The 114,456-nt window shown below is 38.9% G+C and overlaps 13 protein-coding genes and 1 long non-coding RNA gene across 21 annotated transcripts; 10 read left to right on the forward strand and 4 right to left on the reverse strand.

The window, feature by feature from the left end:
- The first annotated feature begins 1,425 nt into the window (after positions 1-1,425).
- Positions 1,426-2,036, forward strand: LOC143882516 (uncharacterized). Its single transcript, XM_077385997.1, has one exon. The coding sequence runs from the start codon at positions 1,614-1,616 to the stop codon at positions 1,899-1,901; it is 288 nt and encodes a 95-aa protein (XP_077242112.1). The 5' UTR covers positions 1,426-1,613; the 3' UTR covers positions 1,902-2,036.
- A 3,291-nt stretch (positions 2,037-5,327) lies between these two features.
- On the forward strand, positions 5,328-5,849 carry LOC143882517 (uncharacterized). The gene has a single exon (XM_077385999.1). The coding sequence runs from the start codon at positions 5,426-5,428 to the stop codon at positions 5,711-5,713; it is 288 nt and encodes a 95-aa protein (XP_077242114.1). The 5' UTR covers positions 5,328-5,425; the 3' UTR covers positions 5,714-5,849.
- Positions 5,850-8,545: 2,696 nt separating this feature from the next.
- Positions 8,546-9,490, forward strand: LOC143882518 (uncharacterized). Its single transcript, XM_077386000.1, has one exon. It carries the CDS (start codon positions 8,656-8,658, stop codon positions 8,941-8,943), a length of 288 nt encoding a protein of 95 aa, XP_077242115.1. The 5' UTR covers positions 8,546-8,655; the 3' UTR covers positions 8,944-9,490.
- A 2,464-nt stretch (positions 9,491-11,954) lies between these two features.
- LOC143883878 (uncharacterized) lies at positions 11,955-12,531 on the forward strand. The gene has a single exon (XM_077387195.1). The coding sequence runs from the start codon at positions 12,109-12,111 to the stop codon at positions 12,394-12,396; it is 288 nt and encodes a 95-aa protein (XP_077243310.1). The 5' UTR covers positions 11,955-12,108; the 3' UTR covers positions 12,397-12,531.
- Positions 12,532-12,734: 203 nt separating this feature from the next.
- LOC143883879 (uncharacterized) lies at positions 12,735-18,310 on the reverse strand. 5 transcript variants are annotated; one of them, XR_013252584.1, is made up of 7 exons: positions 18,239-18,310; positions 18,077-18,131; positions 17,795-17,884; positions 17,316-17,561; positions 17,029-17,199; positions 16,665-16,707; positions 12,735-16,027 (listed from the first exon to the last, which is right to left on the reverse strand). It is a non-coding gene; the product is annotated as an uncharacterized LOC143883879 (long non-coding RNA). The 5 variants fall into 5 exon arrangements; XR_013252581.1 differs by having other exon boundaries at positions 18,077-18,149; positions 18,239-18,293; XR_013252583.1 differs by lacking the exon at positions 18,239-18,310 and having other exon boundaries at positions 17,025-17,199; positions 18,077-18,221.
- Positions 18,311-21,611: 3,301 nt separating this feature from the next.
- LOC143882519 (uncharacterized) lies at positions 21,612-22,241 on the forward strand. Its single transcript, XM_077386001.1, has one exon. It carries the CDS (start codon positions 21,816-21,818, stop codon positions 22,104-22,106), a length of 291 nt encoding a protein of 96 aa, XP_077242116.1. The 5' UTR covers positions 21,612-21,815; the 3' UTR covers positions 22,107-22,241.
- Positions 22,242-25,004: 2,763 nt separating this feature from the next.
- LOC143883880 (uncharacterized) lies at positions 25,005-25,544 on the forward strand. The gene has a single exon (XM_077387197.1). The coding sequence runs from the start codon at positions 25,146-25,148 to the stop codon at positions 25,419-25,421; it is 276 nt and encodes a 91-aa protein (XP_077243312.1). The 5' UTR covers positions 25,005-25,145; the 3' UTR covers positions 25,422-25,544.
- Positions 25,545-28,959: 3,415 nt separating this feature from the next.
- LOC143882520 (uncharacterized) lies at positions 28,960-29,589 on the forward strand. Its single transcript, XM_077386002.1, has one exon. The coding sequence runs from the start codon at positions 29,167-29,169 to the stop codon at positions 29,452-29,454; it is 288 nt and encodes a 95-aa protein (XP_077242117.1). The 5' UTR covers positions 28,960-29,166; the 3' UTR covers positions 29,455-29,589.
- A 3,403-nt stretch (positions 29,590-32,992) lies between these two features.
- Positions 32,993-33,586, forward strand: LOC143882521 (uncharacterized). The gene has a single exon (XM_077386003.1). The coding sequence runs from the start codon at positions 33,184-33,186 to the stop codon at positions 33,469-33,471; it is 288 nt and encodes a 95-aa protein (XP_077242118.1). The 5' UTR covers positions 32,993-33,183; the 3' UTR covers positions 33,472-33,586.
- A 2,427-nt stretch (positions 33,587-36,013) lies between these two features.
- LOC143882522 (uncharacterized) lies at positions 36,014-36,528 on the reverse strand. Its single transcript, XM_077386004.1, has one exon. The coding sequence runs from the start codon at positions 36,430-36,432 to the stop codon at positions 36,145-36,147; it is 288 nt and encodes a 95-aa protein (XP_077242119.1). The 5' UTR covers positions 36,433-36,528; the 3' UTR covers positions 36,014-36,144.
- A 33,549-nt stretch (positions 36,529-70,077) lies between these two features.
- Positions 70,078-71,633, forward strand: LOC143882523 (RING/FYVE/PHD zinc finger superfamily protein). The gene is made up of 2 exons (XM_077386005.1): positions 70,078-71,071; positions 71,288-71,633. Exons 1-2 carry the CDS (start codon positions 70,199-70,201, stop codon positions 71,348-71,350), a joined length of 936 nt encoding a protein of 311 aa, XP_077242120.1. The 5' UTR covers positions 70,078-70,198; the 3' UTR covers positions 71,351-71,633.
- Positions 71,634-73,501: 1,868 nt separating this feature from the next.
- Positions 73,502-74,039, reverse strand: LOC143882525 (uncharacterized). The gene has a single exon (XM_077386006.1). It carries the CDS (start codon positions 73,934-73,936, stop codon positions 73,670-73,672), a length of 267 nt encoding a protein of 88 aa, XP_077242121.1. The 5' UTR covers positions 73,937-74,039; the 3' UTR covers positions 73,502-73,669.
- Positions 74,040-78,121: 4,082 nt separating this feature from the next.
- On the forward strand, positions 78,122-84,761 carry LOC143883881 (protein THYLAKOID FORMATION1, chloroplastic-like). The gene is made up of 5 exons (XM_077387198.1): positions 78,122-78,564; positions 78,766-79,033; positions 79,637-79,853; positions 83,509-83,624; positions 84,359-84,761. The coding sequence occupies exons 1-5, from the start codon at positions 78,366-78,368 to the stop codon at positions 84,450-84,452; spliced, it is 894 nt and encodes a 297-aa protein (XP_077243313.1). The 5' UTR covers positions 78,122-78,365; the 3' UTR covers positions 84,453-84,761.
- Positions 84,762-87,541: 2,780 nt separating this feature from the next.
- On the reverse strand, positions 87,542-113,330 carry LOC143883882 (diacylglycerol kinase 5-like). 4 transcript variants are annotated; one of them, XM_077387200.1, is made up of 13 exons: positions 113,083-113,330; positions 112,049-112,262; positions 109,614-109,733; positions 109,311-109,439; positions 106,822-106,907; positions 104,532-104,655; positions 103,902-103,950; positions 100,798-100,880; positions 97,479-97,546; positions 93,435-93,509; positions 88,592-88,679; positions 88,336-88,452; positions 87,542-88,093 (listed from the first exon to the last, which is right to left on the reverse strand). In XM_077387200.1, the coding sequence occupies exons 2-13, from the start codon at positions 112,247-112,249 to the stop codon at positions 87,770-87,772; spliced, it is 1,464 nt and encodes a 487-aa protein (XP_077243315.1). In that variant the 5' UTR covers positions 112,250-112,262; positions 113,083-113,330; the 3' UTR covers positions 87,542-87,769. The 4 variants fall into 4 exon arrangements, with proteins under 4 accessions (XP_077243315.1, XP_077243314.1, XP_077243316.1 ...); XM_077387199.1 differs by having other exon boundaries at positions 112,950-113,089; XM_077387201.1 differs by lacking the exon at positions 113,083-113,330 and adding an exon at positions 110,207-110,516 and having other exon boundaries at positions 112,049-112,189.
- Between the last annotated feature and the right edge of the window lie 1,126 nt (positions 113,331-114,456).

The following is a 114,456-nucleotide window of genomic DNA, read 5'->3' on the forward strand; positions in this document are numbered from 1 at the left end:
CCGGATTCTATATGGGCGTAGGATCTGGAAATGAATCCCACCGGTAAGAGATCTGAATAGACCATCGGGACTAAAACATAGGTGAATCTGATCCGATCTTGCTCCATTTTCATACCCCTAAATTTAAAATGACCAAATTAATCCTCAATTCTTGAAAATGGAAATTTCCATTGTACTTCTATCAACTAGGAATATATTATACCGGCGCGTTCCATTGTACTTCCACAGAAAGCAGTAGAACTCAATGATAGTAAAAACAAAAAAAACAAAGAAATCGTATTACAAAAGTCCTAAAGCCCTGTAAATGTATTAAGAGCGGTACCCCTACCGTATTGTTGTAAGGCCTTACACCGTATAAAAACTCCACAAATAAATAATAGACTCCAAAAACAGAAAAGAAAAGTACAAGAGCACAGTCTCTCAATTGGGTCCCCAGCAAATCAAGTGCATGACTGTCTCCGCCTTCTCTTCTTCACGTTTCCGTTTATGGTCTTCCTTTTTACTCTTGGTGAGAGCCAAACACCCCGAAAACCGCCTCATTTGGTCAGACTTTTCGGAATCCTCCACCGTGCTTTTTTGCATGTATTTGAAGGTCGACTCCCATCTACACTCCCGTGTACTGCCCATTTCTCTGAAGAATCAGGACAAGTGTCAGGGATTAATGGCTAATGGCTAATGGCTAATGGCTAACTAATGTTTTTTCTGCGAATGCAATGGAGAATATAAGAGGCTATATAAATAGATGTGGTAAAACACAGGCTGAGAAAAGCGGATTTTCATCTTGGAAGGTAGTGGTTTTGTGAAACCAAGGGAAAAGAGTGGGATTCCGCTCCCAGAAACGTGGCAGCGGTTTTCTTCGAAAAGAGTCCACGGGAATGCATTAGTCTGACACCCAATGTAAGACGAGTTTTTAATTATTATGATTTTTAGGGAAATGATATCACCGCTACCGTATTTTGATGATCGCACTCCTCACATTATTAAAAAGTACGGATGGCCGCACAATAGGATGATCGAAAACGTCCATTAGATGGGTCACAGCCTAAATAGGTTGATCCTAACCATCGGATCTATAGACGGTTAGGATCAACCCTCTAATATTCAGTTCCTGATCGGAGTGTGACATTCAAAATACTGTAGTACCATTTACAAGGGTATTGCTATTGGCACTACCACCTTTTAATAATTGCACTTTGGGTTGTCATTTCTTTTTTAATGGGCTTCTGACGCTTTTTGGCAGCATCTGATAGACTGATAGCTCTTTAAAGTATAAAAGACAAGATATGTTAGTGCAATTATCAAAATATGGTCGTGGTAATATTATTTCAGTTTTACAATGGGCCAGAACAAACACAGCTGTTCCTTGTACGCATGGAAATCAAAGTAGCAGCTGGTTTGTTAGAACAAAAAGGTTTCTGTTTTTTTTTTAAAAAACCAGCAACTCTCCCACAAAAAACCGCCCCCGGTTTTTGCTTCCTTTTCTCTCTTTATATTAAGACTTTCTACAAGTCCGTTTTCATTTCGTAAACACACAAACCACTTCTGTATCTACTGAAAATCCCCTTTTCAATACCACAAAATCAGAAGAGAAATTAATAAGTTAGAAAAGAAAGATGAGTTCTACGAGCAGAGCATGGATTGTGGCTGCGAGTGTTGGAGCTGTAGAGGCGTTGAAAGATCAAGGGTTCTGTAGGTGGAATTACGCTATCAGATCATTACAACAGCAGGCAAAGAAGAATATGGGGTCATATAGGCAAGCACAGGGTCTCTCTCGCTCACTCGATTCTTCCTCCTCTTCTACTTTGGTATCTTCCAACAGAAGAAATGGAGACGAGAAACTCAAGCGGTCAGAAGAGTCATTGAGGAAAGTGATGTATTTGAGTTGTTGGGGACCCAACTGAACAAAACCCAGATGGGATTTTGGAAGAAGAAAAAGGGAATTTCGGAGGGAAATCCCTCAAACCAAAAAATTGTACAGTACATGTTTGATAAATGAAACGTATTTATGGAAGATCCGTTCCGATTTTGTTTTCTTACATGAGCTTTTCCTGATTTTTCCTACGAAATTCTAAGGTAGCTTGCAATTGCGAATGAAAATTCATCATTCTTTAATCTTCATACATATTGATTTAATTTGTCTTATCCCTGTTTGTTTTGATGCTTCTCCTGATTATTCACGGCATATTGGCATATTTGTAAACTTGCACTTAATGTTACAAATAGGGTTGCAAGTCGGGTCGGGCTGGGTCTGGTTTTCCTGAACCCTACCCTTCCTGAGAAATTATATCTGGTTGGGTCCATCTTTTGAACCCGAGATTCATAAACCAGACCTATCAGTGATAGTTTCTTGCGTTGGGATGTCTAGATTAGGATAGTGACTTATTTCAAAGATTGCAGACAACAATGAATATTCACACCAAACTTCTTTAAATTTAAGTTGTCAACTGGTTAAATTTAATAAGAAAGCTAATTTTCACATTAAAAACTTGATCACCTCATGACAGACAATTGTATCAATATATTAAAAAATAATTTGTCCCAAGAGATATTTAAGAAATTTAAAGTACTCCTGCAAGAGTCGGGTCGGGTTTCATGTGCTTTTTCTTTTAAAACATAACCTGAACTGAGATTGGTTTGGGTTGGGTTTTTCAAACTGAAAACCGATCCAACATAAGACCCTTTTATTTCAGAACCCAACCAAGTATATTTTCGGATCAGGTCGATTCAAGTCAGGTAAAACTCGACTCAAGTTACAACCTTAGTTATAATTGAATCAATAGAGATTTTGTATGGTGTAAGCAGGTATTGTCCAGTATTTTCGAAGGGCAATGATTTTTCCAAACCCCACCCCCCTTTTCTCTTAATGTGAATTGTGGGCAGACTTCACGCTTTTTTACGGCAAATTACGTTAACACCATAGGATGATCCAAACCGTACTGCTTACACCATAGGATGATCCAAACCGTCCATTTGATGGTCCACAATGTAAATATATAGGGTGTGCCATAAAAAATCATTTCCATAGGATGATCCCAAATTTCCTATCTATAGAGGTTTTTTGGGCACACCCTATTTACACTGTGGCCCATCGAATGAACGGTTTGGATCGTCCTATGGTGCAAGCCGTACATCACATTTTCAAAAAATACATGACTATTCGGGCTTACACCATATAAAAACTTGAATATATAATAGTCTAATGGGTTTACTTAATTTATACCTTAATTTCATGACTACACTATGAAAAGTCGTACAAATATTTAGTAGATTGTTTAATTCTATGGAATTAATTCTTTAGTTTACTCTTTAAGATTACATACTTTTCATCTCAATCACTTTAACCGCAAAACCTTCGCATGTATGTGTTCTTGTAAGTCTTCTAGGTCACAATTAAGAACTGTTTTCAATTGTTGTTTATTGACACAAATTTTTTATCTTTTTTGTTGTTGTTGTTGTTGTAAATCCCTTAGGCCCCGTTTCTTTCTACGTAAAAATTGGACATAAAATTTGTTTTTTTGTTGAACCTTGAAAGAAACGGAGCCTTAGTAATTTTTTTGTTAAGTGGTATATTCACCCCCTTTTCTTGCCGGGGCCACCCTTTCTAGTGTATCTATAACTGGTCTTAGGGTTGCAACTTGGGTCGGGTTTTACCCAGCCCGCATCAGCCCGGCCCGAAAAAAGCATGGGTCGGGTTCAAAGTGGCCGGGTAAGTTGTTGGGCCGGGTTTACTTTTCCAAAGCCCGAGTGATTCTCGGGTTGGGCCGGTTTTAAAGGTGGAAAATCCGGCCCGCCCGAAAACCCCCATTTATTCCTTTTTTAATATTATAAGTTATAAATAATAACATTGATATGAGTAATTTAGTATTTCTCATTTCTCATCTCACCAAGACAGTAAGAGTGTAAGACACGAACGAAAGAAGGTCTATTTCTCACATTTATGCCTCAATTGCCTATTGCTCTAATGGCCATCGAAGTCATAAGAAGGTCTATTTCTTGCATAAAATAATCTTTGTAGTTCTTTAATTTGTTTACAGTGGCATCTTTACTCATATTTGATTGTCCATTTTATTCATGCTTTCCATTCAAATACATGTTTGTAGGATACGTATCAGTATTTCACCACCACAAAAATAATTTTATGTCATTCTCTATAGGCAAACAAAGGCCATAACTGCATTCTTTTTTTATAGAACCTCAGAACCTGTGTTTTGCATAAATATTTAGTGAGTAGTGTTTAAAAGCTTACAGATCAGTCTGGCCACTAACGAGTTCATTGAGAATTAGAAAATGTTTAAATCATACTTTGTCTAATCATATCACTTATCAACATGTTTCAATCAACATGTTAAAATCAGGTTTAAAGTGGGTTTAGAGTAAATTAGGACAATTTGGAATAAAAATAAACGCATTGCATGAAGTTGGAGGCGGCAATGCGGAAAAACCCGACCCGACCCGACCCGAGAAATTATCTTGGGTAGGGATTTCTCGGGTCGGGTCGGGTTTAAGAATCACGGATTTTGCCCAAAAAAACCCGACCCGAGTTGCAACCCTAACTTGTCTGCTACTCTTTTTAGTTTTTACAATACAAAGTGGTGGCCCCGGGAAGAAAAGGGGGAGAATGTATCATTTCCCTATTTTTTTTGTATCTACATAGGCTAATGATATTGGCACTATTATGTTTTAATAATTTCACAAACTGTAATAAACTTGGACATCTGAAAAGATGAGTTAGTGCAATGATCAAAACATGGTACATGGTAGTGCCAACATCAGTAGCCCTTACATAATGTAGAACCTAAATTATAAATTTTCATAACAGTAGTCTAATCAAACTTAATGGATCATAGGCCTAAGATCATCTTATGAAGGTATAATCAGGGACATTTGGCTGGAATTGTGATATCCAATAGGATCAATGGACGTGATCGTGTAAAGGCCCTGTTTGTTTGAGATTATGATAACTGATTGTGAGTCCCAAACCAATTATTGTACTCAAATTTATGTTTAATTTTGATTCTAATAATTGGTCTGGGACCAACAACTTGTTGTTATAAACTTATAATCTGAAACAAACAGGGCCAAAGGCGGAAGAAGTGGAATTCAGATTAATGAATCTGATTATGTAAACATGGCAGAAGTGGAGCTAGGTATCTTGTAGAGAGGGCGAAAATGTGCCTCTCTTTTTTAACATTTTCGTGCAAAGAAGACAAAATAGCCGCTGGTATGTGGTAAAACCAGAACCCCGCTTTTTCAAAACCAGCAATCCCCCCGCTGAAAAACTCACCTGGTTTTTGAGTCATCGTCTCTTTATATATAACTTTCTCACACTCTGCTTTTATTCATCTAACGCAAACCAGTTCCTTATCTACTGAAAATCCCCTTCTTTTCAATACATAAATCCAGAGAAATAAGTTACAAAAGAAAAATGAGTTCTACAAGCAAAGCTTGGATCGTGGCTGCAAGTGTTGGAGCCATTGAGGCATTGAAAGATCAAGGTTTCTGCAGATGGAATTACACTATCAGATCTGTACACCAACAAGCAAAGAAGAGTATTGGGTCATATAGGCAAGCGCAGAGACTGTCTCGCTCCCTTGATTCCTCTCCTTCTGCTACTTTGGCATCTTCAAAGAGAAGAGATGGAGATGAGAAACTAAAGCAATCAGAAGAGTCGCTAAGGAAAGTGATGTATTTGAGCTGTTGGGGACCCAACTGAAGAAAACCCAAGATGGAAATTTAGAAGAAGAAAGAGAATTTGGGTGGGAAAATCCCAAAAACCAAAAATTTGTACAATTGTACGTTAGATAAATGAAACATATTTATGGAAGATCCGTTCCGATTTTGTTTTCTTATATGAGCTTTTCCTGATTTTTCCTACGAAATTCTGAGGTAGATTGCAATTGCGAATGAATAAAGAACGAAAATCCATCATTCTTTATACATATTGACGTAATTTGTCATTTCTCTGTTTGTTTTTATGGCTCTACGTACCTTTCATTTCAAAGAGTGAACCTACGATCATTTAGTTTTGTTCATCTTCTGAAACCCAAAAAATCTAGGTGTGAGTAGATTACCTTTATGCTTATTTGGGGTGTATTTGTGGGCATATTTGTTTTGTAGCTAGCATTCTTCATGGCATAATTGTAAACTTGCACTTAATAAACTCAACAACTCAACTCAACTAAGCCTCTCCCAAACTAGTTGGGTCGGCTAATGAATCATTTAGAAAATTTTCATGAAGAAGGTGGAAGGATCTGGCTGGCTCATATTGACTGAGTCTAATCCTAGCACTAGTTGGGTTCGTTTACATGGATCATTTTCTTCCATTTTATCCTATCCATGGTCATGTTCTCCTAGTCCTCTAGTCTTTCCTCAATGTTTCTACCGAAGTATTTTCGGTCTGTCCCTACCTCTTTTTACTCCATCAATATGGCACGAGTCACTTCTTCTCGCTGGAACGTCCAAAAGCCTACGTTGGATATGCCAAAACCATCTTAAGCGGGTTGCAACTCGGGTCGGATTTGTCTGGTTTTCCAGAACCCTACCCTACTTGAGGAATTATCTCTAGTCAATCGGGTCCATCTTTTGAATCCGAGATTCATAAACCGGACCAACAAGTAATAGTTTCTTGGGTCAGGGTGTCTACAATAGGATAGTGAGTTATTTCAAAGATTGCAGACAACAATGAATATTCACACCAAAATCCTTTAAATCTAAGTTATCAAGTGCTTAAACCGTCCATTTGATGGTCCACAACATAAATAGGGTGTGCCATAAAAAATTTCCAAAGGATGATCCCAACCCTCCGATCTATAGAGATTTTTTGGGCACAACCTATTTACGTTTTTACGTTGTGGCCCATCAAGTGGACAGTTTGGATCTTCCTATGGTGTAAGTCGTGCAGTATATTTTGAAAAATACATGACTATACGGACTACACCTAATAAGAACTGAAATATATAATAGTCTAATGGGTTTACTTAATTTATACCTTAATTTCATGACTACATTATGAAAAGTCATACAAATATTTACTAGATGGTTTAATTCTATGGAATTAATTCTTTAGTTTACTCTTTAAGTTTACGTACTTTTCATCTTGATCTCAAAACCTTCTCATGTATGTCTTCCAAGTTACAATTAAGAACTGTTTTCAATTGTTATTTATTGACACCGTTTTTTGTTGTTGTTGTTGTAAATCATCCGTTTGGTTGCCAGAATTTTTTTGGTTCTTTGGATTTCTGTGGAACAAAAAACTCCCTGGGAGGTTGGTGGAAAAAGAAACTCCCTGGAAGTATCCCGGTAAAATAAAAATCCCATGTTTGGTTGACCAGACTATGGTGAGAAATTTTTTTTGCTTTATTTGGTTGGTTGAACTGTTGGGAAGAAAAAAAAATCTTCTGCAAGCTTATTTTTAGTTCCTGGGAGTATTTTTTTTTTTCATGGTAGGGTTTCGTGCGGGGTTCTTTTGGTTCCTGGGATTATTTTGGGCCCAGCAACCAAACGTGGGTTTTCTGCGGAAATTCTACGAAAGTCCAAACAACCTAAAAAATTCTGGCAACCAAATGGAGAATAGGTTCTGTTTCATTCGACGTACAAATTGGACGTAAATTTTGTTTTTTTGTTGTAAAAATGAACATAAAACAAATTTTACATCCATTTTTACCTTGAAAGAAACGGAGCCTTAATAATATTTTTTTGAAGTGGTATATTCACCCACTTTTCTTCCCAGGGCCACCCCCTCATTGTATTATAAATTTATAACTGGTCGACTACTCTCTTTACAGTACAAAGTGGTGGCCCCGAGAAGAAAAGGGAGAGAATGTATCATTTCCCTATTGTTTTGTATTTACATAGGCTACTGATATTGGCACTATTATGTTTCAATAATATGACAAACTCACCTTGTCTTTTTGTTTCTTTTTTTTGGTCAGTGTCTTTTTCTTTCTTAATTGGCTTTTGAGTGGTTTTTGGGAACTGTTATAAGTAATAACCTTGTACAGCTGTTTAAATAATACCTAAATGAAAAGATGAGTTAGTGCAATTATCAAAACATGTTACTGCCAACATCAGCAGCCTTTACATAATGGAGCAACTAAGTTATAAATTTTCTGGGATTTCCTACCAACCATCGCAGAAGGCCATTTCGCGTGCCCAAAATGGCTTTCTGAGAAGGTGGGTAGCAAATCCCATATTTTCTTAACAGAGGTCTAAACAAGCTTAATGGATCATAGGCCTAAGATCAGGGTAGGCCTAAGATCAGGGTATTTTCAAAGACATTTGGCTGGAATTAGGACCTCCAATTGGATCAATGGACTTGATCATGTAAAGAAGTGGAATTCAGATATTATGTAAACGCGGAATAAGTGGAGCTAGGTGTCTTGTAGAGAAGACAAAAACGTTTCTCTCTCTTTTTTAGCATTTTCCTGCAAAGAAGACAAAAAAGGCGCTGGTATGTGGGAAAACCAGAATCCCGCTTTCTTAAAACCAGCAACTCACCCCCTGAAAAACTCATCCGGTTTTTGAGTCCACGTCTCTTTATATATAACTTTCTCCCACTCTGCTTTTATTCATCAAACTCAAACCAGTTCCTTATCTTCTGAGAAAATCCCTTCTTTTCAATACCACAAATCCTGAGAAATAAGTTACAAAAGAAAAATGAGTTCTACAAGCAGAGCTTGGATGGTGGCTGCAAGTGTTGGAGCCATTGAGGCATTGAAAGATCAAGGTTTCTGCAGATGGAATTACACTATCAGATCTGTACATCAACAAGCAAAGAAGAGTATTGGGTCATATAGGCAAGCGCAGAGACTATCTCGCTCCCTTGATTCCTCTCCTTCTGCTACTTTGGCATCTTCAAAGAGAAGAGATGGAGATGAGAAACTCAAGCAATCAGAAGAGTCGCTAAGGAAAGTGATGTATTTGAGCTGTTGGGGACCCAACTGAAGAAAAACCAAGATGGAATTTTAGAAGAAGAAAGGCTCTGTTCACTTGCGTTCCCGGGAAAGCAAATCCCTGGAAAACAGCCTCTTTTTTCCTTGACAAGACAGAATTCTGGTGTTCACTTGCTTTCCCGAGAAAGTAACAAGCTTAGGTGGAAAATGTCCAATAATGACATGTAAATTGCCAAAAATGATGTGGAAATGTCTCTTTTCTCACAAGTGTGGGAAATCAAATCCCACTAGATTTGCTTTCCCGGGAAAATTAGTGAAAAAAGGTGAGCAAGCAGTTTCTCGGGAAACCTTTTCCTGCACAGTTCCTGCGCACGTGAACAGGCACGGGAAACCTTTTCCTACACAGTTTCCCTGAATTTCTTTTCCTAATGCCACGTCAGATTCCCGGGTAACCTCTTCTTTTCCTTTCCTGGGAAAACAAGTGAACAGAGCCAAAGAGAATTTGGGTGGGAAAATCCCAAAAACCAAAAATTTATACAATTGTATGTTAGATAAATGAAACATATTTATGGAAGATCCGTTCCCATTTTGTTTTCTTATATGAGCTTTTCCTGATTTTTCCTACGAAATTCTGAGGTAAATTGCAATTGCGAATGAATAAAGAATGAAAATCTATCATTCTTTTTACGTACTGACTTAATTTGTCATTTCTCTGTTTGTTTTTATGCCTCTCACCTTTCATTTCAAAGAGTGAACCTACGATCATTTAGTTTTGTCCATCTTCTTAAACCCAAAAAATCTAGGGGTGAGTAGATACCTTTATGCTTATTTGGGGTGTATTTGTGGGCATTTGTTTTGTAGCTAGCATTCTTCATGGCATAATTGTAAACTTGCACTTAATAAACTCAACAACTCAACTCAACTAATCCTTTGTCCCAAACTAGTTGGGGTCAGCTAATGAATCCTTTAGAAAATCTTCATGAAGAAGGTGAAAGGATCTGCCTAGCTCATATTGACTAAGTCTAATCTTAACATTAGTTAGGTTCGTCAACATGGATCATTTTCTTCCATTTTATCCTATCCAATGTCATGTTCTCCTAGCCTTCAAGTCTTTCCTCAATGTTTCTACCGAAGTATTTTCGGTTTGTCCTTACCTCTTTTTACTCCATCAACTTGGCACGAGTCACTTCTTCTCACTGAAACGGCCAAAGGCCTATATTGGATATGCCAAAACCATCTTCAGCGGGTTGCAACTCGGGTCGGGCTTGTCTGGTTTTCCAGAACCCTACCCTACTTGAGGAATTATCTCTGGTCAGGTCCATCTTTTGAACCCGAGATTCATAAACCGGACCAACAAATGATAGTTTCTTGGGTCGGGATGTCTACATTAGGATAGTGACTTATTTCAAAGATTGCAGACAACAATGAGTATTCACACCAAAATCCTTTAAATTTGAGTTATCAAGTGCTTAAACCATCCATTTGATGGTCCACAACATAAATAGGGTGTGCCATAAAAAATTTCCAAAGGATGATCCCAACCCTCCGGTCTATAGAGATTTTTTGGGCACAACCTATTTACATTGTGGCCCATCAAGTGGACAGTTGGATCTTCCTATGGTGTATGTCGTGCAGTACATTTTGAAAAATACATGATTATACGGACTACACCTTATAAGAACTCGAATATATAATAGTCTAATGGGTTTACTTAATTTATACCTTAATTTCATGACTACATTATGAAAAGTCGTACAAATATTTACTAGATTGTTAAATTCTATGGAATTAATTCTTTAGTTTACTCTTTAAGTTTACGTACTTTTCATCTTGATCTCAAAACCTTCTCATGTATGTCTTCCAAGTCACAATTAAGAACTGTTTTCAATTGTTATTTATTGACAGTTTTTTTTTTTTTGTTGTAAATCATCCATTTGGTTGCCGGAATTGTTTTGGTTCTTTGGATTTCTGTGGAACAAAAAACTCACTGGGAGATTGGTGGGAAAAAAAAATCTCCCCTGGAAGTATCACGGTAAAATAAAAAACCCATGTTTGGTTGAACTGTTGGGAAGAAAAAAAAAATCCCTTTTTTTGGTTGAACTGTTGGGAAGAAAAAATAAAAATAAAAAAATCTTCTGCAACCTTATTTTTGGTTCCTGGGAATATTTTGGGCCCATCAACCAACGGATAGTCTGTTTCATTTGATGTAAAAATTGGACGTAAATTTTGTTTTTGTGTTGTAAAAACGAACATAAACAAATTTTACATCCATTTTTACCTTGAAAGAAACGGAGCCTTAGTAATATTTTTTTGAAGTGGTATATTCACCCCCTTTTCTTCCCAGGGCCACCCCCTCATTGTATTATAACTGGTCGACTACTCTATTTACAGTACAAAGTGGTGGCCCCGAGAAGAAAAGGGAGAGAATGTATCATTTGCCTATTGTTTTGTATTTACACAGGCTACTGTTATTGGCACTATTATGTTTTAATAATTTGACAAACTCACCTTGTCCTTTTATTTCTTTTTTTTTGGTCGGTGTCTTTTTCTTTCTTAATCGGCTTTTGAGTGGTTTTTGGGAACTGTAATAAGTAATAACCTTGTACAGCTGTTTAAATAATACCTAAATGAAAAGAAGAGTTAGTGCAATTATGAAAACATGTTAGTGCCAACATCAGCAGCCTTTACATGATGTAGGAACTAAGTTATAAATTTTCTGGGATTTCTTACCAGCCTTCGCATAAAGCCATTTTCGCGTGCCCAAAATGGCTTTCTGCGAAGGTGGGTGGCAAATCCTATATTTTCTTAACAGAGGTTTAAACAAGCTTAATGGATCATAGGCCTATGATCATCTGACCAACTTATATTCAAGGACATTTGGCTGGAATTGGGATCTCCAATTGGATCAATGGACTTGATCATGTAAAGAATGCAGAAGTGGAATTCAGATATTATGTAAACGTACCTACCAAGAAAAAGATATTATGTAAAGAAGACAAAAAAGGCGCTGGTATGTGGGAAAACCAGAATCCCGCTTTCTTAAAACCAGCAACTCACCCCCTGAAAAACTCATCCGGTTTTTGAGTCCACGTCTCTTTATATATAACTCTCTCCCACTCTGCTTGTATTCATCTAACTCAAACCAGTTTCTTATCTGCTGAGAAAATCCCCTTCTTTTCGATACCACAAATCCTGACAAATAATTTACATAAGAAAAATGAGTTCTACAAGCAGAGCTTGGATGGTGGCTGCAAGTGTTGGAGCCATTGAGGCATTGAAAGATCAAGGTTTCTGCAGATGGAATTACACTATCAGATCTGTACATCAACAAGCAAAGAAGAGTATTGGGTCATATAGGCAAGCGCAGAGACTGTCTCACTCCCTTGATTCCTCTCCTTCTGCTACGTTGTCATCTTCAAAGAGAAGAGATGGAGATGAAAAACTCAAGCAATCAGAAGAGTCGCTGAGGAAAGTGATGTATTTGAGCTGTTGGGGACCCAACTGAAGTAAACCCAGATGTAATTTTAGAAGAAGAAAGAGAATTTGGGAGAGAAAATCCCAAAAACCAAAAATTTGTAAAATTGTATGTTGGATAAATGAAACACATTTATGGAACATCCGTTCCGATTTTGTTTTCTTATATGAGCTTTTTCTGATTTTTCCTACCAAATTCTAAGCTAGCTTGCAATTGCAAATGAATAAAGAATGAAAATCCATCATTCTTTATACGTATTGACTTAATCTGCCAATTCTCTGTTTGTTTTGATGCCTCTACGTAGCTTTCATTTGAAAGAGTGAACTTACCATCATTTAGTTTTTTTTATTTTTATAGGCAAGCTGCGATTAGGCAGGACCCCTACCAGAATGTTATTAAGAATCAAAGAAATGGGAATTACAATCGGAGATGGCTAGAGCCATTGGCATCATTACAAATCATATCCATAAGAGGGAAGGGGGCAGAATAAAGATCAATATCCACTCCCCTTGATGGGGCGGTTTCTTTTGGATAAGAAGTCAGCAGGGCAATTTGCTTCTCTCCAACAATGAGAAATCTTCCATTCTTCTTTCTCTACAAGGAGGGACCTGATTCTCTCCATGGCGGGCTTTTTCCTCCCGGGACACTTAACTTCTCCTTTTATGATATGCACAGTATTCATGGAATCTGATTCTATCCACAGTTTAGTGGTGTTCTTTTCTTTAGAAAGGATGAGTCCTTACAGGATAGCCTCAAGTTCAAGGTCATGGATGGGACCGGGTTGAGATTGGAGGGAGAACAAGGCCACAGCATCACCATCATGATTCCTCAATCAACCACCAATCCCAGCACCTTCCTCAGTGAGAGAGGCATCAGTATTGAGTTTCGTCCACCCGGAGTCAGGTCTGATCCAGTAGCACTCCCCCTTATCCTTGCTTGGGTAAAACACTCCCCCTTATCATTGCTTGGCAGCAATGACTGTATTCCGATGGCTGAACTTGTCTTTGAGATTCAAATAGAGGCTCCTAGTTCTAACCAAGGCAAGAACATTCCTGAGAATGTATTGTTTATGGTTTGGCAACTTATCATGAATCCTTCCATTACGCTCCATCCAGATCATGTAAATAGTAGCACCAAATGCAATACGAATTGCCGTCGCTGCTTGGCCTCTCCCTGTGAAATTTGTTCTCATCCATTCCTCCTCCCCTTGAAGGGTAGGCTTTGGTTTTCTCCTATGCGTGAAACGCCACAGGACAGACCTCCATATCCAGGAGGAAAAGGAGCATGAGAAGAAGAGGTGGTTCACTGTTTCTGCTTCTGAGTTGCACAGGAGACAGCGGGTCTCCCTGTCCGGTCCGAGGAAGAACAGTCTGTCTCGAGTAGCCAGCTTCTGGTTCATAGCCAGCCAAGATGTAAATCCGTGTTTGGGAATATGGCCCTTGAACCAAACTGAAGAATGCCAAATGATTTTCTGGTACTTTGTTCACACTTGGTTCCATGCTGATTTCATTGTGAACAGACCATCAATACATGGCTTCCAAACAGGAGTATTAGCTCCTCCAGGAACAACAAGGGAGGAATCCAGGATAGTTTTCAGTTCCTTGAGCCATGGGTTATCAAATATATTATCCCATTTCCCATTAACAATGAACTGATCAACCGTTGAATTTAGGGGGGATAAATGAAATCACCGATTATGTAACAAATGTTCTCCTTTGCAATTTCCTTACTTCGAAAGATCCCCCTTCCCCCCAAGATAAGTTCTTCGGAGGTTTAATCACCCAGAAGTTACGGCCTCAGAGGTATTTCCGGTGGAACCACTCAACCCAAGGATTCTCAGACGTATTCAAGATCCTCCACAAGCACCGAAGCTGATTAGCACGATTTATATCATAGGGGGTTCGAATGCCCGTCCCACCTTCTTCTAGGTCGACAAAGGGTACCCCAAGCAATAGGATGATATATAGTTCTTTTGTAAACCAGGCCCACTCCAAACATTTGATTTTGTCCATCTTTTTAAACCCAAAAATCTAGGGGTGAGTAGATACCTTTATGCTTACTAGTAAAGACCCGCCGTGCGGTGCACGTCAAAACAAAGAACACTAAATGATTCATCAGAAAACATGGAGATAAAGAAAATGGAAAAAAAAAAACCAAAGCTTGAAGCTAACACAAAATAAAGATCCAATTCACTTCTTGTCCCCCTCAAATTTCAAGGATTTGATTGGTCTCGGGAGACTACAATTAGTCACTTGGACTTTGAGCCCTGCAGGTACAACAAAACTAAACAAAACATTGAACCCTTTTTTTTTAAAATAGAGTATTTTTAAAAAAGAAAAGAAAATAAAGAATAATCATTCATGAAAGATATAAATGGAAAAGTAAATTACTCATAAGATGCGCTAAAAACGTTTTAAAAAATGAATTCAATTTGTAAAAAAGATGCTAGACATGATGGTAAAAGTGATGATTTAAAACAAATGATGATGTAATTGTATGAGAAGAAGAAAAACAGAAAATCCCCATTATCGATTGTGCGGTGATAAAGAGAAATTGAAAAATCTACTGATAGTTTATCAAAGAAACATTAAGTATTTAGATGAACTATAATTACCACATTCGAATGCTTCTATATCAAGCATAATTAAAAGTAGGAGTGGAGCAGATTTATGTTGAAAGAAAGGATCCAATACGTCATAAAACATTAGAAAAAGATGGAAAAGGACCCGAAGAAGAGTCATGTAATATGAAGAACTTAATAGAAGAGCAATATAGGTATATAGAAATTTTCTTATTCTATGAAGAACTTAATAGAGGAGCAACATAGGTATATAGAAATTTTCTTATTCAATTAAGTCCTCTGTTTACATAACAGTTTAGGTTAAGAGATTGGTCACAAAATGAGGGAGAATAAAAATTAGTAACTGGAATGGTTGTAGTGAAATTTCAGAGTCACCATTGTAAAATAAAGTTGCTACGGCTCGACTTTGAGTCATCAAAAACTGAAGATAGATTCATTGTTTCAGCCTTCTAAAAGATATCACCATTGATTGCCAAATGGACAAACAACCATAACCATATTAAAAGACATGATATATAAGTAAAAACACTGCAAATTGTTTTCTAGTATTGCCTACCAATTTTCATCTCGACCACTGAAAACTCTCTTCACCTATTTCTTAGCGTTACATCTCCATGGCTGCTAAGAGTGACCGCAAAGGGTCAAACAAAAAGTACTATGCAGTATGCACGCATGAAACAAACATGCTTCACAATCTCCAATTGGAGGATGGGGTGGAATATTATTAAAGAACCTAAAAATTACAATCAAGAATCAATTGCCAAAGCAAAGAACACACTCTATAGTTTTATGAAGATTAAAACTCGTGTTCGTCAAAAGCTTCGAAATAAAAATGCCATTGCATAGCAAATCAACACTTTCATCTACAAATATAAATATGAAACAATTATCAAAACACCCATCCATTGTAAAAAAAAAGAACCCCAGCAAGGTAGTATGATTGAGGAATGTGTATGTACTCCAACAGTCCATCCTAACACTAATGAGATGCAACTTTTTGCGTAGAAGTGAGCAGGATCAAACCTCCAACATGTAGATTGTCACACACACAGCTCTTCTAAGTTGCTCAATTACGACGACCTGTGGATGACAAATGAAAGAATTACCATTTCATTCTTTTAAGTAATTTAATTCCTCAATTTTTGAAACAATGATACGTACCAATCTCAAATAGTTTACATATGCAGTGTATCTAGTGAATAAAAGGAAGAAGAGAGATTACCCTGATAAATAAAGTAGCATAAGATGCTAACACTGTAAATTATATACCATGCTTGAGAGGAATAAATAAAACAAAGAAGAGACAGTTGTTAGCTGTTAGCCCATTCAGGAGAGGACCCAGATAAATACAATTGCAGTAAAGGACATAAGGGGCTACACCCATGTCTAAAAGAGTGTTAGCCAAGCGGCCATAAGGGGTTATACATTGTTGGGAATACCAAAAAATCATGAAAACCTTAACATTAAAGACGACGCAATTTCGGCAGCTATATCTGCTGAAACAAATTAAATTTAGAGATTTATGGTTGTGGCATTCATTTGATGGCAAAATCATGCAGGGAAAGAAAAATGGGACCTAAATATCCAAATTTAAGAGAAAACCCCTGCAAACATGACTCAGATGCCACACTAAACCATTCACATCATAAGAAAGAAAATATTTGACCCATAGTGAAAAATTACAGATATGGAAAACACCTTCTGGGAAAATACTCACTAATTTTGTTCCCCCTTTTGCTCTCTTCAACAAAAGAGTATACCTACAAAAATTGAAACCCATCTCAAATAATTAAAAAGAAAACCTATAAAGAAAAGGAAATTCATGAAGTTACCACATGGCCAAATTTCATGTATGTAGAGATGATTTGATTCATTTGCTTAAAAATCAGTTCAATAGCAAGAATCACTTGAAACTTAAGTGAAATAATGAGTCTTAATAGGAAATACATGCAACTATAGAATCCTCTCTCATTTGATACAGAATAGGCAGAGCACTTGAAAGTTGGGAAAGGCCTCACTAAGAAATCCATGCAACTATAACAAACAATCACTTATGCATACAAAAAGAAAGCATTACCAACCATAGAATCCTCTCTCCTTTGATGGTATCATCTCTCCAGTCCTTTCTCCATCTCCCCAATGAATTTAGAAGCACCAAGAAATACACTAAGATTGCATGCTATTCTTTTATTCCTTTTCCCAAATATTAATGTCAACTTGAAGTTTTTTGTGATCGCTGTGAACATTATACACTGCAAATTTGAGCAACCAGAAATGGCCATGATGAGTCATCTCTCCCAAAATCTGATGAAGTCTGACAAAAATACTGAACCATAAGTGACTGGATGCATGGAGTGATTTGACTTACCTGCAAATTACTCTACCAAAAGCAGAGCCGTAGCAGCAAAGCCAAGACCAGGCTATCATGGTATGAGTCTATGAAATATTACCATGGAAAGCATCTTAAGTTGCGGTAAAAGCTTGGGAGGTAGTGTCCTAGTCTTACCAACCCATGTAAAAATTTTCGAACCACAAAGCACCAGAAATACACAAACTTCTTATCTCGTATTGAGACACCCAAAAAACTATTTTGTCCATTTCTACCAATGGAGATCTGAAGAAACAGGGAAAAAAGTTTCTTAGACATTGAATTACCATCTCTACCAATGAACTAAAAGGAATGGATTAACGGAGGATAGATGTTTTCAAAATGTCATTAGAGTTGAGAATTACCGATAAATGAAGAGCAAAAAACAATAAAAATAAATATATTTTTTTTGGCGAAGGAGAAAGTGCCAAAGCCTGATACAAAAAATGAAATGAAAAGAAAATATATAGCTTTATTACCTGATGCAAAATCCGTGGGCAAAAAAGAGAGCAAGAGGTTGTTGCTTACATCTTACACTCATGTCACTGTGATCCTTCCCCGATCTCATCCTGCATTGGAGGAAATTCCGAAGTAGATATTAGGGCTTCTATTCTTTCCTGATACAACCAAGTCAAATATGGGGATTTTTAATTACTTAAAAAGCACCCCAAATATCTTCTGTAGAGGAAATTTGAGTGAGATTTGGGGATGCTACAGAATTCTTTCATTCCACTCAATATTCGATCATTAGAAAAACCCACCGTTCCATCTTCGTCTGCAAGAGAGTGCCCACGGATCGAACTGCTCCATAGCTACCTACAGAAAAAACACCAACTAAAAACCCTAAAATAAAAAACTCATAGCAGTCCATCTACAGAAAAAACCCCAAAAAAAAGAGAAAAAGAAAAAGCTAAAAATAATACCCTTTACCAATCAATCAGTTCGTGACTCGTTACTATCGTCGGCCAAGCGACCTTGCGATCCACTTGATGTCGTGGGAATTTAAGGACATAGGAGGTATTTTTCACTCAAATGTTTGGAATTTTAGGGCATAAGAGGTATTTATGTGTTTGGGGGTGATGTGTAATTCTCATATAATTTTCAAAAAAATCAAAAAATTCACTTCTTTTCCTCCCAGCTTATAGTAGTAGATTTGGGGTGTATTTGTGGCCATTTGTTTTGTTGCTACCATTCTTCGTGGCATAATTGTAAAGTTGCACTTACTAAACTAAACAACTCTACTGAACTCAACTAAGCCTTACTTGGGGTCGGCTAATGAATCCTTTAGAAAATTTTCCAGAATAAGGTGAAAGGATCTACCTGGCTCATATTAACTAAGTCTAATTCTGACACTAGTTGGGTTCATCTGCATGGATCATTTTCTTCCATTCTATCATTTCGAAGGTATGTTCTCTGTTATGTTCCTAGCCCTCAAGTCTTTCCTTGGCCTCACTATTTCTACCGAAGTTGTTTTCAGTTTGGCCTTACCTCTTTGTACTCCAACAACTTGGCACGAGTCACTTTTTCTCACTGGAACATCGAAAGGCCTATGTTGGATATGCCTAAACCATCTTAAGCAGCTTGCAATTCGGTTCGGGCGGGTCTGGTTTTCCAAAACCCTACCCTACTTGAGAAATTAACCCTGGTCGGGTCCATCTTTTGAACCTGAAATTCACAAACCGGGCCAACAAGTGATAGTTTCTTGGGCTGGGATGTCTACATTGGGATAGTGACTTATTTCAAAGATTGAAGACAACAATGAATATTCACACCAAAATACTTTATATTTAAGTTATTAAGTGCTTAAACCGTCCATTTGATGGTCCACAACATAAATAGGGTGTTGCATAAAAAATTTCCATACGATGATCCCAACCCTCCGATCTATAGAGATTTTTTTGGGCCCAACCTTTTTATGGGGCCCTTCGAGTGGACAGTTTGGATCTTCCTATGGTGTAACTGGTGTAGTACATTTTGAAAAATACATGACTATACGGACCACACCATATAAGAACTCGAATATATAATAGTCTAATGGGTTTACTTAATTCATACCTTAACTTCATGACTAAATTATGAAAAGTCATACAATATTTAGTAAATTGTTTAATTCTATGGAATTAATTCTTTAGTTTACTCTTTAAGTTTACGTACTTTTCATCTTGATCTCAAAACCTTCTCATGTATATATGTGATCTTCTTTTAAGTCTTCTAAGTCACAATTAAGAACTGTTTTCAATTGTTATTTATTGACACCAAGTTTTTTTCTTCTTCTTCCGTAAATCACTTAGGCTCCGTTTCATTCTACGTAAAAATTGGACGTAAATTATGTTTTTTTTTGTCAAAATGAACATAAAACAAATTTTAAATCCATTTTTACCTCGAAAGAAACAGAGCCTAAGTAATATTTTGGTGAAGTGCTGTGCTATATTCACGCCCTTTTCTTCCCGGGCCCCCCCTCTAGGATATTTATAACTGGTCGACCACGCGTTTTACACTACAAAGTAATGGCCCCGAGAAGAAAAGGGGGAGAATGTATCATTTCCCTATTGTTTTGTATTTTCATAGGCTACTAATATTGGCACTATTAAGTTTTAATAATTTCACAAACTCATCTTGTCTTTTCCTTTTTTTAACTGGCTTTGAGAGTTTTTTGGGAACTGAAATAACCCTGGACAGCTGTTTAAATAATAAATGAAAAGATGAGTTAGTGCAATTATCAAAACATGGTAGTGCCAAAGTAGCCCTTACATAATGTAGAAATTAAATTATAAATTTTCATAACATGTCTAAACAAACTTAATGGATCATAGGCCTAAGATCATCTCATCAAGGTATATTGAAGGACATTTGGCTGGAACTGCGATTTCTAATTGGATTAATGGACTTGATCATGTAAAGGGGGCAGAAGTGGAATTCAGATCAAAAAATTCTTCCGCAAGCTTATTTTTGGTTCATGGGAATATTTTGGGCCCATCAACCAAACACGGGTTTCCTTCGGAAATTCCACAAAAGTCCCAATAACCAAAAAAAATCCGGCAACCAAACGGATAGTCTATTTCATTCGACGTAAAAATTGGACGTAAATTTTGTTTTTGTGTTGTAAAAACGAACATAAACAAATTGAGAGAACATTTCCTACACACTTGTGTACGTAAGTTACCTACACACTACCTTAAAATACAGTGGGGGCCCACATTGTTTGGGTGATCCAAACAATTTATTTGAATGGCCTCACATAGATAGGGTGTCCACAAAAAATCAGATCCATAGGATCATCCCAACCCTACGATTTGTGGAGGTAAAATGGACGTGTATAAACCTTCACAAATTAGTCTATTTTTTGCCTCCATAGTTTGAATGGTTAGGATGATCCTATGGATCTGATTTTTTGTGGACACCCTATCTATGTGAGGACCATTCAAATGAATTGTTTGGATCACCCAAACAATGTGGGCCCTCACTGTATTTTAAGGTAGTGTGTAGGTAACTTACCTACACAAGTGTGTAGGAAATGTTCTCTCAAACAAATTTTACATCCATTTTTACCTTAAAGAAACGGAGCCTTAGTAATATTTTTTTGAAGTGGTACATTCACCCCCTATTCTTCCCAGGGCCACCCCCTCATTGTATTATAAATTTATAACTGGTCGACTACTCTCTTTACAGTACAAAGTGGTGGCCCCGAGAAGAAAAGGGAGAGAATGTATAATTTCCCTATTGTTTTGTATTTACATAGGCTACTGATATTGGCACTATTATGTTTTAATAATTTGACAAACTCACCTTGTCTTTTTGTTTCTTTTTTTTTTGGTCGTTGTCTTTTTCTTTCTTAATCGGCTTTTGAGTGGTTTTTTGGGAACTGTAATAAGTAATAACCTTGTACTGCTGTTTAAATAATACCTAAATGAAAAAGAAGAGTTAGTGCAATTATCAAAACATGTTAGTGCCAAGTACCAACATCAGCAGCGTTACATAATGTAGCAACTTAGTTATAAATTTTCTGGGATTTGCTAGCCACCTTCGCAGAAAGCCATTTTCACGTGCCCAAAATGGCTTTCTGCGAAGGTGGGTAACAAATCCCATATTTTCTTAACAGAGGTCTAAACAAGCTTAATGGATCATAGGCCTATGATCATCTGACCAAGTTATATTCAAGGACATTTGGCTGGAATTGGGATCTCCAATTGGATCAATGGACTTGATCATGTAAAGAATGCAGAAGTGGAATTCAGATATTATGTAAACGTACCTACCAAGAAAAAGATATTATGTAAAGAAGACAGAAAAGGTAGTGGTATGTGGGAAAACCAGAATCCCGCTTTCTTAAAACCAGCAACTCCCCCCTGAAAAACTCATCCGGTTTTTTGAGTCCCCGTCTCTTTATATATAACTTTCTCCCACTCTGCTTGTATTCATCTAACTCAAACTAGTTCCGTATCTGCTGAGAAAATCCCCTTCTTTTACCACAAATCCTGAGAAATAATTTGCATAAGAAAAATGAGTTCTACAAGCAGAGCTTGGATGGTGGCTGCAAGTGTTGGAGCCATTGAGGCATTGAAAGATCAAGGTTTCTGTAGATGGAATTACACTATCAGATCTGTACATCAACAAGCAAAGAAGAGTATTGGGTCATATAGGCAAGCTCAGAGACTGTCTCAGTCCCTTGATTCCTCTCCTTCTGCTACTTTGGCATCCTCTTCAAAGAGAAGAGATGGAGATGAAAAACTCAAGCAATCAGAAGAGTCGCTGAGGAAAGTGATGTATTTGAGCTGTTGGGGACCCAACTGAAGTAAACCCAGATGCAATTTTAGAAGAAGAAAGAGAATTTGGGTGAGAAAATCCCAAAAACCAAAAATTTGTAAAATTGTATGTTGGATAAATGAAACACATTTATGGAACATCCGTTCCGATTTTGTTTTCTTATATGAGCTTTTTCTGATTATTCCTACGAAATTCTAAGCTAGCTTGCAATTGCAAATGAATAAAGAATGAAAATCCATCATTCTTTATGTTTGTTTTGAAGCCTCTACGTACCTTTCATTTCAAAGAGTGAACTTACAATCATTTAGTTTTTTTTTTTATAGGCAAGCTGGGTTTAGGTAGGACCCCTACCAGAATTATATTAAGAATCAAAGAAATGGGAATTACATTCGGGGGGATAGGTAGAGCCATTGGCATCCTTACAAATCATATCAATGCTGATTTCATTGTGAACAGACCATCAATACATGGCTTCCAAACAGGAGTATTAGCTCCTCCAGGAACAACGAGGGAAGAATCCAGGATAGTTTTCAGTTCCTCGAGCCATGGGTTATCAAATATATTATCCCATTTCCCATTAACAATGAACTGATCAACCGTTGAATTTAGGGGGGATAAATGAAATCACAGTCCCTAAGGATGTTTGAAAAGTTAAGGGTTCGTCAGGGGATATTTGAGAAGTTATGGGTCCATCAGGGTGCCAGGGCTGCGTCCAGAAATCAATTCCTTTCCCATTCCCGATTGTGTAACAAATGTTCTCCTTTGCAATTTCCCTACTTCGAAAGATCCCCCTTGCCCCCCAAGATAAGTTTTTCGGAGGTTTAATCACCCAGAAGTTACGGCCTCAGAGGTATTTTCAGTGGAACGACTCAACCCAAGGATTCTCAGACTTATTCAAGATACTCCACAAGCACCGAAGCTGATTAGCACGATTAATATCATAGGGGGTTCGAATGCCCGTCCCACGGTCGACAAAGGGTACCCCAAGCAATAGGATGATATATGGTTCTTTTGTAAATCAGGCCCACTCCAAGCATTTAATTTTGTCCGTCTTTCTAAACCCAAAAATCTAGGGGTGAGTAGATTTGGGGTGTATTTGTGGGCATTTGTTTTGTTGCTTCCATTCTTCATGGCATAATTGTAAACTTGCACTTAATAAACTCAACAACTCTACTCAACTCAACTAAGCCTTACTTGGGGTCAGCTAATGAATCCTTTAGAAAATTTTCCTAAAGAAGGTGAAAGGATCTACCTGGCTCATATTAACTAAGTCTAATCTTGACACTAGTTGGGTTCGTCTACATGGATCATTTTCTTCCATTCTATCATTTCGAATGTTATGTTCTCTGTTATGTTCCTAGCCCTCAAGTCTTTCCTTGGCCTCACTACTTCTACCGAAGTTGTTTTCAGTTTGGCCTACCTCTTTTTACTCCATCAACTTGGCACAAGTCACTTCTTCTCACTGGAACATCGAAAGGCCTACGTTGGATATGCCTAAACCATTTTAAGCAGCCTACAACTCGGGTCGGGTTTTCCAAAACCATACCCTACTTGAGAAATTATCTCTGGTCGGGCCCATCTTTTGAACCTGAAATTCATAAACCGGACCAACAAGTGATAGTTTTTTGGGCCGGGATGTCTACATTCGGATAGTGACTTCAAAGATTGAAGACAACAATGAATATTCACACCAAAATTCTTTAAATTTAAGTTATCAAGTGCTTAAACCGTCCATTTGATGGTCCACAACATAAATAGGGTGCTGCATAAAAAAATTCCATAGGATGATCCCAACCCTCCGATCTATGGAGATTTTTTGGGCACAACCTTGTTACGGGGCCCATCAAGTGGACAGTTTGGATCTTCCTATGGTGTAAGCGGTGCAGTACATTTTGACAAATACATGACTATACGGACTACACCATATACTTTATACCTTAACTTCATGACTAAATTATGAAAAGTCAAAAAATATTTAGTAAATTGTTTAATTCTATGGAATTAATTCTTTGGTTTACTCTTTAAGTTTACGTACTTTTCATCTTGATCTCAAAACCTTCTCATGTATATATGTCTTCTTTTAAGTCTTCTAAGTCACAATTAAGAACTGTTTTCAATTGTTATTTATTGACACCAAGTTTTTTTATTCTTCTTCCCTAAATCACTTAGGCTCCGTTTCATTCTACATAAAAATTGGACACAAATTTTGTTTTTTTTTTGTACAAATGAACATAAACCATATTTTACATCCATTTTTACCTCGAAAAAAACAGAGCCTTAGTAATATTTTGGTGAAGTGCTATATTCACCCCCTTCTTCCCGGGCCCCCCTCTAGGATATTTTAAACCGGTCGACCACTCTTTTTACACTACAAAGTAATGGCTCCGAGAAGAAAAGGGGGAGAATGTATCATTTCCCTATTGTTTTGTATTTACATAGGCTACTAATATTGGCACTATTAAGTTTTAATAATTTCACAAACTCAGCTTGTCTTTTAATTTTTTTAACTAGCTTTAAGAGTTTTTTGGGAACTGAAATAACCCTGGACAGCTGTTTAAATAATAAATGAAAAGATGAGTTAGTGCAATTATCAAACCATGGTAGTGAGCCCTTACATAGTGTAGAAATTAAATTATAATTTTTCATAACATGTCTAAACAAACTTAATGGATCATAGGCCTAAGATCATCTCATCAAGGTATATTGAAAGACATTTGGCTGGAACTGCGATTTCTAATTGGATTAATGGACTTGATCATGTAAAGGAGGCAGAAGTAGAAGTCAGATCAATGAATCTGATTATGTAAACGTGGCAGAAGTGGAGGTAGGTGTCTTGTAGAGAGGTCGAAAACGGAGCATCTCTGTTTTTAGCATTTTCCCCGCAAAGAAGACAAAAAAGCCGCTGGTATGTGGTAAAACCAGAACCCCGCTTTTTTAAAACCAGCTACTCATCCGGTTTTTGAGTCATCTCTCTTTATAAATAACAACGCAAACCTGTTCCTTACCTACTGAAAATCCCCTTCTTTTCATTACCATAAATCCAGAGAAACAATTTACATAGGAAAAATGAGTTCTACAAGCAGAGCTTGGATCGTGGCTGCAAGTGTTGGAGCCATTGAGGCATTGAAAGATCAAGGTTTCTGCAGATGGAATTACACTATCAGATCTGTACACCAACAAGCAAAGAAGAGTATTGGGTCATATAGGCAAGCGCAGAGACTGTCTCGCTCCCTTGATTCCTCTCCTTCTGCTACTTTGGCATCTTCAAAGAGAAGAGATGGAGATGAGAAACTCAAGCAATCAGAAGAGTCGCTGAGGAAAGTGATGTATTTGAGCTGTTGAGGACCCAACTGAAGAAAAACCAAGATGGAATTTTAGAAAAAGAAAGAGAATCTGGGTGGGAAAATCTCAAAAACCAAAATTTTGTACAATTGTTTGTTAGATAAATGAAATATATTTATGGAAGATCCGTTCCGATTTTGTTTTCTTATATGAGCTTTTTCTGATTTTTCCTAGGAAATTCTAAGCTAGCTTGCAATCGCAAATGAATAAAGAATGAAAATCCATCATTCTTTATACGTATTGACTTAATCTGCCAATTCTCTGTTTGTTTTGATGCCTCTACGTACCTTTCATTTCAAAGAGTGAACTTACCATCAATTAGTTTTGTCCATCGTTTTAAACCCAAAAATCTAGGGGTGAGTAGATACTTTTATGCTTATTTGGGTTGTATTTGTGGGCATTTGTTTTCTACTAGCATTCTTCATGGCATAATTGTAAACTTTTTATTTTTTGATGAGCAAAGTGGCGTAGGCAGACTCCTACCAGATATATTAAGGACAACATAAGAATGAATTATACTCTCGGTTATAGAGTGCCAGAGGCATCATTACAAAGAATGAGAGAAAAATCATCAAGGAAATTATCACATTGTTCACCTTTGATATTGTTCACCTTTAATAGGGCAATTCCATTTGGATAGGTAGTCTGCTGCCCCATTTCCTTCCCTCCAGGTATGAGATATCTTCCATGTTTCACATTTTGAAAGCTAATTTTTCATATTTTCTACCGTACTAGCTCTTTTCCAGGGGCAAGGGAAATGGCCTTCAACAGTCTTCACCACCATCATGGAGTTAGATTCGACCCATATTTTTTTGAGGTACTTGGATACTACCTGATGTAGCACATGATAGATGGCATCCAATTCTAACAAGTGGATGCTGTCTTTGTTAATACTATGAGAGATGGCTACAATTGCTGCTCCTTCCGGATCTCGAATGACACCCCCTATGCCCGCACCTTCTTCCATAACTGGGGCATCAGTGTTAAGCTTCATCCAACCATCATCTGGTTTCTGTCATTGAACTGTTTTAGTATGTTTCACCCTGTGGATAATAGGCAGATTCATGTTTTCAGCAATGAGTCTATTTCTGGTCATTGCGGAGTCCATTAGATTGTTGTGAAGAGTTCTTACTCAGACCTGGCTAAGGATGTTCCTTAGGATGGTGATTTTGTGGGTTGGGGTCCCCCCATATAACCTGTTATTTCTCTCCAGCCAAATGGCATATAGAGCACTCCCAAAGTCCTCCATAGCTTCCAAATCTACTGGTCCCTTGCCTTTTCCATTCCAAAGGAGACTCTAAATGAGATCGATGCCATCATCAGAAACTTCGTTTGGAGTGGACCTTCTCTGATTAAAAAGAACCACCTCATTGCTTGGAACATCCTTTGTAGGCCGAAGGAGGAAGGAGGGGTTGGAATGAGAATTCCCCAAGATCTGAACAAAGCAGCTCAAATAAAAAGCCTATGGAGGGTGCTCAATCCCTCTCTTTCCCCTGGACAGAATGGTTTAATCGAAAATATCAAAAGAAGGGAAGCCTATGGACCTCTAAAATCCCCTCAAATTGTTCAGGAGCATCTAGGGGAATTTTCAACTGCAGGAAAATAGCCACTGAAAACATCTGTTATAATATTGGAAATGGGAAGGGCATAGACTTTTGGAAGTACCCATGGCACCCAAACGGACCCATTCAGAACCAGACCTCCACTATACTCACCTCCTCCCCTCCGAGAATTATTGTGGACCATCTGTGTATAAATGAGAAATGAGATGCTATATTTGATAACCCTTGGCTATCATAACTCAAGATGATACTTCAGACAACATCATTTTCTGGTAAGAAAGAAAACACCCTTGTCTGGAAACCGTGCCCGGATGGCATCCTCACAATGAAATCACCATGGAACCAGGTTCGAAAGAAAATTTTGAAAGTTCCTTGGTACAGAACTGTTTGGTTCAAGGGACATATACCCAAACATGGGTTCAATTCATGCCTGGTGCTTAATTACAAGTTGGCAACAAAAGATAGACTCCAGCTCATTGGGATCCAAGTGGATACCAGATGTCTTCTCTGTAAAGCAGAACCAGAATCAATAAACCACCTGTTCTTTTCGTGCTCTTGTACAGCATGGATCTGGAGATCCATCCTATGGAGATTCAATCACAGAAGGAAACCAAAGCCCACTCTCACTGAGGAAGAAGAATGGATCAGATAGAATTTTACAGGTGGAAATTAGGGGGCATAATTGTAAACTTGCACTTAATAAACTCAACAACTCAACTAAGCCTCTGTCCCAAACTAGTTGGGGTCAGCTAATGAAAAGATCTAGCTGGCTCATATTGACTAAGTCTAATCCTGACACTAGTTGGCTTCGTCTACCTAGTTCACTTTCTTCCATTCTATCCTATTCAAGCTCATGTTTTCTGTTATGTTCCTAGCCCTCAAGTCTTTCCTCACTGTTTTTACTGAAGTTGTTTTCGGTCTGCCCCCACTTCTTTTTAATCCATCAACTTGGCACGAGTCACATCTTCTCACTGGAACATCTAAAGGCCTACGTTGGATATGCCTAAACCATCTTAAGCGGGATGCAACTTGGGTCGGGTCTGCTTTTCCAGAACCATACCATACTCAAGTAATTATCCCTGGCCGGGTCCATCTTTTGAACCCGAGATTCATAAACCGGACCGACAAGTGATAATTTCTAAGAACCTTCACATGTATGCCTTATTTTAAGTCTTGTAAGTCACAATTAAGAACTGTACAATTGTTATTTATTGACACAAAGTTTTTTTTTGCTGTTGTAAATCACTTAGGCTCCGTGTTTCATTCGACGTAAATTTTGTTTTTTGTTGTAAAAATGAACATAAAACAAATTTTACATCCATTTTTACCTCAGAAGAAATGGAGCCTTAGTAATATTTTTGTGAAGTGGTTTATTCAACCCCTTTTCTTCGCGGGGCCACACCTTTTAGTGTATTTAGAACTGGTCGACTACCTTTTTTTACACTACAAAATGATGGGCCCGAGAAGAAAAGGGAGAGAAGGTATCATTTCCCTAGTGTTTTGTATTTACATAGCCTACGGATATTGGCACTATTAAATTTTAATAATTTCACAAACTCAGCTTGTCTTTTTCTTCTTTTTTAATTGGCTTTTGAGTTTTTTGGACAGCTGTTTAAATAATAAATGAAAATATGAGATAGTGCAATTATCAAAACATGGTAGTGCCAACATCAGTAGCCCTTACATAATGTAGAGACTAAATTATAAATTTTCATAACATGTCTAAACAAACTTAATGGATCATAGGCCTAAGATTAAAACATAGTTGTGATCTTCAAGGACATTTGGCTGGAATTGTGATCTTTGATTGGATCAATGGACTTGATCACGTAAAGGAGGCTGAAGTGGAATTAAGATCAATAAATCTGATTATTCAAAAGTGGCAAAAGTGGAGCCAGCTAGGTGCCTTGTAGAGAGGACGAAAACGTGCCTCTCTATTTTAGCATTTTCCTGCAAAGAAGACAAAACAAGGCGCTGGTATGTGGGAAAACCAGAATCCCGCTTTCTTAAAACCATCAACTCCCCGCTGAAAAACTCATCCGGTTTTTGAGTCCCCGTCTCTTTATATATAACTTTCTCCCACTCTGCTTGTATTCATCTAACTCAAACCAGTTTCTTATCTGCTCAGAAAATCCCCTTCTTTTCAATACCACAAATCCTGACAAATAATTTACATAAGAAAAATGAGTTCTACAAGCAGAGCTTGGATCGTGGCTGCAAGTGTTGGAGCTATTGAGGCATTGAAAGATCAAGGTTTCTGCAGATGGAATTACACTATCAGATCTGTACACCAACAAGCAAAGAAGAGTATTGGGTCATATAGGCAAGCGCAGAGACTGTCTCGCTCCCTTGATTCCTCTCCTTCTGCTACTTTGGCATCTTCAACGAGAAGAGTTGGAGATGAGAAACTAAAGCAATCAGAAGAGTCGCTAAGGAAAGTGATGTATTTGAGCTGTTGGGGACCCAACTGAAGAAAAACCAAGATGGAATTTTAGAAAAAGAAAGAGAATTTGGGTGTGAAAATCCCAAAAACCAAAATTTTGTACAATTGTTTGTTAGATAAATGAAGATATTTATGGAAGATCCGTTCCGATTTTGTTTTCTTATATGAGCTTTTTTCTGATTTTTCCTAGGAAATTCTAAGCTAGCTTGCAATCGCAAATGAATAAAGAATGAAAATTCATCATTCTTTATACGTATTGACCTAATCTGCCAATTCTCTGTTTGTTTTGATGCCTCTACGTACCATTCATTTCAAAGAGTGAACTTACCATCAATTAGTTTTGTCCATCGTTTTAAACCCAAAAATCTAGGGGTGAGTAGATACCTTTATGCTTATTTGGGGTGTATTTGTGGGCATTTGTTTTCTACTTAGCATTCTTCATGGAATAATTGTGAACTTTTTTTCTTTTGATGAGCAAAGTGGGGTTAGGCAGACTCCTACCAGATATATTAAGAACAAAATAAGAATGAATTACACTCTCGGGTATAGAGTGTCAGAGGCATCATTACAAAGAATGGGAGAAAAATCATCAGGGAAATTATCACATTGTTCACCTTTAATAAGGCAATTCCATTTGGATAGGTAGTCTCCGTTTGGATAGGTAGTCTGCTGCCCCATTTCCTTCCCTCCAGATATGAGATATCTTACATGTTTCACATTTTGAAAGCTAATTTTTCATCTTTTCTACCGTACTAGCTCTTTTCCAGGGGCAAGGGAAATGGCCTTCAATAGTCTTCACCGCCATCATGGAGTCAGATTCAACCCATATTTTTTTGAGGTTCTTGGATACTACCTGATGTAGCACATGATAGATGGCATCCAATTCTAACAAGTGGATGCTGTCTTTGTTAATAATATGAGAGAAGGCTACAATTGCTGCTCCTTCCGGATCTCGAATGACAGCCCCTATGCCCGCACCTTCTTCCATAACTGAGGCATCAGTGTTAAGCTTCATCCAACCATCATCTGGTTTCTGTCATTGAACTGTTTTAGTATGTTTCACCCTGTGGATAATAGGCAGATTTATGTTTTCAGCAATGAGTCTATTTCTGGTCGTTGCGGAGTCCATTAGATTGTTGTGAAGAGTTCTTACTCAGACCTGGCTAAGGATGTTCCTTAGGATGGTGATTTTGTGGGTTGGGGTCCCCCCATATAACCTGTTATTTCTCTCCAGCCAAATGGCATATAGAGCACTCCCAAAGTCCTCCATAGCTTCCAAATCTACTGGTCCCTTGCCTTTTCCATTCCAAAGGAGACTCTAAATGAGATCGATGCCATCATCAGAAACTTTGTTTGGAGTGGACCTTCTCTGATTAAAAAGAACCACCTCATTGCTTGAAACATCCTTTGTAGGCCGAAGGAGGAAGGAGGGGTTGGAATGAGAATTCCCCAAAGATCTGAATAAAGCAGCTCAAATAAAAAGCCTATGGAGGGTGCTCAATCCCTCTCTTTCCCCTGGACAGAATGGTTTAATCGAAAATATCAAAAGAAGGGAAGCCTATGGACCTCTAAAATCCCCTCAAATTGTTCAGCAGCAGCTAGGGGAATTTTCAACTGCAGGAAAATAGCCACTGAAAACATCTGTTATAATATTGGAAATGGGAAGGCATAGACTTTTGGAAGGACCCATGGCACCCAAACGGACCTATTTAGTCCACTATACTCACCTCTTCCCCTCCGAGAATTTTTGTGGACCATCTGTGTATAAATGAGAAATGGGATGCTATATTTGATAACCCTTGGCTATCAGAACTCAAGAAGATACTTCAGACAACATCATTTTCTGGTAAGAAAGAAAACACCCTTGTCTAGAAACCGTGCCCGGATGGCATCCGCACAATGAAATCACCATGGAACCAGGTTCGAAAGAAAATTTTGAAAGTTCCTTGGTACAGAACTGTTTGGTTCAAGGGACATATACCCAAACATGGGTTCAATGCATGCCTGGTGCTTAATTACAAGTTGGCAACAAAAGATAGACTCTAGCTCATTGGGATCCAAGTGGATACCAGATGTCTTCTCTGTAAAGCAGAACCAGAATCAATAAACCACCTGTTATTTTCGTGCTCTTGTACAGCATGGATCTGGAGATCCATCCTATGGAGATTCAATCACAGAAGGAAACCAAAGCCCACTCTCACTGAGGAAGAAGAATTGATCAGATAGAATTTTACAGGTGGAAATCAGGGGGCATAATTGTAAACTTGCACTTAATAAACTCAACAACTCAACTAAGCCTCTGTCCCAAACTAGTTGGGGTCAGCTAATGAAAAGATCTAGCTGGCTCATATTGACTAAGTCTAATCCTGACACTAGTTGGCTTCGTCTACCTAGTTCACTTTCTTCCATTATATCCTATTCAAGCTCATGTTTTCTGTTATGTTCCTAGCCCTCAAGTCTTTCCTCACTGTTTTTACTGAAGTTGTTTTCGGTCTGCCCCCACTTCTTTTTAATCCATCAACTTGGCACGAGTCACATCTTCTCACTGGAACATCTAAAGGCCTACGTTGGATATGCCTAAACCATCTTAAGCGGGATGCAACTTGGGTCGGGTCTGCTTTTCCAGAACCATACCATACTCAAGTAATTATCCCTGGCCGGGTCCATCTTTTGAACCCGAGATTCATAAACCGGACCGACAAGTGATAATTTCTAAGAACCTTCACATGTATGCCTTATTTTAAGTCTTGTAAGTCACAATTAAGAACTGTACAATTGTTATTTATTGACACAAAGTTTTTTTTTGCTGTTGTAAATCACTTAGGCTCCGTGTTTCATTCGACGTAAATTTTGTTTTTTGTTGTAAAAATGAACATAAAACAAATTTTACATCCATTTTTACCTCAGAAGAAATGGAGCCTTAGTAATATTTTTGTGAAGTGGTTTATTCAACCCCTTTTCTTCGCGGGGCCACACCTTTTAGTGTATTTAGAACTGGTCGACTACCTTTTTTTACACTACAAAATGATGGGCCCGAGAAGAAAAGGGAGAGAAGGTATCATTTCCCTAGTGTTTTGTATTTACATAGCCTACGGATATTGGCACTATTAAATTTTAATAATTTCACAAACTCAGCTTGTCTTTTTCTTCTTTTTTAATTGGCTTTTGAGTTTTTTGGACAGCTGTTTAAATAATAAATGAAAATATGAGATAGTGCAATTATCAAAACATGGTAGTGCCAACATCAGTAGCCCTTACATAATGTAGAGACTAAATTATAAATTTTCATAACATGTCTAAACAAACTTAATGGATCATAGGCCTAAGATTAAAACATAGTTGTGATCTTCAAGGACATTTGGCTGGAATTGTGATCTTTGATTGGATCAATGGACTTGATCACGTAAAGGAGGCTGAAGTGGAATTAAGATCAATAAATCTGATTATTCAAAAGTGGCAAAAGTGGAGCCAGCTAGGTGCCTTGTAGAGAGGACGAAAACGTGCCTCTCTATTTTAGCATTTTCCTGCAAAGAAGACAAAACAAGGCGCTGGTATGTGGGAAAACCAGAATCCCGCTTTCTTAAAACCATCAACTCCCCGCTGAAAAACTCATCCGGTTTTTGAGTCCCCGTCTCTTTATATATAACTTTCTCCCACTCTGCTTGTATTCATCTAACTCAAACCAGTTTCTTATCTGCTCAGAAAATCCCCTTCTTTTCAATACCATAAATCCTGACAAATAATTTACATAAGAAAAATGAGTTCTACAAGCAGAGCTTGGATCGTGGCTGCAAGTGTTGGAGCTATTGAGGCATTGAAAGATCAAGGTTTCTGCAGATGGAATTACACTATCAGATCTGTACATCAACAAGCAAAGAAGAGTATTGGGTCATATAGGCAAGCGCAGAGACTGTCTCGCTCCCTTGATTCCTCTCCTTCTGCTACTTTGTCATCTTCAAAGAGAAGAGATGGAGATGAAAAACTCAAGCAATCAGAAGAATCGCTCGGAAAAGTGATGTATCTGAGCTGTTGGGGACCCAACTGAAGTATACCCATATGGGGTTTTGAAAGAAGACAGAGAATTTGGGGCGGAATATCCCTCAAAGCAAAAATTTGTACAGTTTTAGTTTGATAAATAAAAAATGAGCCAATTTTATTTACATAGATGAGTTTTCTCTGCTCTTTCGAAGAGGTTTTGTATATGTGAAGTATGTGAATCTTTTGGAGATTTCAATTGATGGTCTGATATGGTTTAATAAGATCCATGGACTTCAGGGATCTTATTAAACCATATCAATCACTTCTTTAATGACAAACCACAGAAGTTTTTTCAGGACTCTTTGGCCCAAGTGGTGGACCGTGGTAACCAAGTTTAGCACTCACACCTATAATCCATAGGTCCCCCAACTACATTTTGTGCAATTTTGTGTAAATGCACCGTAGAAAAGCCACCCTACTTGAGGGCTTAAGGCATAACCCAATATTTTGTGCAACTTTGTTTATTATTAGGAATGGGAGGCCCTTCTAATTTTCTAATCTGACTAGAAGTGGATTAGGACCATTAGGTATGTCTATGTTATTTTATTAGAACGACTAGAGATAGCCAGCTAGGATTCCTACTTTTTTTATAGGTGGCTGGGGTTTGGATTCCTACTTTTGATTAGAGTAAAGTTGATGCATCTCTTCCTGGTGATGAGATTCTTAGTTGGACTATGCCTACAAGGTAATACTCGTTCATCATACCTTATAGATGATGGAAGACACATGACACAAGGACAAGTGAGTTTTAGAGAGGGTTTCCTCTAGAATCTCAAGGGGAGAGGAAGGGATTGAGTTGCTTATTCAAGGTGAGGGAACGACAGTAATGCATGATACAAGATTGGGTATTCATGTTTTCATCTTGTATTATGTTTCACATAAAAGGCCCCGTTGGTTTGGATTGCAAGAATTTTCTTGAAAAGTTTGGAAAGGAAAAATATTTCTAAAAATTTCTTACTTTTTTTACACATGGAGAATAACTTGATCCAACCTATTCAATTTTTAGGTACAGCAACTAATAAACCTCTAAATTATTACTTCACTCTAAATCATAGCAAGAAAATTTTCCAAGAGAAAAATCTTTACCCAAAAATTTCGTTCTTGCAATCGAAACACGGCCACAGTGAACAATGGACATAGGCATATTTTCGAATCTCATTTTGTTTTAGACTTTTAAACTGGATACCCAAAGAGTTTTTTGGGAATTGAAATACCATTTGACAGCTGATTAAACTAGTAAAAAGTTGAGTTCGCCCTATTATTAAAACATAGTTGAGGGTAAGCTAGGTAACCGTAGCAGTGTAGCCTTTTTTTAAAACATAGCAGTGAAATACCATTCGCCCTATTATTGAACCGAGGAAGTGAAATACCATTTGACAGCTGATTAAACTAGTAAAAAGTTGAGTTCCCCCTATTATTAAAACAAAGTTGCGGGGACATCAGTAGCCTTTTATATATATATAGGTAAGCTAGGTAACCGTAGCAGTGTATTAATAAAAAAAAACAGAAAGATATTACAATCAAGAGCACAAATATCCATCCCTATTACCACAGCTCGCCCATCAAAAAAAAGAAGAAAAGATATCCATCCCTATCCTGAGCAAGGTTTTAAATTTCATCATAAATCCGAAATTTTGGACCGAAGTTTCGGATTTCGGTCAAGGCCAAAACTGAAATTGGTGAAACGTACCAATTTTGGTCGAAATTTCAGAAATTTCGGCCCAAAAATTCGAAAATTTGTGTCTTTATCGAGTTTCTGCCAAAATTTTGGGATTTCGGCTGAAATTTCAGTTTCGGCTAATCCCGAGATCATAACAACAGAAACAAACGATCTCAGGTGATCCCAATTCTTTTGAAGTAACCCTAGAGTATCATAACAAAAGTAACAAACGATCTAAGGTGATTCAAATTCTTCTCACTCTAAAGAGAGTAACTAGGGGGAATGGGAAAAACAATGGGTTTCGAATAATCCAATATATGTTGTGAATGTTGTCAATACTCAAAGGATGAGTCCTAGCTTGATGGGTACATGTTGGGATTTTTGGAAGTATTTTAGGCAAGGAACATGAGGGCTATTTCTTCTTTTTGGGTCCTTTTGCCATGGTTCACCTTCGGAGTTGATTTGGTTTGTCGATAATTCGTCTTCGAGGCATCTTTGAAGATGGGATCGATCCACTTAATTATCTCCCCCCTTCAGTAGCCTAATTTATAATCTTTCTCATTACTTTGCAAGTGATCGATGGAATCTGTTCTTGCCCGTCAAACTTTTCTATGTTAAACACACAACAAAATTTCTTTATCTTTTCTAAGAGAAGTTTCGCCATTGGTAGCCTGTATGGATTTGTAACAGCTAATCAGCCGAAATTGAAATTGTGGTATGAATTGTTTTTTCTTATTAAAACGACCTCCTCCTCTCGAGTCTCTATGTTGCTCCATTTTGCTTAATTTGCCAGTTTTATTTGAGCTAGTTTGTACCCTGAACAACTACCGGAACGCATTAGGACATATGACGGAAGAAATCATAAAGAAAGAGAAACATTTGCCTCATGTCACAAAGTGAAAGATAAACATTTGCCTCATGTCACAAAGTTAACATATTTGTGAACAAACAAGTAAATAATTTTGAGCAGCAGAAACAATTTGATATTTACAACCCAAATTCTTCATAAGCTTTGCTTCTTCAGTTGGGTCCCCAACAGCTCAAATACATCACTTTCCTCAGAGACTCTTCCGATTTCTTGAGTTTCTCATCTTCAACTCTTCTCTTTGAAGATACCAAAGTAGTAGAAGAAGAGGAATTGATGGAGTGAGAGAGCCTCTGTGTTTGAGTATAAGAGGCCATATTCTTCTTTGCCTGCTGATGTAAAGATCTAATAACGTAATTCCATCTGCAGAAGCCTTGATCTTTCAACGCCTCAACAATTCCTACACTGGCAGCGACCATCCAAGCTCTGCTTGTTGAACTCATCTCTCTGCAATTTTTCAGCTCGTCTTGATTTCAAAGGAAGGGTGATTTCAATAGAAAGAAGTGTAAGTTTTGTGTTGAGACTAAAGATGAGATATAGATGCTTATATATAAAGATTGTTATAGAGTGATATGGACGAGTGAGAGAAACCGGGGGCGGTCTTCTAGAGAGACCCACCAGTTTTCATGTAAAAACAAAAACCACTTGTCGCTTCTTTATTAGAAAAAACAAACGGCTGGCTCTGTTGGCTGGTAGGAAAGTTGTGATAGATGCGCCCCCTGTTTTAACGACGGCCACCACACCTTGGAAAATTTTTACTGGAATCTTTTTTACGATGGACTTTTTGACTTCTCATGCATATTAACGGTGGGGTCTACCCATTTTTTTTACAACTCAATGTTTTAACATGGTAGGGCACTAGGGCCTACCATCTCCACTCAAACCAATCCTTATGGGCCCACAATTTTACATAGATGAGCAGGCCTACCGTTAAGGGTGTCAATTTTGGCTCGGGCTCGGAAGCTCGCTCGAGCTCGGCTCGTTAAGAATTTAATATATTTAAATATATATATTATATATTAATATATACATTAAAAGGGTTGTCCATGGAGTGAAAGGGGGGGGGCAAAATATGTCACTTCATTTTTGGAACCCCATTTGTTACTAGGACCACCCCCCATAGTGTAAAAAAAGTAGTCAAATTACACTAGTAGGGCTGTCCAGGGAAGATGAGGGGTGTGAACATAATATAACCCGAGCTCAGTAAGGCTCGCGAGCCGCTCGCGAGCCTGACCGAGCCGAGCCTCACTTGTGAGCTTAACGAGCCGAGCCGAGCCGAGCCTGGCCAAGCTCAGCTCGGCTCGTTTACACCCCTACCTACCGTCTCCACCCAAATCTATGCATAAGGTGGTCCCACTATTTTACACCATGTTTTGGAGGGTGGGTCACATGTAGGGGTGTAAACGAGCCGAGCTTGGCCAGGCTCAGCTCGTTAAGCTCAAAAGCTCAGCTCGGGCTCGAACTAGGCTCGGGCTTAGCTCGGCTCGGCTCAGCCAGGCTCGCGAGCCTTATCGAGCTCGGGTTATATTAAATTCACACCCCTCATCTTCCCTGGACAGCCCTATCTAGTGAAATTTGACTACTCTTTTTACACTACGGGGGTGGTCCAAGTAACAAATGGGGTTCCAAAAAAGAAGTGACATATTTTGCCTCCCCCTTTCACCCGGAACAACCCTTTTAGTGTATATATTAATATATAATATATATATTTAAATATATTAAATTCTTAACGAGCTTTAACCAGCCGAGCCTGGCTTAACTCGGGTTCAGCTCGTTAAGCTTAACGAGCCTGGCCAGCCGGCTCGGCTCGGCTCATTAAGGATTCGAGCCGAGCTTCCGAGCCCGAGCCAAAATTGACACCCTTAGTCACATGAGTCACATCCAATCAAACACATGCATAGGATGGGGCTCATTATTTTACACCCATAGGCCATAGAGCATCGCCCAAAGCGACTTTATTATTTGGCAAAGTTTTACGTGGTACACACGCATCCACCTCAAATGTGGCTAGTTATATTTCCCAGAGTTCATAATGGGAAATGTTATCAGCACTAATGTCTTTTAATGAGGGCACTCCTCACTTTATTAAAAAATACGGTATGGCCCGCAACACAGGATGATCCCAACCGTCCATTAGATGGGCCGTAGGCTAAATAGGTTGTGCCCCAAAAATCATTTACATAGATTGATCCTAACCCTCCCCAAAAATCATTTAAATAGGTTGGGATCAACCCTCTATAGATCGGAGGGTTTGGATCAACCGATTGAAATGATTTTTGGGGCACAACCTATTTAGGCTGTGGCCCATCTAATGGACAGTTTGGATCATCTTATGGTGCAGGCCATACCGTACTTCTAATAAAGTGAGGAGTGCCCTCATCAAAATACAGTAGTGCTAATAACATTTCCCTTTATTATTTCCCTTGAATAATGGATGATCTAAACAATTCATTTTGGGCTCTGTCGTGGTTGAGCCATGACCAACTAACCATAAATGTCGCTAGTTAGATGATCCTAAAGCCTATGATTTGAGAAGTATTTATTATCGGAGGTAGGGGTGTAAATGGATATTCGGAAATTCGATTACCGTCCGCATCCGAATCCGTTTAAAGTGAATATTATCCGAATCTGTTTCAAGCGGATATTATCTGTGGACCCCGATCCGGAGAGGACGAGTGCGGCGAGGGACGCGAGGTCCCCACAGCAATCCTCTAAGATCTCCACAATGTGAAGGAGAGCTCTGCCAAGGAACTCTCGAAACGGATGCCACCCTCACTGCATAGCATGAGTGGCGATACAAAAAGAAAGAGATATATCTTGATCCGGAACCGAGGCTCGAAACCGAGATATATCTAAAAATAACTCAGAGTCGCCATCCATGGACAAGCCATGGAACCAAAACAAATGCTCTGTTTGCAATGGATAACCAGAGATACAAAGGGTCCGTGCCTGGTTACGAATGGGGAAGGGGTTAGGCGCCCCCAATTCGCCCGAGTGCGAACACTTGGTCTCTTATGCCATTTATTATTAACTCCAAAGAAGTTTGGGTAAAAATCATATGAAATGGGAACAATCATCAGGAATCGTCTACCTAAGCATGCATTTCCTGATGATAATATAATAAGCGCATAAAATGAAATGAAAGATGTGCCACCTAAGCATAGCTAGGTTATGAGTGACAAGCCTAATGGGTGTCTAAGTTCTGATGTGCAAACACATGCAAGCTATAGCTAAAGGTATAGGATCAGTACAAAAAGTAAGAAAACACATCAAAAGAAATACAATAACTACCCAACAAATCCTAAGACTCTAAATTATTAGCCCGAGTCCTCGGATGGTCTGGTATTCATCCAAAGAAGCCTACGTATCCCCGCCTCCACGAGAATCAAGGCAACGTAGTTCTTCGCACCTATTCTAAGCTAGGATGCCTAAGACACCTAGACCTCTATCCTAGACTCGATCTAAAAGACCGGACTAGTTATTAAAGTTTATTGTACGATTATTTAAATTCCAGTGAATTGTGAATTTTAGGACACCCTATATGTCCTAGCTAAATGCAGACTAGCCCTAGGCTAATGCAGGTGGTTCCTATAACCTACGTGTAACTAGGCTGTGTGCCCTAAGGAAAACAATAGGATTGCTAACGTATCCAAGACCTAGTCATCAGTCGGCGATGTGAATCGCCAACTAACCGGACGGAGGCACTCCTAGCTAGGACAAACCCCTAACTCTAAAACACAAACAAGCACACAACAGATCAAAGACGAAATCCTAATTCTAAAACTCTCTATCTAGGACCAAACTCCTAACTCTAGAGGAAGATTTTTGTTAAAAACAAGGTTTTAAAGTTGAAGGGTTAAAGCATTTTTTATTTACAAAGTTTGGCTGGACTTGAGATAAGAATCTCAAGCTGCACTACGTACCTCGTGGAAGAGGATCAAGCCAACGTAGTTCGAAACGAACTCTCAAACTACGCTTCTAAAAGAAACACTCAACACTTTAGATTTTTTTTAAGGTTTTTTATATTTTCAAATGTTTTTTGATATTTTTAAAGTTTTCAAATGTTTTTTTGGATTTTAAAGCTTTTCCAATGCTCAGAATCTTTAAATGTTTTCAATCTTAAAGGGAACACGCAAGAACAACCATAAACTAGGGCAAAGCCCTAAATCCAAAAGGGGAAACCCCGAATAAGCAACTAACGCCTCAAAGAGACGAACCACAACAAGAAAGATAGTGTCCCAAAAAGAGAGAAAACGATCCAAGATCCCAAGCAAGCAAAGCTCTAATAAGACTGAGTTAGTCTCCAATAAGAGCGAAGTAATCAACAACTCTAAAGGAGAAACTCCGAACTAACAACACTAAAGGGGGGGAACAAATGAGTCAGAGACTCTCTAATAACACTACCGAGTTAAAGACTCAACTCTAAAAGGGGAGGCCACTCTAACATGAGGCTAGGTAAGCCTCCTAAAGGGGAAACTCTCTATATGAGACGAGGCTTGTCTCCGAGACACAAATGACGTAAAAAGGAATAAGAGACCCTGTGCATATTTGGCAAAGGTAAAACACCCAGCCGGGCCGGACAGCTACCTAGCCCTAGGGTGCAACAAATGTGCAACCCAATACCCATAAGGGTAGGGGTATGAAGCCAAGCCGAGTAGGATGTTCTCCCAAAACCAAACGGCGCACAAAGAGGAGGTTTAACAAGAGAATGAGACCGGGCGGGTCTAAAAGGAATAAGAGACCTTGTGCATATTTAGCAAAGGTGAAACACCCAGCCGGGCCGGACAGCTACCTAGCCGTAGGGTGCAACAAATGTGCAACCCAATACCCATAAGGGTAGGGGTATGAAGCCAAGCCGAGTAGGGTGTTCCCCAAAACCAAACGGCACACAAAGAGGACTAACGAGAGAATGAGACCGGGCGGGTCTCCCAAACACACACAAAAATGGGCTCCAAGTAACCTTATCATTGCCCTTGCAAAGGGGGAAGCAAGGCTAAGACTCACCCTTATTTTAAATAAAATACCACTCTTCACTCAAATTTTTGAAAACCTTTGATCCAATGTCCGATCCGATCTGACAGTTATTTTACTCTATTCAAGTAGAACATCGTATTAAATTTTGGGACGAAACGGATTTGAAACACTCATGCAGATCGTGATTTTAAGCATACACATTTAATAATGAATTAAAATCATTTAAATGCTTAAAAATCATGCAAAAATCTAAAAAAAATGATGATGTTCTTTTTATCTCTTTGAATACAAGCGGGCTCCACATTAGCGGGTCCCACACCAGCGGGTCCCACACCAGCGGACCCCACACAAATGGGTCCCACATCAGCGGGCCCCACGCAAGCGGGTCCCACATAAACGGGTCCCACACACAGCGGGTCCCACATCAGCGGGCCCTACATAAACAGGTCCCACACAAACGGGTCCCACACAAACGGGTCCCACATCAGCGGACCCCACATCAGCGGGCCCCACACAAGCGGGTCCTACATAAACGGACCCCACATCAGCGGGCCCCACACAAAACGGGTCCCACATCAGCGGGCCCCACACAAGCGGGTCCCATATAAACGGGTCCCACATCAGCGGGCCCCACACCAGCGGGCCCCACACAAGCGGGTCCTACATAAACAGGTCCCACACAAAACAGGTCCCACATCAGCAGGCCCCACACAAGCGGGTCCTACATAAACGGGTCCCACACAAAACAGGTCCCACATCAGCAGGCCCCACACAAGCGGGTCCCACACAAGCGGGTCCCACATCAGCGGGCCCCACACCAGCGGGCCCCACACAAGCGGGCCACACACCAGCGGGCCCCACACCAGCGGGTCCTATATAAACGGGTCCCACACACAGCGGGTCCCACATCAGCGGGCCCCACACCAGCGGGTCCCACACAAACGGGCCCCACACAAACGGGCCCCCACACAAACGGGCCCCCATAACTAGGATTATTACAATCAAAATCTCAGAAAATCCAGCAAAGACTTCCTTTCACAGTAGTTTTTCTCTTATTATTATTTTTAACCAAATTGTTAGGAACATCCATTAAAACAACAAAACCAGATTCCTATTCAAATCTACTCAAATACAATCAACTGAAACATAAACTTTGTATATAAAAAAAAATAAAATAAAAAAAAAAATCACACAGGAAAAGCTAACATCCAGAGAAAACATGATTTAAATTTCCAGTTCTAAGCATAAGCATTGAAAGTATATAAAAATAAAATGAGAAGAATTATGAAGGGAAATACCTTCTTTTACAAAGATCGGAGAAGACGATCGGAGCTAAGGTTTGGATCGGAAATGAATCGGAGATGGATCGGAGAAGTATCAGAGAAGGATCTCAGATCGGAGCTTAGATCGGAAAAAATGAATCTCAGATTTGCAGAAAAGGCCGGAGGAAAATGGGGGAAGACGATCAGAACACGGCCGGAGAAAATGGAAGCCGTAGGATTGGAGGTGTAGAGGTTGCCGGAGAAGGCGGTGGTGGCGGCCGTTGAGGGAAGAGGAGATGAAGGTTGGATCTCCGGCGGATTTGCCGGAGATGATGAGCTCTCTCCCTCTGCAATTCTCTCTTTCTCTCCCTCTTTCTTTTTTTTCTTTTTTTTCTTTTCCTTGGTCTTTCTCTGGTTTTTTTCACTGTCCTCTCTCTCGTTCTCCCTTCTTTTCTTTTTCTTTTTTTTGGTTTCTTCTCCCTGGTTTTCTTCGCGAGAGAGATCAGAAGACCCATCATGAGTCATCATGATGGGAGAAAATGAGAATTTTTTGTCCCCCTCTTGTCCCCCCCAAATTCCCTTAAATTTTGCAAAAAAATAAATAAAAAAATAAAAAACAATTTTCAAATGGCATCGGATGCCATACGAAAACCAAAATTACTCATTACGCCCATTTTTAAAACCAAGAAAATGATGACTGTCCTTATTCTCTCTTTGACCACATAAGCGGGTCCCAAAACAGCGGGCCCCACACAAGCGGGCCCCACGCAAGCGGGCCCCACACAAGCGGGTCCCACACGAGCGGGCCCCACACGAGCGGATCCCACATCAGCGGGCCCCACACAAGCGGGTTCCACACAAGCGGGCCCCACACAATCGGGTCCCATATCAGCGGGCCCCACATTCATTCATTTTCCGCCTGACCTCGGGATTTCATTCGAATACGCGGGTTTAGGGTCCTGTCAAAATGGGGTGTCTACACTTAGCTCGTTCGCTAGGCAAACGTGGTCGGATCTTGACGAAATTTCACAGGGACCTTGGTGGGACCCTAAGCTAGCTCAGGGTGCAATTTGGGACCCTAACGCACTGATTTGGGAAAGTTAAGCATAAAACATGGAGGTGCAGGGCACGGTCAAAATGGGGTGTCTACAGATGCCCCTCTTTGGCAGAGTGTGCTTGTCACACGATTGGCAAAGCTGACAAGACAACACATTTTGGCCGACCCGATTGTCAAAACAAAATAATTTTTTTGGGTTTTGATTCTAAAATGGTATTCACAAAGGTAAAATATCAAAGTAACACTATGAAACTCAAAGACTAAAAGCAAAGGGGAGATAACTTCTCACTGACTCTTAACTCGGTGCTTGCATTGAAGAATGAAGATTTTGATTGACAATTTAAACCAAGAATCACTTGGCTAATTATCGGGTGCTAAAACGGGTAAAAAATATTTGAGAAGACTCAAATTATCAATACCGGAATACAAGACGGGTAGAGAATGTTTGAGAAGACTCAAACTTTCAATACCGGATTACAAGACGGGTAGAGAATATTTGAGAAGACTCACATTTTCAATACCGGATACATCGAGTTTTTATCCTGGAATCGAGAGCCAGATCATTCAAAACGGGTAAAGAAATATTTGAGAAGATTCAAACTTTCGATACCGGAATACAAAACGGGTAGAGAACGTTTGAGAAGACTCAAACTTTCAATACCGGAAGGATGATGATATATCGAGTTTTTATCCTGGAATCGAGAGCCAGATCATTCAAAACGGGTAAAGAATGTTTGAGAAGACTCAAACTTTCAATACCGGATTACAAGACGGGTAGAGAATATTTGAGAAGACTCACATTTTCAATACCGGATACATCGAGTTTTTATCCTGGAATCGAGAGCCAGATCATTCAAAACGGGTAAAGAAATATTTGAGAAGATTCAAACTTTCGATACCGGAATACAAAACGGGTAGAGAACGTTTGAGAAGACTCAAACTTTCAATACCGGAATACAAGACGGGTAAAGAATATTTGAGAAGACTCAAATTTTCAATACCGGATTTCAAAACGGGTAAAAAATGTTTGAGAAGACTCAAACTTTCAATACCGGAATACAAGACGGGTAGAGAATATTTGAGAAGACCCAAATTTTCAATACCGGATTTCAAAACGGGTAACGAATGTTTGAGAAGACTCAAACTTTCAATACCGGAATACAAGACGGGTAGAGAATATTTGAGAAGACCCAAATTTTCAATACCGGATTTCAAAACGGGTAAAGAATGTTTGAGAAGACTCAAACCTTCAATACCGAAATACAAGACGGGTAGAGAATATTTGAGAAGACTCAAATTTTCAATACCGGATTTCAAAACGGGTAAAGAATGTTTGAGAAGACTCAAACCTTCAATACCGAAATACAAGACGGGTAGAGAATATTTGAGAAGACTCAAATTTTCAATACCGGATTTCAAAACGGGTAAAGAATGTTTGAGAAGACTCAAACTTTCAATACCGGAATACAAGACGGGTAGAGAATATTTGAGAAGACCCAAATTTTCAATACCGGATTTCAAAACGGGTAACGAATGTTTGAGAAGACTCAAACTTTCAATACCGGAATACAAGACGGGTAGAGAATATTTGAGAAGACCCAAATTTTCAATACCGGATTTCAAAACGGGTAACGAATGTTTGAGAAGACTCAAACTTTCAATACCGGAATACAAGACGGGTAGAGAATATTTGAGAAGACCCAAATTTTCAATACCGGATTTCAAAACGGGTAAAGAATGTTTGAGAAGACTCAAACCTTCAATACCGAAATACAAGACGGGTAGAGAATATTTGAGAAGACTCAAATTTTCAATACCGGATTTCAAAACGGGTAAAGAATGTTTGAGAAGACTCAAACCTTCAATACCGAAATACAAGACGGGTAGAGAATATTTGAGAAGACTCAAATTTTCAATACCGGATTTCAAAACGGGTAAAGAATGTTTGAGAAGACTCAAACTTTCTTTACCGGATTACAAAACGGGTAAAGAATGTTTGAGGAGACTCAAACTTTCGATACCGGATGGGGTGATGATATCTCGAATTTTTTTATTCTGAAAATGACGGTCAGATCACTCCTAACATAACCTCCTAGAGGTCAGAGAGGATGAAAAATAGTTAAAACATAGCATAGCTAGAAGCGATTAGGAAAACATGACTTTTACCCAAAGTACAACTCAAAGAAATTTGATGAAATCTTGCGGGCACTGGCCCCTTTAAACAAGTAAACCAAAAACTCTGCCTATATTTTGAAAATTGCAAATCTGAATTCCAAATTCCAATGAGGATTTTATATTTTTTTTATTTTTTTATAATTGAAAAGAAACTGGAAATCGAGGGCCCAGAGTAATAACCATGAAAAGCCGCACAGGGAATATCAAAAGTCCGTGGCATTATGCCACGAAGAGCCAAGATGACAAAAATCGAGGGTCCACGGTAATAAACCATGAAGAGCCTAGCAATAAATCTGAGGTCCATGGTAATCAACCACAAAGAGCCCAGCTGGAAAGGAATCGGGGGTTCCCAACAATAAACCGTGGAGAGCCAAGCATTAAACCCGGGGTCCGCAGCGATGAGCGACAAAGAGCCCAATAGGAACAAAGATAAGCAATGGGAATGAATGGAATGATCATGGATAGTGGGTCCATGATATACCTTAAAGGATATATAACAAAGAGCCACTCATAGAGCAAGGGTCCATGGTGTACCTGACCGGTAGACCATGAAGAGCCAAGAATGAACAAGGATAATGACAAGCACTGGAGATGGATAGAATGAGTATGGATAGTGGGTCCATGATACAACTTGAAGGGCAGATCACGAAGAGCCACTCGGGAAGCAAGGGTCCATGGTATACTTGAATGGTAGACCACGAAGAGCCAAGAATGCATAAGACCTACACAGAAGACTTACTGATTGGAGAATTGATTTTTCTGGGATTAAACGTCTCTTGCTAAGAAAAATGGGAGTACGAGTTCCTTGCTGAGGATCGGACTTAAGTACTTGACGGGGCTTTCAGGTGTTTACCCTTCTTTAACAAGTGAAAAGCATTCTGCTAAGGTTTGACGATTGTGGGAGCAAATTCTAGATTCCGCTGGGGAAATTGATTTTCTTTAGAACTTGACTCTTTTAAGAAAGAGGGCTCATCTGAAGAGTTCAAAGATTTGGCTCAAGACGTGCTCGCATCTCTCTTACTTCAACTTGTTGTAAACACTGGCACTGATTGCCTTTGTATGCTTGATATCTTTTATGACGCAAGTCATAAAAGATGCCCCTAGTGTATTGTACTTCCATGACAAGAGTCTCAAGGAAAGTAGAACAAGGATAGATAAAGAAATTTTGGATTTGCATGGGTTCTTTCTTTGGAATAAAGATGGGATAATGGCTAAGCTCAAAGACTTCTCCTCTCATTGACCACTATGTGAGGTTCGCTCTTTCCCCTACCAACTGCATGAAACTTGACATATTCAGTCTGTCAGAGTAGGATACCTAAACCAGGATCTTTCATTTTGGAAGGTATACACCCCTTCCTTCCAGTGCCATACAACTTTTTAACCTTGAAAGAAAACAAATATGAATGAGGAATAGACTCCCAAGGACTCTATCAAAGAAGGTATAGATTATTCAAGGGACTCGACTACATTTTGATTCACTTTTAGATAAAATATGTTATTTTTTTATGGTAAGGCTAGCCACTCCTACAGTAATCTCGAAAACTATGTCAAGAGGCACTTCCTTCCGTCATCGGGATTTTCGTCATGGTTATTAACCCCTTCGGATTGCTCAGTCTTAATGCCCCTAGTTTAGAAAAGTATCAAAGCAAGTCTTGCCGACACTACTCGGATTCTGGGATCCTGCCTTGTTTGAGAATGCTTCTCCGTCTCCTTGATTTCTCTCTTCAAAAGAAGTCACTACTCAAACTTTGAAAATTCTGCACAACTGAAGAACTCCTTCGGTATCTCATCAATTTTCTCTTCATGGGAATTCTTCGCCTCTGACTAGATTGCCTCTTCAAAATTTCAATCCAGCAGACCGCTACCCTTACTTTGCATAAGCCAATCCCTTTGGTTAATGACTTAGCAAGCACATGATTTCATTTAGGCCGCCCTTTCGGGTTTTCAACCTAGTGGGTCTTCAGACTCTCGTTCTTTTTTCTGTTTTTGCTTTCATTTGCCTTGAACCTTTGCTTGTTTCACCAGAAGGACTTTCTAGGTGGGCTTGGGTTCAAAAGGGGTGGGATATTTAAAGTTCAAACGATTTGGACCGAATCTGGTCTTGCCAGACTACCTACGTACCCCAAAAATGGAGGATCAGATCCGCGTAGTTCGCTGTGGGATTTTTCAAAGAATGGTTTAGCATTTAGCTTCAAAATTTTGAAAGGGATTTTATCCCAAGGTTTGACCGAACCTGAATTAATCAAGTTGCCTACGTACCCCTGAAGAGATGGGGATCAGGTCCGACGTAGTTCGGGCGCATAAATGCCCCGGGTTTATAATGTGTTTGAAAAGAAGTATTGGCTTTAAATTGTTGGCCCAAAGGGTTCTCAAAAGGCTTTTAAAACGTTAGGATTTTGGCTATTAAGGCTCAAACGTCCAATGATGGCCTCCTGATATATTTGATGTACAAGCTCTTTTGCTTAAGGTTCAAAGACTTTGATTTTTTTTTTATTTTTTTTATTTTTTTCGAGGAGTCTGGCGGTTTTCTGGCAAAACTTCAACCACTGTGCTCCACTCCCTCTGAAAATCTTCTCTCAATATTTCATCAGCTCCACAGGATGTCTGACGCTTCACTTTCTAAAATTTTCACTTTCAACTTGATGTCTAAAGATGGTGGAGCCCTGTCTTGGATCACACCAGAGCATTCACCTGGTTTATCCTTGTAGGATCAAACAAGACTTCCTTGAACCCCTCTAAATAGGTTTATCAATTCCTCACGCTCCTCGGGAGATAACGTTTTGCCAATCCATCTTTCCCGAGTTTCGGATTTCGATACCACTATCGATAACTTCGATTTCTTCTTCAAGTGGCTATGCTAGACGCTCTTCCTCTCGTTTGACCTTTTCAGATCTCGAGGGGAATTTCGTCTGCAATCTCATCCAAGAGGGCGTCTTTAGTTGTTTAAACATTAGATCTAAAGAGTGAATCACAGAACATCGAAGACTTGAAACCAAACCAAAAACTTTATTGAATCGAAGACTCTTAAGTACATCAGTAACTCTCCTTTTTTTTCGACGTGCCTCAATGGGCTCTACATTGAACTTGACAAAGGATGAAAACAACAGACTATGAATGAACACGACTGACAAACATGACACACTTTTTTTTTTTTTTTTTTTTTTTTTTGACATTAACATAGTAAGACTTACCAACTTTGAGAGAAGAAAGTTGGTACAAACTTAATGAAAGACAAACCTTAACAACACAGGACATTTTTTTTTTTTTTTTTTTTTTTTTTTCGATAATGACGAACTGGAACTGAAAGTATATGAGTAGTACACCTTCTTCCATGATGTCAATGACTTGGGGTTCAACTCTGATATAAGTCCTGTTGACTTGATTAGGTGAAATGAAAGGAAACTGGTTTAACCAATGGGTGAGATCAATTAGGTCAGACTCCTGTCATAGAATTGACAAAAACTGATTTTAGTATGAGGCAATCTCATGAAAATGATATACACAAGTTGAAACAAGAGATAATACAAACACATCTCTCCCTTGAATAAAACTAACAGCAGAACTGTAAGAAGGATCATGGTAGGGTAAGCACATGACTTATCAATAATCCTAAAGGATAGCGATCATACTGAAAATGAGTTGAGTAAAATCCGGCAGCATGACGGCCCTAAAAGGATCGTGGTAGAGTAAACTCACGGCTTATCGATAACTCTGAAAAGATAGCGATCACGCTCAAGGTGTTTATACAAAATTCGGCAGCATGACGGCTATATAGGGTGATTCCCACAACTCAACATAAGGGTAAATGAATAGAAACTCAGTAATGTAGGACTCTCAGCAAGGATACTTGCACTCAAATAATGATGACAAGATAAGCACACAATCAACAAGCAGAATATGGTCACCACGGAGATATAATCACATGAAGGATTGACAATGAATGACGACGCTTGGTCATGGGTTGGATTTGCGACCAAAGATATATCATGGCTATAGAGACATCGGACAAGCCATCGACCAGATCTAAGACACAACAAAGAATGGATATACAATCAAAATGGCAGCAAGTAGACTGTGGCCATGATAGTGACAAGTACGGGCCACCCGTCAGGTGAATCCGAAAGAATGCACATATAATTGATTAAACCAGGAATCCCCACTAGAAATGGGTCCTAATCTAATCAACCGACATAATCGTATACACACAAGAGATATGTACAATCTGAGGACGAAATGACAGATTATGGTTTCAACAATGGCAAGGGAAATGACACCAACCAAATCAAGAGAATATAGATATGATGAATTAGACCAGGAATACCCACCGAAAATGGGTCCTAATCTAGACAATCAACTCAACAAATGGTGTAGGTACAAGAAGGTAACTAGAAATCGACTCAGCAAATAAGTTATGTACAAAGGAACGACACAACTAAACACTTGAGAGACAAAAGGCAGACCATAGTCAGAATAATGATAGAGGAAAATTACTGACCAGGTCCGAAGGCTGGGGAATGAAACAATGTGGCTAATGGATAAACCAGAAAACTTCATTAATAGACAGGCCCTGGTCTAACAGCTAGCAAGAAGAATGGATAACAAAGAATCAAGAAATGAACACAGGCTATAAAAGGTGGTGAACAAGAATCATCAGCCTGATCCAAGAAAGAAATAGTGAACAAACTCTAATCGGGGATAATAGACCAGAAAACCTCAGTGGAAAGTAGGCCCTGATCAGACAGCTGACAAAACAGATATAAATCCAAGATACAGGAATAATCATATGATAAAGATGACAGGGTAGACCGCGATCTGGATGATGACCAAGCAAGAGCAAGAATCATCGACCGAGTCTGAAAGGATGGTATGACTGAAATAGATAAGGAAACCTTATTCGAAAGGATAAGCCATAATCTAAGAATAATACACTATACACACATATATGTACACACATATATATATATATATATACACACCCTAACCAGGGGCACCAGCCCTAATCTAATCTAACGGAGTCGAGAAAATCTCGACTTGCGACAGACTAGTGAGTGTACCAGGACCGCGCTGTAGCTATGTAAAATGAGCTATCCTAGTCTACAAATGGGACAAGGCTCCTAACTCTAAGCTTCACATGTGTGAGCAACACATGTTCAACCCCATATGAATGCAATATACTTATATAAACACGGGTACCTCCTAGTTGGGTTTCACTAAGTCAGTACGTATATACATAATATATAAAACAAAATAGGGCTCCGGACTCAATCTAATGGGTACTATGCGTATGAAACATACTTAATATGTATAACAAAAGTACGCCCAATGTTATACATAGTATGCTTCATTGCTCATCGGCTGCTGTAAACACAAGTACGCCCAGTGTTTACGGCTGCAGCACCGGCGCATAGCTTGGAAATAGATTCAACAGTACCATCAGGGTGTAATAACATCCCAGTCGGGCACGCATTAAATCTATCCCGTGGAGCCAATAATGAAAAACAATAAAAAACAATGAAAGAAATAAAAAATATGATAATGCATGATGTGTAGTGTGTGAATCCCTTGTTTTAATTACGCACCTGTCTGGTGCCCCTGAATTCTAAGCGATAGAGTTCCCATTTAAAATAATTTTAGCTCAAATTTCTCCAAAGTTAGTAAAAATGGCATTTTATAGAGTTAGGCAATGTTCCAAGAAGTCCCCAGCAGAGTCGCCAGCCTGTGGACCCCGATCCGAGAGGACGAGTGCGGCGAGGGACGCGAGGTCCCCACAGCAATCCTCTAAGATCTCCACAATGTGAAGGAGAGCTCTGCCAAGGAACTCTCGAAACGGATGCCACCCTCACTGCATAGCATGAGTGGCGATACAAAAAGAAAGAGATATATCTTGATCCGGAACCGAGGCTCGAAACCGAGATATATCTAAAAATAACTCAGAGTCGCCATCCATGGACAAGCCATGGAACCAAAACAAATGCTCTGTTTGCAATGGATAACCAGAGATACAAAGGGTCCGTGCCTGGTTACGAATGGGGAAGGGGTTAGGCGCCCCCAATTCGCCCGAGTGCGAACACTTGGTCTCTTATGCCATTTATTATTAACTCCAAAGAAGTTTGGGTAAAAATCATATGAAATGGGAACAATCATCAGGAATCGTCTACCTAAGCATGCATTTCCTGATGATAATATAATAAGCGCATAAAATGAAATGAAAGATGTGCCACCTAAGCATAGCTAGGTTATGAGTGACAAGCCTAATGGGTGTCTAAGTTCTGATGTGCAAACACATGCAAGCTATAGCTAAAGGTATAGGATCAGTACAAAAAGTAAGAAAACACATCAAAAGAAATACAATAACTACCCAACAAATCCTAAGACTCTAAATTATTAGCCCGAGTCCTCGGATGGTCTGGTATTCATCCAAAGAAGCCTACGTATCCCCGCCTCCACGAGAATCAAGGCAACGTAGTTCTTCGCACCTATTCTAAGCTAGGATGCCTAAGACACCTAGACCTCTATCCTAGACTCGATCTAAAAGACCGGACTAGTTATTAAAGTTTATTGTACGATTATTTAAATTCCAGTGAATTGTGAATTTTAGGACACCCTATATGTCCTAGCTAAATGCAGACTAGCCCTAGGCTAATGCAGGTGGTTCCTATAACCTACGTGTAACTAGGCTGTGTGCCCTAAGGAAAACAATAGGATTGCTAACGTATCCAAGACCTAGTCATCAGTCGGCGATGTGAATCGCCAACTAACCGGACGGAGGCACTCCTAGCTAGGACAAACCCCTAACTCTAAAACACAAACAAGCACACAACAGATCAAAGACGAAATCCTAATTCTAAAACTCTCTATCTAGGACCAAACTCCTAACTCTAGAGGAAGATTTTTGTTAAAAACAAGGTTTTAAAGTTGAAGGGTTAAAGCATTTTTTATTTACAAAGTTTGGCTGGACTTGAGATAAGAATCTCAAGCTGCACTACGTACCTCGTGGAAGAGGATCAAGCCAACGTAGTTCGAAACGAACTCTCAAACTACGCTTCTAAAAGAAACACTCAACACTTTAGATTTTTTTTAAGGTTTTTTATATTTTCAAATGTTTTTTGATATTTTTAAAGTTTTCAAATGTTTTTTTGGATTTTAAAGCTTTTCCAATGCTCAGAATCTTTAAATGTTTTCAATCTTAAAGGGAACACGCAAGAACAACCATAAACTAGGGCAAAGCCCTAAATCCAAAAGGGGAAACCCCGAATAAGCAACTAACGCCTCAAAGAGACGAACCACAACAAGAAAGATAGTGTCCCAAAAAGAGAGAAAACGATCCAAGATCCCAAGCAAGCAAAGCTCTAATAAGACTGAGTTAGTCTCCAATAAGAGCGAAGTAATCAACAACTCTAAAGGAGAAACTCCGAACTAACAACACTAAAGGGGGGGAACAAATGAGTCAGAGACTCTCTAATAACACTACCGAGTTAAAGACTCAACTCTAAAAGGGGAGGCCACTCTAACATGAGGCTAGGTAAGCCTCCTAAAGGGGAAACTCTCTATATGAGACGAGGCTTGTCTCCGAGACACAAATGACGTAAAAAGGAATAAGAGACCCTGTGCATATTTGGCAAAGGTAAAACACCCAGCCGGGCCGGACAGCTACCTAGCCCTAGGGTGCAACAAATGTGCAACCCAATACCCATAAGGGTAGGGGTATGAAGCCAAGCCGAGTAGGATGTTCTCCCAAAACCAAACGGCGCACAAAGAGGAGGTTTAACAAGAGAATGAGACCGGGCGGGTCTAAAAGGAATAAGAGACCTTGTGCATATTTAGCAAAGGTGAAACACCCAGCCGGGCCGGACAGCTACCTAGCCGTAGGGTGCAACAAATGTGCAACCCAATACCCATAAGGGTAGGGGTATGAAGCCAAGCCGAGTAGGGTGTTCCCCAAAACCAAACGGCACACAAAGAGGACTAACGAGAGAATGAGACCGGGCGGGTCTCCCAAACACACACAAAAATGGGCTCCAAGTAACCTTATCATTGCCCTTGCAAAGGGGGAAGCAAGGCTAAGACTCACCCTTATTTTAAATAAAATACCACTCTTCACTCAAATTTTTGAAAACCTTTGATCCAATGTCCGATCCGATCTGACAGTTATTTTACTCTATTCAAGTAGAACATCGTATTAAATTTTGGGACGAAACGGATTTGAAACACTCATGCAGATCGTGATTTTAAGCATACACATTTAATAATGAATTAAAATCATTTAAATGCTTAAAAATCATGCAAAAATCTAAAAAAAATGATGATGTTCTTTTTATCTCTTTGAATACAAGCGGGCTCCACATTAGCGGGTCCCACACCAGCGGGTCCCACACCAGCGGACCCCACACAAATGGGTCCCACATCAGCGGGCCCCACGCAAGCGGGTCCCACATAAACGGGTCCCACACACAGCGGGTCCCACATCAGCGGGCCCTACATAAACAGGTCCCACACAAACGGGTCCCACACAAACGGGTCCCACATCAGCGGACCCCACATCAGCGGGCCCCACACAAGCGGGTCCTACATAAACGGACCCCACATCAGCGGGCCCCACACAAAACGGGTCCCACATCAGCGGGCCCCACACAAGCGGGTCCCATATAAACGGGTCCCACATCAGCGGGCCCCACACCAGCGGGCCCCACACAAGCGGGTCCTACATAAACAGGTCCCACACAAAACAGGTCCCACATCAGCAGGCCCCACACAAGCGGGTCCTACATAAACGGGTCCCACACAAAACAGGTCCCACATCAGCAGGCCCCACACAAGCGGGTCCCACACAAGCGGGTCCCACATCAGCGGGCCCCACACCAGCGGGCCCCACACAAGCGGGCCCCACATCAGCGGGCCCCACACCAGCGGGTCCTATATAAACGGGTCCCACACACAGCGGGTCCCACATCAGCGGGCCCCACACCAGCGGGTCCCACACAAACGGGCCCCACACAAACGGGCCCCCACACAAACGGGCCCCCATAACTAGGATTATTACAATCAAAATCTCAGAAAATCCAGCAAAGACTTCCTTTCACAGTAGTTTTTCTCTTATTATTATTTTTAACCAAATTGTTAGGAACATCCATTAAAACAACAAAACCAGATTCCTATTCAAATCTACTCAAATACAATCAACTGAAACATAAACTTTGTATATAAAAAAAAATAAAATAAAAAAAAAAATCACACAGGAAAAGCTAACATCCAGAGAAAACATGATTTAAATTTCCAGTTCTAAGCATAAGCATTGAAAGTATATAAAAATAAAATGAGAAGAATTATGAAGGGAAATACCTTCTTTTACAAAGATCGGAGAAGACGATCGGAGCTAAGGTTTGGATCGGAGATGGATCGGAGAAGTATCAGAGAAGGATCTCAGATCGGAGCTTAGATCGGAAAAAATGAATCTCAGATTTGCAGAAAAGGCCGGAGGAAAATGGGGGAAGACGATCAGAACACGGCCGGAGAAAATGGAAGCCGTAGGATTGGAGGTGTAGAGGTTGCCGGAGAAGGCGGTGGTGGCGGCCGTTGAGGGAAGAGGAGATGAAGGTTGGATCTCCGGCGGATTTGCCGGAGATGATGAGCTCTCTCCCTCTGCAATTCTCTCTTTCTCTCCCTCTTTCTTTTTTTTCTTTTTTTTCTTTTCCTTGGTCTTTCTCTGGTTTTTTTCACTGTCCTCTCTCTCGTTCTCCCTTCTTTTCTTTTTCTTTTTTTTGGTTTCTTCTCCCTGGTTTTCTTCGCGAGAGAGATCAGAAGACCCATCATGAGTCATCATGATGGGAGAAAATGAGAATTTTTTGTCCCCCTCTTGTCCCCCCCAAATTCCCTTAAATTTTGCAAAAAAATAAATAAAAAAATAAAAAAACAATTTTCAAATGGCATCGGATGCCATACGAAAACCAAAATTACTCATTACGCCCATTTTTAAAACCAAGAAAATGATGACTGTCCTTATTCTCTCTTTGACCACATAAGCGGGTCCCAAAACAGCGGGCCCCACACAAGCGGGCCCCACGCAAGCGGGCCCCACACAAGCGGGTCCCACACGAGCGGGCCCCACACGAGCGGATCCCACATCAGCGGGCCCCACACAAGCGGGTTCCACACAAGCGGGCCCCACACAATCGGGTCCCATATCAGCGGGCCCCACATTCATTCATTTTCCGCCTGACCTCGGGATTTCATTCGAATACGCGGGTTTAGGGTCCTGTCAAAATGGGGTGTCTACACTTAGCTCGTTCGCTAGGCAAACGTGGTCGGATCTTGACGAAATTTCACAGGGACCTTGGTGGGACCCTAAGCTAGCTCAGGGTGCAATTTGGGACCCTAACGCACTGATTTGGGAAAGTTAAGCATAAAACATGGAGGTGCAGGGCACGGTCAAAATGGGGTGTCTACATTATCCGAATTTGTTTATGAGATATCCGGCTCTTAGCGGATGCGAATCTGGTAAATGGTATATCCGATCCGTTTAACATCTGAATCCGAGAAGTAAATAATTTTTATTTATTATTGTGGACCCCGATCCGAGAGAGGCGGCGGTGACGGACGAGCCCCACGCGCTAAGGTCTCTATGGATCATCCACGTGAATGGAGAGCTCTACCAAGGAACTCTCGAAAGAAGAAATGCCTCTCACAGCATGAGTGGCGATACAAAGGGAGATACCTCTCGATTCGGGGACTAGCCCAGATTCGAGGCGTACCTTAAACAAAGAAGAGTCGACATCCAAGGAAGTGGGCCAAGGATCCCATACTATGCTCTGTTGCAACGGATAACCAGAGATATAAAAGGGGGTTCGTGCCTGGTTACGAATTCGGAAGGTCTAAAGAGCACCTCATCCGCCCAAGTGCAAACACTTGGTCTCTTATGCCATTTACTTAATAATTTTGAAGAGTTTTGGGCAAAAATCATATGAAATGGGAATGAATATCTCCAAGAAGACGTCTATCTAATCATGCATGTCTCGGAGATGAAATCAAAGGCACACAAGATAAAATAAAAGAAACATGTGTCACCTAAGCATAGCTAGGTTATAAGTGACATGCCTAATGGGTGTCTAAGTTCTGATGAACAAACACATGCATGACACACCAAAAAAATATAAGGTCTGCGCAATAAAGTAAGAAAACACTGCAAAACATAGAAAATGACTCGATACCATACAACCCTAAAACTCTAATCTATACCTAGGCCCGAGTCTTTAGATGATCTGATGTTCATCCAAAGAAGCCTACGTATCCCCGCCTCCACGAGAATCAAGGCAACGTAGTTCTTCGCACCTATTCTAAACTATGATGCCTAAGACATCTAGACCTGTATCCTAGACTCGATCTAAAAGATCGGACTAGTTCTTAAAGCTTCTTGTGTGATTATTTAAATTCCAATGGATTGTAGATTTTAGGACACCCTATATGCCCTAACTAAATGCAGGTTAGCCCTAAGCTAATGTAGGTGGTTCCTATAATCTATGTGTAGCTAGGCTGTATATCCTAAGAAAAACAGTATGATCTATCGCATCTTAGACCTAGTCATCAATTGGCGATGTGGATCGCCAACTGACCGGATGGAGGCGTAAAAACCCCTAGCTAGGACTCACTCCTAATTCTAACACAAACAAATAAAACACACAACAAACAAACAACGAATGAGGGAGCAACTCCCGACTCAAAAACTCTCTAACTAGGACAACCCCCTAACTCTAGAGGAAGATCCTTTCGAAAAAAACAATATTTTGAAAGATTTTTGTAATTTTGAAAGATTTAAAATGCTTATTTTTAAAGGTTTGGCTGGACTTGGGATGTGGATCCCAAGCTGCACTACGTACCCTGTTGAAAGGGATAAAGCCAACGTAGTTCGGAACAGATTTCCTAACTACTCCTAATGACTCAAGATTTTTAAGATTTTTGGTTTTTTAGATGTTTTTGTTGTTTTTAAGTGTTTTTGACTCAAGGGGGACAAATCCTATCATCATAAGGGGAGGACAGACTCCTGAATATCCCGTAAAGGTTGGACAGCATCCTATGCTTTGCGAGGAAAAAGAACAGAAACACAGCTCTGCGAGGGTTGGACAGCATCCTATACCTTGCAAGAGCGGATAGAAAAACACATGATTTGATAAGAGGTAGAATAGAATCCTAACCCCTATGATGATAGGACTGACTCCTTAGACTAAGGACGGATTCCTATGCTAGTGGACTATCAAACTAAAATAAAGCTGAACAAGTAATAAGGAAAAAGAGACCTTGTGCATATTTGGCAAAGGTAAAACACCCAGCCGGGCCGGACAGCTACCTAGCCCTAGGGTGCAACAAATGTGCAACCCAATACCCATAAGGGTAGGGGTATGATGCCAAGCCGAGTAGGATGTTCTCCCAAAACCAAAAGACGCACCAAAGAGGAGGTTTAGCAAGAAAATGAGACTGGGTAAGTCTCTTAGACACAGAGGTAGGATAGAGAAAAATGCTAACAAGGAAAAAGAGACCTTGTGCATATTTGGCAAAGGTAAAACACCCAGCCGGGCCGGACAGCTACCTAGCCCTAGGGTGCAACAAATGTGCAACCCAATACCCATAAGGGTAGGGGTATGATGCCAAGCCGAGTAAGGTGTTCTCTCAAAACCAGAAGACGCACAAAGAGGAGGTTTAGCAAGAAAATGAGATCGGATAAGTCTCTTAGACATAGAGGTAGGATAAAGAAAAATGCTAGCAAGACTGGGCAAGTCTCCTAGGCACAGAGATGAGATAGAGAAAAATGCTAGCAAGACTGGGCAAGTCTCCTAGGATGGGCTTGAGCTATCACCTTCATCGCCCTACAAGAAAAGGGGATTCTAATATCTAAAGAAAATTAACAGCAATCTATAAGACTATGTTAGTCTATCAAAGAGAGAAGAAAAAGCTGCCAGATAATTGCAAATTTCACTCTATTTTTATAAAAATAAATAAAATGCTAAGCAAAGAAGAATTTTCAATAAAAAAACAATACACAATCTAAAGCAATCATAAAATGATAAACAACATTAATTAGTCCAGACCAGCCGCTGGATAGCCTAATAAAGTAAAATAAAACAATATCAAACACTTCTATGCCCAACCACAAACACCACCCCAATATGGGGATGAAATCAGATGATGCTCAAGTAATCATCTGATTTCATATGCACATGATAATATTTCTATATCCCGCCTTGAGATCAGACAGTACTCATGTCGATAATATCGAATAGAGTAGTCATCTGATCTCCTTCTTCCTATTAAACAATTTATTTAAATAAAAAGGAATGAGCACATATATAGAAGAACAATTTAACATATAAACCTATCCCATATTAGCAACACATGTCTGAAGAATCATACTTAAAATGAATCTTCATAGGACCTTAAATTTCCATGACATCAAAATTAGGCATTATCGGGACCAAATAAAATTGTTATCAAAATATAAAAAAATCAGCACATTCATATAAACCAACAACATAGTCAGTTTAGGCTATTGACGAAATGAAAACTTAGAGTTAAATATATTCCAAGAACTTCTGAAATCATGATACAACGAAAATCAAATCCCTCTCTAACAACTACATTGATCAGACTCCTTAATTATGCAATCAAGTCTTTCCTCTATGCACTCCAGGCATATGCATAAAAGAAAATAAAGGGAATGAAACCCATGATCAGTTATGAATAAATGATGGACAGCAGCTACATGTTAATAAAAAATTAATTATGATTGTAATGTGCAAACCTCTAAGGAATCTATCAACAAGACCATGACAACTATGAAGAAGGTTGCTATATGAAATATAAAGGATGTTATTATGGGCTGAACTTATACAAAACAAGGGTTAGATTGTGAGCCAAATCAGTGCAGAAATATGCAGAAAATGAATTGACCCAGTGCCAAAACAGTGCAGAAAATATGCATGAAATTATGGGGATGTAGACACCCCAGTTTGACCGGACCCAAGTTCGCAATTAGTTGTGCGCAACCTCATCGAACCAGTGAGTTAGGGTCCCAAATTGCACCCTAAGCTAGGTTAGGATTCCCCATAAGTGCCTGTAAAATTTCATCGAGATCCGAGTATGTTTGATCAGTGAATGGATCAAAGCAGTGGTCGTAGTTCAAATCTGGAAGGGGGCTGATTGATCCGAAAGGGGGGTGTCCTTTTGAAAAATAGCCGAGGTTTTGCCTTCTGTCTAATAAGACAAAGCGGGAGAGGTGCGCTTAGTAATTCGCGCGCCTCATCAAGTGGTAGTGCCAATATCATTTCCCAAATTTTCTATAAAAACGAAAAATCAAAGCTTAAAAAAAAGAAAAAAAAAGAGGGAGAATCTTCGTTTAGAGAGAGAGAGTCTGAGAGAAAGCTTAGAGAGAGAGAGTAGATCTGGCTCATCTTCGTCTTCTCCGGTCGAACTCCGATGAGAATCCCGGTCAAAAGCTCTGGCTGAAATCATTTCCTTCTCCTCCTCTTCTTCTTCTTCTTTTTTTAGTTGACTTCCTCGGTTTTTTTTTTTTTTATCCTTGCTCAAAATCCGAGTATCTTCTTCTCCGGCTGTGTTCCGGTAAGTTCAATCTCCGGTCACGATTCCGACTCAAAACTCCAGCTGAGATCATTTCCTATTCCTCCTTTTCCTCTTCTTCTTCTTTTTCTTCTTCTATGATCTCCATTTTCCCCAAATCTTAAACCCTAGCCATTTCTTTCTTCTACTCCGGTCATCTTCTCCGACCAGATCCTTGAGATTCCGATTAATATTCCGATCAACTCCTTTCTTCTTCTTATCCGGTAAGTCCTTGCCGGATTCCGGTTAAACCTCCGGCCATGGCATCTCTTCCTTCTATTCTGAGTTTCTGTCTCTTTTATTTCTTCTCCTTAAAATCACAAACCCTAGCACAAGCGAGAGAGAGAGATAAAGCTGAGAAGAGAAAAGAGGAAAAGAGAGAAGAAGAAGTAGAAGAAGGAGCAAAAGATTAAATTGGATCTAAGGTATTTTGCAACTTTGATTTGGAATTCATCAATTGTCCAGGTATGATTTATTTAGTTTTTATTATGATTTATGTTTGCTATGGTGTGAAATACTCTCATCTATTAATTTTAGTGGTGAATCATTTCGATTTAGTCTTGATTTTGAATTTAATTTTTTTTTATCTATTACATTCGATCTTTATGAGATTCAGAGAATAGGATGTACAGATTTTATGTTCTTAAAATGGATTTTTGTTCAACTTTGGTAATGATAAAAGGAGATTTGATTGTAAAAAAAAAAAAAGCTTTGCGTGATCTTATTACAAGGCAAAAGAAACTTGTAAAGAAAAAAAGAAAGTTAGTTTTCTGTGTGATGTAGTGTAATGCAAAGCTAATATCGTGCAATGTAGTGTGAAAGAATGCATTTTGATATTGTGTCTATTTTTTTATTTTAAATTTCGATGGCTTATATTTGAAAAGTAGCTAAGGATTAGATACACAATTCCTCTTGGGGATGGAAAGTTTTTTTTTTTTGAGTGCTTAAAGTCAGACTTGAATTGGAATAAATGGCTGCCTTATTCATACTCCAATCTGTTTATTCTGTTTTCACATCTTCACTTCGTCTTTCCTACCCATTTCTTTTTAGCTATATGTCCAGGCCTTTTATAAATTTTCTTTTGATGAGTAAGCTGGGGTTGAGCATTGACCAGATATTGTTAAAAGAAGGAAAATTACAAAGATTAAGGAGGTTTAATAGCGTGGAAAACAGGGGGAGGTCTTTAGGCCCAGGATGGGAGTAGAACAATATTATTATTATGTTTTGCTGTTCTTATCTCATTCATTTGAATTTGTCATGAAGAAGTGACTTTTGCAGAGCTTTGCTATTTTTGGAGTTTTGAATTGTGTATTGGATGTATGAGTATAAAGACATTTTTATACTTACTTGATGATGTCAGTTATAATAAGCAGGTGATGTTACTTCTGTTATGTCATATTACTCGAACAACATATTGCATTAGTTGATACAAAAGCTGAATAGTCATTTGTCTCTCAAATTATAGGATATTTGTGAATTGGTGCATCCCCAATATCTTGAAGGAGAGGGCAATGACATTGGCCTTACCCTGTTTTATAATGGCACCAGCTATCTTGTCTTTTATCAAATTTCACCATGATTCTCTAAAACTGAAATATGCTTTGGTGCAATTATCAAAACGTGGTAGTGTCCTTGCCATTGGTTAATAGAGGCCTTCTTTGGGAATTTTCTATGTGAAACCTGCACAAGTTGATGCCCTGTTATGTATTAAAATTTGTACAGATTGAAAATATCATTTAATGTGTTTCTATAATTTGTTGAAAATTTAATACTTCTCTTTCATACTAAGCTTTGAGTTAGGGTTCGAAGACGGTAAAAAATGGATTGTTCAGGTGAGATTATCTCAAAGCTTATTATACTCATTCCTTTTTATTTAAATAAATTGTTAATAGGAAGAAGGAGATCAGATGACTACTCTATTCGATATTATCGACATGAGTACTATCTGATCTCAAGGCGGGATTAGAAATATTATCATGTGTATTTGATATCAGATGATTACTTTGGCATCATCTGATTTCATTGGAGTTCCCGTATTGGGGTTTGTGGTTGGTTTTGAAGTGTTTGATATTGTTTTTACTTTATTAGGCTATCCAGCGGCTGGTCTGGACTAATTAATGTTGTTTATCATTTTATAATTGCTATAGATCGTGTATTGTTTTATTGAAAATTTTTCTTTGTTTAGTACTTGATTTATTTTTATAAGAATAGAGTGGAATTTGCGATTATCTGGTAGCCTTTTCTTCTCTCTTTGATAGACTAACACAGTCTTATAGATTGCTGTTAATTTTCTTTAGATACTAGAATCCCTTTTCTTGTAGGGCTATGAAGGAGTCATCCTAAGCCCATCTCTAGGGGACTTGCACAGTCCAAATAGCATTCTATTTTCTCAAAAGACTTGCCTAGTCTTTTAGATCCAAATCTTTGGAGACAGGCATTGTCTCATTAATGAATCAACCTAAGTCAACTCCTAGGAGACTACCTCTAGTCTCACAGGTCTTAAACCCTCTTCTAGTCGAAGACCAACTTGGTCTGTCAGTTATCTCATTTTCTTATCATTGTTTAGGCGATGATAAGGTTACTTGAAGCCCATCCTAGGAGACTTTCCCAGTCTTGCTAGCATTTTTCTCTATCTCATCTCTGTGCCTAGGAGACTTGCCCAGTCTTGCTATGATGTTTCTTTATCCTACCTCTATGTCTAAGAGACTTATCCAGTCTCATTTTCTTCCTAAACCTCCTCTTTGTGCGTCTTTTGGTTTTGGGAGAACACCTTACTCGGCTTGGCATCATACCCCGACCCTTATGGGTATTGGGTTGCACATTAGTTGCACCCTAGGGCTAGGTAGCTGTCCGGCCCGGCTGGGTGTTTTACCTTTGCCAAATATGCACAAGGTCTCTTTTTCCTTGTTAAGATTTTTCTCTATCCTACCTATGTGTCTAAGAGACTTACCCAGTCTCATTCTCTTACTAAACCTCCTCTTTGTGCATCATTTGGTTTTGGGAGAACATCCTACTCGGCTTGGCATCATACCCTTACCCTTATGGGTATTGGGTTGCACATTAGTTGCACCCTAGGGCTAGGTAGCTGTCCGGCCCGGCTGGGTGTTTTACCTTTGCTAAATATGCACAAGGTCTCTTTTTCCTTATTACTTGTGAGCTTTATCTTAGTTTGATAGTCTACTAGCATAGGAATCCGTCCTTAGTCTAGAGAGTCAGTCCTCTTGTTCAGGAATCAAATTCTATCATCATAGGGGTTAGGATTCTTTCTAACCTCTCATCAAATCATGTGTTTTTCTATCCACTCTTGCAAGGTATAGGATGCTGTCCAACCCTTAAAGAGCTGTGTTTCTGTTCTTTTCCCCCGCAAAGCATAGGATGCTGTCCAACCTTTGCGGGATATCCGGAGTCTATCCTCCCCTTATGATGATAGGATTCAATCCTCTTGTGTCAAAAAAACTCAAAAAAAAACACTATAAAACAACCAAAATATCAAAAATATCTTAAAATCCAAAAATCTCAAAAATTTTGAGTCTTTCAGAGTAGTTAGGAAAGTCTGTTCCGAACTACGTTGGCTTGATCCCTTTCAACAGGGTACGTAGTGCAGCTTGGGATCCACATCCCAAGTCCAGCCAAACCTTTAAAAATAAGCATTTTAAATCTTTCAAAATTACAAAAATCTTTCAAAATATTGTTTTTTCGAAAGGATCTTCCTCTAGAGTTAGGAGGTTGTCCTAGTTAGAGAGTTTTTGAGTCGGGAGTTGCTCCCTTGTTCGTTGTTTGTTTGTTGTGTGTTTTATTTGTTTGTGTTAGAGTTAGGAATGAGTCCTAGCTAGAAGTTTTACGCCTCCGTCCGGTCAGTTGGCGATCCACATCGCCAATTGATGACTAGGTCTAAGATGCGATAGATCCTACTGTTTTTCTTAGGATATACAGCCTAGCTACACATAGATTATAGAAACCACCTGCATTAGCTTAGGGCTAACCTGCATTTAGTTAGGGTATATAGGGTGTCCTAAAATCTACAATCCATTGGAATTTAAATAATCACACAAGAAGCTTTAAGAACTAGTCCGGTCTTTTAGATCGAGTCTAGGATAGAGGTCTAGATGTCTTAGGCATCATAGCTTAGAATAGGTGCGAAGAACTACGTTGCCTTGATTCTCGTGGAGGCGGGGATACGTAGGCTTCTTTGGATGAACATCAGATCATCTAAAGACTCGGGCCTAGGTATAGATTAGAGTCTTAGGGTTGTATGGTATTGAGTCATTTTCTATGTTTTGCAGTGTTTTCTTACTTTATTGCGCAGACCTTATGCTTTTAGCTGTAGCATGCATGTGTTTGCACACCAGAACTTAGACACCAATTTAGGTTTGACATTCATAACCTAGTTATTCTCAGGTGACACTTTTATTTCTTTTATGTGTGTTTATTATTCCTCCGAGACATTGCATGATTAGATAGACGTCTTCTCGGAGATTTGTGTTCCCATTTCATATGATTTTCGTCCAAAACTCTTCAAAATTATTAAGTAAATGGCATAAGAGACCAGGTGTTTGCACTTGGGCGGATGAGGTGCTCTTTAGACCTTCCGAATTCGTAACCAGGCACGAACCTTATTTTATATCTCTGGTTATCCGTTGCAACAGAGCATAGTATGGGATCCAGGGCCCATTTGCCTTTTTCCTTGGATGGCGACTCTTCTTTGTTTAAGGTACGCCTCGAATCTGGGCTAGTCCTCGAATCGAGAGGTATCTCACCTTTTTATCGCCACTCATGCTGTGAGAAACATTCTTCTTTCGAGAGTTCCTTGGTAGAGCTCTCCATTCACGTGGATGATCCATAGAGACCTTAGCGCGTGGGGGCACGTCCTCCCGCCGCCTCTCTCTCGGATCGGGGTCCACAGGGGACATCAGATGTGTGCTTTCAAACCATTACACATTACGATTATAAAGTGCATACAACTGTGAGGACAACAGCTGTGCTTTTGAACCATGTGAAAATCACAATTGTAAGTACATAACCAGTGGGACAGCAATGGGACAACAGTGATGTGCTTTTGAACCATGTAAAAATCATAATTGTAAGTATTACTTCAAAGAGAGACTCAAAAATAAGCATCGCTTCACTATGATATGCACAGTAGTGATGATATTAACAAACCAAAACAATGGGAGATAATCAAGCTAGGCTAATATAATGTATGACTGTTATCATCCTTATTATCATTTAATATCTTGAACCTGTTGAGAAGAAAAAAAATGATTCATGGAAAACAGGGAATGATTTCTAGAACCGCACTTTGTGCAAAACAGTAGTTAATTCATGGGATTTTCTGCAAAACAGGGGCTGTTTTATGGGCAAAATTGTGCAAAAAAAAAAAAAACTGGGGCTAGACTATGGGACAGTTTTGTGCCAAAATCTGGGGCTGAGTCATGTGAGCAGAATTGTGTGAGATCAACATTATGTATAGGTAAAGGTGATGATAGTAGCCATATTCTATCACAATCCCTGTTGCTCAATGGATAAGCTCACATGTATACCTAATCATTCTCTCATAAACACCTAATCCATCAATATTTAACTAACTATATAGTATGGTTAATGAAATTGATCAATATGCCTTGCAATATGTTGGGCCTATCACAGCAAATATCACAGATCCAATTAAAAATCTTTTTTCTACTACTAATGAAAGCAAATCCCGCTTCTTCTTTTTTATCAAAATATATTAACTGAATCAGCTCTAGATCAAATTATATACCACATATTAAACTATAGTGAATTCACAGTATGTATTCAATCATCAAAATAGTTCCATCGATTTTCACAAAACATATTCTATGTAACAAATGATATTCTTAGGGAATATGCCTTATGAACACTTCACCATATGACAAATGCTATGACCTTATTCTCCGGACGCCTGACTGAAATTACAACATGACACTATCAATATATTTATAACTTTATGTTAACAATTATCCCAAGCCTTCACAAATTATATTGAAACCAACTCATTCAATCAAAACCTTCCAGATGAGAGTACTGAATCAAGGATCAACAAATAATCCTAAGTCTAAAATCTGAAATAATCAAGAATATAAATAATAAAAATAAATAAATAAAAAATGACCTCTCACTATTTATTTGTAACAATCATTTTATCTCTACTAGAATCATTTTGCTTCTTGAAGAGTTTTAGAGATTGGTTCAAACAATATGAAACACCTAATCTATGTAGTCATCATGCTTAAATCCTTTTTGAAGCCATTCAACAGACATTGTGTAGATATATCATACATACATTCGAGGATTATTTTCATAGACCTTCTAGGTATCCAATACTCTTATTTTCAATTGATTCCACAACTCAACCTAAGATTTAAGTATTAAGCAAATCATTTCCAGTAAAGAGCACATAAAAGGAACTATCTTGAAATTTTTTTATTTTATTTATTTATTTTTATTTTTTTTTGAAGCATTAATTAATGATACAAAGCAAACATAAAATCAATTCCATGCAATTTTCAGGTTGACAATACAAGTATCAGAACATAAAACATAAAAATAAAAATGAACACCTTTAGTTAATATATATACTCCAACCGATTTCATGTTTTAATTCTCATCACAGCCACAATCAATAAAAATCTCTTATAGTATACTCAAATAAAACATGATAATAACTTTAAACCTAAACTAATTTATAGAGAATTCAAAATCAAAAGATACAATAGAACCTGGAAATTTGAAGAAACACATCTTTTACATAATGATTCTAAGATTAAAATATAAAGAAACAGAAATCTAAAGATTTCACATCTAGAACCTTGCATGAACAGAACTAAAATTAAAACATAAATACACTAACTCAGCCATTGTATAATCAAAATCGGAATTTAAAAAAAAATCACTACAAGACCAAAAAAAAAAAAAAAAACCGAGCAACATCTTTTAATTAATGTATTCAACTTACCTTTCTTGTTGAGATGAAAACCTCAAAACAACAGGAGTTGATCGAAACGATTTACCCTCAGCGAAACTCCTTTGCTAACAAAAAAAAAATCCTCAGATTCCTCTTTGAAACACAGATTTAAGGTATTATTTTAAAGGATCAAAGTAGATCTAACAGTAATGAGGTGGAGGATAAGTAATTTCCGATATTCAACTGAAGATTGAAAAGTTAGGGTTAGGAATTAAGGAAATTAGAGATCTGATGCTTAAAAGGATGGCAATCAAGGAGATCTAAGGTTTCTTTGATCAGATCTGAGGTTTGGAGGGACAGATCTAGGTTTTGTATGAGAATAAAAGAAAAATGTAAGCGTTGGAAAGTAAAATGATCAAGAAGAAGTGTAGATCAGAGCTTTGCCGGGATCTGACCGGAGATCTGAAGGTGAAGAAAGAGAAAAAATAGGGTTTCAATGACAAGGAAAATGAACGAAAGAGATAAGGTGAAGATCTGCAAAGGTAATAGAAGTGAAGGAAGGTGGACCGGTGGTGCGAATTGACCGGTCGGAGCTCCGGTATATACGCCGGAGAAGATGAAGCTTGGATCGGGTTTGGGAAAAATCTCTCAAGCTCTTGGTTCCTCTCTCTATCTCTGCGAATCCTTTTTTTTCGAAAATGAACTTAAGTTCGTATTTATAGAAAAACTGAGTGTTGATATTGGCACCACCACTTGATGAGGCGCGCGAATTACTAGGCGCACCTCTCCCGCTTTGTCTTATCAGACAGAAGGCAAAACCTCGGCTATTTTTCAAAAGGACACCCCCTTTTCGGATCAATCAGCCCCCTTCCAGATTTGAACTACGACTACTGCTTTGATCCGTTCACTGATCAAACATACTCGGATCTCGATGAAATTATACAGGCACTTATGGGGAATCCTAACCTAGCTTAGGGTGCAATTTGGGACCCTAACTCACTGGTTTGATGAGGTTGCGCACAACTAATTGCGAACTTGGGTCCGGTCAAAATGGGGTGTCTACAATTATTAATAATATCATTAATATTTATTTTTAGTAATGACCCACTATCTTTTGTTTCTAAACGAAAAGTGAATTTTCTTTTTAGAAAAAAAAACAAAAAAAAAACAAAAAGTGTTTTGGGTAGGAAATGAAGTAATCTCTCATTTTAAGGGAATTCTTGGAGTTTGACATGACTTCTTTATGAAGCAACAAATGTGGGTTGTAGGATGAAAGAGACAAATGGATGATGGTGATTGAAAGAAGATGGCATAGCTTCAAGAGAATTCTAAAGCAAAAAGCCCATCTAGTTCATTAATGGTAAATGGACGGCTCAATTTTTCAACTTAGGGTTATAAAAAAACCCAAAATGCAATTAAAATAGGGGCCTTCTAAGGTTTGCAAATAGAAGCAAGCAAGAGAGAGGAGAAAGGAGGAGGCTGAGACACCTCTTCGGCATTCCTTGGTGCCTCCAGCCCCACCAAAATCCACCGCCGCCCCTCTCCACCTTTTCACAGCCACCTCCATCACCGCTAGTCACCTCCATCTATAACCCAATCCCCATCTCCATCCCCATTTCTCTTCATCTTCCACCATCAACACTCCCACTTCTCTTGTTCAAAATAGCCCAAACCCATTCCATCATATAAGGACACTCCAAAGATCAATGACTACTACCAACACCATCATCCATCCCCACCGCCTCTCTCTCTCTCTGACTTTGTTTTAAAAGGAAGAAGAGGATCTCATATATTTTTAGGGTTTGAGAGTTAATTTTGTGAAGAGAATGTAGATGTCTAGTTTTAGGGTTTGGAAAATTCATTCGAGGAGTAAGAAGGAGAAAAAAGATAAAGTGCTGCAATAAAATGTTCGAATTTACCGGATAAACGGATACGGATAATATCCGAATTCGAACAATATCCGGCGGATACGAATTCGGTAACAGATATTAAATATCCGTCAAATCCGAATCTGAATCCGAATTCGGATAGTGTATACTGTAATCGAATTCGAATATAGCCATATCCGCTCCGAATTCGATCCGTTTACACCCCTAATCGGAGGGATGCTAAACGCACATGCGCTCTTGCAGAAACCGGTTACAAGGGTGCCACCATTGGATCCAGTGGTAGTATGGGGGCCATGAATCAATGGTTAGGATCATCCAACGGGCACATGTGGATAGGGAGTGGTGTCCTTTACTGCTAGTGGTTTCAATCAGGAAATTTTGAGTTTTTATATGATGTGCCATGTGTGCATCTGAACCCCAATATTTTTGTTCAAAAACAACACTGGGCCCACTTCAAAGGATGATCCAAAGCATTCATTTGTTGGAACATAACTTAAACAGGTTGTACCCCAAAGATCATCTCCAAAGGATGATCCCAACCCGAAGGAATGCACATTATAGAAAGCTCTATAGATTGGGGGGTTATGGTCATCCTATGGAGACAGCTATTTCTGTCCTTGCCCAACAAATGAACGGTTTGGATCATCCTTTAAGGTGGAGCCCACTATACTATTCCAAAAAAATACTGGGACTTTACACGTTTCCCACAGCATACTTACTAGTGGGGCCTACTTGTTATACGATTCTAATCATTCATCTGTTAGGTGATGGGCATGTGTCAAAAATCCACTCTTATGGCTGAAAATTGGAGGGTTAGAAATTGGAATCGTTTGATGGGAGTGGATTTTGAATTTTTGATGCATGGCTCATCCCAAGCAAGCCTAACAGACGAATGGTTTGGATCATAGGAAAAATGGGCCCCACTTGTACATTTACCCGCTAATTCATGTATAAAATCCCCATAGTTGGCCCGTAGCAACGTTGCCCTTCTATAGTAGGGCCCGGGATCACGAAAAGATGGTCCGTTTACCACTAACGGAGCAGTGAATGGCCGTCCCAGAACTTGCGTTTCCCCGGGCGTCCTGCTAACAGTCCTTGAAAGTTAAAATTTCAAAAACAGACTCCCTTTCCCGTTCCCGGGTTTTAGTTTCCCACCATCTCTTTTAATCCCTCCCTCCCTCCTCTCTTTTCAATTATCCAAATTCAAATACAAGATTCATTGCCTTCCAATTTCAAATAGTAAGATTCATTACCTTCTCTGCTCTTCCTCCCACCACGTCCTCCTCTCTCTCTCTCTCTCTCTCTCTCTCTCTCTCTCTCTCTCAAATGGAAGGCCAGTTCCATGGCTTACCACCCCTCAAGAGATTCAAGCTTCTCCACCAAAACACAGAGAAATCCCAATCTCACCTCAAAGCCCACTGTCTTCCCGCCAAAAAGAGGATCGAACCCCGAAATCTCCCAACAACCACCACCTACTGCTTGCCCGCCAAGAAGCGAATATGGGCTCCACCACCTCTCCCCAACTCTTTTGACCCAGAAGAAGAAACCCCTAAAAAGAATTCCAAGTTCGACATAACACCCAATGAATCCAAAATAATCGATGAAGCAACAGGACAGAACGCACAAGAATTTTCCATTGAAGTTTCCGACGAAGATGGGATTATTTGCAACATTTGCCACAGCACAGATGGCGATCCGTTGGACCCCATCGTGTTCTGCGACGGCTGTGATCTCACTGTTCACGCATCCTGTTATGGTAATCCGCTAATCCGAGCCGTCCCCGAAGGAGACTGGTTCTGTTCGAGATGTATCTTTTTACAAAACAGGGGTGAGGTAAAACAGAGGATGGATTTCAACTGTTGCTTATGCCCAATTTTAGGGGGTGCTACGAAACCAACTGTGGACGGCCGGTGGGCCCACATCATGTGCGCGCTTTTAGTGCCTGAAGTTTTCTTCAAAGATCCTTATGGCAGAGAAGGAATAGATTGCTCGAGTGTTCCTTTGAGGAGATGGAAAGGGATTTGTTATGTGTGCAACTCTGCGAGAGGATGTGCGACTGAATGCTCTGAGCCCAAGTGCTCTTTGATGTTTCATGTTTCGTGCGGATTGAAGGAGGATCTTTGTATTGAGTACAATGAGGGGAAGACTGGAGGGATTGTCGCAGGGTTCTGCAACATTCATACCCAGCTTTGGAAGAAGGTGAGCTAATTTTTTCTTTTGTTGTCACTTTTTTGCTTATTTAGCAGCTTTTTAAATTGGAATTTAAGTGATAAGATTCAACAGTAAATTTTTTTTTGCTATGGGTGTTTGGTCTGCCTTGAATTATTTAGTTGGCTTGATATATGCCTGATCAATTTTAAATTCTTATAGTTTTCTATTTTTAAATAATAGTTTTTTTTTTCATTTATATTGCAGCAACAACAGACTGGGAAATTCAAAATTGTACCAAGGGAGAGTAAGAAAGAGAGTGGAAAATGAAAGGGTGATAGTTGCACGCCATCGCGGAAGGAGTTTTGATGTTGCCGTGGTGATATTCTGGTGGCTGAAGAAATAGTTCCTGTTGAAGTTATTTACTTTCATTTTACATTGCTTAATTTAGGCTTAGATCTTATGTTGTAAGCTGATTAAAGGTCAGTGTTGGAAATTTGTAGCTCTTAACTGAGGATAAGTGCCACTCTTCGCTTGTGACAAGATCTTGAGAAAAAAAGGGGAGATATCCTTTTCCACCATTTATAGATTTCGATTATCTGCTTTATTATTCTATTATCTCAATTCTACATACAATTGGGCCAATCAAGATTTGGCCATGGCGCCCAAACTTAACTCTATGAAAAATGGCTTGCTAATGGATGGCTTAAACAAAAATGGGGTGTCAATGGATCCACCTATGTCATAGTCACAAATCTCGATCCATTCATGTATCTTATGATCAGATTTGAAGTGTTCTTCGGATCCTACTTTGTGTGTCTCGGTGACGATATTTTTTCAAATCGGCCTAGCTGGTCCTACTTACATTTTACACAATTAAAATTCACAGAAGAGGGTCAAGGAGACAGTAAGCAGTAGCTGCAAGGGCGAGGAACATGGGCGGAGACACAATGGGCTAAGGACTTAGGGTCAATGTTAGAAAAGGAAGAAAATCGGGTGACTCGAGAAATGATTGCAAAAGAATAACGATGAGGTAACTGAGTTGAGAACTGAAAATGAAGAGAAATTATTAGATGAAAGTCCATATAAACACTATAATGGTAGTACGACCGAAGTACCACCCTTGATATTTGATTCAAGAGTAGCTCCTCAAAAAGTATGCTGCTGTTGGATCAAATATGAAGGATGGGAAGATGGATACATGTTTATACAGCCCTTCATCATACAATTTTTTGAAATTGAAATGCATGTCATCTATACTACAATACCCCTCAAGTAATAATTAGGCACCGTTGTTTGTCTAAGATTGTGACAACTGATTTTAGGCTTCCAACCAATTAGAGGACTTAATTGGTTGGAAGCCCACAATCTGTTGATGTAGAAATTTGGCTCCAAGATCAATGGCTCGTAGAGTTCCAATATATGATGGATCTGCGCTCATAGAAAACACATTAGGGGACCTAGAGTTGTGAGGAAGACCTCTTTGGCGCTCAAGTTAGAAATCGGCACCCACAATCACTTGCCTTAATGGGAGTCTTTCCTTAAGATAAGTTGCTATGCTTACCTTGATAAACACCAAGTTACCTTATAGGGGGGTTGCCGTGCTTGATACTTTGAAGCGCTTTCATCCTTGGAGAAATTGCTAAGGGAGAATCCTTCTTGTGCTCACTTTTTTAGGAGGCAAGTTCGATTTCCTATTTAGGTTCAATGCCACATATCAGGCATCTTGGGGAGGAGCTCATTTTACCCCAATGCAATCACGGACATGGTCTTAAAGTTACAAAAAATTTAGAGTCTACTTTCATAAAGCAGTATAATAAAATTGGATTTAGGACTCTCACTTGCTTTTGTTAATTGTCTCGGTCCAATTGGTAATAATTTTAGATCCTATGATTGGGTCATGAAACTTGTCCATGGATCCAGGTAATGTGTCTAGATCCCGTCTGTTTAAGTTCGGATTAGGATGGTCTACTAGACCCGTCTGGGTCCATGTCCATGGATTTGATGGCTAGGTTCATCCAATCGCTGCAATGCTTGTACTGTGACTCGCCAATGGGTTCCATCCTATTTCTCTTGTATTGCTTAGCTCTCTATTGTTAAAAGCAAACCTGTCTTATTGAAAGCTGTTTGTAGAGCTCAACACTTGCAAATCTGGCTATTCTCTGTTGCAAAAGTGTGCCCGCAAAATGGCTTTTGGTAAAATTGCCTTACATATATAATTTTTAGGCAATTTCACAGAGAGTCATTTTGCGACTCTTTTTTAGGAGAGAATAGCCATCCCATAGCTAAATTTGTCTTATAGTCACTCTTCCACGCAAATCTGTAAATTTCCACACAAAGTTATTAGATGTTCTTCAACCTTTTCTCAGTTGATTTTTCCATAGTTGTCAATTGACGGTTGAGATCATCAGTTTACCCTATATGTGACCCACATACAGAAGGTAGTCAAGGTGTAGAAATTGCATTACACACTGTAAACAATTGACTAATACTAATTTGCATTAATAAGAGCGCACAAAACCTACAAAACAAGATCTGTGAAACATCTCTCATAGGAAATAGTGGGAATTTTGGGGATAAGGTGAAAGAGCAAGGAATAAAGTAAATATCTTTCAATCTCTGCCGAAAAACCATTTGCCAATTACTCTCTCATTTGGGTCCCCAGCAGATCAAATGCATGACCGTCTCGGCTTTCTCCGCTTTCAATTTCTCGTTTCTACTACATCTTGCCTTTGCAGCAGAGCAATCGAGAGACGAAAATAGTCTCTTGGCTTGCGTATATGATCCGATTTTCTTCTTTGCTTGTTGATTTAAAGATCTGATGGCGTAATTCCATCTACAGAACCCTTGATCTTTCAACGCTTCAACGGCTCCAATGCTCGTTGCCACAATCCACGCCTTCCTCGCAGAACTCATCTTTCTCTTCTCTGCTATTAAAGGAAAGGGGGTTTTCAAGGGGATACAAATGGATTTTTTTTGGGACAACTTTAGACGAGTTAAACGAGTTAGAGCGGAGAAGGCATATATAGAGAGACGAGCACACAGAAACCCGAACCCAGTTTTCCAACAAACAAGCGGCTTTTTCCTCTGTTTTGCTTTTTTATTAAGCCGCGTGTGTTTCGAGATTTAGTTTCTGTAACGTGGGACAAGTTGCATTGTGTCATACTATGCAGTCTATGCCTGTTTATACGCGGCCCATGCACTGCATGTTGTAAAATGGGGGGCCCACGCTTGCATAGGCTTGGTTAAAGTGGTGGGGCCACCACGGGTAAAATGGTGGCCCCACCCTATGGATGGTTTTGGTAGAGATGATGGGTCACACGCATACCAGGTGTGAAATGGTTCACACCACCCATAAGCATGGTTATATATTATTGGTCCCCACCCATCATGCCATTAGGTTGTAAAATAGTGGGCCCCACCATAATGGTAATATTGAAAACGGGATGGAGAGGTGAAAGCCATTGAAACGTAGGACGGATTTTTCAATAACAGTTACACATTCTTGAAAAGAAAACGAAGGACACCTCATGCCCATGCTATACATTCTTGAAAAGAATAATTTTCTAATACTAGCATTGTCGGCCCATCTATGTGTAAAATAATGGGCCCACCCATCAAAACATGAGGTGTAAAATGGTAGGCCCAAACAATTACTCTAGATCGGCTCTAGGGTGACTGTTGGCTTTAGTAAAACATGCGTCCTCTAATCGACAATTTGTGACTATATTGCTCCTGATCGTCTTTCTAATGTTACCTGACGATCTGACGGTCCAGATGTCAATCGATCAAACACTAGCCGTTGGAGCACAGCTGAGCGTGGTCCTGTGGTCCAAATTACACCTGCTCAGCATGATCATCATCTAATCATACTAATCAACCATGATCGTGATCAACGGCTCAGATTCAATATAGAAACATTTAAGCGCTCCTATTGCTCCTTGTGACGATGCTACGTGTTAAGTGCCAAGTGTGCCACTAGCGCCCGACTGCCCACGCCACGTGCATCTGTGCAAAAGGTGCATCGAGTTGCTCCACCACTTGAAAAAATACATGGGTGTGATAGTTGACGATTTGGGGGGTTTGGAAAGGCAGACCAGGAAAAGAAGCTCTCTTGACTTCTCCATCTCGCATGTCTTTCTCTCTTAATGTTTAGTAAGATAGTGGTGTTGAGGGTCCAGCCCATGTAGGCCCCACACTCACTTATTAATATTCTAGTAGAATAGGAAACAAAGCCTCCTAATTGAAAAAGGTAAATGGGAGAGAGAATTTAGTGGGTGTGTTACGGTGGAGAAGGAATCCCACTCGTGGGTTTCTTTATTTTGACGAGTGAAAAATCGTCAGTAGCGAGAAAAAAAAAAGGGGGAGAGAGAGAGAAGTAGAAGAAGAAACAGGGATTGTCTTTGTGTGGTTAGGGTTTTAGCTTGGGATCAAAACCTAGAGCCTTTCTTGAGGTGTTCTTCCTGGAGATTTTCACACGCCGTTGGATCCTCTTGTTGCATGCACACTTTGTGAGGATTTGAGTTTCTTCGACTTGAAGATCGAAGTGGGTATTTTTTGGTGAAAAAGTGGGCTTTGTTGTTCACAACTAGATAACCCTTTTGACTCTATTATTTCTTGTATTGGCTCAAGTTTCGGGTGAAAACTTGAGAGAAAGACGTATTACTTATTTTGATTAGTGGATATTTCGTCGGATTCGCCCCGTGGTTTTTTCCTCTTCATTGGAGGGTTTTCCACATAAATCTTTTGTGTTCTCTTGTGTGATTGCTCTCTTGGTTGTTTGATTATTTAATCCGCACATATATTTGCTTCGTAAATTTTACCGGGTTTTCTTCGGCGAAAAACCCAACTAGTGGAGGATACATATGTAATTTTTCAAAATAAATTGAGGCCTGTTTTAGAAATTAATTTCTAAAAAAATTAACTATTTAAGTAATACATCCTAATCGCAAAGATTGTTTACAGATTAGACTTATTTGGAACAATATCTTGTCCATAATATAGTATAGATTCATAATTCACAAAAGTTTGGGGTAATGTCATGGTTTGTTCTCACATAAAGGTTAACAATATGACGTGGCATTGAGTGCCTGTGCAACACGTACTGGTTCGAGACCACCAGATGAATGGGTTAGATCAACCCACACAAAAATAGGACCCATGTTGATGAAATGGATTATGCTGCTCAGACGACATCTTGAGTGTCTGCAAAGGACTTGAGATAGAGATTGTTAATAAACTCCCAAAGGCAAACTAACAAATTTACACGAGGACCAGTAAGAAATTTGTCCTGTAAAATATTTCCACCATTTTTCTCAGGTTCAATTATGAATTGTTGCCGTTATTTATTATTTTTAAGCCAAACCAAACCAAACCGTAGAAGCTACTATGACTTCTGAAATATTCTGTAGAATTTTTTTGGCAGCTTTGAATCCTGCTTCTAAGAAGAATCAATCTGATATAAAGAGTAAGATTATGCCATAGAAACAAGAGGGGTGTAAAATCCTGTACAAAAATCGATTTATGATGTACATGGTAGATATAATTGAGATGACCTTGCAATTTTGGAGTCCATTCCATTACAACATGTGTAATTTATGTACAAAAGATACTTAGTAAACAGATTGGATTAACCCCATATTTGAATATTATGCTTTGACTCAATTAGGCCCCCAACAACTCAAATACATGACAGTCCGAAGCGATTCCTCTGCTTGTTTTCGTTTCTCATCGCCATTCACGGCCTTCAAGGAGGAGGAGGAGGAGGAATCAACAGCACCTAAGAACCGCTTAACCTGTTTAGAATTGTAAGAAGTAACGGCTTCTTTGAAAGATTGGATGTTAGTCTCGTTTTTGGGTGCTTGGTCTTTGATCCTCATGCTGGCCTACAACAAATCCGTGATCACGTATCTCAATCTCACCTCTTGAATTTGGAAGATGCGAAAAAAAATTAGAAACAGAAAATAAAAGAAAATATCAGAGGCGTTACGTAGCACTAGTGTTTCTTGTTTTTTCTTTTTTTGGAGTGGTGAGAGAAGAAGAATTTATAGATACTAAAGAGGGAAAATGCCGGTTGTATTCGATATTCGCCAACGGATTCTACAAAGAAAACCAGCGGCAATTCATGTCAGGTTCGATGATTCGCTGAGACGTGTCCTTTTCATCCGATACTGAGCAGCGTTAATTAGGCCGGATCTGGGCCCACCCGCATCAATGGGTTAACAGACGGTTTTTTTAGCATAGATGAGAACACCTTATTCGGATGATTATGGCTCTTGATCCATCACCCCTTGTTTAACATTCTGCCCAAAAAAGTTAAACCTTTTGATTTGTGTAGTCTTTTATATCTTATGCATGAGATGTTCATTCATCATGGGACCAATACCATGGCGGTCTCGGTCTCGGTCTCCTCCTGATGCTCTATTAGATCAACAATCTCAGCTGCACATACATTTTCCCGTGTGGTGCCTGTAGATCCCAACCATGACTGTCCGCACTAGTCGTTCTCAGCCGAATAAAAAGTTGATAAGAATGAATACAGAGAAAGCCATTTTCATGACCAACATGGGACCAAAGCCATGTTGGTCTCCTCATGATGCTCTATTAAATCAAGACCGTTGGTGACCCATATGATCTTTTTTTAGGTTGTTAACCTGGGATTGAACCTTGGACCTCCGAGTTGAAAAACAAAGCCTTGATCTTGATTCAATCCCGAATGGATATCTCATGCATAAGATAAACAACTACACAAATCAACATTAGTAGTTTAGCTTTTCTTGATGAAACATAAATAGGCTTGATGGATCAAGGGCCTAGGATTATCCCATTTACACTACAAGCTGGTGGCCCAAGGAAGAAAAAGGGGTGAACATGTCATTTCCCTGTTTTTATCGATTTATCTTACACATGAGTTTTCTCTTTCAGATGGGACCAAGACCATTTATGTTGAGCCATGATAGTTTACATGATCAACGGTCTTGATTTCACACATATGACCCCTTTAGGACCCCAAATTTGTCATCTGCATTAGAAATTTGGAATAAGGGATTAAGGGGTAAGATCTGTTGGAGGCTCGATCACCTATCACTTTGCCCTGCGGAAGAAGACCACTTGCGTCTCGTTAATTTGTCATAAACGTGTCAAATTTCTACCGGTGGATTGCTAACATTTCTTAAATTTCATATGCAGGATAAGCTTCTCTTTCTGACCTCCTCCTCCTCTGCGAAAAATGCGATTTTGCTCGTTTTCCCGTCGACGATGAGAAAGCAATAAAAACCCTAAAATCTTTCTTCTCCTCTTCAGATCTCTGTTTCGATCTCTCTTCTGCTGAAAATTCGTCTCTTTAATGGCGTCTATTTCTTCCTTGTCTTTCCCCTCATTAGGGCAAACAACGGAAATGAAAAGATCTGTCTCCGCTACTCGCTCTTTCGCTCCCACTTTCAACGGTTTTAGACCGCGAATTAAATTCCTTTCCGACTCGATCGCTGTTCGAACCTCGAATCCGAGCTCCCGCGTTGTTATTCAGTGCATGGCTACTCTATCAGGTATTTTGTTTTCTTACTAATTTTCTACCCTAATTTTGCTTTCTTCTTTTTTCTTCGATTTTTTGGTGTCCTGTTAGTTTTGCCTATGATCAAATTTTGAAATAATTGAACTTCTCAAAATAATAATAATCGAACTTCTCAAAAAAAAAAAATTTATTGAAATAATTGAAGAACTCTTCATGGGTTGGTAAATCTTTACAGATGTGCCAACGGTAGCCGAAACAAAGATGAATTTTCTCAAGGTGTACAAAAGGCCCATTCCTAGCGTATACAACACAGTATTGCAAGAACTACTAGTCCAGCAACATCTGATGAGGTACAAAAAGACGTACCAGTATGATGCTGTATTCGCTCTTGGGTTCGTCACTGTCTATGATCAGCTTATGGATGGGTACCCGAGCAATGAGGATCGAGATGCAATTTTTAAAACTTACATCCAAGCACTGAAGGAGGATCCTCAACAATACAGGTCTTCACTCTTCACCTTAACAATACAGTTTTACTGTTTTTGTCATTTCTGAATGGCTAGAAAATGATCTCAATTTTTTAATCAAATCGTTAGGAAATTCACTAACTGCCTTATTACACCTTTACTTGTTCTTCCTGAGCCTATAACCATGTGGTGTTGAGCCTTCTATGTTGGATGTTAGATGTGACAGTGTGGGGGTTGCAAAGTTGAGGTCATGGGTTTAATACCAGCTTGCTACAAAAATAATGGCTATAACATATACATTGCCTAGTTTTTTCTTCTTCTTCTTCTTCTTCTTCTTTTTTTTTTTTTTTTTTGAATGGTTATACATTTTGAACCATGTAAGTGTTGCCAATGTTTAAAAACTCCTAGAATCAAATCATCGGCTTGCCTAGTCGGTTACCCTTTACCTTAGTCTCAAAAGATTAGAAATTCTAATAGTATTGTTGAGAAATGAACTATATGTTCATAGGCCATTTTGATAACTTCAGTATATTCTGGAATAACCTTATGTGCTTTGTTTTATCAATTCTTTCAACGTTAAGTTAGGAAGTTTTGTCTAGAAGAATCTACATCCACCTTTCCTGATTGTATTTACTGCAGAATTGATGCACAAAAGTTGGAAGATTGGGCCCGTGTTCAGAATGCCACTTCATTAGTTGAGTTTCCATCTAAAGAAGGAGAAGTTGAGGAAATTTTAAAAGATATTTCTGAACGAGCTGGGGGCAAAGGGAATTTCAGCTACAGCCGTTTCTTTGCAATCGGGCTATTTCGTCTACTTGAGCTAGCGAATGCAACCGAGCCGACTGTCTTACAAAAGGTTAATCCTTTTGCCATGACTGAGTTCCTCTAGTCTTTATAAGAATTCAGTCATATTTTATGAAATTTCCATTTCATGTTTCATTAAGACGCGACCCTTTGTTTATTTTGCATTTGTTGGACTGTTTCTTTTGTGAGAGCTGCTGCTTTTTATGTTAATGTTGTCTGGTGCTGCAAGTATTTGTTCTCACTTTTGTCCCAATAACAGGAAGATATTCATTATGTTTTGTATTACATTTGCTCTATGAGCTCAAATTTCTGTGCCATCCCTACCATAACTAACTGAAACTAATTAGAAGGTATTGTTTTGGATTTAGTGTTATTTATGAATTTCTATAACACTGTAGCCATTCCTTTCTGGTGTTGAAGACATTTTTATTGTAATGAGACATTGAAGGTACTGGTTTTCACTGTACCTTAAATTCAGTTCCTATATTAGGTTAGTACTCAAGCTGTTGCATGACTGGCTCGAAAGTTTTATATTTCATAAAATTTATAGTTGGCAGAAATTATGAAGTTGTATTCTTAAGTGGAAACTCTTTCCAAGTGAAAAAGGTACTTCCCTTTTTTTTGAGAATGGCAGAAAATTTTCATTAAATAGAAAGAGAAAGATAGACCGATGAGTTCAAAAAAAAGAAGAAGCATAACTCACGAAGGGGCTACAAAACAACAATCCTATTCCTTTGACCGAGAAAGCGAAAAATAAAGATGAAAAGAAGTCAAGGGGATAGTTCCAAGCCCTTCTTAGACCCTCCACCCTTAGCTAATCTATCTGCATCATCATTAGCCGACCGCCTGATGTGTTGAAAAGAAATCCTAGAATCTCCCACCCGATCTTGAATCTCATCTAAGGAGTTGGTGAACCTCCACGGTGGAGGAAAGCAGAGAATGACATTAAGGGAATCCCCTTCCACCACCACGTTGTCCATAGCCTCCTTGATGTAGTCCAGGATCTTGCCCAAGATTTTGCAGATATGTATACCAAAATCTTGAGGATGAGAAACCTGCAAGATTTCAAGTTGGTGTTGCTAAGAATAGGCCAGTCTTTTGGAAACAATAATCTTCAAAATGGGAAAGATAAATGGCAAAGATTCTTTTCATGAAGCATGTCTTTATTGCACCGTTGAGTTGAGGTTGCTGTTGATGTTGCTATGGCAATTACACACTGCATACCAATTTGGCTTTAGATATTATTATAGATTAGTTTCTATAGTTGCTATTCTAGTTTGTCTTCTCTCTCATTGTGAGAGATTCTTAACTATTTTTATTTTGGTTATTTTTAGCAAGTATTTTGTTAGAACAGTTGAATAAAAGGTTGGCCTCACGGGTTGCAAGGGGAGCATTCGTGAGTTTTATTTTGTACACAATTCTTGTCTTTTGTGTTCTTGTTCTTGAATTGTGGTTGTTGGTTCTTGGGCTGCGCCACTCCTTCTCTAGTAATTTAATACCCTAGTCCACTGCACGCACTTCCACCTCGCTAGAATCTGTTACTCCAATAGGGCCCACAAAAGCCCATTGCACTGCCCTTGTCTCATCCCTTAGAACTCCCTCAATTCTTGCTGGACCTGGGTTCCCGATGCTAGACCCATCAAAATTGAGCTTCATGGTTCCAGGGCCATGAGGCTTCAACACCTGCACTATCGATGGCCTTTGCTCGGAATGGCTTGTGGAAGTTAGATGCAGTTTGCAAAACTACTTCAACTGGCAAGAGGATCATGCACATTACGAACTTTTCCGAAGTTTTGAGTGATTAGTTCAATTCAGAGAGGACAAATTTTGTGAGACATACAGTTTTCAACACACTGAAGTGTCACAAATAGTGCTAAAGGTATTATTCAAAAAAAAAAAAAAAAAAAAAACCACAACAAATAGTGCTAAAGGAAAAGAATGTAACCTTTTTTAAATTTGAACTACGGATCATCAAATGAATCAGCATGTCCACAATTGTTTAGCTAGTGGGTTGTTTCCTACTTGAAATTTTTTATAGTTTGGATACGACATAGTGGATTGAAATTTCTTAGAACATACTGCTTAGTAGGATAGGCTTTGGTAAGATGTTGCAGGTACCGCTCTCGTGGCCAGCACCGAAACACTGCTTTACCTCCGCTTTAAAACGGCACATCCTTGCTTATGCTTCGAGGTACTCTTCAGCAGGTCTTCGGTAGGTAAGTAAACAGAATCCCGAGAAGGCTTATATTTCCTTGGTTTGGGTTTCCATTCTTCTGAAAGGTATGACCATATGTTTTTCTCGCATATCGAGAGGCTTCAGGCAAGGAGACCTTCCATCTTCTTTCCTTTTTCTCTGCTGCGGCTAAGGCCTTTATTAGATTGATGACCAATGCTTGCATAGGAGGATTGATAGAGGGTTTTGTTACGGGGAATAACAACATTAAGATATCGTTTTTTTATTATACCGAAGATACACTGGTGTTTTGTGGGACTTAAATGTCTAAAGCCCGATACTATGAGTTGGTGTGAGGGCCAAGGCATCTTCTCCAAATCAGTAGTGATGGGAGTGAGGGCGGAAGATGAGGACATAGCCCTCTTTTGCCAATATCGTTGGACGTGTTTGTTCAAAGTTACCTTGTTCTTATTGGGGCTTTCACTTTCTGTCAGGACTCTGCTAAGTCCTCATGGGACCCAGTGGTGGAGAGGGTTGAAAGAAAGCTTTCAACTTGGAAATAAAGTCTCCCTTCTTTGGAAGGAAGAGTCGCTCTCATGAAGTCAGCCCTTATGGATTTGCTTGATCTATTTCTTATTATTTATCTAGTCCCCATTAGTGTGGTTGACAGAATCAAGAAGTTCCAAAATAATCCCGGATTTTAAGGTTTACGATGAAGTAAGGTTAGGGTTTGGGTTTACAAAGAGAGGGATGTGGTGGTTTAGGGTTTCGAAGGTGAAGAGATGGATTTTAGGGTTTACAAAGGAGTGGAGTGAGGGTGTATGGCTTCAAAGGTAGGTGGGTCATGGTGTGTTTGGATCTTAGGGTTTACGTGGGAGTGAGGTGAGGTGTTAGGGTTTTGAAGGTAGGGAGCTGATAGTCCAAGGTTTTGGATTTACCAAGGGTGGACGTGATGATGTTAGGTTTCAAAGGTAGGGAGGTGATGGATTTAGGGTTTCAAAGGCAGAGATTTGGGATTTAGGGGTTGAGTTTTTTTGAATGGGAGGAACATAAAGATAGTGTTTCAGTAAGGTAAATTAGGGTTTGCGACGATAACTTGATGAGATTTTGAAATTAGGGTTTTGAGGCCTCAATTACTCATGATACCGGATAAGGTTAGATCCACAATGCACGCATACAGTGTTCCCTATCTTAAGTTCAATGATTTCAAATACTATGGAGCAAAAAGAATGCACATTGTCGTATTTCTTTTTTGACGGTATAACATTTTGACATTCTTGCCCATACATGAAAGGAAGTTTTAAGTTCTGTTCAGCCTGCTAAACTTTTCTCTAGTCGAACTCTTTTGACGACTGCTTTATTTATTTGATTCATATATTATTTATTTGTCGGATGTACTTGTTTCCCTTCAATCTGATATTTCATCTTATCCAATTCATTTGGCATATGATTTTGTTACCGAACCAGTCTCTGAAGAACTGTAGTTTCTGCAGATTCATGGCTTGACATTTACTAATCATTTGTTATCTAACAGCTTTGTGCAGCCTTAAACATCGACAAACGAAGTGTGGATAGAGATCTAGATGTATACCGAAACCTTCTCTCCAAGTTGGTTCAAGCTAAGGAACTCCTAAAGGAGTATGTGGACCGGTACAAAGACACTTCCTTCAAAATTAGTTACCTCCCATACATCTATCATGTTTAAATATCTTTGTTTTGTCAACTTGAAATAAATATTGCATATTGTTGATGTATATCTATATGATAGCGTATAAAGCACTCCTGCCTGCAACCTTGTCAATTCCACAGTAAAAATACCCTGCTTCATTTGACAGTGGAATGCAAGGTTCATCCTTTTGGCAAGTGTTTCTAGTGTAAAACTTATTACAGTTTGGTTTTAAGTTTTAAGTCACTCCTATTGAATCCACCCTCCTTCAGGGATTTGAGTTATAACACCCAAACTACTTCAAAATTACTGTATCCATGTTGAATCTCGGTCCACTGCTTCAAAATTTTGTGTAATCATTTCATATCTGTGCAAAAACCATATGCTTCCTCATGCTTATAACTGGTTTAAGTTGCATTTTACCTCTCACTAGCGTAATGTCAAATTGAATCATTTCAGAACCTTTTGACCTACTTTGCACGGACACCTTAGTTGTCGTTTGTTTTAGATTTTGAGAACCTATTGTGACTCCAAAATTGATTATTGGACTCAAAAATGCAATTTTGAGTCAAATAATCAGTTTTGAACCCACAACCGGTTCTCAAAATCCAAAATAAACAGGGCCTTAATTTAATTTTATTTTTTTCCTCTATGCACTTCTGATATTCATCGCTGTCCACATTACAACCAACCTTTCTACACTGTTTTCTGCATGCAGAGAAAAGAAAAAAAGAGACGAAAGAGCAAAATCCCAGAAGGCTAACGAGGCTGTTACAAAATGCGTAGGAGAATTTGGATATGCAGGTTTATAAGCGTAGCAATCTAGCGGCTCCCAACTTCACAATGTACATTGTGAATCTTTGACCAAATGAGTTCTTTAATATCCTTTACGCATGGTGGAGCATCCAAGTTATGTCTGGTTAGGGTTCACACTTCAATTGTATTATTTTGGTCCAGATACATCATATCTATTTAGCTGTTTTGTTCTCCTTTTCCTTTTTTGTCTGTTTCAATTGTAATATCAGTGTTGTTATTTGCAAAATACAAGATGCATATGGATCGGCATTCTCCAAAGTAACCCAAATTTTCATATCCGAAGACCATTGATTTACTCCACCAAACTCTGTTTCTTATTGTGATATATCTGCATTTAGTTTTTGTGAATGGGCGAGCTCTTGACAGTACCTTGAAGTTGAACCTTTCCACTCGGCTCTGTTGGTTGCCTAAAAGCTCGTATTTTTAGTAGGTATTATTCTTGGTATTAGTAAGAAGAAAATTATTCTTGGTTTTGGGGAGCCACTTCGGCTACCAGGTATTTGGTCGCCAAATAACAGTGAAACTACTAGGAGACTACTTACCTGAGCTGCCTATTTGGGATTCATATTACCAAATGCACCATCATCAACTTTTTCATCTTTCAACTAGTCTTTTACATGACAACCAAACAACGCTTTGAGGATTCTACTTGTAGATAACTTCAGGAACAATTACCAATGGGGGACACAAAAATGACTTAATAGTCAACAGGACCCATGCTTTTCTGAAATTATCAACGAAGGACAAAAGAGGTCTTGTTAGAAAAAGCTGGACAAAAATGCCCTTTGGCATTTACAACACCTTTTTACCTTGTTTTTTCCTTCTCTTCTTTTACTTTTCCGTTTTCACCTTTTTGGTTTTTTACCCTACTAGTCATCTTCCTCCTCATTCAGCCACCATTGTTGCTGGCAAGTCTTGAAAACTTGAAAGTTGAAATCTTACCATCTATCTCTCTGTATCTAGGTTTTTGTTTTCTTTTGTTTTTTTTTGGGTTTTGCACTATTTTTCATTCCTCTGTTTATGATTTATCTTGTTTAGGGTAAAAGAGGTTTGTATTTTAGGGTGTGTTCTGGAGATAATGCATGGATGGCTTCACTCACTTTTTGGAAGACAAGTGGTTGTATAAGAAAATTTTGATGTAATACATGAATTGATGGCTATACATTTTTTTATGTAGTTAAATTTTTGTAATACACAAATTGGGATGTACTACATGAAGCACATTTCATGAATACAACATCCCTTTCTTTTGTGATTTCTATCATGAGCAGAATTGTAATACCATTAGAAGAGTTGCTATAGGCAGGGTTTTTTGTAGAAGGGGGGGGTTTATCAACTCTCTGGAAGGGGGTTAGCAACTCTCAAAAGTAGGGTTACCAATTTTTGAATGGGCTTATCAAGTCCCTAAAAATTAGCCGAGGGTACTGGAGTTTTGGAATGGGGGTTTCAAGTCTCTGGGTTGGGGTTAGGGTTATCTCGTATCAAAATGGGGTTACCAATTTCCGAATGGGCTTATCAAGTCCCTGAAAATTGGCCGAAGGTACTAGAGTTCTGCAAGGAGGTTTTCAAGTCTCTAGGATTAGGGTTATCTAGTATAAAAAAATGGGGTTGTCAATTCCTGAATGGGCTTATCAAGTTCCATATGAACAAGTTTTTACTTCCTATTTTTTCACTCGTTCATATTCACCGTTTTTTTTTTTTTTTTCTAACCTACGATTCATCTTCCTCATCTGCCATTGAAAGGGAGAAGGAGAAATGCAAAACCCTAAACTAAATGAAAAACAAAACCTAGATACAGAGAGATAGATGGAAATGAACTCAAGTTTCAAGTATTCGCGACTTCCCAACGACAATGGTGGCTGAACGATGAGGAAGATAAAAATAGAAAAGCAAAAAAAAAAAAGAGGGAAATAAGAGAGAAGAGGGAAAAGTGAAAAAGGTAAATGTGTTGCTTAAAAAAAGGGGCATTTTCGTCCAGCTTTTATTGACAAGACATCTTTTGTCCCTCTCGATAATTTCTGAAAGCATGGGTCCTGTTGACAATTACGTTAGCCACGTGACTATTATTCCGGGTAAGACAATCAAACGGACCCATTGAAATTGACTCCTCAGCAAACTTTAAAAACTATTAAAAGGAAAAAAAGGAAGCAGCGAAAGGCCAGAGATTTTAGTCGAAATGTTTGATAGTAAGAAAATGAGATTGCCTCTCCCTTACCTGAACAGTGGTCGGCAAGCTATAGTTAGGTCCTTGAGGACTTCGAAATTGTCGAGACAAGACCATGTTGGTCTCAACAGAGCTATTTCCATCAGAATGGTATTTGTTCTGGAAAATGAATAGTGTACAATACGGTGTGACCTACCTTACTATACTACAGTAAGAATCACCCACTGTTACATTGTGGGTCCCAACTTTTGGTCGATCTGAACCGTTCATCTGTAGACACTTCACTGGATCTCAAATAGGTCAAAAAACATACTGATACGTTGATCTTAATTTTCCTATCAAAGGCCTATGAATCGAAGAAAAAAAATAGAGGGACCATATGAATGGAGATCAAAGCCATCTACTTTTTGGTCGCCAACAGATAGGCCGTGCCCCAAAAAAGGGTGCCATGGGATGATCCTAACCCTTCGATTTGGGCATTTTTCCATACCATGCCATCCAAAACTGGGGGCCACAAATCAAAGTGTAAGACTTTGGGCACAGCCTATCTATGGCGGGGTCCAAAAGATGAATGTTTTAGATCATCCATTCATGTGAGCCTCATTGTACTTTTTGTGCTCTGCACACATTCACCAAGAACTCTTGAAATTAATAAAGTGTTTATGGTGTAATAGGTCTCATCGCTTACATGCCACAAGCTGGCGAATTCCTGCTGTAATTTACACCGAGTACAATGGAGCTAACATCCACCGGTGAGATAAATGAGCTTCCTGGACGGCAGTACAAACAGAGATAAATTCTGTTTATGGAACTACTAAGTTGTAACCAACAGAGAATTCCCTACTACGATGTTAAAAGCACTTCATCAAAGCCAATCATCACAAAAGATACAAAGACATTAACAGAAGTTACATGGCTGACTACTCCAAGACTGCCATTTTATTATCACGTCTCGCCGGACAACAGCTTTCCGGCAACAAAAAATTAAACCATAGTGACGGCAATAAAAAAAAGAACAATGGAAGGTTTCTGGCAACGAAAAATTAAACCATAGTGACGGCAATGAGAAAAGAACAATGGTAGAATCCCACTATGCCGAAACAGGAAAATATTATACAATGAAAAGCAATAGGGGACATGTTGGGCAACTCAACTGAGATGTGTAAAATCAACATCATCGGCGAGTCTGAATGTATCTGCTGCGCCAAACTTCCGTCTCTCTTCATAGTCTTCTTCGGAGTCTCCATTACTGTCCTCTTCTTCTTCCTCATCATGGTGACTGTTGGGGGGATCATTGATACTTTTAGATCTGCAGTTTTCGATGGCAAGCATGTTGACTTGACCAAGATGAGAGATCTCTACCACCACCGTGTCATTGTCATCAGGGAGAGGTTGTTTCCATGGTTCTCCATCTATTCTCATATATGTATGGTCCGTTTTACCCTTGAGAAACTCGAACCGGATTCTGTGTGCCTAAAATGCAGAAAAATAATTTGACTTGCCCATTAGTTTTTCCATAATTGACTCCAAAGATTCCATTTAGACAAAAAAAAAACCCACCTTTAGGGTTAAATTCACCTTTGGTAAGATATGTAGGTGTGTGTTTGTATCGATACAATCTCTATTGTGATAGTAACTTCCATAACATTAATAGTTTTAATTTAATCATACAATAATTTACCAATAAAAACAATTAATCATACATGATTTCGTACCTGTGCGAGACGAGTCCCATGTCCTTTCGGAGCAACTAAAACAAGGCCGTGCCAAGCATCTCTAAAGCCCACAACCTCAAGAAGACCGTCATCTACAAATGGTGCCGTCAAACCTCTCTGTGGAACATCAAATTGTTCATCAGAAGTATTGATGGAAAGGACTAAGGAACTTTGACTGCATTTATTGGATAGAACATCCCGATTCTTCACCTTTCCAAAGGAAATGCAAAAGACTTGATCACAAATTAGAACTCACATCTTGTTTTTTCTTCTCATTTGGTGTTCCCCAAGGGTTAAATCCACCGGAAAAGCTAGGTAAGTTGAGACAAATGATTGATCTTATGCTGTAGATTAAAGACGGATACAGTTAGTAGGATGGTCAAAGGATAATCCCTACTTGCTTCAGTATATCAAATCCATAGTTTATTCTGGAGAAGCAATGGGAAAGATTGAAGAGAACTGGACTGTCTTGATATTTGAAATTTTCATGAAGGACAAGCATATATAGCTGCTCAAAGAAATGTGCAAAAAACCAATAATCATGAGCTGGCAGTAGAGAAGATAGACCAACAGATAAAAAAAGGTTCACAAAAAGGCAAAAGGAATCTAAGATCAAATAAACATTCAGGCTTCAACTTAGAAATGATGTCGTGGAAGTATACAAAAGAGAAGGGAGATAAAATCCCAACCATTCAAAAATAAATAAATAAATCAAATCCCAGTCAATAGGTGTATGACACCTATAGTAATCATTTCCATTTTGTTTTAGTTCACCTTTCTATTTTTTATACAACAATAGTTCGACTATTTGATAATTTACTATGCATGTCATGCTCAACTGACAAAAAGAAGCGTAACTAACATTCAAGGAAAGGATTCCTTTTCGTAGCCTAAAAATCAAGAGTCTGTCAGAACTCAGAAGAGATGTTGAAAGGGAAAACAGCATCACCTGTTAAAGCTGAATAACTAGCACGGAAATGCAGGACACATCAGAACTAGCCTTGGTCTTAGACAACACACAAATTCAAAAAAGGAAATTATTTCAAGTTGTGGAAGATAAGAGTTTCTTTAGGATACTAAGGTGGGTTCTTATATAATGCAGGCACTTTCTTTAGGATACTACACTGAATTTTTATATGATGCATGCGCCCACTTCTTTACTGATCCAAACCATTTATCCATTTATCTGTTAGGCATTGCACTATGGATGGATACAACTCAACTAAGCCTTTGTCCCAAACTAGTTGGGGTCGGCTAATGATTCCTTTAGAAAATTTTCATGCACTATGGATGGGTCATGCATGAAAATCCACTCCCATTGGAGGATTCTAAGCCTCCAACTTGTAGAGGTTTTCTTGACGAGTACAAACAGTTACCTTTTCTTGTCCATCTAATGGCCACAAATTGCAGCGTCAGATTCGTGCAATGGGGTTGAACTTTCCGCCATAGCAGGCTAAAAAATCATATCATCAAATGAGTTCGGAGTCAACTACCTATGTCGTGGTACTTGAAAAGCCATTCCTTTTTCTAGAACTGAGTTGATATGTTTACCAAGTTTAGAATGTGGTGAAGGGCATACTTGAAATTATTGGAGTAATAAGGGTGCATTTGTAATTTTCTTAAAAGGTGTGTGTGGTGGGGGGGGCTTACTATAACTCCATATTTTCTCCCTATCTTCTCCTTTCCTCTTGCATTTTTTTCCATTCCCAGGTGATATTAGAGCAGGTTATGGTCAATTTGTAGCACTGACGGTAGTAGACGTACGGCTATAGCTTGAAGCCAGAAATTGGAGGTCGATAGAGATAAATTCTAAAAGGTTTGTGTGCTGTTTTCTCGAAAAATCCAACAAAATTCATTTATGATAAAACTGATGTAATTTGCTCAAGAAGCAATTTATCCTAGGAAAAATTGTGAAGTTTTGGAGAAGATTTAAAATCCCAAGAGATCAAAAGTGGTCTCATAGGATTTGGAGAACTGTGGAGGGAGCTGTGGATTTTTCTCCCTGTCTGGCGTGTGACTGGAGACTATTTTGTACACAGCTAGTGTTGGTTGAGTTGTTCAACGACCAAGATGTTGACTCCCGTGAGTTCTGTGGTCACTAGTATGGCTATCGAGTGATACCCCTAATACCATAATTACTATCGTTAAACTCGATGGCACAAACTACCTGAAGTGGTCTCACTAAGCCAGAATGTAAATCGACGGACGAGGAAGGTTAGGGCAAATCCAGAAGCTACCAATTGAGGATCCCTCATATGCTGATGGGAACAAGAGAACTTGATTATCAAGTCCTGGATGGTTACTTCTATGCAGCAGCAGATCCTCCTAACTATGATGTTTTTTCCTAATGCCAAAGAGAAATGGGATTCTGTGACCACGACTTATTCGCAGATAAAAAGCTATGCCAAAGTTTATCCACGCAGGCAAGATATTGTGACTTTATGTTAAGGGTAGAGACGTGTGGCTCCATATTTAGTAGTTCTTCAAGGGATGTGGGAAGAATTAGAACACTATATGGAAGGATGAGTCTAACACAGAGGAGTTCAGAATATTGTAAGAACAGGACCGGGTATATAAATTCTTAGCAGTTTAAATTATGAGTATCAACTGCATGCATTGCATGCATTCTTGTTTTCTGGGATTCAAAATGCCGTAGGATCTCCTGTGGCCTGGTGTATCTCCATTTATCGTTCTTCTTTGTGCCTTTGGGTTTGTCTATTTCATTCATGTTCTCGGTCCTACTAGAAAAAATTGGATCCTAAAGCTATCAAAGGTGTTTTCTGACGTATTCCTATGCCCAAAATGGTATATACTTACCTCTTAAAAAATGGTACAATTGCTATACCACAATTTCACAGTTGGGATCGTATTACTTCAATTCAGTGTATCCTAATTTAGATCTAATTCCAATAAATATATTGTCAGAATGTGATCATTCAAGATAATTTGATCCACCCAATATGATAATCGTGATCTAAACTCCAAGGCAGACCACTTGATTACTTCCCTACGTATGACACATACTTGAATTTGGCCACGTAGCTACCCAATGATGTATATTCGAATGTGATCCAACCTCAAACCATGAAACAATTATATATCACAATTTCTAGATTGTTTCAAACTCTTGCAATACAATTTTCCAACCTCAAACCATGAAACAATTATATATCACAATTTCTACATTGTTTCAAACTCTTGCAAAACAATTTTCCAATCTCAAACCATGAAACAATTATATATCACAATTTCTAGATTGTTTCAAACTCTTGCAAAACAATTTTCCAACCTCAAACCATGAAACAATTATATATCACAATTTCTACATTGTTTCAAACTCTTGCAAAACAATTTTCCAACCTCAAACCATGAAACAATTATATATCACAATTTCTACATTGTTTCAAACTCTTGCAAAATAATTTTCCAATGCAATTTTTTTTTTTTTAATCCTTATAAAAAATCTATGATTTAGCCGATACCTTTAATTTATTGTTGTCAGACATGACACGAGTGTCCACACGCGTCGACACTCCTTTCGAAACTTTTAAATGTACTGCTAGAAGTGTTACACTTAATGCGGGTGTGTCCCCACATTTTTGTACCATGTCGAATGTGACATTCTGTTTTATTATTCTATATTGCGTTTACCTCTTTTATTATCAAAGAGGAGAGGATAGATGTGGGATTCCCTTCATCTAATCCTTCTCGAATACCATGTAGAAATCGAGAATGGAGAAGAAAGAGAAATACGAGAGAATAATAGAAGAGAGAAAGGAGAGAAAGAAAGAGTATTATGGAATTGGATGACTCCCTTCATGGAGCATACCCTATTTTACTCACTTAAGTGGTATTTTACAAAATGGCTTAAATACCCTTACGTGACATTTAAGTCACATAAGCATAAAGAATGACATGTAACATAAGAATCAACAAAATAAATATGAAACAAATGCATTTCTATAGGAGGAATAAAAAAATTATATATATACTATAAATGCTTCTAGTGGCGAGTAGTTAAAGACAAAAGATTATATTTCTTCATGCTTTCCATTTGCCAAGAACATCTACAATTTAGTTAAACTAATTTTTCAATATGTGAAATTGAAGAATAATTACCGCCACAAAATAAAAGGCTCCAAGGTAGATATGTGCATGTCCTGAATTCAAATTGGCAAATCAACAACAATCCAAACATCTCCCCAACATGTTCTAGTTCTCTGAGACAGAATATGGGCACCACAATACAGACCACTTTTTATTTTTAGATGGCAACTATAATAATTGTGCTCATCCACAAGCCCTAGAAGAATTTTTTAACGCAAATCGTTCCAAATATTACACCTCAAGTCAAAATGACTCTCAGTCTTGCTATCCAATGGGAGGACTCCAAATGCTCATCTAAGTCTAAAGCAACATAGAGAGCATCGGGAACCGCCTGTTGGCATGCCAAAGACAATATCATCCATTTTGGCACCTAAAACTACTACCAAAATTTGTACTCATGTCTCTCACAAAAATAGTACTCATGTCTCGCATGTCTCTTGGTTAGAGACATCATAATAAAGTGTAATAGACCGCTGGTACAGCTATAGCTAGGTAAGAGAAGCTCCTTCTGAGTTCCATAACAACTTGCTTACACGAGCAGAGATGATGTAAAATACAACATATCATTTTCTAGTATAAGAAAATATGATAGAAATTGGTATGGATATATGGAGTACCTTCTACAACAAATCAGTACATTATACACAAACATGTGCTTACCAGATCAATAGGAAAAAAATTATAATATTAAACGTCAAGTGACTGAGTGCATAGAATTACCACTGAGTGAATAGAATATCATATACAAATAGCCAAATAAACTTATAGTACGGATGCAAACTGCCATTAAAAACACAGTACAAGCAAGGAACAACTAACTCCTTCATCTAGATTAGTGACAATATCAACCCATGAATTTAACGGCAGTTTTATGGCACAGCAGGGTAGTTTATTGCCTGAAATATGCATGGCTATTCACTGATATTGGAGCTGAAATGTAAACAGGACTCGGCATAACTAAATTAAGGGTAAAAGCAAAGCCATTATTGTACCTGTGAGGTATGTGGAGGTCTTCCCAATGACCTTGTTTTTTCATGATCTTAACCTTTGTAAGCTGTGCAATGTTCCTGTAAGTGGAAAAAATGCACTTTCACTAATGGGATAACTAAAGGGAAACCAGTATATAGCAACAATTGAGTAGAATCTGTGTTTGTATGTCTTCTTAGACTCCTATCCTTCGACACCCCCATAATACCCTAGTCGTAAATGCAGCGGACATGTTAGATAAAATCTTGTCTGAAACTAAGAACACGTTAATCTCTTGTGCATTGGGCAGGCATCTTTAATATATGCATTGAGATTGACGTATATGTATTGAGATTGAATTTTATTTTTTCCATGTCTTACGGGAGGTTAATGATGTTGTCAATTCCCTTGAGAAGGCTGGTGTTGGAAGGGCTTTGAGTGTTACTGGACAGCACTTGCCTCTGTGACAACATGAGGTGCTGTGGCTTTTTTTCTGTTTCAATTTTGCTTTCTCTTTTGTTTCATCAATAAAGCGTCTCTAACAAAAGTAGGATTATAATGCAAGCACTTTTGGAGTTTTATTAGCAACTTCAAACCTTGCCTTGCTGATAAAGCAATTGCAAACAAAACTTCCGTCTAGGGACAGGATAGCCATGGAAGCTTAATACACTCATGTATAGTGAAAGATATAAGAAACCACGGGGGCATGTAACATTAAATGAATCCTTCAATCCCAAGATGGGCCTTCAGGTCATTAAAAAATTCAAAGTTTCAATCCCAAGATGGAACTTCAGGTCATTGAAGATTACAAAGCATCCTTTTAGTGTTGTTTGCTTTCAGATATCATAAATAGTAAAGTTGTCTCTCGCATATTTTCTAAAATTAAGAAGCAACATTCTAAGATGCGTTAATAGTAATGCTAAAGGATAAAAGATTAAATACTGCCCTTCTCCAACAGCTTAAGCTTTTGGAGAAGTCGGTAAGTTTCTAACATGGTATCAGAGCCCTAGGGTTTTGATCCGTAGGGACCACCATCGTCGCCCTTCCTCACCAACCTCTCATCCCTCTCCCACCTCTTGACCATCTCGTAACTCCTACGCCAACCCATTTCCATCCCGTAACTCCTACCCACTTCCCCCTCCGTAATCTATCTCCATCCCGTAACCCCCCCATATCCCCTTGCATACCCCCCACCTCCATCCCGTATACCCTCCTCCATCTTCCGTATATTGGGCCCCATCTCGTAACCCACCCCCACAAAAAATAAAAAAATAAAAAAATCCCCCGTATACCCCTCCCCATCCCGTAAACCCCACGTAACCCCTCGCCCAATTTTCGTAACCCCTCCCATGTTTACCCCATCCCCCGTAACACTATCCCCTCCCCTCGACAACCCCAGACCTTTTTTTCCCCTCCCGTAAACAACCACCTCTCTTCTTCTCTAGCCGTACACTCCCGCCCCCATTCTCCATTCTCCACACGGTTTGACATCCCCCCTCTCTCTCTAATACTTACTCTCTTTCTTGCCCTTTTTTGTTTACAAACCCTAATCCCCTCCCCTTCCCTTCCCTCATGGATTAAATCTCTAATAATCTTCTCCTCTTTTCTCCACGGCTCCAAATTCTCATTATCTTCTCTTTATGTCTTCCAGACTCTCCACGCCTTCATTTCGTGGTGTTTCCTTTCGGAGCCGCAATCCCCATTACTGATTTCTCCGATCTCTATCCTTGGAGTTACTTCTTCTCGTCAGTATGCTTTTTGCTTCAGATTTTCTTCCCATGGATTCCCCCATCATTGAGGATCCCTCCCTTGGGCAGCCTTCTGTGGCTCCTGCCCCTCCACCACGCACCTCCTCCTCGTCCTATAGCCCCTCGCCCCTCTTCTTCGGTTGATGGTTCATTCCCACACATGACCATGGTCAAGCTTGATGGTTCCAATTACATAAGTTGAAAAGTGGTTATGGAGGCGTACCTCATTGCTAAGGGGAAAGTGTCCATTATTCATCGTGATACTCCTGCTACCACTGATCCCTCTTATGAGAAGTAGGAACAGGATGATGCACTTATTCGTACTCTCCTCTGGCAGAGTATGACTCAGATTGCTGGTACCATGATCCACTTTCCGACTTCGTGAAAGATTTGGGATCAGACTGATGTTGTCTACTATGGGGTAGGTAACCTCGCCCGCATTTGTGCCACCTACTATTCACAGTGGATGCATCTTCGACGTGGTGACACCCCCCTTTCTACTTATTATAGTCAGTTTGTTTCCCATTGCCAGCAGCTAGATGTACTTATGCCCCTCACCACTGACCTGACTCTGGCCACCCAGCAGCGTGATCAGCTTCGGGTAGTTCACTTCCTCGAGGCCTTTCGGCCCCGACTTTTTTTTTTTTTTTTTTTGAAAGGTTGGGCCCTGACTTTCTTCCCCTTCGACAGCAGATTTTTAGCTCAAGCACTATGTCTTCCCTTCATGAGGTATATTTGCAAGCCCAGCAGTGCCTTCTTGGTGACTATGTGTTGGTTCCCTCGGTTGATAGCACTGCCACAACAGCTTAGGGAGTGGGTGATCGTACTACCCATGGTGGAGGCACTTTTGGTCATGGTCGTGGCCGTGACTCTGGACGTGGTGGTGCTGGCCGTGATCTTCCTACTGGCCGTGGCGGTTGCCCACGCCTCTATTGCCGCGATGGACATTATCTTGAGACGTGATATGCTCTGCAACCTGAGCTACACCCTTCCCCTGAGCCTCGTTTTGGCCGCTCCGCACACCTTTTAGCACCGGATACTTCTGAACCCTTGGCTTCTCCATCTCATTCCAGCCCAGCCCTTACTGCTGATGGGGTCTTTCTATCTCGCGTTGATTATGATGAGTTCCAGCACCTCAAGTTGTCCAGCAACCCCCCGAGTGCCGGTTTCACTCAGCCGGGTAGCTCTCCTGCATCTCTTCTTACTAGCTCCAGCTCCTGGATCATTGATTCTGAAGTCTCCAATCATATTATCATATGACAGGTACTTCTTCCTCACTTAGTTCATTTCGTCCCCTTTATTCTCAGTCCATTACACTTGCTGATGCGAGCTCTACTCCTATCTCTGGTGTTGGAAATATCTCCCCTCGTCCTGACCTATCATTGTCCTCTGCATTATGTCTTCCCAAGTACCATTTTAGTTTACTTTCAGTCAGTCAGCTTACTAAACATCTTAATTGTTTTGTCTCATTTTATCCCTCTTATTGGTTGTTTCAGGATCTCTTGACTGGGCGGACGATTGGCTCGGGCCGTGAGGTGGATGGACTTTATCGTCTGGACTGTGACCTTCCCCGTGCCATTTTGCACAGCTCTATCGACGCCTAGCAGTGGCGTTGTCGTCTTGGTCATCCTTGCCTTGAGCGGTTAAGGCGGACATCTATTATTTCTTCACCTGTTCGGTCTTTTCTGTGCGAGGCCTATGAACTTGTAAAACACCATCAGGTGTCCTTTCCTTCTAGGCTAGTTAGTCGGGCCTTGCACCCTTTTGATTTAGTGCATTCTGGTGTATGGGGTCCCGCGCGGACTACCTCAATGTTTGGACATCGATATTTTGTTATCTTTATTGATGATTATTCAAGCATGGTTTGGATTTATTTACTTAAGGATCGTTTAGAAGTTTTCTCTACTTTTCATACTTTTCATGCTGAAGTTACCAATCAATTTAATTGTACTCTCAAATGTCTTCGCACTGATAATGCACGGGAGTATTTCTCCAAATCGCATGGTATTAGAGCCAAAGGTCTCGAGTTCAAACCTCCCGGATAGCAAAAATCCACATACGATGGTCGGCCCAATGTAGGACCACATGTGCCACGTGTTTGCCAAGAGGGCCACACGTGAGGGGGAGTGTTGAAGTATAAAAATATTAAATACTGCCCTTCTCCAACAGCTTAAGCTTTTGGAGAAGTCGCTAAGTTCCTAACAAGTAGCAACTAGAATTCAGGCAATCTGCTGCTTATCATGAAGTGAGATAATAAATAACTAAGAAGTAAGAATATAAGATACGCTAATATGTTTTTCGAGATTCTACAAATTAAGATACCTTGAGGAAGGATGAAATAGAGAAGCACAAAACCATCCTTGCGTACATCCAAGCTTGGCGTATGTACTCTGAGTCGGTACCAAAATGCAATTAGCATCTTTTCATTTCAGCATTTTGATAATGTGTAAGAGTAAATGACCACAAAAAAAGAAGAAGCAGCTTGAGGGAGAAACCATAAATTTTACAACTATGAAACCCAAAAATATTTGACGACCGAAAATCACGAGAAGTTATAATGTATGGTATTGACTAGAAATTTTTACAATGAATTTACTTAGAAAGAAATTATATGATTGTTTATGCACCCATATTTTGTGGAGATATATTAAGCTTAAAAAGATTACAGGTGTTAGAGTACATTCATATGTATTCTTTCATATTGTTATATTCAAGTCCCTTCATATTGTTACATTTACGTCCTTACATTCAAGTCACTCCATATTGTTACATTTAAGTCCCTCATTAAGGGCATCTTTGAATACAAATAAGAAGCGAGAAATCTCTACATAGTGGACATATTTTCCTTCCCCAAATCTTCTTTCTCTATCTCCTTTCTTCATCCATTTTAATTTGAACATCAGAGCGTGTGATCAGATACTAAGGGGATTCAAAACAAATCGAGACAAGGTATGCACTTCTTCCTTTGCTTAAGAGGTGAATCCAATAAAATCTAAATGGTTGTCTGTGGTGATCGTACGGCCATACAGCTGATGTCATCAACAGTGCGGCATTAGCTGTTGCGACGGAGCCTAGCAAACACTAGGGGTTAGATTAATTTAGCTCTTCTTTTCTTTTTCAGGTTGAAGAGGATTGAAGGAAGAGCGGGTTGATATCAGTTTTTATTTTATTACCAAAAAGAACAGATATGGTAGATCTATAGATCTAAATCTCTTGGACATGAACCAATTCGAAATAACTTCCCAAGAAGGATTGGTTTCTCTCCAAGAAGTGTAGGAACCTGATCTCATAGAATTTGGATCAGATATGAGAAAAATGTCTTAAATCTCCCTCTTTAAAGTTGCCACTCCCCTTTTGTGTTGAAATTCATGTGGTTGGGTTTGTGTAAATTCATCAGATCTATGAGCTATATTACTGTTAGTGTTTGTTTGAAAGGTGTGGGGACTATATTGTGATCACCAATTGCTGAGGAACAGTCCTCTAATCTCTCGGGAGGCTTCCCAAACGTTGGGAATTACAACTTCTAACCAATTAGAAAATCCGAAGTTGCAAATTACCAGTCTGGTTAAATGACACCAATTCTTTAGCATGGTCAAGAACTGTGAAAATTCTTATTGGGAGAAAGAAAAAGTTAGGATACGTAAATGGATCCATCAAGGCCCCATTAGTTAGAAGATCCAAAGTATGGTGATTGGGAGAGCAAAAACTTGTTGGTTCATGGTTATTGAACTCCATGGAGCCTCAAGTGGCCCAGAGCATTTATTTTTTATCCACTACAAAGGAGATCTAAGACACAAGACGTGAATTATATTCTGATCAGAACAATATTGCACAAGTTTATCAGTCATACCTAGTTTATGCATCCATTTCATTTCGTTCGGGCCAGAATCTAGGGAACATTCCATTCCAGAACAGAAAAGAAAACCAATTAGGAAACGAAATTTTTTGGGCAGAATTCAGCCATGATACAGTTATTATGTCCAGAATAGGCCATTCCGCCTAGAACCGTGCCAAAATTTTGGATTTTTCTAGCTATGCAATTTTTAAATTTGGTTTTGGGGTGCGGTGGTTAGGGGAGACTCATTTTCACCCCTTTTAGTAAAAAATTTCTAGTCATTTGAGGAGCATTTGATGTCTTTTAACCTTCCCAAATGAATGGGATGGTTTAAAACACAACAAAATCCCATCATTTCACAATTTTGAGAATTCTATTCATTCCTAAAACCCTAACTAAGCTTAATTTCTAGTGAGAGGAGATTGTTAGTTTTGGATCTTTTCTTGGAGACCTTTGAGAATGTCCATTTATTCCTTATGAGAGTGATAAAGGCTATGGACCGAGGATTCTCGAGTCGCTATTTCAGTAAACCCATCTTTTAAAAAAATCCTTGATTCTATTGATGGAGAATTGTCCCCTCTTGTGTCTCCTTGGGATGCCTCCACAGGCGGCAGCCCTTTATTGGACAACTATAATGGGTAACATAGATACATGTAAGTACATGTAATTCTTTTTGAGAAAAAAAAAAAACATAGGTACATGTAAATTGGCATGCTAAAAGAAATGGATTTTAGAATTGCTAAGAGATGCATTATGTTAAAAGAATTTTAGAATTGCTAAGAGATGCGTTAGGGGCAAAGAAAATTTGGTGGCATTGTTCAAAAGCTTCAGTGGCAGGTTGGGTTTGCTCAAGTTCCTTGCTTGATCTTTGTTCAAATGGTAGAATGGGGCCATTTGATGAGAAAGATGGGATCCTTTGGAGGAGTACCTCATTTGCTATTTTATTAGAGAATTGGTCAGAGAGGAATAAACGAATATTCAAAGATAAAGAATCATTGTTAAAGAAATTAATAATTTTTTTTTGATGGGTATAGAAATTAATAATGGACATCAAGCTTTATACTACTCTTTAGCCTCAGGAAAGAAAGGAAATTTGAGGATTGTAGATAGCATCTTTGGAATGGCAAGGAATATCCATGACAGCTAGATAGGTTCCACCTCCTCTAAACGCTCTCAAACCGTCAATTGTAGGATGAGTACATAAGGGCTCTTTCCAGACCTATCCATGTAAAGGATTCCAATAAAGTGGAAACTAAAGCAATGTTAAACAGGATGCATTGATACAAAGAAGAGTTGTCAAGACCTCTAGTTAGAAGGTGATTCAGCAAATATGATTGCAAGAGCATCAAAAAAGATCCGAGGATGCAGAGGTTAGCAAACTCATTTGGAAGTCATAGAACTTAGTAAATAGCTACCTCACTCTCTCAAGCTTATCCCTGAAGTGGAAAGTGAGGTGCGGATAATCTTACTAAAGAAGGGTGGAAGAAAAGCGCTTAAACTTGGGTCTGGTTTACTGTTGTTGTAATGCCTTGTGAAAAAAAAATTTAAGGAAAAATATCCACTCCTTATTTTATTTCCTTTATTGTAATCTTTGGAGATTTATTGTTGTTCTAATTCTTTTTGGATAACTTTATTGTTACCATTCAAAATAAGTCAGTGATAACTTGAGTGATGGATCCTTACAACTTATCTAGGTAATGGTGTAAAGAAGTTAGAATAAGAAATAAAATAATGAAAACCATTGCAAATGGTTGCCATGTATTACTAACAAATGCAACGAAAAAAAAAAATATGGGTTTAACTTACCTGATTAACTATCTGATTTTTGAATCTCTCTGGATGCAACTTCCTCTCAGAATGAAATGCATATGATACTTGAGCATCCATTCCTGTAGAAAAGGACAGCATCTTTTTCTGTCATAAATAATTTTGATAATGAATTAGATACTCATTACTAAGATCAGTACTAAATCCATCTTTGTCTGTGCTGCTAACTCTCAGTTTGGTCCTACTTCTGGTTCATTTTGTTACTGAAAACGGAGGGGGAAACTCAGTACCAAATGCTTGGCAATGCTAGGTAGAGCTTATTCATGATTTCGTGCCGAACCCGGTAAACGAACAAATAGGTGGTCTTTTCGGAAATGTGAAACAAAAGTTTTTCCCTCGCATCTCGGTCACTTCTACTTTTCCGTTCTTTTGTAATCCCCAGGGTATGATAGATCATACCAATTTTCTGGACTTCCCTTCTTCTCCAACTTTTTTGCACTATACTTTATTAGTTTTAGTCAATATATGGTAGTTTTTTTTTTTTTTTTCTTATTCTTTTTTTTTGCGTATGTATATGTTTAAAGCCATAGTTTAGTTGAGTTGAGTTGTATATGTTTAAAGCCATTTACATACTGAAAATTTTACTATGATATGTTATTATGTTTTGTAATATTTAAGTATGCAGGCAAGTAAAGTTTTCAGAATGGCAGGTTTGTCATTTCCAACCCCGTGGTATGTGTCAACACCAAGATATTTCCATGTCTAAGTCGCCTGTCCCAAAGTAATTTGTTTGACCATTCTTAAAGGTTAAGTGTATAGCTTATGAACTCAAGAAACAAATGCATGACATGAACCAAAAGAACCTACAAAAAAAATTAACGCAAGCAAGATTATATACTTCACATTTTACCAAGAAAATCTAGAATGGCGTCATTTCCATTAGTAAAAGGTGTGCAATGTCCTCTAGAATGACTTCTTTGGTAACAAAAAATGGCTATAGCCAGTCTTACTAGAGGATCAATAATATAAAAAAAGGTTTATTCCTACTACATTAGAAAAGATGATATAGTGAGAAGCCATTCAATGCTTATAAGTATCAACCTTCATGTAAGGATCACACAAATAGAGGTAGAGCTATGGAATAGATAAAGGAAGCCAATCCAAGCTACACAATATTAGTAAACAAGAATGTGTGTCCTTGCAAAGCACTATCAGACTTGCAAGAATGTGTGTCCTTGCACCTTTTGATTTAAATCTCTAACATTTATCAAACGTATTAGTTTACCTTTTAATAGAAGGTAAGCCTTGGCGCAATGGTCGCTCCTTTGAGACCTGGTGGTCACGGGTTCGAGTCACGTAAACAGCCTCTTTGCAAAGCAAGGGTAAGGCTACATACATCTAGCCCTCCCCAGACCTAGCAATGGCGGGAGCCTCGTGCATTGGGCCACCCATTAGTTTACTTTTTGATGTCCCACAGAATCATTACTTTGGTGCATGGATTTTGTTAATGGGGAGTCTTTCACCAATCCAAACTCCACAATATTAGTCAGCAAGAACATGTGTGTGTGTGTGAGTGTGTCCTTGCAAAACACTATCAGAGCATATTAGTTTAATATTGGATGTTCCAAAGTATCATTATTTTCATGCATGGACTTTGTTAATGGGGGAGTCTTTGCTGCATGGACCTTTTCTGTTGAATGTTTACCCTTGCACCTTTCTGTAGTTACCTGTCCATTTGCAGGCCACTAATCAGATGGTTAAGATGTTCCTATAGCCACAACTTGTGGGCCTTGACAATCCAAAGTGGAGTATGGTTTTAAATTTCCATCGAAACCACCATGAAACGACAAAATATTTTGTTTTTCATTCCCACTGACATGCATAGCGAAACCAAAATCATAAGTGCATCTGTGGTGTACTATATCAGTATGCCTTAATGCATGTATTAATTGCAAATGAAATGTGGTATATGTATTATGTATAAATATTTATGTTAATTACATGTGAAATGTGGAATGTATTGAATGCTTATGTAATGGCTTCAAAGTGTGTATTTATCCTTTCTTTTTTTTTTTGAATGGTTGTGTGTATTTATCCTTATTCTAGCATTTCCTGAAGTTTCTTCCTAAAATTCTCTCATTTGCATATATTTCAATATCATACGTTTTCGTGATTTTACAGGATTTCAACTGAAATTTCCAACAAAAAACAAAACATTTTTGTTTCCATGGGGACCGAAACTGAAACTGAAATTTAAAACCTTGAAGCAGAGCACAGAGTTAATAGAACGAACCAGTGTACATGTGTTAACAGCTAAAAATTATAGTTAATATGTGCAGAGTCTATCTTTCAAACTATTTCTTCTTGGCTGATAATTGTAACGTACACCTTAAACACCCCTATGTGTCTTCCTCTTCTTCCTCTACTCTCTCAATAAGTTTCCCAAATCCAAATCTTCCTTAAAGATTGTCAAATTCTACTTACTGTCACGCTAATGAAATATTTGAATTCAAATTGTTTAGTACGAGAACGGGTCCATGATATATTCTCATGTGCTTTGGTTAATCAAATCCGAGTTCACAACTGGTAAATGCAGAAGTGCCATGACAGTGTTACGCTGCCATCACCTAACCACAAGTTGAAAAATCCCTGCCTCCTGAGTCATTGACCCACCGCTTCCGAGTGATGTTGCTCAAAAGTTCTTCAATACCGCGTAGAATTGCCAACGAATGTAAATGGCATCGGTCCCAAATGTCGTCATAGATTAAAAATAGTTATGGAAAATTGCTACTATAAAATTATAACAAATAAAATCTGAAATATTAAGAGCGCTCTTTATGCTTAGTTGCTAGCATGCAGATAATAATAAATATTATCTGAACAGATATGTTTCAGTCATGAATTGAGCTTTCGATCCTAATGGTTATACACAAACATTATCACACTAGTCATGGTTAGACCCAATTTTATCTTTGAGTCTCTCAAACGTGAGGAAACGGCCAAGTTTATAGGAGAAAGGATATTAGCACAAAACAACAAACAGAGTCACAGAGGGTTCAGATTTAAATAAATTCTTGAACAAGGATACCATAACCACTCAAGGGAATGTAACAATATAGATACTTGTAAAACAGGACTCTTACCCATGCTGAAGTAGTTCCAAAATCCCCCACGATATGTGTGGCAACCTTCCTGCAGAGAAACCACGACCAAATAGGTCAGTAAAAGCAATAAAGCAATCAGGGTCATCAGAAAATAATGTACATGACAGAAATAACATCATTTAAAAATCTCTAAAAAGTTCTGTATATAAACATTGCTGGACCGCATGGTCACTGAGTATACATGTATATATTATTGAATCGCCAAGTTTTTAGTACTCAATACGGATCTCGGCCAAACCAATTCACTCGACCAATTTCGAGTCTAGTGACCTACAAAAAATCATTTCCGGCAAGGATTTCATTATTAAAAGAAGATAAACTGGTCTTATGGTTAGCTCCATCTAGGAAAGATCGCATATAAAGTTCAAATGTAGTTCTGACTTCTGAAAGATATTCATGAATATCTCACGATAATAAAAATGGAAGGAAATATCACATACAAAGTTCGAATGTAGTTCTGAAAGATATTCAAGAATATCTCACGATAATAAAAATGGAATTGTGCATTGAAATTATGATCCACACTGAGAGTTTAAACAGATTTCTGAGTTTCTAGTAATAGAGCTATTAGCTACTTAAAACATTAGAAAGAAAAGAAGACTGCCCTACCATGCTCAATGCATCTGTGTTGGAGACTCGATGAAATGCATGCAAAGAGTGTGGTAATTCTAGAGGTGCAATGGGATCACAAGGACCTTCTTTGGGGGCTTTCATCCTCATGATAATATGCCAGCTGTAGTACATCAGATAGTGAAAGCAATCAAAAGTATATCCTTAGCAAATTATAATGTAGTTTCATAATATTTAAATGAAGCATGGCCATGAAATCATATGAAAAGAAAGAACAGGAAAAAAAATCACAAGCCCGGCCACTGTAAGAAAAATAAATAAATAATATCAAACTGTAACACATGATGATGACATAGCAATATCTGAGAATCGCATAAAACATCTTGTGGAATATGTCTGATACTCAATTATGAAATCAAAATCACAGGATTCCTCTATTTGAATTCCATTGCCTGAAATTTTATATATGCATTTAGGCATCATCAATCCATATAAAAGACAATCCATTTAGCATGTGTCCCTCCCCGATTTAAGGTCTTGGGAAAACCAATAGAGAAAGGGGAAATGGCAAGTAGATGGACTTTAATGGATTCGACAGCCCAGTATACATATATACATAAATACATACATACATACATACATATATGTGTGTGTGTGTAGCACATATATAATCTATAATATATACTAAGCATGTTTTTTCCATTGTCATTCATTTTTTTTCTAGGAAAAACTTTTCTTGGAAAAAAATCTTCACCTAGGAAATTGGTTTTATAGCTATTAATGCTCCCTGCCAAAAAAAAAAAGTTTTGCCGCTATTGAATTTTGCCCTCCTAAAACTTCGGTTTTGCGGCCCTAATTCACCTTCTACTACTAATTTGGTTTTGATTGTGGCGGGGCCTACGAATTCCACCCAAACCTATACATATGGTAGGGCCAACCATTTTACACCATGTTTTCAAGGGATGGGTCCCACAACCCCACTCTAACATATGCATCAGTTGCGCCAACCATCCTCATGTTTTGATGGGTGCTTCCCATGATTTCCAACCAAGCCAATGCATAGAATGGTCCCACTTTTTTCCACCTCATGCTTTGATTGGATGGGACCCACCATCTCCACTAAACCCATAGCATTAACAATTTAACACCCAAAATTTTGATGTGATGCGCCCACTGTTTTACACTCATGTACAATGGGGTGGGCCACTATTTTACACCACCCATGCATAGCATGGGCCAAGAATGCAAGAGTACATGTGCGTGTATATAAGGTGGGTTGCATGTTCATTGGTAAAAGCATAAAGGTAACTGAATACTCAGTCCAACATGCTTGAGCACTTTAGCCTTACAAACATGGATGATATTGTGGGAAGGGACAAGAATACACACAAAAAGGAATCCTCAGCTCCTCAAGGAAGCTTCAATCTTTATCACATGACATAATTATAGCAAGAGGAAAGACACTGACTTATAAATGCCTACAAATCTCCCACAGCCTAGCACATCCTTCACCTCATGTACAATTGGGACTTACACGCAAAATGCACACTTTATTCTAATGATAGTTTAAACAGAAAAATGTACACTTTATTCTAATGAAAGCTTTTTTTGAATGCCTACTCTAATGATAGCTCAAACAGGATTATTTCAAAGCAGAGGTTCTTACACTTCTCTATGCTTCTCGTCGCATTTTATCAAGAGCAGTATGACCATGTTCTCGTTGAGGACAATGCCCTCAATGTCATTAGTTGGCTAAAAGATAAGAAGAGTTTTCCTTGGAGGTCCGCGGATTATTTTGAGGAAACATTGGATCGCCTCAAGAGTCTTGAGATTGTTTAGACATGTGCGGAGGTCTGCTAATAATTAAAACAGATCGTTTGGATAGGGATGGTTTAGGAAGAAACCAGAATGCATTTTTTTACATCTGCAGTGAAGACGAGGTGTTAGCTTTTCTTTTGCTTGTGTTTTGTCAGTGTTGTTTGGCTCTTTGCTTATTGTTTCTTTTGTTTTTTTCTTTTTGGAAACCTCGGTCTCCTTTGTGGCCTCAGCCAATCATTACCATTCAAAAAAAAAACTAATTTCATTGCATAAGCTAGACAAACTTAAATACATGAACATTAGTGAACTGGTGTCCTTTTCATTATAGTTTTAAGTAAAGCCTTCCCCATTTGGTAACTATGCTTTGCGGGATATAAATTATAGTTAAAATTAAATAAGATACCCTCTGCATGTATTACATATGGTTATAACTCACCCAACTAAGCAATGTTGGAACCTGTACATATATCCATTTTGTCTCAAAGGAGGGGAATTATATAAGGTATAGTACCTATCTATCTTCATTTCTTTTGCTTTCTTCACTTGATCCAGAAATGATTTCACTGACTGAGAATCTGTACCAGGATTTTTCTTTCCCTGCAAGGTTATAGCAAAGTGCATGTTATGGACTGGCGAAAACCCAATTATGTGGACCTCACTTTGAACGTAATTAATGGTTTCAATACATGAAGTATACAAAAGATACTCATTATACAGATTCCATGTATTAAAGAAACTTTTATGTGGCAAAACCCATGTATGGCAAACAACACCCCCCCCCCGCATCCCCCCCCCCCCGCATCGGGAAAAAAAACAACACACACACGACATAATACACAGACACATGCACACGTAGATGCGCGTAGACAAGCACATGTGCACATACAAATGTGATGTTCTATAATACCTGTTCACTCTGTCAACGAAACCTAAAGTTGTGGCCAATCCAAAGCTTATGAGTTGAGCCATAGGACACATAACTCAATAATACATATAGGAATAAAGAGAGTTTGGCCTAAAAATGGAGGGTATATTTGGGACTTATATTGATGCTAGATTAATGGTTGAGATTGATTTGGATTAGCTGTAGGGTTCTAGGAGCATATATGATACAGATCGAGAGAGAGAGAGAGAGAGAGAGAGAGAGAGAGAGAGAGAGAGAGAGAGAGAGAGAGAGAGAAGTGCGAGAAGTGGTCATCAAGCATGTCTTCAAGTGAGGCCCTCGTAGACCACCCACACCATATCAAGGGCAAGCAAGGAAGGATGCCATTGGGGGAGAGGGCGTTTTTTGTCAATTTATGACTGCTTTGACTCTGATCAAACTTGCCTCACTTAGAGTTGCCGCATCAACATGGGCCCACATGAATGACCTTTTTTATTTAGTTTAGTTTTACATTTAATTGGAGCCCCCAGGAGTCCAAGCTAGGAAAGTTACTGTTCCTATATTGGAACTGTTGATTTTTTTTTCGGTGCCGGGGGGGGGATAGCATGGAACTGTTAGTAGAGTTTTCAGGAGTTCCTAAGTTTGGATAGGATTCTTTCTTAGTAAGTTTGTTTAGGAGTCTTTGAGGCAAGTCGTGGGACATCTCTCTACATATTGTAAGGCCTATAGCCATCGAATTTATGATATTGATAATACAGTTTTGCAATCTTGCAAATTTCGTGGATTTGATGTCCACAAGTCGTGGTATGATGCCTTCATCTCGCGGTGGGGTGGGGGGGGGGGGGGGGGGGGGGGGGTGGCGGGGTTGGATAGCATGGAACTGTTAGTAGAGTTTTCAGGAGTTACTAAGTTTGGATAGGATTCTTTCTTAGCAAGTTTGTTTAGGAGTCTTTGAGGCAAGTCGTGGGACATCTCTCTACATATTGTAAGGCCTATGGCCATCTAATTTATGATATTGATAATACAGTTTTGCAATCTTGCAAATTTCGTGGATTTGATGTCCACAAGTCGTGGTATGATGCCTTGATCTCCTTCGGTGTGATTCCCTAGGAAACCCTTGGTGTGATGCCTTGGGTCTTGTTGTCGTTATTCCAACACAAATATCCTATCTATCCAATTTATCAAAGGTGTTTATATCTGTTTCTAGTAGCTCGTGTTATCTTTGATTCAAATCCTGAGTTCTTTTTTACCTACCAATTCCATTAGATCTCTAGTTTTCTATTCTCATCTTCATCTAGGACTGTTTCTATTCACTTCTCAACCCTACGATATGTTTAGAATCAATTTCAAACCCTATGATCAGTTCAAAACTTTTTTCTTGTTTCCTATTGCTAACCTCTTTTTGTTTCCTATGGCTAATCTCCACGCAAGCCATAGGTGCTGTTCTGAAATTTTCAATCCCGTCTAATTATGATCTGGACTGTTAGATATGTTCATCCATTCCTGGGTACATTCTAATCATCCAAGTGATCTTACTAATCCCACGCAGTGCAGTTGGAGCCATATTTTTAAACCCTAGTAAAATTGAACCTAGTCTACTGCTCAAATCATCCCCACAACTAGTTTGTCTTCTAGGTACAGATCCTAAAATTTTCGATCAAAATCTTGCCCATAGTGGTTCTACATCAATATAAGCTGGTTTCATGGGACTATAAACAGATCTTTCACACATTTATTTATGAAGAACTATTTAAGCTCAGACTTCCAATTGATGTGACGCTCTTCTCCCCTTTATTTCGTTTTATGCATGATTATGATATTTTTGGTTTGATTCTCTCTAATTTTTTTTGTTTTATACTTATATTTTGCTGCCCCCCACCCCCATGTCCCACCCAAAAAAAAAAAAAAATCTTGTAGGAGCTTGCAAAAAGAAGCAATCTTAAAAATGGCAAGAACTACCTTTCCTTAACCTGATTGGTGAATTGGGCCACATAAATCTAACGCATTTCACTCATTCTTACATTGAGGACTTGGCACTTCAAAATTCTTTTTTTTTTAATGGTACTTCCAAATTCATTTATATAAACTCATTATTAAAAAAAGAGAACATGACCTACCCAACCAAAGGAGAATGGAAGATTGTTTCCTGTTCCCAGGGGCACTGTAGCAATGGGTGGTGGCTTAGCTAGTTTGAGATCGCAAACTACTCCAAGCAGCCAACTTGCTGTCCCATCTCCACCTGCAACCTAATCAAAATACAAACATGTTACAAACTATAACCTACTAGGACTTGGAATATAAAAGCAATCATCAAATTGCAATAAGTCAGTGTGAAATTCATAAGTCTATAATTCAAAAGATACAAAAAGATGCACACAAGAATAAGCATAATCCTAACTACCATTTCATATCCAACTCACTATTATTCTCAATCTCTTTTCAATTTCAACAGCCAGACCATCATGGGGCTTAAGTTTTTCCAAATTTCCATAAAGCTTGTGCAGCACCTTATCAGGAGCCTCTTCCCCCAAGTCAAAAACCTGAAAATTTCCGACATCTAAATTAATGCAAAACAAGGAATCTATGTTCAGAATTATAACAAGATTATGCAAATTTAAAGTATTTTAATATGATCTATGGTGTCCTCGTTGAAAATAATTGAATCATTTAATTCAAATGAACAAAAGGTCTACATGACTTTGAGCTTGACACTGACCTACAGTTATTAATTGGTTCATGATTTTTAGGTAAGTTTATGTTTAGGCAGGGAGCTGAAGTAGTTGGTCCTGTGTTGAAAAAAAATCACGTACAATAAATTGATAAACTATAGTTTTCCATTGTAAAGTTATGTTTGAGTTGTGATGGGTATTAAGTTACTGCTTTATAAAGAGAATGCTTGGATGGTTGAGTAGCATTTAAAGTTGGTTGGGTAGCATTATAGAATGAAATAAAACTAAAGAGATAAACACTTGATGAAAAGAATAGAGGGTGTTAAGAAATCATATCTATTGACCATTCTTGTGGAGATCTATTTCTGCATGTTATCTCCATTTTCTTCATCATGCACTACCTGTCTTCCTGCTACTTGTCACTTTGTGTGCTTGTGTTGGCAATGGCCCATTTAGAATTGGTTGGGTAGCATATAGAATGAAATAAAACTAAAGAGAGAAAACACTTGATGAAAAGAATAGAGGGTGTTAAGAAATCATATCTCTTAACCATTCTTGTGGAGTTCTATTTTCGCCTGTTATCTCCTTCATCATGCACTACTTGTCTTCTTGCTACATGTCACTTTCTGCGCTTGTGTTGGGAATGGCTTCCCGCTGTACACAAGCTTAACAAGTGTTTTAAGAGCTGATAGTTCTCAGAAATAGGGGGCTCATTTGCCCTACTACTTTTAAATGTAATTGCATGCTTGGGAAACAGAAAAAAAAAAAGTGTGGGAAACTAAGATAAGAAAAGCTCCTATTTTAAGAGTACCAATGAGAATAAAAATGACTGGGAAGAAAATTGGAAGATGCAATTTGGAAAACTACACTCTGCTTCTTGTTGGGTCAAGTATCAAGGTTACCTCCAAAAAAACTTCTAAGTCCTGAATCTTTTCACCTCTATGTCGTTTATCTTGTACTGTAGTACGAAATCAAGTCCAACCACAAGATTGGTTGTTTGCAAATCAATAGTGTTAGAGAATGCACATCGCAGTTCCCTTCTTGCTCAAATAAGTACGAAATCAAGATGAAACTATCATGTGCTAACAATTAGAAGCAGAATGACTTTCAAAATAAGACGAATAGGCACTTGGAAGAGATAGTGAGATGCACTCCCAGAATGTTCGGTCACAATTTGGTGAGACTGCATGCTTATTATTTATACCCATAATTAGTTTGTGAGGTAGCAGTAAGGGGAAGTGTTGAGAGTAAGGAGAAGTGTTGGGAGTCATTGCTGAGTTAGAAGTTGTTTAGTTCTTCTATTTTTTCAGGAACAAGTTGGTTACACAACTTCGAGTTTAATCTACAGTTACTAGTTGGCTACAGTAGAGGTTATTAAAAAGGTTGCGGTCATACTAGTTATCCAAATGTCAGCATTTTAAGGTATTTTACATAGTATACAAAACCAGTTACATACATACAAATCAAGGCGTGGTTTTAAATTTCCACCGAAACTGATACTGATGTGTTATACTATATTAGATGTGTTATATAATTATACTTAGATGAATTGCACATCAAATTTGGTGCATGCATTGTGTATAAATATTTATATGAATTACATGCGAAATGCAATAGATACTGAATTATTAGACGTGTGATAGTGAGTGTCATTAGGTGTTTGATGTTATTAAACTATTATGGATTGTTGTCTTGCTGATATGTATTTGTGCTTATTCTAGCATTTCAAAAAGTGTCATATTAAAAGTCTATCATTTGCATATGCTTCCCTACGTTTTCATGATTTTAAAGGATTTCTTCCAAAATTTCCAATTGAAACCGAAACGTTTATGTTTCTGTGGTGACCGAAACCGAAATTTAAAACTTTGGATCAAGGGTGGTTTCCTTAAACAAGCTTAACTTGATTTAGGATAGGTATTAGGCAAGTCTCTTATAAGTAAAGTGAGTGAACAGACAAGAACGGATTCTAGTTGGTTGGGAGAGTATGTTGCAAGCCAAAGTCAAGCAAAAAAACATGTTTATGAATGTGAATAGAATAGAGGGCCTCATTTTCTTCTTGGTCAGTGCACTTATCATGTTCTAGCATCATATGCCCTGCTTGTGCTTTAATGGATAGTCAAAAGTTTCTATTTCATAGGGACTCGATGCTTACATGAGAGGTGCCCAAGAAAACAAACAAAAGGTACCTGAGTTTTATTGAGAAGACCACGATATGTTGTCAGAAGATCCCCACCTAGCTGACCGCCACTTTTGGCGTTGATGAATATTATTACAGGACACTCAGGTGTATAAGAAAGAGTTTCAACATTTGATCCCGGTACAAGTATGTAATCTGGGATGTAAAATTCCTTCAGAGATTCATTGCTCCCAGATTTGCATTCACCCATTCTTTTGCCTCGACTGCGTCACATCACAATTCACAAGAAATCAATGTATTTGAAGAGCTACAAATAGTAAATAAGTTTTTCAACTCATAATTACCCTAGAAGTAAATAAATGGTTAAAGAGCAGCTATTTCCCTTAATCCATCTGTGGAGTTACTAATCTTCCCCACACATATGTGTGGGTACAAGTATTATAAATTAAAACTTACATGCGACATGAGTCAGGGCATCAATAGCAACCCCTTTCTCCACCATTTATCAGAACAATCATTTTAATTCATACGTTGGTATAAACTATAAACCAAAGAGGCATGGTTTAGTAGTCCACAGACAACTTTAGAAAGCCTGCTCCAATTTAAACCAGGGACGAATATGGTTAATGCAGCTGACCCAGGCTCCTTGTGGTTAGGCCATGGTGCAAGAACCTCACCAGCCAGAGCAACGCAGTCCATTCAAAGTGGAATGCTAAAGCTAAAAAAGCCAACGATCCACATTCAAAAGGAAAAGGCCAAGCGATTGGAGAATTAATCAACACGAACATACAATAAAAGCATCCGGCAAAACGCTGTTTCAGTGATCTATAAATTTCAGGAGCTGAATTCTCTGAATTCAAGATATTCGAATTAATCGAATAAAAATCCATTACAAACAACAACAAAAAATAAAAAATCTCAATACTCCCGTAGCAAAACTGCAAGTCTACCTTTTTGGACGAAGATTAAGAAGCAAAACCCTAGGATTGCAGGTGGAGATTCGAGATCCGGCCATGGAATGTAAAACAGAAATTCACAGAAAATACGAGATATAATGAGGGAATTTCTAAGAAAAAAACTTACCAGAATAAAAATTCACAAGGAAACACGGCTTTATGTGAGTCCTCCTCCAGATCTGAATCAAGAATCAGGGGCTGATAGGCGTGATGTGACAAAAAGGAAAAAAGGTACAATAAGGGAGACAGAGACAGGTTGAGGCCTTGACGGTGACCCTTTTAAGAGAGAGGTTTCTCTATTTGAACAGGAGCCTTATGAGAAAATAAAACCACGGCGACCGAATCGGGAAAAAGCGTTTTGACGTGCTGAGCGGGTTTTTAGGATTTTAGATCGAAATTAAAAACTTGCATGGGATAAACGGAGTTAGGCTGATGTGACACCTTTGTCACTCGTAACCACTAAAACAAAAGTTTATTATCATGTGAGGAGATTTGCTAGGCAATTTTGTTGAAAGCCATTTCGCGGCTGAATTTTGCAGGACAGAACAGCAACCTCGGATGAATGACGAATAAGACAAAATCTGCCAAAAAGTGAGGATATTTGGCTGTTCTCCCATACAAAAGTGAGCAACGAAATGGGTTTCTGTTTCCCCAAATTGCCTATCAAGCTTTTGCTAAGAAAATAAGGATTTGCTAGGGATCATTGCAGAAGGCATTTCGTGGAATGGCTGTTGCCTGAGAGAGCAGCCACATACGCTCATATATATTTCAACAGATTCATGAGATGGCTGAGATCTCATGCAACAGCCGTTCCGCGAAATGCCTTCTGCGATGGTCCCTATCAAATCCCAAGAAAATATATATTCATTCATGTAAAATGACTGCCATACCCTTACCTTGTATAAAGATAATCTGAGGAATGCCATCCAAGGATGGTTCACGTGAATCACATGGTGCCATGGTGGGGCAGAGGAATGCCATACAAGGACACTTTACTCCATCCAAGGACGCTGGACTTGCATAGTTCACGTAAATCACATGGTGCCATGGTGGGGCATGCGAAGGTCATGTCGGTTTCGAATTTTGAGACAAACAGGGCTTTAGTGGTATCCTAAGAGGCCCTCAATCATGGCTATTTAGTTGATAGATCTGAATTATTGATTGTTCTGATTTTGACATGTCTGTTAGTGGAAAATGTGATTGTCATATCGTGGCAAGTCCATAAAGGGGCTCGCCCCTCACCACTTTTTTATGTCGGTAAGTTGGGATTGAACCTCCCACCTCAAGGTTAGACAACAAAGTTTTGGCCAATTGAGCTTGAGGCCCAAGTCTTGGGGCTTGCCCCATGGGCTGTCCATATCGCCTCGAACTATATATAGCCACATGTATAATGATGACTCTCAACAACCCCACTCAGTCTAATGTGACGAGCTAGAAACAAGCACGTATATAGACAACAAGTACATAAATATAAAGTGGTTGAATGAGTATAGTTATATAC

The sequence above is a fragment of the Tasmannia lanceolata genome, unplaced genomic scaffold (assembly GCF_043159265.1).
Source record: "Tasmannia lanceolata isolate RefF3 unplaced genomic scaffold, GAP_Taslan_0.1 ptg000008l, whole genome shotgun sequence".
In the NCBI taxonomy this organism is placed as follows: Eukaryota; Viridiplantae; Streptophyta; class Magnoliopsida; order Canellales; family Winteraceae; genus Tasmannia; species Tasmannia lanceolata.

Bases quoted from the DNA above. Each gene is read 5' to 3' on its own strand.
- LOC143882525 (XM_077386006.1), bottom strand. From the start codon at position 73,936: ATGAGTTCTGCGAGGAAGGCGTGGATTGTGGCAACGAGCATTGGAGCC.
- LOC143882522 (XM_077386004.1), bottom strand. From the start codon at position 36,432: ATGAGTTCAACAAGCAGAGCTTGGATGGTCGCTGCCAGTGTAGGAATT.
- LOC143883881 (XM_077387198.1), top strand. From the start codon at position 78,366: ATGGCGTCTATTTCTTCCTTGTCTTTCCCCTCATTAGGGCAAACAACG. The intron at 79,854-83,508 runs GTTAATCCTTTT...GTTATCTAACAG, and splicing joins AGCCGACTGTCTTACAAAAG to CTTTGTGCAGCCTTAAACAT. The intron at 83,625-84,358 runs GTACAAAGACAC...TTCTGCATGCAG, and splicing joins CTAAAGGAGTATGTGGACCG to AGAAAAGAAAAAAAGAGACG.
- LOC143883878 (XM_077387195.1), top strand. From the start codon at position 12,109: ATGAGTTCTACAAGCAGAGCTTGGATGGTGGCTGCAAGTGTTGGAGCC.
- LOC143882518 (XM_077386000.1), top strand. From the start codon at position 8,656: ATGAGTTCTACAAGCAGAGCTTGGATGGTGGCTGCAAGTGTTGGAGCC.
- LOC143882517 (XM_077385999.1), top strand. From the start codon at position 5,426: ATGAGTTCTACAAGCAAAGCTTGGATCGTGGCTGCAAGTGTTGGAGCC.
- LOC143882521 (XM_077386003.1), top strand. From the start codon at position 33,184: ATGAGTTCTACAAGCAGAGCTTGGATCGTGGCTGCAAGTGTTGGAGCT.
- LOC143883880 (XM_077387197.1), top strand. From the start codon at position 25,146: ATGAGTTCTACAAGCAGAGCTTGGATCGTGGCTGCAAGTGTTGGAGCC.
- LOC143882519 (XM_077386001.1), top strand. From the start codon at position 21,816: ATGAGTTCTACAAGCAGAGCTTGGATGGTGGCTGCAAGTGTTGGAGCC.
- LOC143883882 (XM_077387199.1), bottom strand. From the start codon at position 113,014: ATGGCCGGATCTCGAATCTCCACCTGCAATCCTAGGGTTTTGCTTCTT. The intron at 100,881-103,901 runs GTAAGAGTCCTG...CCTTTTCTACAG, and splicing joins TTGGAACTACTTCAGCATGG to GAATGGATGCTCAAGTATCA. The intron at 93,510-97,478 runs GTATCTTAATTT...TTCCACTTACAG, and splicing joins CTATTTCATCCTTCCTCAAG to GAACATTGCACAGCTTACAA.
- LOC143882516 (XM_077385997.1), top strand. From the start codon at position 1,614: ATGAGTTCTACGAGCAGAGCATGGATTGTGGCTGCGAGTGTTGGAGCT.
- LOC143882523 (XM_077386005.1), top strand. From the start codon at position 70,199: ATGGAAGGCCAGTTCCATGGCTTACCACCCCTCAAGAGATTCAAGCTT. The intron at 71,072-71,287 runs GTGAGCTAATTT...TTTATATTGCAG, and splicing joins ATACCCAGCTTTGGAAGAAG to CAACAACAGACTGGGAAATT.
- LOC143882520 (XM_077386002.1), top strand. From the start codon at position 29,167: ATGAGTTCTACAAGCAGAGCTTGGATCGTGGCTGCAAGTGTTGGAGCT.